General features: G+C 39.8%; 8 protein-coding genes and 1 non-coding gene across 10 annotated transcripts; 5 read left to right on the top strand and 4 right to left on the bottom strand.

The window, feature by feature from the left end:
- Positions 1-1957: 1957 nt before the first annotated feature.
- Positions 1958-10500, bottom strand: inavaa (innate immunity activator a). The gene is made up of 10 exons (XM_062427692.1): positions 10439-10500; positions 6364-6478; positions 5238-5371; positions 4983-5105; positions 4640-4874; positions 4483-4536; positions 3903-4128; positions 3391-3540; positions 2630-3287; positions 1958-2050 (listed from the first exon to the last, which is right to left on the bottom strand). The coding sequence occupies exons 2-10, from the start codon at positions 6425-6427 to the stop codon at positions 1958-1960; spliced, it is 1737 nt and encodes a 578-aa protein (XP_062283676.1). The 5' UTR covers positions 6428-6478; positions 10439-10500.
- A 2278-nt stretch (positions 10501-12778) lies between these two features.
- Positions 12779-24617, bottom strand: zgc:195245 (uncharacterized protein LOC565483 homolog). Its single transcript, XM_062427088.1, has 6 exons — positions 24601-24617; positions 22459-22651; positions 18015-18042; positions 17285-17432; positions 17062-17206; positions 12779-12889 (listed from the first exon to the last, which is right to left on the bottom strand). Exons 1-6 carry the CDS (start codon positions 24615-24617, stop codon positions 12779-12781), a joined length of 642 nt encoding a protein of 213 aa, XP_062283072.1.
- Positions 21130-21524, top strand: LOC133989410 (small Cajal body-specific RNA 2). The gene has a single exon (XR_009926548.1). It is a non-coding gene; the product is annotated as a small Cajal body-specific RNA 2 (non-coding RNA).
- Positions 24593-34935, top strand: smc5 (structural maintenance of chromosomes 5). Its single transcript, XM_062427014.1, has 24 exons — positions 24593-24782; positions 25630-25771; positions 25975-26027; positions 26302-26464; positions 26826-26960; positions 27306-27446; positions 27532-27693; positions 28686-28757; positions 29249-29504; positions 29708-29862; positions 30016-30129; positions 30291-30385; positions 30505-30637; positions 30723-30896; positions 31114-31283; positions 31409-31532; positions 31954-32076; positions 32272-32397; positions 32500-32595; positions 33009-33113; positions 33243-33362; positions 33573-33752; positions 34179-34274; positions 34454-34935. Exons 1-24 carry the CDS (start codon positions 24616-24618, stop codon positions 34586-34588), a joined length of 3237 nt encoding a protein of 1078 aa, XP_062282998.1. The 5' UTR covers positions 24593-24615; the 3' UTR covers positions 34589-34935.
- A 450-nt stretch (positions 34936-35385) lies between these two features.
- On the bottom strand, positions 35386-36986 carry cfap276 (cilia and flagella associated protein 276). The gene is made up of 4 exons (XM_062427986.1): positions 36912-36986; positions 35801-35917; positions 35573-35688; positions 35386-35485 (listed from the first exon to the last, which is right to left on the bottom strand). The coding sequence occupies exons 1-4, from the start codon at positions 36984-36986 to the stop codon at positions 35386-35388; spliced, it is 408 nt and encodes a 135-aa protein (XP_062283970.1).
- Positions 36987-39836: 2850 nt separating this feature from the next.
- Positions 39837-47531, top strand: elapor1 (endosome-lysosome associated apoptosis and autophagy regulator 1). The gene is made up of 20 exons (XM_062427043.1): positions 39837-40000; positions 40097-40244; positions 40506-40586; positions 40723-40828; positions 40930-41079; positions 41445-41533; positions 41705-41882; positions 42347-42475; positions 42945-43035; positions 43168-43273; positions 43382-43519; positions 44385-44648; positions 44970-45146; positions 45231-45381; positions 45570-45663; positions 45874-45975; positions 46141-46267; positions 46617-46795; positions 46917-47082; positions 47164-47531. Exons 1-20 carry the CDS (start codon positions 39852-39854, stop codon positions 47254-47256), a joined length of 2718 nt encoding a protein of 905 aa, XP_062283027.1. The 5' UTR covers positions 39837-39851; the 3' UTR covers positions 47257-47531.
- Positions 47532-49029: 1498 nt separating this feature from the next.
- Positions 49030-61687, top strand: mapk14a (mitogen-activated protein kinase 14a). 2 transcript variants are annotated; one of them, XM_062427601.1, is made up of 12 exons: positions 49030-49423; positions 52275-52404; positions 52586-52644; positions 56069-56180; positions 56334-56363; positions 56678-56725; positions 56842-56956; positions 57035-57106; positions 58343-58422; positions 59906-59984; positions 60133-60306; positions 60422-61687. In XM_062427601.1, exons 1-12 carry the CDS (start codon positions 49305-49307, stop codon positions 60484-60486), a joined length of 1083 nt encoding a protein of 360 aa, XP_062283585.1. In that variant the 5' UTR covers positions 49030-49304; the 3' UTR covers positions 60487-61687. The 2 variants fall into 2 exon arrangements, with proteins under 2 accessions (XP_062283585.1, XP_062283584.1); XM_062427600.1 differs by lacking the exon at positions 58343-58422 and adding an exon at positions 57867-57946.
- A 1764-nt stretch (positions 61688-63451) lies between these two features.
- On the top strand, positions 63452-76680 carry srpk1a (SRSF protein kinase 1a). Its single transcript, XM_062427599.1, has 16 exons — positions 63452-63497; positions 64111-64165; positions 67334-67470; positions 68118-68226; positions 68383-68470; positions 68756-68843; positions 69315-69421; positions 69892-70057; positions 70151-70176; positions 70303-70528; positions 70651-71040; positions 71225-71325; positions 71809-71916; positions 72094-72163; positions 74884-74976; positions 75312-76680. Exons 1-16 carry the CDS (start codon positions 63485-63487, stop codon positions 75494-75496), a joined length of 1962 nt encoding a protein of 653 aa, XP_062283583.1. The 5' UTR covers positions 63452-63484; the 3' UTR covers positions 75497-76680.
- A 1268-nt stretch (positions 76681-77948) lies between these two features.
- lhfpl5b (LHFPL tetraspan subfamily member 5b) lies at positions 77949-80489 on the bottom strand. Its single transcript, XM_062427691.1, has 2 exons — positions 80081-80489; positions 77949-78196 (listed from the first exon to the last, which is right to left on the bottom strand). The coding sequence occupies exons 1-2, from the start codon at positions 80487-80489 to the stop codon at positions 77949-77951; spliced, it is 657 nt and encodes a 218-aa protein (XP_062283675.1).
- Between the last annotated feature and the right edge of the window lie 37661 nt (positions 80490-118150).

Here is a 118150-nt window from a genome sequence, read left to right as displayed (position 1 = left end):
CCTACAAGAAGAATTATAGTTGCTGACAGATACAGAATCACTTAAGTCTCCTTATAACAACATTATATTAAAACAATTTATGTTATATGTTAAAATATAAAGCTGTAAAATTAATGCTATATACTACTTATGAATGCTAAATAGATCATTTAATATTTATCTAAATGTTTGTTTTGATAGAGGTCAAACCTTCACTGAATCACTGAAAGTAGAGTTACAATTAGTTTTTAAGGAAACTTTCAAAAATGCCAGACAGTTGTGGACATTGATCCTTCATATTCACAAACATGACAAGATCTCAAAACATCAAAAATCATCAAAGACCCTCAGATAGACTCGGGAGTTGTAGATTTTAGTTTAGTTTATTTTTCCCTTTTGAGAATATTTTTTGATATTGTAGTAATGTAAGTATAAATATCTGGGTTTTTTTAAATGTTGATTTGTATTGTCAATTAATGTAAATTGTGACTAAATAGAACATTTACTAATAACACTAGTACAAACAGCAGCCTCTAAAATCCCCTGCAGACTCCACAAAAAATACTATATAGCCCTCAATAAATGTATTGAAGGCTCTCTGTAACATTTCCACCATTTGTTACTTTGCATGTAGTGGAATAATGTAATAGTAGTTAAAATGGAAAATGCTTCTTTATTTCAGTTCCCCTCTGGATACTTTGCGACAGAGACACAAGAGCAAAGCTGCATTATCAAAGAAAAAGGCAGAAAAAGACAAAAAGACTACAAATATCCACCGGCAGCTGTCTGTGGGCTCGTAAGTCAACATATATATATTTGTAAAAGCAAATGATAATTGTGATGTTTATTTCTTGAAGACAAACTCTTAATGACTTTTTCTTCAGGTGTGGAGCCACGTGGAGACACCGGCCTCTGACTCGCTGGCTGTATCGCTGTCGCTGGGCCCTCCTTTGCATGTACCTTTTTGTGCTCCTCGCTGTCATAACGTTGACTTACCTTTTGTGGAATCTTCATGATGGCACATTTGAGCCATGATCTCTTCTTCTGGATTATACAGTTTTTCAATTTCTGTGACTGTACTGTCATGGTTAAGGTTAACTTTATTTTCCCAGATAGGGAAATTCAGGTGGTCAAGATGCTCATCTACAAGTGGGCAGACAAGCTGAAACACCTGTGTTCCAGAAAGCTCTTTGTATGTGAATATTAAACATTTTGATTTTGCTTGTTCATGCATGTGTTTTGAAATGATTTATGAATTTAATGATGAAAATGCTTCCACCTTCCAGATAATGACACCACAAACCTGATTTTCAGTCATATTTTTTATTATAAACATACAAAAAATATCAAAACTGATACAATCACTTGGTTAGTAACAAAACACCATACTGCAGTGAAAACATTTATCACTGTTAAAGGCATCAGTGATTAATTAATAAAAGTTAATAGCAAAGAATAAGAGTCAGCTTACTTCACGCCATGGCTAGACAGATGTTAAATTTTAACTGTATATAAAAAGGTACGTATATCAAATCTTTTAGAATTACATCTCAATGTCGCAAGGGAGAAACTTTAAATTATAGATAAATATAAAATTATATTAAGATTGGGGAAAACTTATTTAAAAACAACTTTTAGGTGAATTTTATGTGCAAAAATGTGTGCCAGCCACAAACCACAGCAAGTTTGTTCTAAAGATCCATTTAACACACTCATATGAACCTTAATTCACTTCAGAAACTTTAGAAACATCTATTAGAAGACAATTTGAAATAAATATAACTGGCATACCACCTTACAATAAGTTTTAAATTATAAAAGAAATAGAAATGTGCTCATCGGGGTACCGTCAGGTCCACGTTTTCTGTATCAACAAACAATCTCACAGAGAGTCCGAGGACTTAATAAATACAGAGATAAATAGAGAGGGATAACATACATCCTACTAAACATCCTGCAGAAGGAGGAGATGTCTCAGCTACACCTGGCTCACGATTTCAGCATCCTCCGCAACAAACCACTGGACTGGAGTCCCATCTGCAGCTCTCTGGAGAATCACATTCCCCATACCCTGCAAAAACAAAAAGTCATGAAATTAGTGAACTCTGTACATAAATATATTGTACATAATAGTGTATTTTAATATTATTGTCAGTTTGGTATCATTAACAAAAATTATGATACCAGTACCCTTAAAATGATACAGACACCAATAAAATACTTTATTATATATTTGACCATCATGTCAATAGAATCATTCAGTTTTGCAAAAATGCCTCCACTCCTCCCCATCTGAATAATTTTTACACAAATACATTTTGAAATTGTTCAAATTGTTGAAATAACTCTTTTAAGCATTATCATCAGACTGTATGGGTTGTAGCCGCTGCAATGGGCTAATCGCATATTCACAAATTCACAAATTAAACTGAAGAATGCTTGCAGGGATTGGCTGCAAATAAAACCATACAAATAGTCATTGTTTTGTCACTGTCCAAAAAGGATCGGATGAGGGTATTGTTTAACTGGAGAAGTTTCGATATTATTTGGAACTGGGTTATTGCTGTTGATACTACTATAGGTATCGAGTACCGATACCCAGCCCTAATTGTGAGTTTCACTTTTGAAACTCTTTTTTGGAAGTACAAACCTGTCTAAATGAAGGCAGGTAAGGTGAAGTGGGGCTCTTGACACATTGTTCCACACAGCTTGGCCGTAACTTCTGGAGCTGATTTCTATAGTGCCAGGATTTCAGCTCCTCCGACACGATCTCTCTGGGCATCAGCCGGATGGCATGGTTTGGATACTCCTTCAGTGAGGGGGTTCTCACCAGCCTGTTGTAAGGCGGGGGGGGCTTCAACACTCTCCTTTGGGATGATGCTCCCTCCTGCCACTGTCTTTGATGAAGGCTGCAAGCCACAGGAGGGGAGGACAGATAGCACTTTCCCTCGTCCAGGTCCCGAGGGGAAAGGGGGCCGTCCTCCATTGTGGCCCTGATGTAGCCGGGACCGGGCTGTAACTGGTTGATGTTCTTGTGTGAGCTGGGGAAGTTGAGCTCTTTCTTCTGCGCAAAGTGGAATCCGTAAGGTGGAGGGCAGAGCTTTGGGATTTCAGTGGGTCCATCCCTGCCAGGCGAGCTCATGTAGGAGGAGGAGGAGTGCTCCGAGCTGCTGTCCTCAGAGCTGGACTGGTATGGACGCAGGGGAGAGTACTCTGGAGAACGCACCATGAAATCAGCTGCACAGTGCCGCTGCGGCAGCCTGGCTCGCCCTCGATCCACATCAGCAGATGGCTTACTTTTGGGAAGTCTGAGGAGACAAATCATGTACAGTTGTAAAATAATCATACATGTGTTACTATGCTCTTAGTGCATTACATGCTTGATGTGTCTGGCATGAGTTCTCAGTGTACCTGAAGGACTGGGAGTACTGTCGGCGTACATGCAGCTCTGGGGTGGAGGGGGCGCTGGTGGAGTGGTTGTGACGCAGCGCTGAGTTCTTGATAAACTGAGAGAGAGGCATACTGCGGCTGTCTGCAGGCACCTGGGTTCCCACTGGACTACTGTACACCAACCAAAACAGAGAGGAGGACATGAGATATGCAACACATAAAAGGTGAAACAGACTCAAGTAAATCTGGACTATCGGGTCCAGCTAAACTAAAACAGAAATATAATATTTCATCTGTCAGTAGCCAAACTAATAACTGTTCTCTCAAAGGAAGCTGAGAAATGTAAATAGAGACGAGGTGTTAGATAAAAATTTCAACTCTAACTGTTGGTACTAGTTTGACACATTAGTCTTTTATCCAATTAGCACTGAGAAAACAAACTGTGAACATCACCTGTTTGAATCTCTCTCTTTGATTTTGTTTTCTCTGTGTTGGTCATGTTGATGGTGTAATATAACACTTTAGATTTGTACCTGGACCTGCTGCTGCAAGCAGATTGAGGTTTGGTAGCCTTGTTGTATGGCTGGTCCAGACTAGACTCTTTCCACGGGGAGTTCTGGATGGGAGAGCGTTCGTACTCCGCACTGAGTTGACTCGCTGACTGCTGGGACGACTGCAGGGTTTTGGCTGATAGCTGGAGGGGGTCCGAATAGGAGGTGCCCAAAACTGGAGGAGAAAGAGGGCTAGGCGAGTCCACATCTATGAATGGACATCAAACAGTCAGTACAAGGAAGGAATGCAACAAGAAAGATGCACATTTATTTTAAGGTTAATTTTAAAATGTCACAGCAGCTTGAATTCAAGCTGACCAACAAACTACCCTCAAAAGAGAAGGGAGAACCTGCATTTTTTTAAAATTGTTTTCCAAAATGTGCACATTGTATACATAAAAATAAGAATAAAGTAACAACTTGGGGGGAAAAAAGCAGAGTCAGAGGATTTAATGTAAATTAAAAGTTAAATCATTACATTTGAACCATCATATCGCTCCAGAGTATCTCTGACCCACATACTGTATCTACTAAATCTGAATCAAAGCATGTCCTCACTCACCATCATCCAGGGCCACCACATCAGACAGGGAGCTGTCATCAGACATGCTCAGATCTGCATAGAGAAAAGAAACATTTTTAAGGGGTCATTCAAACCCAGTGTGCACTCTTGAGTGCAGTGCACAGTTTGGCCTGAAGATGGCAGCAGTGTCACTCACCTTTGTTTTGGCTGGTTGCAACGCTGATGCACGGTGAGTTACACTCGCTCTTGATCCTGTGCTGTAACACGGCCTCCTGCAGATCCTTCACTTTCTTCTCCTCCCTCTTGCACTGCTGCAGACGGCTCTTCTTCTGGGGTTTGCTGAGGTTCCCTTCCAGAGAGAGTTTGCGGGCTGCCTCATAAATCTGCAGCTGAAGAGCCAAGCCAGTCTCCAGTTCTTGCAACTCTGAATCCTACAATGAAGACAAGCTTTAACATTTAGTGTGATCAGATGAATTATGGTCTCTTTTGCTCAGACCTTTCTCTCATCAAGAATAGTAAACACTGATTGTGGACTGTACCTCTTTATTCAGATGGATCAGATCTTCATCCAGCTTGAAGGAAGCTCCGATCCTCCTCCTGACACGAGGTGGCTTTTCATCATGCATCAGAGGATAGTCTGAGGGCAGTTTACCAGTCAGCTCCTGTGAAAAAAAAAAAGTAAAGTGTTGATTATAAAAATTCATTTAAAACTATCATAATGTTCCTCAGATCTAATGAAAGCACAACATAATATCTTTCTAGTGTGTATTTGATATAATGTAGGAGCTACTCACTGCCTCCCTGATGCAGAGCTTCCTGAGCTCCAGCAGACATAGCTCCAGACGCTCCTCCAGAGACTGGTGCTTCAGTTTCAGGGCTCTGGTGTGGGTGGTCAGGTCCTTCACTGGGGATGTGGGGCTGTCTGGGCCTGTATTGCACAAATACATCACATCAGGCTTTGCTCTTCAGCATCAATATCAGCCATAGAAAATAATATAAATTAAAATAACTAAGAATGATAGAAGTGATAAAATTGATTATTTCTACTGGATATAGTACTGGGACTGGGATAGTATAGGACTTACTATGCATTATTTTCTTGTGGATGAGTGAGGAATTCTTGGTTCATCCATACATCACTTCTTACATGTGGCACTTATATCAGGTCAGTGCTGCAGAGTACTGAAACTGTGGTGTCTTGTGGTTTTTGGCATCTGTCATATGTGAACTACTGCATGTCTTTGACTGAGTTTTTATTATGTACATTCTTATTTTGAGCCTACACTGTGAATCAATTTCCCTTTGAGATAACAAAGTAAAAAAAACATCTGCTTTTGCATCTGCAAAACCTGTAAGTTTACTGCAATTTGTGACCAATTACACTATTTTATTTTTGTCTTGATTATAAATGTGACTGATGAATTTATTAAAAGGGAGGAATTATTTCCTCAGATAAATAAACATAACAATATGGTGCCAATTTATTTGCTAACTATTTTTAAATCAGTAGCATTAGAGTTGCAACAATTAGTTGATCAACATCATCAGCAACTATTATGATAATCGATTATTGGTTTTGAGTCAAAGTCTCTTGTTCCAGTTTCTTAAATGTGAGTATTTTTTGACTTCTTTCACTGTGACAGCAACCTGAATATTTTTGGATTTTGAACTGTTGGCCAGTAAAACACGACATTTGAGGCTGCTTCTCTCTGCGATTTTCATTGTCCTATTGACCAAATGAATAACCTAATAATCATATAGATAACAGACATATTAATCGATAATAAAAAATAATTGCTAGTTGCAGGCCTACGTAAGTAGCATCATTGTGTTTTTATATTGATTATGCAGACTTAATCTGTACATGGTACATGTGGAGATCAGATGCTGTATTGTTGTTTGTTGTTGTGGTTGTCTTACCAGAGTGCAAGATAATCCCACTGTCAGTGTCACTGATCTCCTCTTTGCTCTCGATGGCTGTCATCTTGACTGTCTGCTGCTCTGAAGTTGTTGTTTCTTTTTTTTTTTGAAATACCTGTTGAAAGAATATTAGTGAAAGTTAGATTGATCACTTTTAGTAATCAATATTCTCCTGTGGTGTCCTTCCACATGGCTTCATTCATGCTCACCCCTGCTGCTTCACTTAACAAAAGTGAAAGGCTGGCGAGTGTCCTTTCACACATTTATCCATGCAGCTCTCCATCCCCTCCTCCTCCTCCTCCTCATCCTCCACCTCCACCTCCTTCTCCCTCCCATGCTCAATCACAAAAGAGGCAGACCCCCACAGTTGACTCGGCACATGTGCGGGGGTTAATCCGAATCGTGGTGCCATGGTGACGGGGCACACGGCACGGCTGGCTGGGGGAGTGTGTCTCCATGAGGCGTGTCAGAGGGCGTTTAAAGAGCCTAGACCCCGAAAAAGAAAGCAGATGGCAGCGGGAATTACCCCACTCATGCACTGCACCTGTTCCCCCCCCACACACCCCTCCCTCAGCTCCCATTCAACCAGTGTCCAGAAAACCCTCTGGGGGCTTTGAAGTGGAAGAATGTCTCAATGCTGGGCTTGTCCACGCAGCATCAGATCACAAGGGCTGACTCCTGTGCAACGTTGTCCATTTCAATAACACACATTCACAAACAGGCGAGCACAATTCATGTTTATGGCCTGCTCTGTCCCATTGTTGTTTTCCTCCAAACATGTGACTGACAATAAACAAACAAAACAAATGCGGAGAGGAACAACAGCCAGAACAGAAAACAATGACAACAAATTGGAGATAACATCTGGGGATAAGTCGAGGCTTTTAAAACCAGGCCAGGAGGTCTGTGGCTGATTTGGTGAAATCGCCTGAGTACGAAAGAGAACTTCCAAGAAAATGCTGCCTTTATTTTCTCCTTTTTTAGGTCAATTAATTTATTCTGGGTCTCACATGTCATGCCACCACCCTAGACTTCTCCTAAAAAAGGCCAGCAGATCATAAGAGACAACGTTACGGCGGCTAACATGATTAAAGGATGTTGTTGGCTCGCCTTGTTTCAATGCTGCACATTCATAAAGGTTGGAGCTGGAGCAACCTCTGAGTTTATATCATGTAAGCAAAACTCATATGAGAAGTAAATTGTCTGGACAAGAAAACAGGCGCAGGGATGAATGTGTGTGTTGCTAAGGGCTGCTGTGTGTAATCCTCAACTCCTGTCTCATCCTCTGTGTTTGGAGATTGATATCAAGTCCTTTCCTGTAGGGACCAGGAAGACACAGAACCCGAGCCTCCTCTAACAGGATATTATTGTGTATCCCATAGCTCTGACCCTTTCACCACAGCAACTCATGTGAACTGATGCAGCTTAGAGCAGCCGGTAGCACAATGAAGCACAGGCAGCTCGACTCAGTAAAACAACACTGCAACAAAGGGCCTGTATCCACCAACCGGCCTCAATAATCTGCTGTGGGCGCAATATCTGCTGACAACTCTGCTTCTGGCCGAGCGGCGTTGTCGGGCCAAATATTGAGACAAGGCTACAGTGAGAGTTGGGGAGAGGAACAGTGCCGAGTTTTTACTGTGCAAGGACGGGGGCTTGCAGCAATCTAAAGACGTCAACAGGAATCCGGCTTGGTAATCAGAGACAGGCAGGGTAATGTGGGATTTTACCCACTTACACCCCATAACTCTCTGAAGACTTTCACAACGTCTGTGGTCGAGGTCTCGGCTGAGTGAGTGGGTGGGTCGGTGGTTGGGTTCGGGTAAAACAGCAGATTTCATTAGATGTTGCAGCTTAATGCTAAGACATTGATGCCTTTCATCATAGCTTGCATAAAAAACCTGGAGACATGGGATTGTTGAATTTATAAAGTTAGTTAGAGCCAAGAAACAATACTTTTCTTGATGGAGCGTAGCAGGAATCCATTTCCTGAAAGTTTAGCCGTTGATAGTACAGTCTCCACCCAGCAGGACTTGATTGATGTAGTCATAACATCTTAATTGCGGCGTGTGTGATCACCACTAATAAGGACTATCTAGGAACGGGAGCGGACCGTCCCACCCATCCTCGCTGCTCACTGGACCGTGACGATGTAACATCTACGGAAGTGGGTGTTTATGGCGAGAGATAATGAAGTGGATTTACTGTCTCCCAGACTTCCCCCCACCCACCCTTTCCCATGAGCCTTTGGAGCTGTGATGTCCTGGAACGCTGTGCTCATTACCACTGTGGTCGGCCCTGGAATTACCAATAGGGACCAGCCTCACTGAGGAAACAGCGAGGGATGCCTGAAACCAGACCAAGGCCTGTTCGAAACCCTGTAATTAAGATTCTCCACTGAGTGCTGATACTATGGAAGAAACCAAATGACTTTACAGCATGCCTTATTTCAGAGTCTGATGAAAAGCCAAAATCCATTCAGCAGAATGGATCCATTCTGTACACAATATGGGCTGCTGGAGAAGAAAAGGGGGCATCAATGTGGGGGAGCAGCAGGAGAAAAAAATTAGGTGTTGTGTTACAAAGCGCGCCACTGGAGTCAGTCTTAAGAAACAGTGCTGATGTTGGAAACTCCATAGACTGCAGCAAAATGAAGACAGCAGGCTGTGATAACATGAAGTTCAAAAGTCACAGTTATGAGGAGGCTGTATCAAAGACTCAAACACCGACAGCTTATTTCCTTTGTCAATTGTTTGGTAGTGCAGGGGTCTTGTTTTCCAGCAGAGACAATGCAAGGGTAATAAGCACCACACAAGCCTGCTCTCAGTCACTGGAGGCCATATGTTGACCAGACACACCAGCTCTGTCTCAGCCCAACGACAGCGTAAATAAAGAGAGCAAGAAAAGATGCTCCATTGTTCCCCAGAGGCTGAAGGGCCGGCCGTCGATCGTGACACCTTGTCCCTCTGAGTCATCAACTCTGAGGCCTCTGAATGGACACTGATGGTTATCCCAGGGCGCTGGCAGGATGTGGTTGCAGCTTTTCACCCACAAGTGCCCACCGTTGACAAAAGAACTGGGATATAACAACACTGAGGTGTTGTCTTTAGCACCACTGTAGCACTGCATGTCTGTCAACACGTGGACTGTAGGAGATTATGTTTATTCTGCCACTGTGAGCACAAACAACTGCTGCTGACCGGCCTGTTGCCACACATAATTGTCCTACAGTGTTGTTGATCTGTGAAAGCAACCTGCTCAGTCATGGTGCACAACATGTCATTAAACTGCAAAAACTCAACACAATCATCCAGCACAGCTACTGAGCATTCATTACTCATAATTGCTTAGTGTGATAGTTGGAATACTGTGGGATTTTACTCTTCTTATATGCATAACATTATTTTACACAGAGAACCACAAAAATACCCCCTTACAAGTAAAAGTCCTTCTTTTGAGTTTACATTTAAGTAAAAGTGCGACAAAGTGTACTGTAAGTATCCAAAGCAAGAGTGCTCATTATGCAGACTATATATGATATAATTACAATGAATTATCATCTTTGGTGCACTAAAATGTACATTTAAACTGCAGTTTAATGTTTTGGTTGGTCGATAATGAGCTTATTTGAACTATTACAAACTACTGCGTGCCTTAATACAGCAATGCACCGTATTAGCTGACCATATGTTTTGTATGTGAAATGTTAATCATAGAAAAAATGACTATAACTGAGGAAAAGTTACATTTCCTCTCTGTTATGTGAAGTTGAGATTAGCAGAAAATGGTAATTCTCACTATTTAGCTACGGATCGTGTAAAATATACTTATTTTCACCACTGAAGAAGGTCGAATACTTACAATAATGACATGTACTATCAAACACTGTGTATAAAGATGTGTAATTTGTTGTTTGACCACATAATTACACATGAATAAAAGTTTAGCGACTTAAAACAACATCCACCGCCTGACACACTGACTCCTGGATGTACTAATGTTGCTGCCCGTTACCTGTCCGGTGTTTTTCTCTTTCTATCATATTGTTGAACTAATGAAAACCATGGGTACTTACCCTTTAGTGAGTTATCTTCTCCTTTACAGCATCGTCGCCACTGTGGAGAATTTCAGACTTTCTCTGGTGTGGAGCGAGAGCGGCGCTTGGGACATCTGTTCCAGTCAACTCCACTTTTACTTTGTAGGGGGAGGCGTTGTAATGGTTTTTGTTAAGGTATTTATTTACTCACTAATTTCTTTTTATATTTACTTCATAGCCTGTATTTTAATTTACTTTAGTCTTTAAAAAAACATTATTTCACTAGTGTAAGCTTTAAACGGGAAAGGTACATTCTTTTGTGCCAGCAACCCCCGATCTGTTTTTAAATGGTTTGGTCCGACGCTGCTGACTTTCCAGACACGCTTTGGGTATTGACACAGCACACGACTTATTGTGGAGCCTGCTGGTATAAATGAAGCACAATGATGAACAGAGGGAGGGATAATCGACATGTTTTGGTAAATACATTTTTTTAAAAGGACCCAGGACTGCTGGCAAGTGAAGTGGTGTTGAACAAAATTACACTTCCATCCGCCATGATGATAAAAAACAAACTATGTAGGTCAGTCATCCACTCTCAAAGATCCAAAACTACATTAATACATACTATGCATACAGTAATACTTTTTTATATGGTGGAGACAGATGTACTTTTCATGGCTGATTATTGTTGTGCATACACAGGAATCTGGCTAATTAATATTAAGCTAAATACTTGACCTGCTTGTGCTGATTAGAATTCTTTTGTTTAATTGATGGCATTTCATTTGTTAATTTGGATTTTTAAATGACATTTGCTTACCTTATTCATTATTGTATTAATGAATGACTGCACTTAAGTACAAATGTTAAGTACTTTATTTAGTATTTACATTTAATGGTATACTTTAAATACTTTAAATACTTCAGGTGGAGTATATAATACCTTTTACTCTACTACATCTATGTTTTAATTATATAGTTTCTTAGCAGGTTAAGATTTAAAAGATCTATTAGCAGATAACGCTACCCAGCAACAGTACATGAAGTAGGCTATTTAGAATCAGCTCTAATAATGTAATATATACTGTATGTAATTATACAACCTTCAGAAAACAAAATTATTGATTTTAATATGGATACAGTAACTTTAGCTGATAATACCTCTGTACTTGTATGAGAAACTTTAACTATACTCATACTTTACAATGTGATATTGAATGTTTTAAGCCAAAGATCTGAATATATCTTTAACCTCTGATCAGGGCTCATAATTAGCACAAGTCAAATGCTGGTAAAATATGCAAGTGGCTAATAGTTTTGCTTCACTCACTAGCCAAAGAAAAAAATTAGTAGCTGGTAAAATTTGAACATTCTCTAGGTATTTGGCTGGTGGACAAAAATGTTTTATTTTGAACCCTCCTCTAATTATGTGTAGCACTTTGGGTTTCTATATGTTTTAGATTAATTAATAAAATAACGTAAATGTAATTCTGAAACAGGCTCAATTTGTTTTTCTTCCAGCCGGTGGCTTCCCTGACCGTCCCAAATGTCTCCAGTGCCTTTTAACCAGGCCCTTGGGTATTTCTATAGGCTATATATCCTGAAAAGCCGCCTCCAGATGGCCTGCTCTCTCTTCTCGTCCCGTGATGGAATGAAAAGATCAGCAAATTAAACAAAGTCCCATATCCATGTGAAAGAACCGTGAGAGTCCTCAGGGAGAAGAGCTGCATGCAAATCAATCCCTTGCGCTTTAAACTGTGTCCAACAAAACAGTGCATCTCTGCAAACCATAAGCAAACCATTTATTTCCACAGCACACGGACACACTAAAAATCAAAAGTCATGACAGAAACAGATAAACAAACATGCAAATATGTAACACTGAGGGGATGTACAATGTTTGGTTCTGATTTCTGTTGATACAAAACAGTTCTCTGTTAGCAATCACTTAGATAGTGGTCTTATAGAAAGTAACTAATTAGGCTTGCGTGACAGATGTGGCCCTTCCACCGAACAAACAATAAAACAGTCTCATGCTGCTTTAATGTAGGAAGAAGTATAAGAAGTTGATTTGAAAAAATAAATAGTATAATGATGATAAAAAACATAAAAAATATCAAGCCTCTCAAACAGTAGTACCTTTTCCTGAGCCAATAGTGCTTCACATAGTTAGGAATAAAAATGAACCTTCCCTCATCAGAAACAAAACAAAGTTTGAAGAAGACATTTCTAAATATGGATCATGTGTTTCCTGGCATGCACAATTCCTTATACAGTATCTGATATCTCAAAACACAATTTAAAATCAGGTAAGAGACAGAAGTGAACTTAATACAGGGCCACCATGGTGAGATGCTGCAGGGGCTGGTGGGAGCCTCAGGGCTTCAATTGCTCAAACGTCTGTGTGCGTCTCAGGTTCTCCCTCACCCGCACAAACTCTGGGATCTTCAGCTGGTTCTCCCTCCGTCTGATCTCCTCCTGCTCGTACTGGACAAACAAAGTACGAGTCAGTTAGTGTCATCCTTTGTGACCACAGCAAGCAATAGTATAATATTACTACCAATTGAAATTTACATCACCAAGTTTAAATGGAGTGTGTTAATGTCCTATTCCTATGTGGTCTAAATGCTGTTTCAAAAATCTTATTCAGTGTAACAAGACTTGAGCTGGAGAACATATATTGTATATTTGGCTATAAATATGATCAGATGTAACACTGATTAGTATTGACACAAAATGTCAGCCACTGACACTTTTAATATGGATGTGTTTGTAATGGCAGTACTCAGATCCTTTCAGTGGAAGTAACGGCAGAGTAATGTAAATATACTCTTACTATAATAACAAATCCTACTCAAGAAAACACATAGAACACATAGAAGTGTTATAAACAAGCAATAAAGTATCAAAAGTAAAAGTACTCATTCTGCAGAAAAATTGCCTCTGTGAATCTATTTATTTTATATTAATTTTATATGAATTAATTATAATCAAATTGTTAGTAAAAATGCATCAATGTGTAAGCAGCATGTTACTCTTGTAGCTTGTTGAGGTGGAGCTAGTTTTAACTCCTTATAGTTTATACAGTTTGGTGGCCAGCGGGTCAGACCCCTCCAAATGGTCATAAGAAAAATCTGGGGTGTTTTTTAGATGTTTAATGACAGAAAAAAATTCTGTTGTGCAAATTTGAATTCACTTATGCTTGAAAATCATGTTTGTTATGGCCAATCCATAGCTATCATCCCTGTCAATATCCACGTAGGTGTTGAAGTCCCCGCACAGAACTATGAAGTCACCATGCCACCCCCCATCCCCCGGGCCCCACTCAGTGAATCCAAGGAAGCTGGATACTCTGAATTACTGTTTGGTGCATACGCAAAGACGACAGTCAGAGTTTTCTTCCCAACAACGTGTAGTCACAAGGAAGGGACCCTCTCGTTCTGCAGGAAGAACTCCAACATTGCTGCACTCAGCCGGGGACACGTGAGTATCCCCACAGCCACCCAGCAGCTCTCAACCTGGTCAACTCCAGAAAAGAAGAGAGTCCAGCCCCTCCAAGAATTTAGTTCCAGAGCTGATCCTGTGCATAGAGGTCAGCCCTATACCTCTTAGCTCTAGCACTAGCACTAGCACTAGCACTAGCTCCAGCTTCTTCCCTACCAGGGAGGTCACGTTCCACATCCCTAGAACTAGTTTACGATGCCCGGTATCAGCACATCCAGGCCCCTGCCCCTGCCTGCTGCCTGTTTGGGAAAGCAACTGACCCTCGACTTTAATTCCACAGGTGGTGGGCCCATGGGGTGGTGATGCCATGTAATTTTTCCAAGACATGCGGGCCCAGCTAGATGCTCAACACTGAGTGCTGCAGTCTCCTTCTTCCAGGCAAGTTGTGTCATCAGATCTGTGACCACATCTCTTGGTTAATTGGGTAAAGAAAGCAACAGAACTTTAAATTGATTACCACCTGGTGGTGAATTCGATCAGGTGGCAGGAGAGGCTGCCAGACAGACTTGGGAAACCTAAACAAGTAGTGAGGTTGAACTGGGAACATTTAGTGGAAGCCCATGTCCATGTGGTCTTCAACTCCCACCTCTGGAGAAATTTCTCCAGCATCCCAGGAGTGGTTGGGGACATGGAATCCGAGTGGGCCATGTTCAGGACCTCAGTTGTGGAGGCAGCTGGAGTAGTGGCCGGGAGGTTCATCTGTGCCTGTTGGGGCAGCAACCCAAGATCCCGCTGGCAGACAACAGTGATGGAGGCCGTCAACCTGAAAAAGGAGGCTTTTAGGGGCTGGCTGGCTCAGGGTCTCCTGAAGTACCAGATGGGTACCAAAGGGCTAAAAGGGCAGCAGCTCAGGTGGTTGCTGGAGCAAAATCCCAGGTGTGTCAGGAGTTTGGGGAGGCCATGGAGAATGACTTTTGGTCAGTTCTGGCAAACCGTCAGGCAGCTGAGGAAGTGGAAACAGGGCTTAGCCCAGGCTATTCTCAGCAGGGTTGAAGAGCTGCTAACCTCGACTGGGGACATTGTTTTTACAGTGGAAGAAACATTTTGAGGGAGAGTCTCACCTATATCCCTGGCAGAGGTCTCTGAGGTAGTCAAATAGCTCCTCAGTGGCAAGACACCAGGTGTGGATGAGCTTCAGTCTGAGATGCTGAAGGCTCTGGACATTGTTGGACTATCATGGCTGGCATGCCTCTTCAATGTTGCAAGGAGATCGGGGACCAGGCCTGTGGACTGGCAGACCAGGATGGTAGTTCCCATTTTCAAAAAAAGGGACAAGGTGGGCTCTAACTACCAGGGAATCACATTACTCAGCCTCCAAGGAAAGTTTGTGGCAGCATACTGGAAAGGAGGCTCCAGCCAATTATCGAACCTCTGACTTAGAGGAACAATGCAGATTCTGTCCTGGCTGTGGAACAGTGGACCAGCTCTTGACCCTTGCAGGAATACTTGAGGGGTCGTGGGAGTTTACACATCCAGTCTACATGTGCTTTGTGGACTTAGGGACTTAGAGAAGGCTTATGGCCATGTACCTCAGGGCACCTTGTGGGTGGTCCTGACTATGGGGTACTGTGGCTGGTGCTGCAAGCCGTTTGGTCCTTATACAACTGCTATGAGAGCTGTGTTCACATTCTTGGCAGTAAGTCAGACCTTTTTTCAGTGGGTATTGGGCTCCACCAGGGCTGTCCCTTGTCACGATACTGTTTGTGATTTTCACGGACAGAATCTCAAGGTGCAGCTGGAGGGTGGAGAGTTTCTAGCTTGAGCACCTCAGGATTGCTTCTCTGTTTTTTTGCAGATTATGCAGTTCTGTTGGCTTCAACACACTATGACCTCTAACAGGCACTATTTTGCAGCTGAATGTGAAACGACTGGGATAAGTGTCAGCACCTCCAAATCTGAGGCAACGGTGCTCTGCTGGAAAAAGGTTAACTGCTCCCTCTGGGTTGGGGGTGAGTTGCTGCCCCAAGTGAAGTAGTTCATGTAACTCAGGGTCTTATTCACAAGTGACTGTAAGATGCAGCGTGAGGCTGACAGGCAGATCGGTGCAGCAGTAGGTGTAAGCAGTAATGCAGGTGTTGTACTGGACCATTGTGATCAAGAAAGAGCTTAGCCTGAAGGCAAAGCTCTCAATTTACAAAGTGGTCTACAGTCCAATCCTCACCTATGGTCACAAGCTTTGGGTAGTGACTGAAAGAATAAGATAAGATAAGATAAGATAAGATAAGATAAGATAAGATAAGATAAGATGAGATAAATCTATTGATCCCACAGTGGGGAAAATTCATTGCTACAGCAGCTAAAAAAAAAATAGTGATAAAGAAAAAACAAACAAAAATGAATGTTTACAACAATAAAATTAAAAACTAAATAAAAGGAGTGTTTGAGCACCTGGTTAGGATGTCCCCTGTTGTGGGCACGTCCAACTGGTAGGAAATCCTGGAGCAAACTCAGAATAAACTGGAGGAATTACATATTTTCCCCAGCCTGGGAATGCCTTGTGTCCCCCGGCAGGAACTAGAGGGCATTGCTGGGGAGAAGGTTGCCTGGATTTCCTTACTCAGCCTAATGTCACCATGACCTGACCCCAGATAAGCGGTGGGAAATGGATGGATGGAAATTTTTGTATTCATTTTTGGACTATTCTCTAATCTTTTCTTTTTTTGTGAAATATTGGAAAAGTTTACCCCTGTGGGCCTTGTTGTTTAAATAAAACCATCTGAGAAGTTTAAAGGGGGAATCTCTCTTTTGTGGAACTGCAGACAGCTCATAGAGATCTAAAACATGACAAGGGGCCCCAAATAGACAGTTTTTACTGGGGGGGTCACAAACTAAAAAGGCTAGGGGCTACTGGTTTGATCTTTGACAATGCAATGTATTTTTAAATTGTGTTTTTTATGTAAAACCGAACTAAAAGCTTAAACTGAAAAGTAATTAGTGAGCATAGGTGTCAAACAAATGTTGTAGAGTAGAAGTTTAAGTTCTGGATGTTAACCAAATATACTTGGTTACCATACACACTGAATATTGGTATTGACCAAGTCTTATGTTTGTGTTACACAAACAACAACCCTGTAGGTTTGGGCTGAAGTGAATATATTTGTATCTTGTGATTACATCATGAAGTGTCTCTCAGTTGTGTGTTATATGCCTCTGACCTCTTCCAGCTTCTGCTGCCTCTTGCGGAGCTCCATCTCCAGATCTGAGGGCTGCCGCTGTGCCATCTTCTCCTCCTTGTGCAGCTCCAGTCTGCGCTGCTCCAACACTCGTTTCAGCTCTGGCTTCTCCTCCAGCAGCAGGCCCCTGCGCCATCAGGTAAAGTTACAGTTAGTTATTAAGAACATGAATTAGTACATTAAGAACAGAAAGTAGAGCCTGCACCGTTTATGGCTGAGCAGCAGCTCCCGATGCAGGTTCTGGTGGCTGGGCATCTCCAGTGAGGAGCCATTCAGTTTTCTGGGCAGAAAGTCCTCACCGCTGCAGTCTGCTGGGGACTGATGGGACAGTGGCGAATGGCCAACAGAGGTCTCTGAGGAACACGAAACAGCTCATATACATCATTGTCTATTGACTTTAACTTTAAACCCCTCATATCTAATACATTCTACTAAAATAATTCTAAATAAATAGTTAAACGTTGGATTATTTTCTGGAAGCAGTTATTAATTGACCTAAGAGTATTTAATATATGATTTCAGTCACAAAAAAACAGTTAAAATAGTTAATAGGAGAAAAACACAATAATAACTTAAAAAATGATAACTTGGTGACATTATTTTCAAAACAATATGAATCCATTTTGGGAGGAAAAATCACAACCTGAAAATCTGTTATTACAAAATCATAACAGAACCAGTTTGGATTTATTCTATTAGCTAAGTACTTCTAAAAATAATCATATAACTGTAATATATCAAACAAACATTTGGTTGATAGACTGGATCTGTCATTAAAATAGATATTCTGAGTCATCTATATGATAGATAAAATGCTTGGTAACACTTGATTGATAACTCCACCAATCAAGTCTTCTAATCATTTGTTATACATTTGCTGTATCATAAAATGTATGGGTTTTCCATTTATGTTCAGTATTTGTGCATCAAGATACCTTTCCTGTGATGTCCATATCCTGGTTTCTGTGAATATTTAGAGTTAGAAAATGTGAAAGAGGAAAAAAGGGGAGAATTCCTGTTAGTAGCTTGAACAGTAAATTATGTCACACTCACTAGCCAAACCATATGTGTGAGTAACAGTGCCCCCCTTATTTTGATCTTCACCTGATTGGACAGATGGTATAATTAGATAAGAACTAAAACGGACAGTGCCTGCTGTGCTGCTGGTTAAGCAGGTGAGCTGTGATGCTCGGAGCACAAAGGTGATGTAACAGCTTTGTCAGCCTGTCAAAAACATAAGTGCACATTTGGCCACACTGTGATTGTCCTTGGTCAAACATGAGGAGGTTGCATGACATCCTACTGAAACCCATCAGATACCTCTGCCGCACCCACTGAAACCAGATAACCAGCAGACACGATCATAATAAGCAGTGAGCAGATGGTAGACTGCTGCTTTGAGCAGTGTCTCACTCAAACAAAATCAAACATACCAAGTGACAACGACACATTTTTGTTGAAAACTTCCTTACAGACAGACATTATGATCCTCAAACTGTATTTTTGATTGTGCCTTTTACTGTTCCTATATATATATAACCCTCCTCAAGTGCCTGCAGAGAGGTTGAGCTGGGAGATAACCTGATGAGTGCATGACGTGATAGAATCCATTGTTTCAGTACTTCAGAGCTGGGATGGATTCCAGCAAAATCACTGCCTGATCTCAGCTTGTCAACAACTTATCCTTTGCTCTAACACAGGCACTCTGACCTGTCATAGGATAAATATAGTTTCTCTTTGGCCTCATAGTCCATGAATCAATGTGTTGCTGCTGTCATTTCTCCAAAATACTGTTCAAGAAAGCTTGACTATCATGTTTTTTCAGGTTTATACCTCCAGGTTTAGAAAGAGTTTTATAAACCCATTAATTATGTTAAAACATGAAAATCGCTAAAATGGGAACAGCAATGTTTTCACATGACAGTGGTGATATGTCACATGTTTACTGGTGGCTCCATCAATTTTTCTGAAGTGACCTGAAATATTTGAGAATCCAGGGAGAATTCAAGTATCCATAAAAAGCAGAGTGATGCTCATGAGGATAAAAGTTCCTCAGCAAGTAAATATTGTGTTTGATAGGTCTCACTCACTGAACTAAAGCAGTTTCATGAGGCCACTACTTAACAGAGACAGAGACAGTAGACTGTAACAATGTTGCTGTGGCTTCTGATTCAATCATTTTGATCATACTAATCTGAAAGATATTTCCTAATGACAGTGTCCTTATAATTTTTGTCCATGATCTACATAATGTGAGGAGGGATTTGAAGTCACATAGAAATCAAAATCAGTCAGGACCGTAAACTCACTGAGGCTAACTTGACTTGACTGAAGTCAACTAAACCTCTGACAGATGGCCACCAGACCAGACAATGACCTTTCAGTCACCAGACAGTAAAGCTATAAGAAAACAACTTGCAAGAACTCACTTTTTTTGCATTTAACCCCTCCATGGCAGGATGGCAGAGGTCCACTCTTTCTATTCCTTTTTTTAGTCCATTGTGAAAAGAAGCACACCTCCTCACAACAGTTTTTCTGTTGTCTGTTTCTTCTCAGCATCCAAGACCAACATATTGTTGTTGACACGGAGGATCCACAGACTCACTGTGCTGCCTCGCAGTTGTCAGTAGTGGTATTACGACATTCAAGATTACCTCACAACCCCCACAGGGCACAGGACACTAGATTAGTTAATTATCGTAGACACAAATGCAGCTTAAAACCAACCTAGCACGGCACCGTACCAATAGACTCCTCCACTAGTGAGTTCATTAACACTGAGAGAGGCTCCAATAACAGGCAAACCAACATATATAGTATGAGGCAGTCAGATTTTTCACTTCATGTTCATTGGTTTTTATTGCGTGTAATAATTAGACAGAGGACACTTTACCAGGCAAAGGAGTCAACTGCCCAAGGCTGAGAATTATGCTACTACTCTAATTGTATCCTGAAATAACTGACAAAAGACTCCCAAAAGCATTCAAAATGAATGAATGCAGGACTTCTACTTTTACAGTATTTTTGTCATGTGTTATTTATTGATTTACTTAAGAAGGTTTGAGCACTTCTTCTACCTATGCCAATACCAACATTTCAACTTAGATAAAGTCTAAGGAAGTCAAATAAAGACAGAGTTTGCTGAACTGATATAATTTGCACCCCCTTCCTCTTGTTAGGCTTTTAAAGTTAAAACAACTAAATAAACAAACAAATGGATGAAAGAGATTCAGGATAAAAACTACAGAGCAGATATAACAGACTGTGTGTATTTGTCTCTATGTGTCTGGGTGTGTAGGCTATTTATTGTACAAGACTGTGTGTTCGCTGACTTACACATACAAATTATTTGATTCAGAGAGCATTCAGCCCCTCACTTGTTACACAAATTATTATTATTTCAAATCAGTCTACACACAATAACCCTTAATGACAAAGAGAGGTCATGCTTATGTCTAGATTTTTTTTTTACTATGTATGTGGTTTCTAAATCATTCACATTATTGTTGTTTTTATGCACAACTGTTTCAACAACACACTGAAAACTTGTTTTGCCATTAATTCAGGTAATAAGTGGTTTTATATTTGTGAATCTTTAACTGAATTTGTTCTGAGGATTGTATTTTTTTTTCAGCCTTCTTAAAATGCAGTTTTGTCAATGACTCTTGTAAAATCACTGCCATTGAAAATTACACCGTAATCATTAAAGCGTCATTTAGTTGAGCATAAATTAAACACAAGTGATAGAATTTTGTTGATTGTATATTGTTTAAAGCATTTTATGCTGTAATTCACCATATTTTGTAGAATGTAATTCATTTAAAACAAATGAAAGAGTAAACAAACTCACAAATATCATTTAACTATAATATAGTGTTTTCGATTACTACATACTCGTTATGCACTATGCATTATGGGTTCTTATGCACTTGTTAAACTACAATTTCTACATTCGAAGGAAGAAATTTCAGGCAAAGAAGAAAAAGATAAAGACATTATGTTTATGACCACGTGAGGGCGATATAGTTTCTACATTACTGTCCCATGATGCAACGCGGCTGTGAGCTTTAAATACAACCCGGAAGTTGTTTTTTTTTACAGAGTGAATGGCGGCTGAGAGGAGTGTGTATGTTGGTTGGTGTGTGGTGATTGTGATTGTGATTGTGTGAATGTTTGCGTGTGTGTGTATCTCTGTAAAAACCTACACAGTGATCTTATTTGATCCGGTCTGAGTCGGCCTCTGCTTGGACTGGAGATGATAGGAAAAACGCTCTGCAGCCTCCGTGGCGCTGAGCAGCAGCACGTATTTAAGCTTAGGGGCCTCCACGCTGCACGGTGTGGTTCGGATGTGATGAGTTGATCAGATATACTAGTCCAGGGTGAGTTTGGGGTTCATCCCCCAAACTTTTCGACGGACACTGAGTAAAGAGGCGATTCTGATCTAACCACAAGCAGCGAGGAGCCCTTAAAGGCTAATTAGAGGCCTGGTCCAGCTTCAGAAACACGACTGCTGTAGAACAAAGGAGCCACCCTCAGCTGCTATCTGTGGCTACAGTGCAGCAAACATTTATCTCATCATAACTGCAGAGTTCACTCCAGATTGTCAGTATGTTGTATTATCGTATGGCTGTAAACACTGAACAGATTATTTGTCGAAACCTGTCTTAAAACAACTATTGGGTGCTCAAATGAACATTGAAACAGTGTTTTCTTACTATAGTCATTCCTGCTGTTCATACTGTACATGCCATTAGAGGACCTCCAGTTAAAATCCAAGGTCCTCATCCTTTTTAATCTTTTACAAGGTAGGATTTATGTCTAAACTTAAAAGACACATCCCTAATGTAGTCACAACAACACGTCCTACTGCAGTCTCATACTGGGGGGATGATATGGTAAATATACCTTGGAATAAAGTCTGGACTGTAGGGAGAAAAAACACTTTCAGACTGAGCAATAAATTCTACCAAGCTAATTAATTTCTTCTTAAATACAAAAAGGACATTAAACCTGCTTATATTTAGTGAAACCAGCATGGAAACATCTTTGCATCTGTTCTGGTCTCACATCCACAGTGATACATTTTTATCTGAGGTTTTCAGCTTTATTCATGTGTTTTGTCAGTGACTTTTGTTTTTCTTTTAAAGAGGTTGTTCTTTTGTGTTTTTGATTATCAAAGGGAAGATGAAGGTAATTTTAAAAATCGTTTTTTTGCTGAATTTGACATAGATACATGTTAACTCAGTAAGTCTTGGCCCCTCCTGTTTTTTTAAACTGAGCTAAAGAGAGGTCACACAATACAGCCATTTTATATGCTATTCTTTACAGTGGCTCCCCATCAGGTTCAGAATTTATTTTAAGGTTCTTGTAATTACTTACAGAGCCCTGAATTATCAGGAAACAGAGCACTTCTGTGACCTTGTCCATATAGACCCAGTAGGTCATTGAGGTCTGCTGACCAAGGCCTACTGGTTGTCCCTCACTCCTGCCTGAAAACAAAATGTGATTGGGCCTTTGCAGTAGTGGCTCCAATACTATGGGACTCTCTACCTGTACGCTTACAATCTGCAGCCTGTAGTGTAGAAGTTCTTAAAAAGTAAGACTTGTTTAAACTGGCCTTTCTCTCACTTTAAATTGTTTTTATTGCTTGAATATTCTCGGTTTGCCTGTGGTTTTGCTTTTATATTTTTATGGTCTTTTATATTTAGTTTTTATTCTATTGTATGTTTTTATTGCCTTTGGGGTTTTTTTGTTTTTGTTTACATGTTTGTCTTTTTGTATTCTGTGAAGAACTTTGTGAAAGGTGCTATACCAAATAAAGTTACTATTATTATTAAGGCTTCCAAAAATGTCTAATCTATGAGAAGTGCTTTTATTTACACCTCTGAAAGATCTGGGTTTTTTTTAAAGTAACTTTTATATTATTGATGTTGCATGTTATGCCTTTGTTGCCTGGGGGGTATTCCAGGTAGGAGGTTCAACAAACTCTGAGTCTAACCCAGAACTCTGAGTTGACTTACTCTGAGACGGGAAACTCTGAGTATCCGGTTCCAGAACAGCTGATCTGAATTAGGTAAATCAACTCTGAGTATGTTAACCTTGAGTTTAGCACGTGCGCGACCACTATACAAAGCCATCATCAATGGAGCCCCGATACCTTGATTCACCATGGCAACTACTGAGAAAAAAAGCTCGAGTTACGTCACCTCACTGTAACTGGAGCCCCCCGTGCAGGCCTGTGGCGAATATGATCATATATTTCACAAAAAGTAACACCGCTGCAGACGCTAAGGAGAGAGAAGCGGCATGGGAGAAAATTGCTGCCCGAGTCAATGCTTCAGTTTTAATGCACCACTCCACTGACTTAACTTACCTCACTTAAAATTGTAGCATACAGGTGAAAAAGTGGTGTAATGTATTTGGAAGCAGCTAAAAATAAAATAAAAAAACGTAATTCAGAAAAGTAAGGCACATTTTGCTGGGCTATGATTGTACCTCGCTTTGATTGTATTCATAGTTGACGTAGGCTATTAAACAAAGTAAATATTAATTCAGTGGCTACTTCAACATGTAGTAATTTAAACCTCAAACAGAAAGCTGCTTAACACATATGTCCTCTCATCTAATATCCTGCTTAGTAGATTAACATTTTACACTATTTTAACACTTTTATTTAACACAATTTTACATATAATACATATTGGAGTAATTGATTATAAGACTAACATGTGACGATGTGTAGGCCCTACATGAATATTAAATAAAATACTTCCTAAAAATTAGATTAACAAGAAGGCAGATATGGCCGGACAATGTTAAGAAAGGATTGAGTGTAATGAACAGTGATACCGTTCTAACAGATATTCATCTCGGAATGAAAGCACATCCAATTGAGCCCTGATCTCCCGACATAAGGCATTGCGAAAATAATTCTGCCTCGATATCTATCGGATTGCGAAGAAACGGACAACCCATGTCTGGCAGCTTGCTGTCTGGCAGGTGGGAGGAGACAGGTAGAAACTCCGGGTTTCTTACAGAAAACCTGCCAGCGAGCAGGTTATGTTCACAGAGTCAGTTACCATGGTGACTGACTCAGAGTTTCAGTTACCTCTCTTTCTGGAACGGATAACACGGAGTTTCCCTCATCTCAGGGTTAACTTACTCTGAGTTTTCACATAACCCGCTTTCTGGAATACCCCCCTGGTTTCACGCTGTATGCCATTTTATAATATGTAATTCGTTTAATAAAGTTGTTTTTAAAGAAACTCCTTTATCTGCCTGAATAGACGGTAAAGAATAATGAACGTTAACAGATGTAGAAAGGGTTAGTTTGGGTTCAATTTAAATATAATTACGTAATCGTGAATCTTAGGGCTTGTACTAAAGTCTCGCGATAATATGTGTGAGCAGTTTTGATGTCGTCAGTTTTGTGTACACACGTGACCCCGGTTCGTCCAATCAGCTGTCAGGAGAAGCTGTGGGTAACTACCGGGCGAAGCGCGCGAGGGTGAACTAGCTCACCTGTTGTTGTTCGCCATGTCGGAACCCAGGAAGAGACCCCGGGTCAGTCATGACAGCACCGCCACTCAGAACTCCAGTCAGCGCGGAGCCAACATGCTCCCGGGCAGTCAGCGGCCCGGAGCTGAAGCAGGGGAGCATTTTGTGGAGGGGTCCATCCTCCGCATCACCATGAAAAACTTCCTGTAAGTTAACTTCACGGCGGCTGTCAGTCAGCTGCTCCTCAGACAGAGCCTCACCGACTGTACAGAGATACAGACTGATGGAAAACACATGGTTAACTTTGCACACTTATATTAGCGCTGTTAAGAGGCTTTAAATGAACATTAACCTGTCGTGAATCCACGGAGCCTGCTGGAGGCAAGCTAACGCAGGACAGACCACGAAAACACAAACCAGATATAAGTCCCTTCTTCATGTGTTTTTCTTGTTCCTACAGTAGGATATTTGAGCTTCACTGTGCAGAATGATGCATGTGCAGAGTTTGACACTAGATGGCTGTTTTCACATGTAAAGTTTCTCTGAGCACTAAAAATCGGACTTTTAAGAGTGGACTCGAGCATGATTTGGGACATCACCACTAGTTTCAAGCCAATTGTGGTCAAATATATAACTTATAAAAGTGTGATGTGGAAACTTGAAGCCTTTAGTGCTGCAAAAAAATTGTAGTGTGTGAAGTAGGAATCTTGTGTCCAGGATGTGGAAACTGAATTGGTAATCATACTATTTTGTGGAAAAACTATATCAGGCAAACATTATTGTTCCAATCGGAGCATTTTTATGCCTTAATTCATTCATGTTTGTCCTTAAGTTCCAGTCAAATTTTAAGATTCTGAGGGTCAAATCCAAGCCTTGCCTTGAAGTCCAAACAGTTGCCACACCCTTAAATATGGCATAGTAATACTAATACTGCTAATTTCTCCTAAAATGTACATATTACTTTACAAAAGTGTAATTATCTATGTTGTGGGAGGTGTTCTTTATTTCAGCTAATGCGTCCCACCTCTGCTATAAAACCTTGTACTCTGACAGGACCTATGACTTCTCTGTGGTGTATCCTGGACCTAACCTGAACATGATTGTTGGAGCCAATGGAACTGGCAAGTCCAGCATTGTGTGTGCCATCTGTCTGGGTCTGGCTGGCAAAACTGCTATCCTGGGCAGAGGGGACAAGGTAAACTGCAAAGCAACATTGGTAGATGTTCTCTGAACTTTTCGACTTGAGCTTAGATTCAGCACTTTCCAGATAGTCGATACAAGGTTAAAATCCTACGAATGGTTGTGTCAGATCATGGCACCGTTGTCAGCTGATATGTAAATGAATTGCAATTCTGATGATGATTGATATTTATTAAAGATGCTTTTGTTTCTCTATAGGTTGGGCTCTATGTGAAACGTGGCCGCACTAAAGGATTTATTGAGATTGAACTGTAAGTTGTTTTAAGCAGTTTGTAGATACACAAGCTGCTAGATAAGTGAAAATAGTTTTATTTTATTTTATTATTTATTAAGAAATTCTTGATTAATTCATTGAAAGAAATATTGATCTTGTTAACATACGTCAATGTTTTAAAAATACAGACACTTCCACCTAAAAGATAATACTTTGCCATCAAGTGCAATATCAGCCATATAATATTTTAGGTGGATTTTCCCCCCTGAATGTATCTGATTGTAGATTCAAACTGCTTTTTCTTACTCCAGGTACAAGACAGGTGGAAATGTAGTAATTAACAGAGAGATCCATGTGGAGAATAACCAGTCTCTCTGGATGATGAACGGACGACACTGCAACCAGAAAGCAGTGGAAGAGGAGGTCAAAACTCTCTGTATCCAAGTCAGCAACCTTTGCCAGTTTCTGCCTCAGGTACGTGTTTCTCACAAAGGCTATACTGGTGCAGCTAATTAGAGTAATACCTGCTTAAATGTTTATGTGGAGTTCAGTCTGCTTAATTATTGCTGTGAAGTTGTAGGATAGTTGCACAGTGCAGGTGTTATTTGTGCAGTTTTGTGAAAGATTTATTGGATATCTCATTCATCATTTTCATTCTCTTTTTTTTTCAAACATAACTTTCAATATTTAAGCCATGTGACAGCTTGTGGATGTGATGGACATGTTTTTTGATCATACAAATTAGTAAAAAATTCTTATGTCATAAATATTACCTAATGATTGGTGCTTCAATGTTTCCCTCCTTCCTGTTGATGTGGTCGGTTTGTCCCTGCAGGAAAAAGTGGGAGAGTTTGCCAAGATGTCCAAAATTGAGTTGCTGGAGGCAACTGAGAAGTCAGTGGGGCCACCAGAGATGTATGAATACCACTGCGAGCTCAAAAACTTCCGCAAAAAAGAGCGAGAACTGGAGGTGAACATGCAGTTTATATGGATGTATATAGCACGTCATGAGCTTGTGTCAGTGTGTTTATGTTTATGAGTGTCCTGGTTAGGGAAAAATATCTGAACACACTTTTTAAAAAAAGAATGAATGCATATGAAAGAGATGTATAATATTTTTTAAATGTCTTTTCAGTGAATACTTGACTAGAATTCACTTTGCTCTTTTTTGTCTGTCACCACCCAAGTATTGAACAAAACAAAATCACAGCTACACCATAGACAGAAATGATTAATTAAAAAAAAAAAAAAAGTGTTGCAGGTCTCAGGATGTTTAAAGTTATTCAATGTTGCTTGTTGTGTTGTTTCTCTGTAGAACGTTGTGAAGGAGAAGGCCAGCTTCTTAGAGAAGGCTAAGCAGAGGAACGAGAGGAACAAACATGATGTGAACCGTTACTACGAAAAGAAGAGACATCTGGACGTGATTGAGTTGCTGGGGAAGAAGAAACCGTGGGTGGTGAGTGATTGAAATGAAACACTCCGTAGAGAGATCAAGAGACAAACACTGTGTTAGCTCTGTCCCTGTTTCCCTCTGATTACAGGAGTATGAGACCACCCGTAAGGAGCTTGAGGGTGTGAAGAAGGAGCGAGACGAGGCCAAAAGGCAGCTTTCTGCCCTGAAGCAGGCCCAGGCGCCCATGCTGAATAAGATCCAGCTGATTGAAAACCAGCTGAAGCCCACTGAGGCACAAATAAAGGCAAAGGTGCGAATTCAGAGAAAGAAAATATTGGTACTATCTGACAGGTCTGTAGTATGATACCTGAGTTTAAAAGAAGAACTATAGAGAGTCAAATGTCATGTATGTGTATGAGACAGACCCATGTCTGAGATTTGATCTCACATATCAAGTATAATCCTCAAGTTATATTTGTCACAGTTGACCACTTGCTGAACCCTCACCACATAGATGCTGACCTTTTGCCATTGTATAAAGGTGGGATTTTGGTTATTGGGCAATCGGCCAAAAAAGAGAACCTCATTTCATATCTCAGTGCTCATTCTTTTAATACTACATCTGTGACTAAGAATCTGAGGTTATTTAAATTTGGAAAAGTGGCGTCACTTAAAGAACATTACGAAGCTCGTGCCATTTCTTTCACGGGGGAACGGTGAAAACCATTTTTACATTTGTTGTTTACACTCATCTCGATTGCTGTAATTCTCCTCACAGGCTCCCCTAAGAACATGATCAAACATCTACAACTGAGTGCACATATCACCCACATAATAAAATCTCTCCACTGACTGCCTATAAGCTATAAAATTGTTTTTTAAGGTGCTTCTCATCTTTTTTAAATCACCTTACACTCTCGCTCCAGACACCATCAGTGAATTTCCTCACAGATTATGTTCTTAACAGATCACTGCCTTCTGATGACACACTTTCTTTAACTGTTCCTCGGTCCAGGACTAAAGTCTGTGGAGATGCTGCGTTTAGTTCATAATGCCTACAGACTGTGGAGCAGTCTGTCTGCGTTGAGATTGTGCATCTCAATTAAAACATAACATAAAACTCACATTTTGAAAGTTGCTTTTGATTTTGAAACGTTTACTGCATTTTAAACTTGCTTACAGTATTAATTGACTGCATCTGACTTTTTATATGTTTAGTGAAACTCATTGTATCGCATGTTTTTGTATGGAAAAAAAGTTTTTATTATTATGATGGCAATGATGATCTTGTTGTTTTTTCAGACTACTGCCATTAAAGAAGCGTCTCTGATGTGCAAACAGAAACATGATCAGTTGGATCGAAAACACAAAGAGGTGAGGCTTTGCACTTTTCTTTTTAGAGCAGAGCAGCTTTCTGTGCTGATAATATGTCGTCTTTGTTTCTGTCATCTTAATTTGATAACATATAGAATTTGGGGTGCTTTTCTCTTGGAAAAAACTTCACAAGAACGATAAAAAAAATTCAGTATGCTTTTTTTAAAGTGTGATTGAACAGGGGCTTCGTATCTGAATGAACAAACATTTAAGTTTGACATTGAATCCCTTTGAGTGCTTTACATCAAATTATGTTTTGAAAATACACATAATTAAGCAATAATGTATTCGTAGCTTGGTATCTAGTGAAGAAGGGATAACAGAAATTTCCATTTAACTGATATAATCAGTGTTTTTGTATTAATAATACAGCATTTCTTCATTTAGTTCATATTCCATACTTTCCCTGTCCATCAGAGTATAAAACAGACTTCATCTGTAGCTGTTTGTTGTTCATAATGAATGACAACTCTCCCTGCTCTTATCTACAGATCGACGATATTAAACAGAGGCTGAGACTGAAGCAGATGGAGAAGGAAGACCACCAGAAGCGAATCAACAACACCAGACGGACCATTGAAGACTTGAAGGAAGAGCTTAGCAAAATTGGTGACCAACCAGATGTCACACCGAGGATCAATGCGGTCAATGTCGAGCTGAGGCGCATCCAGGAAGAGAGGGCCAAGATCGAAGGAGAGAAGGCCGACCTACGCAGGGAGAAGGACAACCTCTGTGCTGAGTCCAGAAGTGAGTTTTCCACAAACTATACAGTGTCCTCTAAGCAGGGTTCACATAAACAAAGATCTAATTGTTAAACATATTTAACATATGATCCTGCTCACTCAGATACTTAAACTCTGCCAGTGTGAGTTAAAGACCACATAATAAACAGAATGAATTCAAAGAAAACAGAAAGTGGTTCATGTAGGTCTCTTTCTTTTTATTGCCAGTGTTGGTGAAAAAGCTCAGTGACATGAACAACATGATGAATGCCAAAGAGGACAAGCTGCGGGGACGCCACAGAGACACACACACGGCCCTGCAGTGGCTCAGGCAGAACAAACATATCTTTGAAGGAAACGTCCATGAGCCCATGATGCTTGTGGTGAGTCTGAACATTGTGTTTATATCCGTATATGACAGAATGAGACGAGTGTGCTTTTATGCTTTTATAATCAGGAAAAGTTCTTATCTCTGATTTTTCACATATCACTAGATAAGAATGAGGTCTAATGCTAATCCTGTCTTCATTCTTCAGATCAATGTAAAAGATCCTCGCTATGCCAAGTACGTTGAGAACCACATCTCATTCCATGACCTGCGGGCGTTTGTTTTCCAGAAGAAAGAGGACATGGAGAAGTTCATGGTCGAGGTCAGGGTCCTGCAGATTATGATTGTCCTGTTGACTCTCTGGGTGGAGTGCAAATTGTAGTTCTGCTTAACGTCAGACAAATCCTATATTTGTTTTGTGAGGAGAGGTGAGTTTTTACCCTCCCAAATAAAAAATTGAGTTTGATCTTTCTTGATCCTCAGGTCCGTGACAAGAAGAACTTGAGGGTGAACTCCATTTCTGCTCCAGAGGACTCGGTTTCTGGCCGGTCTCCATCCCAAAACATCGAGTCACTGAGGTGTGAGAACATTTATTTTTCTTTTGAGGCATGGCAACCTCTAAAATCAACATAACCTTTGTCTATTTGTGTAATGGTGTCTCTGCCTGTGACCGCTTCAGTAAAGATTTTTTTTGCAGGCGTTTCGGGTTTTTCACCTACCTACGTGAGATGTTTGATGCCCCTGAGGAGGTGATGAGTTACCTCTGTCACCAGTACAGGGTACATGATGTCCCAGTGGGCAATGACAAAACCAAATCCCTGATAAAAACGGTATGTTCCCCATCCCACATGATTCAAGTTCCCAGAGCAGAGCAACAGAGAATTAAGGAAGTGAATTTCATTTAAAAACTCACAGGTGATCGAGGAGCCCTACCTCAAGGTTTTTTACACAACAGAGGAGAGATATACTTTGAAGAGGTCCTTTTACTCCAACAAGATAAGCACCAGTAACTCTGCAGTGCACAATTCCCAGTACCTCACCATCACTGTGGATGCTGTGGAGAAGCAGAAGCTGGAGCAGCAGATGAAGGTGAGCAACAGCTTTGACATATTGAAACCTATTACACTGTAAAATACATAGAACATCATACTACAACCATGACTGTACAGAACATCTAGCTGTCCTTCATCAAGAGCAGGCAAAAAGAGAAACGATGACATGAGAGAGAAAAAAGAACAGATGATGAAATACAGAGGGATGTAATATGTTTAATTGCAAGTTTAACCGTAATCTCCACTGCGAGCAGGACTGTGAGTCGAAGTTACGAGACATCGATGAGCGGATGAAGGCCCTGCAGAACCAAGCCAGCACATTGGATCGCCGTGAAAACGAATTGCTGGCAGACAAAAAGAAGCTCTCTGAGCTAAAGGGCAAAAAGAGGCAGCTGGAGCAGAAAATCAGTACCAAAGAGGACAGGTAAATCTTTCTGGAAAAACTATACAATATGTCTTAAATCTACAAACATGACTGAAATATTAAATTGTCTCTGAACATGATAGATGTATTTGATTTGATCTAACTCCCTCTTTCCATGTGTTTAGTTTGAAGCACATGGAGCAGAGTGGCATTGACCTGAGGAAAATTGAAGAGCAGACTAAAGTGAAAATTGCAGCTATCAACTCTGATAAGGTGTCCATAGTCGCTGCATTCATGGCCCAGATGAAGGTATGGATAAATGAACCGTGTATGACTGAATAGGAAAACACATAAAAATGTAATATTCTCTAATATCTTGTTCTTCTGTGTTTTCTTGGTTGCCACCATTTGAATTAGAAAAATGATTTAAAGTCTTAATTTGAGCTCTACCCACTAGCAGACATTATAACACATTTAATGGTAAACAGTAAGAATATTTCTGATGCTATTGTTGCAGATTTTAAAGTTACTTTCTAAAGCACCAATAAAAACATCCACACCTCTGTACAACCCTGCTGGAAGGTGCTGCATTACCAAATTTGGTGTGAATGCAGCCCTATATTTAACCTCGGTTTATGACCTGTCTTCATAATCATTCTCTGCCTTATTTTTGTCTTTAATTGTTCGACTGTCTTTGTGGCCTCTATTTTCCTCGTTTCTCTCTCTGTAGCTGAGAGCCAAGCTGACTATGGAGAAAGTATACCTGGCTCTGCAGACGGTGGGGCTGACAGCTGAGAAGACCAAACTCGAGAACGATTGTAGAGAAGGCTCTTCTGAACTCAAAACCACTGATGTAAGTATTTCACATACAGCTGTATGCACTAACAGCATCATGGAGGCAGGATATGTTTGAAAGCCTGTTCTTCATTTAGAGGACCACGATTCCAATGCCCCATGTGAGATAACATCCACCCTGCTCGATTGCCCATGACATTAATTCTTTGTTTTCGATCACTGATTTATGCAAACTGTCCATTTGTTCTTGCAGCAAAAATGCAGCCGTCTTGAGCACAGGAAGATCCAGCTGACAGAACAATGCAAAGGCCTGTTGAAGACAGCCAAGTCCATTTGTAGGATGCAGTCTGATGAAACATTACCTGAAGACCTGCGTAATGTTAGTGTTCCTCACAGTTCATTATATTTCTGAGGCCTTTTAAACAGAAATATGAATATTAGTGTTCAAATTATTGGTGGTTCTTGTTTTTTGTTAATACAGGCTTTCAGCAACCTGCCTGACACGCTGGATGAGCTCGATGCCATGCTGAATGAGGAGCGGGCCAGAGCCGAGTGCTTCACAGGCCTCAGTGAAAGTGTAAGAGCACATGATAATCTGCTGAGGGTTTCCATTTATTTTTTTGAAAATAGGTACAACTATGATGACTTTACTCTTCAGAAAGCAGAGTGTCTACAGAAAGACAGAAATCAAATTAGAGCCTGCCTTCTCAGAACAATTCTGAAACACTGTTTCTTTTTTCCCAAAACTGGAAAAGTCTAAGCATCAGTAAAGAACTGCAGTTTAAAATAAATAGGGATAAATTATGAATTGGTTTATAATATTTAAGTCGGGAAATGTTGTTTGGAAACATTGGAACTCGATTAGAAACAATCTCATATCTACAGGAAAGTATGATCAGTTTCTTTCTTTCTTTACTTATTTTTCGCTTCCTTACTCTTTTGGCCAGCAGAGTGTAAATGTTTCTCACTTCAATTCTCTCTGCTTCAAAGGTTGTTGATGAGTACAACAGAAGAGAACAGGAGATCAAAAATCTAGAGAAGGAGCTGGAAGACAAGAACAAAGCCCTGACTGACTACAGACAGAACATATCAGAGGTACACGACTGTGTCACTGCAGTGATTGTTTGCTTCTTTATTCAGAAATGTGGATTAGTGTACGATTTCTTATGAGGCCATTCCGTGAATAAATATGTGTATAGTGACTATGGTGTGTTCGTGTCACAGGCTAAGGAACGCTGGCTAAACCCTCTGAAGGAGCTGGTGGAACAGATCAATGCCAAGTTCAGTTATTTCTTCCACTCCATGCAGTGTGCAGGAGAGGTTGATCTGCACTCAGAGAATGAGGTAAATGCAGACAAACAGCAGCAACACAAACACTTGATCTGACATCACAGGATCACAGGATGATTTCATCGTCAGCTTCCTTATATTCATGTAAGATGTTGGTATTTGTAACTGGTGTTTCACAGGTTATGTAATCACATCAACCTCTGATAGATTTGAACTTAATTGTGTTTATTTATTTTCCATTAACTATCTGCTGTCTGTCTATAGGAGGAATATGACAAGTATGGGATCCGCATTCAGGTTAAGTTTCACCAAGGCACTCAACTCCACGAGCTGACGGCCGTCCATCAGAGTGGAGGAGAGCGCAGCGTCTCCACAATACTGTACCTCATGGCCCTGCAGGAGCTCAACCGCTGCCCCTTCAGAGTGGTGGATGAGATCAACCAGGTAGTTTCTCTCAAACATGAACACATCATGCAGTAAACCAGGCATGAGGTTTTTATGCATCAAGGTAACATTCACTTCAGTCTTTGTGATCCTGTCAGTCTGGTGTGTTCAGTTTCAGTTAAATGTTTCTCAAGAAGTTTTTGTTTTTAGGTTTCTTTTAAAGTCAAATTGTTGAGCAATCCAATGTGAAATTGTGTAAAAATACAAAAACTGAGAAGGGCTTTAATGTTTTTTTTGTTTATAAACACACATAATTGGGAACATCATCTAGAAACTTAAAAGCAATCAGAGTTCTGACAGCCTTTCATATCTGTTTTGAAAAAAGTCCAAATCGAATCAGCACACTTCTAATCTGAATCCAATATGTGTGATCAACACACACTCTATATGAGGATGTGACTGAGACTGTTTGTTTCCTCTGTGAAGGGAATGGATCCTATAAATGAGAGAACAGTCTTTGACATCGTTGTCCGAACAGCCTGCAAAGAGACAACATCCCAGTACTTCTTCATAACTCCCAAAGTGAGTGTTCAGATGGTAACAACAGACTGATATCATACTGTGTGTGTGTGTGTGTGTTTGTACATCTTTTGTATATTCTGTGTAGTTATAATGTTTATGTGCTCAGACTGTGTATCTGCTGTGTCGTTGAGTCTGGCCCTTGACTCTCCTGAACTCTCTTCTGCTGTGTTTGTATTCAGTTGCTGCAGAATCTTCAGTATGCTGATGAGATGACGGTTATTTGCGTACATAACGGCCCCCACATGCTTCCCCCCAGCAAATGGGACGAGAAGGCTTTCGTCAGACGGTGCATCCAAAGAAAAGCCAGAGCATGAATCCACCACGCCAACCTGACTTGCCTCAATCAGTCAAATCTCAGTTAGTTTCCTGTTCATTGAAAAAATATTCACCAAGTGAAACTGACTATTCATCATTTACGGGAAAGAATTTCTTCTTAAGCTGTTTTATTTCTGGAAGAATGCTGTATGGACTTTGGTTTAAGGGTCTTTAACGGACCTTAGTTTGCACTCCTTTCTATGCAGCACTTTTTCAAATAAATTTAATTTAGTCCACCAGTTGTGCACATTTGTTTTAATAAAATATTCTTCAGTTTCTGCTCTTAATGGGTTTAAGATTTTGTTCAACGACTCATAACGTCTGATACCTGGTAAGATTTGCTTTAATGCAGAATGATGTAGCAAATAATATTTTCTTGAAAATAAATGTGTATTCATGCTTCTATGACATTGCGCACACTTCTCTTCAGTGTTTCATTAATGTTCGTTTTGGAGTTAAAGTGATTCAGAAATGAGGCTAATCTCCAACACCAACAGGACAAAAACAAATTGAAAGAACTTCTTTATTTCTCAGCAGCAGTCAGAGATGATGATACCATACATGCCAAGTACAAACTGTCATCATTCTCCCTGAAGTGGCTCTTGTTTGAAAAGGCCTGTGGAGGTAACAATAACAAAAGGCTTTATATTTGTATTTGAAACGCATCATGGGTGAGTTTAGACAGGTCGGAGTCCACAAACCAGTAGTACCAGTTTAGTATATCTTTGTTTCTACACACAGATATTATTTAATGTGGTGATTAGGGATCATAATATAACTGAATTTCACCTTTGTGTCACTTAATGCTGTAAATTGAGCACTTCTGTGGGTCAACCCACACTCTGATGTCCCTCTCGCGTTCATTTTCCTGCATGTTCTCTAAGTTTTTCTGAGTCCTTCTGTAAATTGGCAAGACAAATGATTTATTAGATAATGAGAGTCCTTAAATGTCACTGCCAGTCCTTAACATCTCAATTGTATACCTGTTGTCCTCAGAGACGGTCTCCTTCTGGTATAAAACCTGGTTCTTGGTCCACAAGAAGTTTGTGTGTTGATCATAGACGGCCTTCAGATTTAAGTCGAGGCTGTCATGTGGAGCCTGAGGTTTAGAAAAGAGTGTTCAAAGTGCTGAAGGTGCATTTGCCTTGAAATGTTGCTCTGGATCCAGAAGTCACACACAGACAGTTAAAGGTTGCGCGACTGGAGCTTACCTGATGCTCATAATGCATGACACTCCTCCGACTGCTGGCCATCGTGGCTGCATCATGGAGGCGACTCCAGGGTTCCTCAGTTTGGACGATGTGAGTTGGCTTCTCATATGTTTTTCTCTGTTCAGTAGTAGTAGCAGTAGGAGAAGAGAAAAAGTATATTCCAAATGTATAAAGAAAGTGAGTCAATTTGATTAAAAGTTCATATGAAGTCCTGATCTGATGATTTTCAGACAGGAGTTTTAGATGTGTATGTGATGTAGTGGATGTTTTAGAACAAAATGCAGTGAACTATATGAAGCACAATAATGCTTGGTAGTTATGCTAAATTACATTATGTTAAATTACATCATTTGATTTAATGCACCAAGGATGTTTGTTTTGTTGGATTTTAAATCCACAAAATGATTGCACACACACATAATTTAAGACCAAAGAAAAAACACAAATGCTTGTAGAAAGACTTTGTGTGATAACCTGAGAGAAATAGGAGACTGTTTTCTGCTGACTGTAGAGGAGGATACCAGTTATTTATTCTTTACTCAAAGGGCATTTTTGTTTCAAGGATGCTACACGTTAATATAACTACATACAACTTATGGTTAATACATTAATATACAATCAATATATATTATACATTATTTCTATGTGTATACTGTGTATACCATATATATGGGGGAAAAAACAGTAGTCGGTTCAATGCATGAATTAGGGTGCATTAATATAACCATTAGTTTGTAGTAATTTAATGGCAGCTTTGTTTGTGGATGTGAATCACTAACACAGCATCAAGTGATGATAAAAGTCTTAACAACGTCTGCTTCATTACCTCATTTTTAGGAGCTGCGGGTTTATGTCAGTTTCAGCGTTAAATGAAAATAAAAACACAGAATATATGATCTACAAGAAGTTCATTGAAATGAACAGATGAGCCAGATGTGCATCACAGTCTGATGGGCATCTGCTTTCTCATTTGAATAAAATAATGCTGCTCAATATGAACTTAATTGTCATGATCAAATCTGCATTTTAAAGATAAATATCTGAACATGATGAGGGTCATGTTTTGTTTTGTTAACGTTAATTTCTGACAAACTTGAACTAGTTGACTCGCCTGCTGCGGCCTGAAGCCGCTGAGAGTGAAGCCATCCTCAAACTTCGGGAAGGGGTAAGGATCCCGGCTCGACATGTCGATGACTACACGGAGCTCATCAGACAAACATCATGTGTCCAGATTTGGGGTGTTTGTTTCTAGTTACTTGTTTACAACCTGGTTTCTAAGCAACCGACAACTTCCGGTCACAGTTATCGAGCGTGTCCTTCCTTCCTCCCTCCTCTTCCTCCCTCCGTCCTACCTGAAACATGGGAAAGAAGAAACTAAAAGCAAAAGTAGATAAAAATGTTATCTGGCCTTAAAATAGATAGTGAGTTAGCAGAATATTTATCTACTGCCACAGATACTAACGGTCAGACTCAGTGACACACACACAAAAAGACAACCAAAAGAAAACAGTGCTCACTGTTCAGACAGAGATGCAGTTCCTCGTGTATGTATAACATTCAATAAAATAAGGAACATTAACTATAACAAGTTCAACTCTAACATTTCCGATTTACTTCTTATCTCTCACAATTAAAAAATAAAATTCTAATTAAATTGTAACTGATCTGTTACAAGGCTTGAGAAACAAACTATGTTTTAAACCAACCACTTTATAAATCATCATAGGTGCGTCAGGATTATTTACTGAGGGCGATTACTGTTACTAGCTCACTTTTACAGAGAATTTCCACTTAATATTTTTTATTTTTACAGTCTTGTGTGTTGTGGTTTAACAGCAACTCGTTAAGTGATGATTCAGTTTGAAAACAGGCGCCAGAGCCAATCACGTCCCAGTGTTTGCTCACCGGGCTCAGGTAAACCACGCCTCCCGCAGCACCTGAGGGCGCAGGTCAGCCCTGTGCTGATGTGATCCGCATTACTTCAGCTCTGACAGGAGGCGACGATGCAGCGAGGCCCGGTACAGCTGAGCCACTTTTTACTGTGGCTGCTTTTTGCACACGCATCTGTGGACTTACCCATGTGCAAAGAGGTGAGGAGCACTGTTAGAGACATTATGAATAACAATCAGAGCTAAATTTCTCACAGGTTTCAGCTGTTCCTATAGTAAAAAGTGCATTGGGCTTGTTGATGAGAAATCCTTCAAAATATCAAAATTGTAGCTGTTATGTGTAAAGAGATGTGAGATGATTTGCATTTAAGTTCAGCTTGCTGTGCAATGTGGATTTGTTCTATCTGAAAACCTAAATATTAATTATTTAATGCAACATTTTTAAACATTTTGAAAGTTAGGTAACCTAAAAACAATGTGTGTTCTAAATGTGTACTTTTGCTTTTTCAACTTTAAAATGAAATACAAATGAAGAAAAAACACATATAGTTTCTGTAGTTTCTATAGTATTTAATTTGGCACAAAGTGACAGAATTTGTTGTACGGGACTGTTGAAAACCCTCTGGCTTCCTTCACATATTGCGTGTGGGAAATGAACATATGTTTCCTTAGCAGGTGTTTACTTACATTAGTCACTCAGTTCTGCTCACGTCCTTGTCATTATCATATATCGGTTACTTGTTTTACCAGAACATCCATAATCGTCTGCTGTTCTCTCCTCAGCTTTTTATATCTGTCTTCAATTTTGCATAACAGTGTTGTTTGATAATAGTCAAAATTCTTCTTTTTATCACCATACTTTGCACATCAGCACAGTGTGTGTGGAATTAAGATATGTAAAGGAAAATTCAGGACTAGAGACCTGCAGGCTTAGTGAGCTTATAAAGGTTGATTTGTAGTATCTACACACCAGGTGAGTTTGTTTCCCAGACAGCACGTTGACCATGAGGCGCTGCGGTCATGATGTCCAGTTGCCTTGGTTTCCTCATATTTGTTTAAAGTAGCGACTAAGCTTCAGTACATCCTCCAGTATGTTGCATTTTACATCAGATCCTCCCACTCAGACTCATGTTAATCTGATATCCTTAAAACACAGGTAATGAAGCAGCTTTAATGGAAAACACAGGCTCACAGCTGCTACTGCTGCTACTGTGTTTCTGTTAACCATTAATCCCAGAAGGTTGTGTGTGGGTTTGAATTAGTCTGTTGAGTGACCTTCCTGGGAATATTAGAGCCTCCTATTGACCAATTACTTAATCTCAAGATTAAACTGTGTGCTTGCTCAGTATTCATGACTTTTTTCTTGAGGTGTTATATCAACAAGATTATGTCACACCCCAAATAGCAACATTAAGGGTGGGATGGTGTTTGTCAGTCACCTGCTGTAAGTGTCTCGAAAAGGTGTCAAAACCTGACAGACAAATACAGCCAAAGCTGAGCGCCAGTGCTCCTGCTGTCTCTGCATAGTGGTAAAATCCTGTGACCACACTGTTTACAAAAGGGTTGGACTAATCAACATTTCTCCCCTCGGCTAAGTAAATAAACCCTCAAGGCGCAGAGCTGCAGCACATCCTTGATAAGTGAGATTAAAACAACAGGTGAGACGGCCTGCCTGGCAAATATTAGTCTCGCCTTTTATTTGGAAAAGAGGCTGGTCTGGTTTTGGGGAAGAATCCCAGAAGTGTAAAACAATCTCCTTAACAGGAGCATGGTTCCCTTTTCACATGAATAATGGCCTCCTTTCCTCTGTCCTCACACCTATGTTTTGTCCCTGCAGTCAGATTATCACTTTGAGTACACAGAGTGTGACGTACTCGGGTCTCGATGGAGAGTGGCGATTCCCAACAAAGCTGAAACATGCACCGGCCTCCCAGATCCAGTCAAAGGCACTCAATGCAGTGAGTGTCCTTCTCTTACATCTCATTATATACATTTTCTGCAAGTCTTCAGTCTGTATTGTAGCTTTACTATGTAAATAACAGAATCTATCTCTTCATTTACATGTCTTCCACATCTCCATGACACCTCTCTAATGTGTGCACATTGTCTGTTGTTGTTGTCCTCTTGTAGATTTCTCCTGCAAGGAAGGGGAGTTCCTCAACATGCAGTCGCAGCAGTGCCAGAAGTGTGCTGCAGGCACCTACTCTCTGGGCACCGGCGTGGCCTTTGATGAGTGGGACAGCCTGCCAACAGGTTTTGTCACCCATGGCGTAAACACTAATGGGGGCCACGTCCACACAGACTGCTCCAAGTTAGTATAAAGCTCACTTGCTTTATTTGAAATGACAATTTATTTCATGTGTTTTGGTTGCTGCCAATTTCTGATGGTCTGCTGATATTTTTCTAGCTCCACCTGGACACCGAAAGGTGATTATATAGCTTCAAATACAGACGAGTGCACTGCTACACTGTCCTACGCTGTGAACCTGAAGGAAGCTGGAACTGTCTCCTTTGAATATTTCTACCCTGATTACAGCATCTATTTTGAGTTTTATGTAAGTACTGTTTTTTATACATTTTCTCAGCGCTGTATGCCTTCATTAGAGATGACATAAAAATAAGCAGGGAGAGAGAGGATGAATCAAAAACAACAAAGGTCTCTGATTGCACTTGAATTTACAACATTGTGGTTCATGGTTAGGGTCTTAACTCCAAAGCATCCCATTGTTAGTGTTTGTAAATGATTGTTGCTGATAAATTGGCTGTTTTAAGGGTAATATTTGTTAACCTCTGGTTTGTATATCACCCTCCTGTAGGTACAGAATGACCAGTGCCAATCTACTGACTCTGAAAACCGGGGGATGAAGATCTCTCAGAACAATTGGAGCCAACACATGGTGTGTCCATGTGTAACTTTCGCTCTTTGTGACACCAGCTGGCATCTGATTGTCATTTGCTAGAAGATTTTGACGTTCACTTTGTGTCTGCTCCTCTCTTTTGTTCTTGTCTCATTTTCACATTAACCCTGCGCAGGTTCAGTTGAAGAGCGGCAACAATGTGCTGTATTGGAGAACTGTTACGTTTGCTCTGCAGGACAGCACCGTCAAGCCTGTGCTGTTAAGAAACATTGCCATCTCAGGTAGATTAATGCATGAAGTGTCTTTGACTAGAGCAGCTTGTTCCATCCTCAACTACTTTTTTCTGTTAATGATTACAAGTTGATTTATGGTTTTCTTCCAGGGGTGGCCTACACATCAGAGTGTTTCCATTGTAAGCCTGGCACCTATAGTGCAAATCCAGGATCTGCCCACTGTTCCCCCTGCCCTGCTGATTCCTATTCCAACAAGGGCGCCACTGTTTGCCATCAGTGTGATTCAGACAAATTTTCAGGTAAGCATATTTACATTTCTAACGCTCTGTCCACGAAGGTCAGTCATAGCTATGAGCATTATCCATTATCTTGACATAATTGTAGTAGATATTTCTAAAGTTATACCCATTACGTATTTGCATGTCTACACACACACACACACACACACACACACACACACACACACACACACACACACACACACACACACACACACACACACACACACACACACACACACACACACACACACACAGGTAATCTGCATGCAAATACTACATTTACTGCTTAAGTAGTTACAGTGTGTGTGAGGTTTGTCTTATCGCTGGATCTTAATGTGAGCTGTGTGTTTTTTTTAGAGGCTTAGCTGTGTTATTTTTTGCAGAGGCCGTTTCAGGGAGCTGCAAAGCAAGACCTCCATGTAACGACAGTGACTACTTCTACACCCACACACCATGTGACGCTGAGGGAAAGGTACTGTAGAAAAATGACTCCATGTTGTTGCAGGTTCAGTAGAGGTGAACGCAGCATCAAAGCTGCAACCATCTGGTGCAACTATTAGGTTTCCTTGAATATAAATTGCCTGGGGTTGATTGTGTTTGCCGCTGGTGGCTTCTTTCATGTATTCATGTCTGTGTGTCTCAGACCCAGCTCATGTACAAGTGGATTGAGCCCAAGATCTGCAGCGAGACTGTTAAAGGAGCGGTAAAGCTGCCAGCATCAGGAGAGAAGCAAACCTGTCCACCATGTAACCCGGGATTCTTTGTCACCAACTCCTCCGCCTGTGAACCCTGCACCAGTGGTTTATACTCCAATGGGACAGGTGCAGAATCAGTACACTCATTATTCTCCAGCTTACATGCCTGATAGAATTATGTTTGTAGTTACATACATACTATATGTAATTATCAAAGATGATAATTAATTGACGCTCAACAGATTTTATTAAAAGCTAAACTTTGTGCTAAAAGGAGGCCAGCAAGAGTTTCCACAGTAACTTTTTGGCAATAAAGTCTTGTAAAAATCAAAACTGATCAGATTTCATGTATGCAGATTGATACATTTAATAAAGTATATGAAACTGTAATCCAGCCCAGACATAAATTATGGAAACAAACTGTACAGTGACTAGAATGAGGTATTCAGCAAAGCCACATAATCTTGTAAAAACGACAAACTGACATAAGTGAAAGAAATCACTTGAAATCCTGAACTGATGTTACACTGACAGTTAAGAGTTTGTACCTGTTCAAAAAAAGCTATAAAACATACATTATTCAATCACAGCTTGTGCCAAGTGCCCTGTTGGCACAGAACCAATGGTGGGCTTTGAGTATAAATGGTGGAACACGATGCCGAGCAACATGAAGAGCTCCATCTATCGCAGAGAGTTCAGCGACTCCGACCACAACACAGGTGAGAGAGTTTACCAAAATGTCTGTGTACACAGTGTAGAATAGAGGAGATATGATAGCAAATAGTATAATAACCTCAGATAAGAAATGAAAATCATCACAGTCAAAATAATTAGCCAAAACAGCCAGAGATTGAAGGATAGCACAGATAAAAATGAAAAACAAAAACAATTAAGATCTTGTAAAATGACACACAAAACAGCTTCAGATTTGTTTTTAACTAAATGTCCAAAAGCTAGTAAATAGAACTTACATATTCAGCCTTAGCATTAGTTACAGTAATACTTTTATTAATTAATACTTTTAATCCTTATGTATGTTAGAGAAAATTATTTTAGATACTCATACTAGTTTGGCCAGTGGTGTTTCAAATCAAACGCATGGCCGCTTCAGATATTGTACATGAGTCTGTGTATGTGGTGGTAAGAATAGCATTTGAGTATAGTACTGACCCTCATTTGTAATGACAGCATGGGAGGTGGCTGGAGAGTACGTCTACACCACCCCTGGGGATCAGGACACAGACTATCAGATGCTCACACTCAGTGTCCCTGGATACAGGTGAACTCAGACATTTCTTTGAGAGGAATTACACATAAATTTCTCTCTCCATATATTTACTCTATGACCTAAATTTGGGTTCAGATGGGATGGGATTTTTGTAGTTTAATGAAATGTCATATGTCTCCACAGGCCGCCTCAGTCCATGGCAAAAGACAGTGAAAGGACTGAACAATCTCGCATCACCTTCGTCTTTGAGACAAAGTGTTCAGCTGACTGCAAATTATTCTTCCTGGCGGTGAGAGAAATATTTTTACTTTTGTTGTCACGTGTATGTTTCAGAATGAAAACATATAAAGATGTTAAACTTGTGTGAGTACATGAGGTGAGCGTTATTTCTCTGCAGGGTTATAATCAGTGGAATAATGAAGTGGTGGAGCAGTGGAAAGGCACCAACAGGAAACAGTCGTACTCCTACCTGATTCAGAGCAACAGCACCGTCAGCTTCACCTGGACATTTCAACGAACAGAAGAATTTTCTATGGTGAGAGATACAACAACTCATCACTCAACAAGTCATCACTCTTCACTTTTAAATGAATAGGTTTAAATGTTTTATTGTTATTCATCCTTTTCTTCACACTTGACATGCAGCTCCAGGGTTCAGTGGAATTCATGTGGAATAAATCCTTGTTCAAGTAATATAGCCAAAGCCAAATCTAACATAGTGCAGTTCTCTTGATCTTATAGTTTTATATTTCTTGATTTGTACACTTAAAAAAACAAAAAACATCTATACTTCATTATATGCTTGTCTCTCTTCTTCATTTTCTTTACTTTCTTCTGTAAAGCACTTTGTAAGTGCTGCCTTTAACATTTTTAAGTTACAATTTGATTTCTGAATCCCCTCTTTATGTCTCATTGTGGCTAGTAAATGTGGAAACAACCACAGTAAGATGTAAGAGGAAGCCAGAAATGTTAGCCAGAGACACAAAAAAGGTGGATACACAATATTTATGGTATTTAACGTTTTTATGATGATTTATATGATAAATGAGGAATTGCAAATTAAATTAGCAATTAACACTTGGAGGTAATGGCTGTAAATATTTAAAATCATCACTAGAATTTGTTATGACAAAATAATCATGGCTGATTTGTTGAGTGTTTTCACACTTTGACAGAGGACAGTTGGTTTGACCCTCAATTATTTCATCAAACTCCAGGGGGCAGTCTAGAGCTTTCTGTCCACTATGAAGAAAAGCCGGATGACTAATAAGATAACTTTTGTATTAAATGAGAAATTAGTAGAGAATGGACTTCAAAAATTCCTTTGAGCTTCACTGTGTGTGACGCAACACAGATGGTGAACGATAACTAATGCTTTTCTTCATTTTCTCTTCCTTCAGGAGAGGAAGTACAGCGCTGATGTTGCAAAAATCTACTCCATCCACATCACCAATGTGATCGGAGGTGTGGCCTCTCAGTGTCGCCACTGTGCAATGAGGTCTGCCGCAGCCAGCTCCGCCTGTGTCCCCTGCCCACCAGGACACTACATGGTCGGGGGGGCTGGAGTGTGTAAGAGCTGCCCGCCAAACACCTTCATCAGAGCTGAGCTGCCTGTTGGTGAGGACGCCTGTGTTCAGTGTGGCCCGAACACTAAGAGAAACAAGGTATTGCACAGGGGTGTGTTTGACTTTAGGAACTTAGACTTGTGTTGTGACCTCAGTATTTCTGAAATCCTAGCTGCAGCACTGAATGTGGATCTATACCTGTGATCACTTTATTAGGTAAACCTGTACAATCTACTGCACCCCAATACAATTCATCTCTTAAGTACTACGTTTATGAAGCTTATATATTTTTAGTTTTTGTTGACACTATAAGAAAGTGTTAATTCTACTCTGTGTTTGCTGTCAAAGTCGTAATGGTGGTGGTGGTGTTGTATTCGTGTGTCAAATATTTTGTCACCCTGTCATGTCTCCATCTTTCAGGCCCGCACAGCTTGTCTCAGTGACTGTACATTGGACATGCACACGAGCGGAGGAGCCCTACTGCACTATGACTTCTCTCTTCTGACCAACGTCACTGACTTCCACAGCAGCCCCAGCTTCACCAACAAAGGCCTGCGATATTTTCATCGCTTTAATGTGGGTCTGTGTGGGAAAGAGGTGAGAAGCTGCAGTCCTGATGACTTTTCTTTTTGTAAAAATGTAGTTTCACTTACGTTTTAACCCGCTGTGTTTATCTTGCAGGGCCGGGCGCTGGCTACCTGTGTGGATAATGTGACAGAGAGCCAGAGAGAGGTCAAAGGTTACGTTTGCCAGTCAACTGTGGTTCCCTCTGACATCAGGAGTGAGAGTGTGGTGTCGTCACAGCCTTTCCTTATTGGTGACCAACTCATTGGTACGGACCGACTACTGAGGCATCCAGTAGTGTAAATTAGTGGATGCACTTTATTCTATTTTAAATTTTGGATAGTCATTCATGGTTCCCAAAGGATAAAACAAAAACGAAATAAGACGGTTGGGAACCACAGATTTACACTGTGTGCAAGTCTTATATCAGATGCTACATGTCTTCTCATTCTGAAGGTATAACCACTGACATGACCCTGAACAGTATCTCCTCTCCAAAATGGCTGTTCCCCGCTGCATCCGGCCTGCCAGATGTCATATTTTATTACAAGTAAGTAATATCACACATTTTTATTTATTTTCATTTGTTTCACACAACCATTGTGGTGCTTTCAACTACATATTTTACTTGCAAATATCTGATGCTGGAAGTTTGATCAATTGTTACCTAATGAAATGTAGAGAATCAACATTATTCTTAAAGTAAATCATATGTTGGAACAGAAGATCTTTATTCTCCTCGTGTTTGGAATGTGTCCAGGTCTAGAGAGGCAACTCAGGCTTGTAAACGAGGCAGGTCAGCCACCATCAGACTGAGATGTGATCCCACAATGAATGTCAAAGACCACATCACACTGCCGAGGTATCTTACACTGTTACCAAGCTCAAATTTTGACAGCATTTGATTGGACACATGCTGTATTTTCAACACCCATATTTGGGTCTCTGAGGCTGAAAAGTGAACAAAACTGAGATGTTTTTTTATTGTAACTTGTAACCATCTCTCTTATCTGGTTTTCCTTGACAGTAACTGCTCAGAGGGGACGTGTGATGGATGTACTTTCCACTTTCTGTGGCAGAGCCAGCATGCATGTCCACTCTGTACCAAAAACCACTACAGGGAGATTGTCAGTGCTTGTGTCCAGGGAATACAGGTAGTTCTGCACAGGCATGGACATACTGACAAAACATTTTTTACCTCCAAAACCCTGCAAATCCATCACAGGCCCTTCCGAAACTATAAACTCAAAAACCTTAACTTTTCCAAAAATACCAATTATGTCAGACTGCATAACAGATAAATATGTATAAAATGATGTACAAGTTGTGAATATTTCACTTTAAGTACTCTAAGTGTAGATATAGTGGACAAGAACTGGAACAAGCAGAGACATGATGTTCTTCTTAACTTTTATTGGGACATTTAAGACTGAAGACCTTAAGATTCAAGTAGTTAACCAATATCTTACCAAGGCAAATAATCTTTAAATTTGTGTGTTTCAGAGAACCACCTATGTGTGGCAGCAGCCGTTGCAGTGTTACGGAGGAGAGTCCCTACCAGCCCAAAAAGTCAATGCTTGTGTGACTCTGGATTTCTGGCTCAAGTTTGGTGTTTCCACGGGAGTGATTGCTGCTGTGCTGCTCATCAGTATCAGCTGCTATTTCTGGAAGAAGACACGCAAGTGAGATGACTGAGCTTCATATTTCCTTGAATGATTCCTTAATCACCGATATATCATACTACTAACCAAGATTAAAGTTAAAACTTGACAACATCTTATTTTTGTCATCCTTTGTCGGCAGGTTGCAGTATAAGTACTCCAAGCTGATGATGACCTCTGGGGGTAAAGAGTGTGAACTGCCCGGAGCAGACAGCTGTGCAATAATGGAGGGAGAGGACGCAGAGGACGACCTCATGGACCTCACGAAGAAATCCTTCTTCACCAAAATTAAGTCCTTCTCACGTGAGGTCAGTAACTCTTCCATCAGGACACACACAGAGTTATAAGATAACTTTTCATGCTTCATGTGGTTATTGATGTGTTTTCAGAGAACATCGGATGGATTTGACTCAGTTCCACTTAAGTCGTCATCTTCACGCCAGCTAATGGAGGACGAAGACTCCTTTGATGCTGAAATCTGAAGATGAACAGATCCTCCTATCAGAGTGAATAGGAAGTGTCGACATAGATAAACAGTTCACTGCAGAGGGACGTCTCCATGAAGTCACAGGAAACAGAGATAAGCTGAAGCAATAGTTTAAGATCATGTAAAAAGTGACATTTTTATTCTGTATTACTTGTCATATTTTATGTTGCCAAACCTAATGATTAAATACAAAATCTCCATATTGGGGATATGCTGTATTTTTAAAGCGCAGGGTATATTTCACAAATGACCTAAGAACCAAACTGTGGATAAAGTTACACTTTTTGTAGACGTTTAAAACTGTACATCTTTCTGTAACTGTATTGTACATTTTTCTTTTGTCCCCTTTTGTTTTTATTATGCTGTCCTGTTTTTGTATTAGACCCATCTGTTCAGTCTTATAAAGTTATTGGGTATTGTGTGAATATGTGAACTTTTGATAATATTATCAGCTGCACCCAACATTTTCATATAATCTTGCTTTAACGTACAAACAGTTTCTACAAGAAAAAGCAACAAATGTGCATCTCTAGGAATTAAGACAACCCCCTGATGCTGCCTTCAGGTGCTCCTGAACATGAAAATGAAAATAATATCACTTCGTATAACATAATTAATAGTTTTAATACATATTGCTTTAATGTTATGTGTCTATGTTTCAGCAACTTTTACATGGAAGAATTCTGTTTTTCCACAATACTTATCTTAAATATCATATCTTGATAAAACAAACATAAGTTTGAAGATGTGGTGGAATATAATTAAATATATTTATTCTGGACTATGCAGTTTTGGTATACTTCTCGACACTTGTTGAGTTCTGAGGCATTAATGTGTAAGCAATATTATGTTGTAGTAAATGTGCTTTGTTTTATTTTGTTTTTTAATTATGATACTTTTTGCTGCATACTTCATCTGTATTTGTATATTTTATGCAATAAAAATTATAAGCAGTGCTGGAATATAACGAAATACTAAAGTTGGTAAATATTTTAAGCAATAATTTGAAAAAAATCTAACTAAATGTATTATTTACTGTGCAGTTTTGGTACCCCTGTACAAGTCTCTCAAGACTATTCTTGAGTACTTATTTTTTCTGCTACTGTGTAACTGTACCAAACTGCAATTCAGAATTAAATATTCACTTATTATTTATCTGACAGCTATTACTTAGAAGTTTTAGATTTTACATATAAAACACATGATTAGTTTATAAACTATGTTATAATATTATACTATAGATTAACTACTTAACAGTATATTGAGTAGTTGTAATGCTGCAGAATGTAATATTTATTATAATTATTTATTATATTTATTGCATTGTTGTTACTGATGCATTGACATGTAAGCAACAATGCAATATATATAGTCAAAGTGGAGTTCATTTCAATTGCTTTCTAACTTTTGAAACTTTAAATATATTTTATGCTGCATACGTCTGCATTTGTTTTATTTCTTTTCATTTAATTTTAATTGATTTATTTGACTCAAGACCATGATCATACTGCATGGGGCACAAACAGAACATACAATAATAACAAAATGATAGCACACTGCATGGCTAAAGTACAACAAGTGTTACTTAAACAATGGAAGTGGTCGTATATAAATATAATCTTCGTATACAGTGGTTTAAATCCATGAGTTTTTGAAGTCTCATTTCAAACGGCATGATTTTCAGTTACTATACTCAGCTGTGTCTCGTGTCTATTTTATCTCGCGATACTTTGAGGTGTGTTGCAAGCAGTCGTGGTGAAATCTCCGAGCAGTCTGAGCGCAGTGAGGGACAAACACGGTGAAGGTTTTTAAAAACGTGCATGCAGCTGACGAGGGGGATTTTTAAAAACATTTCCCAGTAAGACAGTCCTGTAAACTTCACATTATAGAAATTTCTCCAAGGACGACAGACATTTCATCTAGGCTCTCCTTTTTTTTTTCTTAACTCCGGGGAAAGTTGAGCTCCGGCTGCAGTCTGCAGGGCTCGGAGATCCACATCAGAGCAGAAAGTCAGGTCGGTGGTCGGCTGTCGGTTCTGCAGGAATGTCGCAGAAAGAGAGACCCAAGTTTTACCGGCAGGAGGTCAACAAGACGATATGGGAAGTCCCGGAGCAGTACCAAAGCCTGTCTCCGGTGGGCTCTGGTGCCTACGGATCCGTCTGGTAAACCACCTTTTGTGTCATTTTGTGTGTGTGTGTGTGTGTGTGTGTGTGTGTGTGTGTGTGTGTGTGTGTGTGTGTGTGTGTGTGTGTGTGTGTGTGTGTGTGTGTGTGTGTGTGTGTGTGTGTGTGTGTGTGTGTGTGTGTGTGTGTGTGTGTGTGTGTGTGTGTGTGTGTGTGTAGTTTTGTCACTTAACTTCACTCCCATTCATTTAGACGAGGCCTGCGCTGCAGAGGCTAAAGTTAGGTTAGCTTATCCAGACTGCTGGCTAACAAGGTGGAGCCACGATGTGATTTCAACAACAATAAACCCTCTTAACTTGTTTTTATATCTCATGTTATCTACTTTTAAAACGTGTAATTAAACTACACAGCTTCTTATATGTTAACTTCAGACCTGCTGCAAGAAACTGCACGGTAACGCTGACCTGCGGAACAAGTAGCAAAGAGTTTGGGACTCTTTTTTTTTTTTATCTGCCTAAAGTGAGCACATTACAATCACATAACTGACTCTTTACTACCAGTTTCTTCCAAATTGAAGCGACAGAGCCTGCTGCCAGAGGTTTATCATTCAGAAACAGATTTAACTCACATTATTAGTGTAAACTCTAATCACAATAAATGAGGAAGAGGTGAGCACATATTGTAGGATGTTGCTAATGTGTCTTGGAAAGCTCGAGAACAAATATGAACAATGTTCGACTGTCTAATTTGATATTGATGATGTGACCATGTTTGTGGTACTTGTTTGTTTTCTCCATGAGAGTATTTCATATATTTACTTTCCCCCCCCCCCACTCATTCAGATTTGGTTCTGGTTTCATCTTATTATTTCCCATCACATATCAGTGTATATGGAATATCTTACAGTTTTTGAGTGGTTTTCTCACATTTTATAAACTAAACAAACCATTTATTTATTGCAAAAATAATAGGCAATTCGTAATTGTAAGACTTGGCCTAATAAGTGCACAAAAGCACAACTTTTCGTATCAAAATATAATTATCAATGTATTTTCCAGTCAAAAGGAAAACATGATAAACTTAATAACTACACATCTTTCAGACCCGCAGTAATAAATGAATCTGCAGCACAGAATAATTCACATTTCCAGTGCAGATGAGATAATACTTGTTGATTTGTGCTCCATATTAGAGGATCTTACTGTTTAGGTGGAGTTCCTTGATGCTGCTTGGTGGCAAAAGGGTGAGCTCTCACAGGAGGTGATTAAATTGGTTGTGCTGATGCTATCTAGGACACAACATTGTAAGCGGTGCACTTGGTTTCGTGGGCAGATGTTTGTTTTGCAAATGGAAACGGACAGCTGTGCTGTTGCTGGGCAATAGGATAATCTGTTGCTGGTCAGATTACCGCTGCTCACCAGACTATATGATTGTTTTTCCCCCCCAAACCTAGTCTAGTCTTATATTGTCAGTGTTTACATGATGGACTCTGCCCTAGGTTTACTGTGTATTGATGACAAGTTTATTTATACTTGAGCTGCACAACCTGAATTAGTGGTAAAATGTTGAGATGGCAAATACCTGAATATCTTACAGTATGTCAAAAACACTAATAATCATATGTAGTTGTATTAATCAGAAATTGATTGAATTATTTGATATCAGTCGCTATTGTTTAGGGCTGCAACTAAATATTTTTGTCATTGCTGATTAATGTGTTGATTATTAATTAATGTGTTGAAACAACATTTTTAAGAATGTTGACCATAGTTTCCTGCAACCCAAGGTGACGTCCTCAGATGTTTTATTTATCTTGAACAACAGTCTAAAATTCAAAGATATTCAGTTTCATGTCATAGACGACTAAATAGAAAACAGAACATATTCACATTTGAGAAGCTGGAATCAGAGAATTGGGAAATTTTCTTCTTAAAAAAATGACTCAAAATGATGATTTGATTATCGAAGTAGTTGGAGATTAATCTAATAGGTGTCAACTAATCCATTAATCAGCTTATTGTTTCAGCTCTAATATTATCCATACTTGACTATCATTGTAGTAAAATGTGTGAAACCATCAAAGCAGTCGATATCTGTGTAGCTTTATTTAAATGTCCTTACTGACGCAAATCAGCCAGAGGCCTTGAGATGCTCCTTTTTTTTTTTTATTTGGGTGGCCTATTTTCACTCTCTGGAATGCATGTTGTCTTTTATGAGATTTTCCATTTAGTTTTATTCTTACTTTTACAGGGATCACCATTTCTGTGGATATTTTTTGACAGATATGCATGTATGATAGCTTGACTCATGAGCATCATGTTTTCTATTAAGACTCTGCCAAAAATAGAGATCAGGTTTGGCTGCTATGAATGGAAAACATTGGATATTTTGACCTCAACAGCTTGTGATATCGCTGCCCAGTCGCAGTGCACTCTACTCTGAGTCCCAGCAGTTGTCACAGGTGGCTGTCGAGCGGCCATGACAGTGTTTAGGTGAGCTGAGCAGGAGGAAGTGTGTGGAATGTGTTTGGATTGGAGACAGTGAGTCTTCAGAGCACCTAACAAACTGCAGGCAAGGCTGCACCTAATCTGCTGAGAGATGACATTTTCTGCTGATGTCGCTCTTTCCTCAGCCTTTAGCAGCTCTTACTGTACCTAATTTGTTTTTTTGAGAGCAAACTCAGCCCATTCTGAGCATTGTAAAACTGTTTTTCTCATCTGCTTACAAATGACCTGGCTGCTTTTTTGAGGTTCATTTCAAGTGGTTTATCACTTGATTGTTATCACTTGTTGTTCAGCATGTGTTAAAAAGTGCAAGTGTTGGTAACAAATACAAGTATATTTATTATTGCAGAGTTTTATGCTTCAATATTGTCACACTTTTTTCACAGTTCTGCTTATGATATGAAGAGTGGCTTGAAGATTGCTGTGAAGAAGCTCTCTCGTCCATTTCAGTCCATCATTCATGCAAAGAGAACATACAGAGAGCTGCGGCTGCTTAAGCACATGAAACATGAAAATGTGAGTCAACTTGTTTCTCTTCCCCTATCTCGTGTGAAATGAACATAAAATGTCTGCTTATGCCACGCCTCTCCATGTGTGGTCTTTAAACAATTCCGGTCAATCAAAGTCTTATTTGCATGACTCATTGTTATTTGGGGTGCTGATGTGATTGTGATTTTTTTATTTATTTTTTTTGCAGGTGATCGGACTCCTGGATGTCTTTAGTCCTGCTACCTCTCTGAAGGAATTCACCGATGTGTAAGTTGAATGTGTTTTTTTTAATAATGATGTTTACTCCACCTTTTCCTCACAATGGCCCTTTGCTTGGGGTCAGGGTGTCACCTCAGCAACAAGTTAAACATCAGCACTCAACAAAGTGCTGCCTGTAGTTTCTCAGCAGAAGACACTCATGACTGGGAAGCACCTGGAGGTGGGCCAGCAGCCTGAAATCACTGGAACATTTCTTAGATCATTCGGCCTGTTAGTTATTCACTGTCTGCCTGCAGAGAATTATTTCACCACCAGCTTCCTTCCCTTTGTTTCCTGATTTCTGGCTTTGTGAAACAGAGTGTAGCTGCTCTGCTGTTCAGACACAGGTACTTATTGTTTGTTGATGTTGAAAGTTGTTAGAAATGGGAAGTGGACAACTAGACAATGACGTGTCCGCTGCCTCCCCCGTCATGTGTGGAATGTGAGACTCTTTCTCTTCTCTACACACCGAGTGACTTTTATCAAGATCAAATCACAATGAATTTCAGTCGACACTCGGCACAAGTATGTGTCTCAACTGAGCACTTGAAATCCAATTTATCTTACCCCTGTCCATTTAACTTTATACATTACTGTATGGAAAATAATCCCCTACATTTGACTCATCCTAAATGTTTTAGAGCAGTGGTGGAGTGGGCAGTGCAGCAGCCATGGACCCACTTCATATCTAAGGCTTTGGTCATCAGTATTGGCAGCATTATTCTAATACCTAACATGCCTATAATTCAGAGTGGGAGGAAACCTACATGAATATGTTCTAGTTTAGTTTAGTCTTTTAGTTTCAGGCGAGGCAACAGTGCTCTCTGGGAAGTTTTTTATTTTATGCAATCTGTATCAGGATATGTTGTCTGGATGAGGAAAAACATGTAATGCAAGGTGCTGTCACTTACATTGAAACTGCATTATTAAGAGATCTTCTGTCAGTGTGAACAGGAGGAACGATTACAGCAAGAAAAACCTGTTTTAAATGTTCATTTGGGCTCCTGACTGTCTATCCTGTAAGCATTCACGGCCAAGAAAATGAATTCACAGCATTGCCTACCTTGAGCTGGGTCGTGCCATGTTTGTTGACAAGTCCGCCAGCCTCACTTAGCTAATTTGCATATTGAGATCTGCTCAAAGTGTTGGTGGAATCAAGATAATAAGAGCACTTATCAACACTTGATCTAAATGTATGTGTCAGATGTCACTATCCAGGTACAGATCACATGTTAATGCAGGATGTAAATGGGGCCATGAACAGTGCAGAGTTAAATAGTACTGGGGCTGCTTCAGGGATGTGCCGACATTCCAGGGATTTCCCCTGAGGACATTGTTTAGGCGTTTAGGTATTTGCTGTGTGAAGGATCACGTGTGCTGTTTTCCCACTAAAGGTTAATATTCTTTCAAGTTTCCTGGTTGTCAGAGATGGTGCACATGATGGAAATCCAGGCATTACATATCATCTCTGGCAGTCATCCAGAGTTTTATTATGCCTCCACACTGGCGACAGCCATGGCTGAAGGTATTATGTTTTAGGGTTGTCTGTCCCTCCGTCTATCCCATCCTGATGAACGTGATATCTCAGGAACGCTGTGAGGGAATATCTTAAATTTCTCACAAATGTCCAACTTGGACTCACGGATGTACTGATTAGAATCTGATTTTAGTCAAAGGTCACTGTGACCTCACAAAACACATTTTGGGCCAAATTAAAGAATTCATACGCTAATTATGATAAAGTTTAACAGTCTAAGTGAAGACAGCATGTTTCTCACTATAAGTTATTCACTGGAATCATACATGTCAATATAGTGATGACTTTCATTTTGAATACAGACATGGATGTAGTCTGCAACTGCAGAGGTGGTATATTAAGTTTCATAAAAGTATAATAATTAAAAATGTTTGTAGAGGTGGTGTTTCAGAAAACCCTGCATCAATGTTGCACTGTATATGACCCTTTGACTGCTCTGGTTGGTTTTCAGGTCCGTTCATGCCTATATTAAGAGCTGTCCACTGTCAGGTCACAGAACATGCATTTTAATGCAAAGTGTGAAAATTTCTTCGGACGTTGACAGCTGGAGCTGATCAGAGAGTTGTAATGTGCTCAACTTTGCCTCTGCTCCCCAGTCATCTCCCTGAATAGCCTCTCTTTCTCCTGTGCAGTGTGCAGCGCTGCTTTGCTGCTTGACCTTTTCGCATTTGACATGAAATTGAGCTGTAATGAGAGGTGATATATTTTGTGAATGAGATTTTTTTTTTTTTTAATTTGCAGAAAGGCATTAAATATTGCAGATCTGAGCATTACTATGCAGAGAAATGTGCTGTAACTCTCTGACACTTTGAGCAGTGGTGACTGTCTGCTGTTGAAATGGAGAGCTGTCCTCCTAAGGTGCCCCTCCCTCCTCCCAGATTAGCATAATGTCATGGAGGACTGAAGGCAATACAAGGTCATTAATAGGCGGTGCGCGAGCCTGAGCTCGTGGCTAAAGGAAAAACAGGGAGAGAGTAGGTGGACGGTGTAAACATGCTCATGCTGTGAAGTTTTCTCTCTCACTGAATAGGAGAATAACTGCCGAGTCACAGGCTATATATTGTTGGCATAGGAGCAAATATGGCTGTCTTTATCTTCACATCTGCTGGAACACTGGAAAGGTTCTGCAAGCAGTGTGATTACTGGGAAACATCTCAGATATGCAGGTGCTGTAAATGTGGTTCCCCTCCGCTCTAAAAATACAGACTGAGTCACAGCCCTGTGGTAAGACTCCTCAAAGCTCCAGCCTTGCTCCTGTTTCTATAAGAGATGGGAAAACAGAGGTCACTATTTATATCCCTTTTTTTTCCAAGGCGGGTGAACTTTTGGAGAGTGTCCGTGTCCCTGTGCGCCTCTGAGAACAAGTTCAAGCGCAACCAGGTGCTATTTTAAGGCCATGCTCTGCGCTGTGTGAGAATAGAAGAGTATTCATAAAACGGGTATTTGCTGAGCAGCAGACTTGACGAAAGAAGCACATGGCTCTGTGTATTTTGGCTGCAAAAGTGCCACTGTAGCATCCTGCTCTTGCTTCTTTCTAAGTGCTGTTTGGGAATTATATACAGCTCTGGGATTAGATTTGAATTATCCACAGATGCAGCCCCATTAAACCCATTTATCTATGTGTGTTGTTAAACGACATTCCATTTGTGAAGGGCTTGGCCTCTCGGTGTCTCTGTAGAGAAACGGGACATAAAAGAAGTAGCGGCTAAATCGGTTTAAGCTCATATTGCCATATTGGAAATTAGTTTCTGACTGCAAATAATTCTGGGAAAAATGTTTGGAAGAGCAAATGCATTCATTTATATCCATCTGGCATTTTATGAAGTGTGAAAACATTGGCATGCGCTCTGATATTTGCGACTAATTAAACTGACGGTCATCTTTTCTGATTGCCAGGTATCTTGTGACTCATTTAATGGGGGCTGATCTCAACAACATAGTGAAATGTCAGAAACTCACAGATGACCACGTGCAGTTCCTTATATACCAGATAATCCGAGGGTTAAAGGTGAGGTTATAAAGCTGTTCTGCTAACATTCATGTTTGACACATTTATTTACAATGGTTTATACATTGTACTGCAGTGTTAGTGAGGATAATTAATACATATCTAAACTGATGATGTAATTTAATACCTATGTTCTCCTCCGTCTCTCCCAAGTATATCCACTCAGCAGACATCATTCATAGAGTAAGTGCCCTGTTGTAATTCATCCATGAAATAAAAAATGTCACTTTGTCCGTAACGCAGTTTGGAGAAGAAAAAAAAGTGTGTCAGGGTTTATGGCAGCTTCCAGTTGGCATAGCCTGACTTGTGCAAACAGTGAAGGGAAAGAATGTCGTAAACAGGACATGTTAATGAAGTAATGTTTTTTTATCTCAAGAATAGACAGATAGTTTCATTCATGAAAAGTAGATATAGTAAAGTCATTCAAACAGATATAGTGCATGTCTATGAGTATGCTAATACTTAAATTATACAAATTCACATTTTCCTGCCTTCAGGATTTGAAACCTAGTAACCTGGCAGTGAATGAAGACTGTGAACTGAAGGTGAGTGCGCTGCTGCATTTATTTTAAAATGTGATTTCATCCTGAATCTGCCCAGAGTGGCAAATGTGAACATTTTACAAACAAACGATTCTTTTTTTAACATAAATTGCTGTCAGATTTTGGACTTTGGTTTGGCGCGGCACACCGACGATGAGATGACCGGCTACGTGGCCACCCGCTGGTATCGTGCCCCAGAGATCATGTTGAACTGGATGCATTACAACATGACAGGTAGATGACATCCAAAAGGCTTTCTGCCTCTATACATCATGACAGAAGAGTTGAATTTTGTGCTTTTCTGTCTTTCAGTGGATATCTGGTCAGTGGGGTGTATAATGGCAGAACTTCTCACTGGAAGAACTTTGTTTCCTGGCACTGACCGTATCCTTTTAATTTACGTAACAAATCAAGCAAGCTAAACACTCACTGACATTGTTATGGTTCTGATTTATGATGCTTACATATTGTTTTTATATGCCAGCACAGTAGCAGAACCTGATCTGCAATGCTTCTCCTCTCTGTCCTCTAATGAAAACCTGCTTTTCTGCTTTCTTTTTCAAACACGACACTGCCTGGGGAGTTTTTGCTTTTGTTTTTTTGTTTAAAAGTGTAGCGCTGTTTGTACCTGTCTCCATACTTCCTTCTGGCCTGACACATGCCCTTCGCTATTGTTTCACTGGCGTGCTTCAACTCTTCCTCACTGTCAGTATGTATCGTTGGCTTGGGTCCATCTGCCTGCACCACAGCCAGCCGTTCTATGAGCCTATCAATCTGCAGTGTCTGTGCTTAGAGTCGTGTTTATCTTTCTCTCCCCCTGCCAGTGTTTTCAGACTAATGACTGAGCTTGTGAGTAGATGCAAAACACGGCTGTCCTCTGCCTCCACTATTTTCCTGTCATTATAAAATTCTCCCACAGTGTTCACATTTCAGAGACTTTTTCTGCTCTTTTCTGTGCAGATGTGCAGTATGTTTAGGTCTGCTGTTTTGACCTGTCTCGTGTGTGAAATACAAAAGTAAATGCAGAGGAATTTAATTATCACACATGATTCCTAAAGTTTCACAAGGAGGATAAAGACTAACAGGTCAAATCACAAGTTCTCCCTTGTCCAGCGTCTGGTCTTCCTTTACCGTGTGCTGGTAGACATTGATCAGTTGAAGCTAATCATGCTGCTCGTCGGAACACCCGGGCCCGAGCTCTTGATGAAAATATCTTCAGATTCTGTGAGTTCACAAAGTTATGCAAGGTTTTTGTTTATTCTCTAACCAATATTCTGCTCAAACTTGCCAAATCTGCTGTGCAACAACTCCACGTATCTGTTACCTCATTGACAGCATGTTTTCTTTGTGGGTTTGTAGTAACATGTAAGACTTTCTGCCTCTTTAACCAAGTAAATAAAATTCTGTTTCCTGTTGATCGAGCTCACTGACTTTAATGCAGACTATGGTGTTGCTTCTGTCCTCTAAATCTCACAATCCCTCATTTAACTATTCTTGTCACATCTGGCTTCAAAGCTTTTCAACATAACATTGCAGTGCATCTGATGCGTTGAAATTGAGAAGCAGCTTTTTAACCAACTCTGCCCTGTCGCTATACTCCCCTTGACACAAGCTTCATAGATATAAACCAGCTTCAGCAGATAATGCGTCTGACAGGAACGCCCCCAGCATCTCTAATAAGCAGGATGCCGAGCAAGGAGGTGAGCGGGATCAGATGCTTTCTGAAGAGACAGCAGAGCAGCGGTATGAAGGCCAGACCTGCTGCTTTGCACTGTCCCTTTACTTATAAAGCAACACAGCTCTTAGCTCAGTATATTGTGTTAATGTCAACAGTGTTTCATACATCCATTCACGAAATATTAAAAGTAGCAATAGATCCAAATTATAGTTCATCTTAGTGTAACACATTGTCTGAAGTGATCAAGCAAGGAGTTATTAGCCACTCCAATGAAATCACAAGGCTTTAAATACTATGACTTTGGGATGTAAGTAGTCTGCTAGTTTTGTTTTTCAGGTTAATCACAGTAATTATGGCATGTGACACGCTTGTTTGCTGCATGTAATTGTAGCAGCAATTGCCACAAGAAACTCTTAACCTATCTTGTAAATGCATTTCAGAATTAAACCTGCACACTGAGCAACAGCAAGGCTTACTGTCGGTGATCACAGTAGGCACTAACAGCACTATGTGTGTGAAAGATGCTTCCCTCTGTGGTTTTCTTTGTTTTTGTCTCACGTTTCTTGAAACTTGCCTCCTTTCCGCTCTTATCTTGTTTTTGTGTAATTCATCTCTGATTTTTCATTTTAAGTGATGAGTCTGCAAAGTAAACTTTACAGTTATACTGAGAAGTGTTTTTGTTGTTAGTCCTCAGTCACACAGAATATGAAGACAGCAGGGTCTTTTTTTGCAGAATACTTAGGGCTCATTCTTCTTTTTCCAAAGCAAATCTGAATTTGTTTTTTTTTCTTTTATTGAAAACGATATTAAAATATAATACAAGACATCTTGCTGTTGCTAGGCAACATCAGGAATGTCAGTCGCTTGCTGTAAGCTGCACATAGATATCAATGGCAGCTGTGTAAGTTGTGTAAAACACTGAGAAACAAACACATGTAAAAACCTAAACTTAGCTTAAACTTCAAGTGCCTCACTGGTATTTCTCAAGAAAGTTGGTGGTTTTTATTTATGTTGTGTAATTTCAGATTAAATAGTCATCTGATCGGTAACGAGAACTGCTCCTTGTCATAGGAGGAACTTGTTTACTGTAAACGCCACTGATCAGCGTCATCATGCAGGAGGAAACCGGAAATTACTGAACTAACTGGTGCATGGTGATGACAAAAAATATGTTTTTAAAGTAATTTTAAACCATTCTAAAAAAAATCAGCTATTATTTCCTCTTAACATTTGTCAAAAACTTCAACAATGAGCGTCAAGTATACTGTAGAGGGGCCAAGCTTTAAGACCAGCATATGCAGTATACTCTTGGTAGCAGTAATACACATTGAGGGTTATGGGATACAGTACAGTCACATCTGTAGATAGAAATGTAATAAGTGAGTAGCAGTGAATTGATGCATGTAGCCATGAAATGAATTATGCAACAGGCAGTACTGAATGTGTGCGACATGTTGCTGCTCTTGGGAAGTTGACATGTGATTTACTGTTATGCATTTTCCCAGGCCAGGAATTACATCGGCTCCTTGCCAAACATGCCCAAGAGAAATTTTACTGATGTATTCATTGGTGCCAACCCACAAGGTAAGACCAGAAGAATCAGACTTTCCTCAGTAGGAGCTGTATGGTAAAAGGCCTTTGAACTGTAATTATTTTTCTTTAAATGTCTGTTACATGGTTATTCATGGATCATAGACTGTATTAGATTCAGCTCTGTTAACTTGTTTTGAAGCTGTGGACCTCCTGGAGAAAATGCTGGTTCTGGACACCGACAGGAGGATAACAGCAGCCGAGGCTCTGGCCCACCCTTACTTCGTTCAGTACCACGATCCAGATGATGAGCCCGAGGCTGACCCGTACGACCAGAGCTTTGAGAGCCGTGAGCTGGAGATTGAAGAGTGGAAACGTATGTCATTATGCTACACCATAATTCTAATACTTTGTACTTATGTAAAAATGGAAATAGAAAAGAGGAACCTTTCAACTATTTGAATTTCATAACATGTTCTCATTTCTTACAGGATTAACCTACGAGGAGTTGTGTAGTTTTGAGCCACCTGCCTTTGACGAGGATGACATGGAATAATGAGAAGTGCTTCACACATCGACCCCGGCATCCGACAATTTTTAACAACCTCGTACATATGCATTATTACTCTCAGACACACACGTATCAGAGTGCCTGCCAGCGGCATTATCAGTCTTTATTAATCGACAAAACGTGCTCCATGTTTAGCTCTTGTAAGGGGATCATTACCAGCATACGGAGGAAGGAAGAGATTATTATTCTTATTTATGAACCACTAATGTTGATGGTCTGTTGCTGGGAAAGGTCACTTCTTTCCAATAGCTGAAATAATTTTATATTCATCAGATTTTGTTTTTTAATTTTATTTAGACTTTGATGACTCATCACTGTGACACTGAGATGCTGAAACACCTGGACCTATAGCTGTGCTATTTTGTGTTTTAAATTTTCTATTGAGTAACTTATGAATAAGCTTTTTGTGTCTATCAATTGAAAAAGGAATATGCTAGTCTGCCACTCACCCTGCCAAGCTAACAGATACAGCACTGGGTCACGTGTATTTGTAAAGCGGTTTCTGATCCTGTTATCACCATTATTGTTCCTATATTTAAAAAGAGATGACATTGAAGGGTTTCATATCTGTGACAGAAGTAGATTTTATATTTTTATGTGTTTGACAATTTGAAAATGTGCCTGTTCTGTGACGTCACTGATCTGAAGTGCTCATCAACAGGATATTACACATTTTATTTTGATAGTTTAGTTGCTGTGTCAGGTCTGTTAGGAGATAAAATGAAAGCCCTTGAGACTCTTAGACATATTTTGGCTACACAGAAGAATCTGAGCCTCTGCTGTTAAAGGATGGTGCTGTTCACCACCTAAATAGGAAAAAATAATATTCATGGCGACACGCACTCCGCTCCAAAATATGTAAATATCTGTGCCATATTTTTAAAAGAAATCTTTGTGATTACTTTTTGTGGTTATCTTATTAAGCAATCACTTTTAGCATGTACATCAGTTTAAAGACTTTGTGTGTCTGTGAGAGTGTGTTTACAGGAATTTTAATTGTCGTGCTAAAACCTCTAATAGAAATACTGCTTAAATGTGTAAAAGAGGGATTTCAGATGTATTTATACTTTGTGGAGGTGGTATTTATAAACAACAATCGAATGATCCCTTAAACTATTTTCAGTCCAGCAGAGTAACTACTATCTTCAGTCCTTTGTTTAACAAATAAAGACTTATTTTTAAGAGACACACATTTTCTTTTTATTGTCTCAACAGCATGTTGACTTTATCATCTTGATATACAAAATGATTTTTATATTGGGATAAAATATTACAGTATTAACAGTTTAAATACAAGCCTTTAGTCCGCTGAGGCATCGGTGCATTGTTTCCTGTTTTTCAGTGTTGCCTGTATTTATTTATTTTAAATATCACATTGTCAGGTGCCAGTCACATGCCTATTTAGCAAATTTTGGAACATATGACTCTAAAAACATGATGCCGTTTGTGCCCTAAATCATATTAACTTATTGACCAGAGTCCAGATGTTATCTGTTGATGTTATCTTATCCCAGATACATTTTGACACATTTGTTGTCAGATCAAAAAACAGAAATTGCATGACTGAAAGGCCAAATTTAGGATTTTGTGGTTATTTAGAAACTGTCCTCAATAAGTTTATTTTTCAACTGCAAATTGTCTTGCTCAGTACATGGTCACAACTTCTTAATTGACAAATGTGTTTCCAAAATATTTGTTTAACATTCATGTCATAAAAATAACTATCAGACGATATGCTATTGACTGTGAAACTTCCAAATCAGTAAGAATCCAGTATCAAGTCATGCTCCAAATATGCACCCTATTACCAATGCTGGCGTGGGTCCAGTGTTAATTTTAGTTTCTGAAGTGGATCTTACATATAACAATCTGACAGCTTGTTTGTGTTACCATTTTAATTGATCATCTTTAAATATTTTTTTATTTCTGCAGAAGTTAGATACTTTTCTCATGATTCTTTCATATATAATAGGTGTTTTATGTGGGCACAAACAATTTTATCACCTCAACTTCCATTAATCAGATAATTTCACACAATTCATTGTCATCTGTTGGGGAGAAACTAGTTACATGTAACAACATTACGTAAATGTGTAGTTAAATTAATATTAGTACTTATGAAAATGATGATTATGAAAGATAATTACAAAGGATGTTACATCTGAAGTCAGACCTTTAAGATTTTGCTCAGGAGGAGGGTTTTTTCCTCATTTTTTGATATTTAATATGTTATTGAATACATATATTGCTGTTTTTAATTCTTTGAAAACAATATATTTTTTTTATATATTTTGTAAATAAATCATGACGTGGGCTTATTTGGAGCACACATGGGCTTAAATGGTGTCACAACTACCAATTAAGCCCATACCATACTTTTGACTTTTTTCATAAAATATTTGTATTCTATATTCCAAAATCTACATGAAATGGTGAATTTATTTTCAAATGAGAGATAAATCTTGCTTTATAAGAAATGATTTCCCTTATAAATAATATCAGTGTCCATGAAAAACACCTGAACATAGATTTTGGTGGACTTAATGGGTACACTTTGGGTACTATTACTCACAGACACAGTTGAAAACATTTTAAACATATTAGAAAAGTAATCAAATATAAGTTACATTACTTTGATTAAGTAATTGAAATAGTTACATTACTTATTACATTTTAAATAAGGTAACTAGTTATCTGTAACCTATTACATTTCCAAAGTAACCTTCCCAACCCTGACGGTCATACAGTGAAAGTAAACTAAAAATGAGTTTTCAGTCCTATTAGTAGCACTTATAAATACTTGTTAATAGCAGTCTGCTCACAGCTTCAGTGTGGTCAAAGACATAAAGACGTATATAGACATAACACAGGTTTGATGCTCAGGTGGAGACATCGTCAGGGAAGCAAAATCAACCACTGCGCATGCGTGGAATATTCGACCACTGGTGGTGTAGCTAACGGCTAGGCTACGTATCCAGTCAGCATGGAGAGAAAAGGTAAATCTTTACACCGACATGCCGCACATTGTACGAGTAATGTTAGTCCGTGTGTTGACAGTGCAGTTATTGTTCCTCCACAGTCACCCGTGTAAGCATTAGCGGAGCAGCGAGCCTTCAGAGGGCTTTAATTGAACGCGTCTGTCACGCACTGTTGAGCTGGTGCGAGCTACGTTAGCTTTAGCTTCAATGGGACATGTCAGGATTAGCGAGCTACGTCCAGTTTTGTAGCTCCTTCTGCTTTATTACTCCACCTAAAACACCGACAGCATTAACCAGGTGTTACAGTTAGCCAACTGAGTGTCCTGCAGTGACTTTATGTCCCACTAACGTTACCGTATTTTTGGGTTAGGGTCACCTAGGTGGGTAACGTTAGCTTGGTGATGTCAGTTAACCATAGATGTCTTCAGAGTCAAACTGGGTGAATGCAGTTGTGATTTATCTGCTGGTTGTTGCAAACACGACACAATACTGCACATAATGACCGAGTTTATGAGCTGTAGGTAGTTGTACACTCTGCCTCAGACAGTGACATCCCTTCTGAGTGTCAGCTGGATGACAAACGGCAACCAGACAATGGCAAAATAATATGTCACTGGTTTCTTTTTGACAGTTTTGGCACTCCAGGCGAGGAAAAAGAGGGTGAAAGCAAAGAAGACCAGCAAAAAGTGAGTTATGTTTTTTCCTTTTTGCATCCACTTCAAGCTCGTCGTATCTTCATGTTGTGTAGGAAACACTCGCTCTGTCATGCATTTATTGAAGTGCATACAGTTAAACACACACACGAGCTGCCTGCTCATGGTCCAGATGTTTGGATGTTGAAAGTGACACAAGGTCCTTGATAGCATGCTTGCACTCACACTTTATTTTGGTCCGTGCTGATTACACTGAGAGACTGATAAACGCATCTGTAAAGAATTAGGAGTTGTGTGCACTCTCCTCTGGTGTCTGCAGTTTTTCATCTTTGCACAGATTTCAAATAAGGGAAGCAGCTATATTCATAAAGCCTTGAACAGTTATTTTAATAAGACCTAAGTTGTAAGCTATCCGTATAGAATGTGCAGTATGCTGTGCCTGAAATAAATAATCTGAAGGCTATGTCCTAATATAAAAATAGTTTGTGGATGATTACATTTACATAATTCAACATTTGGGGTTGAGAAAATTGCACTGAAGCGTTGATTTCCAATCCTGATTGTTTAGGTGTACCTAACAATCTACTAATCATGCCATCAGTGGCATCCTCTGGGGTGTTGCGTAACAGCTTGTGCTATATTTAAAACCAGAGAATGAAGAAGCCCACATCAGCCCACCGAAGCATGGTGTTTCACTGAAAACTGCAGATACTCACCTCCTGACAGCGTTACTTTCATGGCAGATACTTGCATGTCTATATAGGCATAAGAAACTAAATATTTCTTATAACAGCAGCATTGCATGCCGCAGTCGTCCTTGCATGCTGAGCCCTGCATGTATATTAAACCAGTGACGCTGTGATCTTCGTGACATAATGCAGTGGAGCAGCTACAGTCTTATTCTGTTGTCAGGCTAAATGTCAGTAATTAATTGTAAGCCTCTCTTGAAAAACATGCACCAGAGCAACTTGAGTATCAGAGCACACAACTGCCTTCAAGTGATGATCACCAGGAAAAAATAGGAACACCCACCCGATATTAGAGCAACTGTGTTTTTTCTTTTCATGAAATAATGACTAATTTCAGTTATGTCTGGTTTCACATTTAAGAAATTATATTGTTCTGGTTCATCCCCGTTTCTGTTCTTCAATTAAAGAGCTATGACTGAAAATGAGAATCGAAAAGATTCATTATGAGCACCAATTCTAATGAATTAGAAATGCAGTAATGCAAGAGTAGGCGTTTCAAATGGAAAAGCCGTCTTTAGACAGTCAAAATTCAGTAAAAACAATTCTGTAAATGATCACAGATGTTTGTTCGCTTACTGCAGTGCATGAAGTAAAAGGGCGATTGTGTCTGGCTTGAACAAGTAGGTTGCAGATTATGTGGAAACCAGCAGCCCGTTTGTGAGACTCTACAGACCAGTTTATTTGAACGTGATCTCAGCAGCTCTCTTGGCTTGCGTAGTGATGAGCAGCCTTAATCTCCTTTGTGGAGGAAGTAACATCAGGCTGTTTGGCTTTGAAGTTAATATTAGCGACTGAACTGTTGGCAAACACAGATTATAGTATGTTGCATTTATATACGCAGACAGACTACTCACATTTGATCTTTTTATCACTGCTAAAATGACAAAATATGTTGTTCTGACTAAATTAATTACATTTCAATTTTACATTCCCTGTATAAAGCAGTTACATATTCTTATGAGGGGAATTATATATTATGTAAAATGTCTGAAAATAGATTTGGGTGGGTATTGTAAGCCAGCCTGCAGTGAACTGATGCTGACTGTGATTTGAGAGTTAGCTGCAGTAATGTTTAAAACACCAGTAAATACAGAATAACAGAAAGTCTGCACACAGTGACTCCTCCAAATATTTAATGCCGAACATGAATCATGTACGGACTTGTTTATTTTTATGTTCTAGTGCACTAAATATTACTAATGAGCGCATTTTTTGTCTGCATAACACTGGACCTTGTTTCTTAATATTCTCAATGTCTTTATTTTAGTACAAACTCACTTTTTGTCCTTGCTATGTGACAATGTGACATAATGACAAAATAATTGAACTTTGCAGGACAGCAGTAACACGCTGGTCTCTGGGGTGAGAACACGTCCCTCATCTTTATCTTAATGATGTTCATGCATTTTCTTCTTTAATGCAGCTGTGGTTTCTTTGCTCCTGATCCTTGTAATTTATTGTAGAGTTTCCACCAATACAAAAAACTGAAGTCCTCATTCTGTTTTTATATTCTACTTCATAATACAGTCGCAGAGCGCACACTTAAAATAGGCCAGCGTTAAAATTAGTAAAGCCACCCAGACATGTGTTGACAGCTGAATAGCTGTGCATTAGGAATAGCCTCCAGCACTGATTACCTTAAATGTTTCTTGCGTTTTTGTATAGTGTGATATCTGTGAAGGTATCTGTGAATCTGTTGTGGCAGGAAAGTTTCGACAGGATTTTACCTCTAGCATTAATAAGATATATAAGTTCACGTACAGCTTTCGATTGTCAGCAGGACTTTGAGAGGTGTGGTCCACCTGAAAAATGTTTTTATAACTCAGGGTGCAGTTACTGGCATCGCTCATTCACAGTGTCTGGATTGTGCAAGCTGCTCTTCATTTGTGTGTGAATATTCGTTTATTGCAGATACAGATCAAATAAAAATGGTCTTAATTGGTTTCAACACCAACCTTGCAGATTAGCTCTGGGTGTCTCTCTGTATTTCTCTGAGCTGTTCTACAAGTTATGGATCATACTGAAAGCTATTAACATGGATTTATATCTTAAATGTAATTGGTTTTGTGAATCAAGACCCAACCAATACACTTAAAGTCGATTTCACCAAAGCTCACACATTATTTTTTAAGTTGTAGGATTCAAATGAAGAACCTGTCACAGGGTTAAAGGTCTGACCTGTCTCGCTGTCCTGTGAGAGTAATGCTGCTGTTTTTTTTTTTGGGAACAGTTACCTGTGATGCATTAAGCAGGATTTGGGTGTGGTTATGGTTATTGGGTGGAGGCTGGTGAATTGTTTTAATAAGAAGATTAACTGTTTTAACATGATTAACATGTCTACAGTCTTTGTGAAACATTTATTACATAGGAATGCACTTATGACTCAGGCAGGACAGAATATGTCACAGACTTACTCTGTCTAATAGTTGTTGTGCATATGTTCGTCCATCAGGCAGCCAGCCAATCCCAGAGCTCGACAGCAGCCCCAGCTAGAAGCCTCGCCTCAGGAACCAGAGGAACCCCAGGAACCCGAGGAGATTCTTGGCTCTGATGATGAAGAGCAGGAGGACCCTAACGACTACTGCAAAGGTGAGTCCTGTCTCACTCAACATCTTCACATGTGCACGATTACGCTGTTATTGTGAATAACCAGATTGATAGATTTCATTAAAGCATTAATACGGCTTGCAGTAAACAACTTCCACACTAACTGAGTTATGCCATGATGGCCTTAATTTAATAAGTATAACCCATTTAATGTTTATATGACTTATATGACTGACTGTCTGCACTTACTTTCTAGTAGGGCTGTCAAATTCATTTAAACAGCGTTATTTTCTGCGAACGTTCTGTTTGACACTTGTCCCTGTCTGTAGTTTGGTAATAAGGAAGCGATGCAGCAGTAACATTTTGGATAACAAACAGAATTGTGTGCGTTTGTGTGTGTGTGTGTGTGTGTGAGGGAGGGAGGGAGAGAGAGACAGACTCTGTGTGTGTGAGAGACAGAGACTGTGTATGTGCAGAAAGCAAGCATATATCCACTCCCATGTGAATAAGAGTATTAAAACTTATATTAAATATTCTTTTAAAGTACATTTAGAAAAAATTTAAAATGTGCGATTAATTTCTGATTAACCGCGACTTAATTCATGACAATTATGCAATGAATTGGAATTAAATATTTTAATCAATTAACAGCCCTACTTTCTAGTCAACGGGTGTTTTTTCTCTTCTAGGTGGCTACCACCACGTGAAAGTAGGTGACCTGTACAACGGAAAATATCATGTAATCCGGAAACTGGGATGGGGACACTTCTCCACTGTGTGGCTCGCCTGGGACATCCAGTATGAGAAAACTTCATTGCATATTTTTATTGCACAGTTTTGTTTTTAAGGCCTGAAGTTGGATACAGACTCAGTAGCAGCTGACTCTGACACTGTTGTGGTAGGGTATTTTACAATACTTCCTGTTAGCAAACGGTACTTGCTCTGTGGTTGCAGGGTGAAGAGATTTGTTGCAATGAAGGTGGTGAAGAGTGCAGAGCACTACACAGAGACGGCAGTAGATGAGATCAAACTCCTCCGATCTGTAAGTAGTTGAGTTTATTTCAGAGAATTGTTTTCCTGTAATTTTATATCCCTTAAATTACAGTAGATCACATTTTGTGCATCCTGAGGACAACAGGAACCGGTTTACAGTGAAAGCTGTTACAGATTTTACACATTGTGTAACTACACATGCTGTGCAACAACAAACCATGTTTGGCAAATGAGTTCAAGCAGTTCTTAATGGAGAAATGTTTGCCAATCCTATGTGACATCAGTAGGTGTGATTGTGATTGTTGATTGTGTTATTCTGTTTTTTTGTTCCCAGGTAAGAAACTCAGACCCTAATGACCCCAACCGGGAAATGGTGGTCCAGATGGTAGATGACTTCAAGATCTCTGGTGTGAATGGAACTCGTATCCTTTAAAGCTGAGCACTGCTAATGCTTCCTGGTCTTTTGTTTTATAACTCGGATTTTATTTGTTTAATTGCGTCCTTGCGGTAAGACTAAAGCCCCTTAATTCTTAGGAAAAGGATCATTCTTTCCCCTGGTATCAAATTTAGCCCGAAAGCATTTAAAGTAAACAACAGGTGATGGGTGTCATGCATGTGTCCCAAACAGGCTTCCACCTATCACAACACTTTGGCTGAGTACAATCCTCTAAATGCCACAGGCATAGTTGTACCTGTAATATGACACTCTGTAACAATACTGTAGTGTTTGCACTCCTGTGACCTGTCCTCTTTTCAGTATAAATATTGCTACTGCGCATGTAAGTGAATGGCTACAAGGCCTTAAGATGTTTTGTAGATTGTTTTCTCCAAATGGGTTTTCAATTTGGCTTTATTTGTATTGCATTGTTACTATCTTAACAGCTTCCCTTCAGATGTCTGCATGGTATTTGAGGTGTTGGGGCATCACTTATTAAAGTGGATAATAAAGTCCAATTACCAAGGGTTGCCCCTGCCTTGTGTGAAGAGCATCATAAAACAGGTAACATGAAACCCCAGTGTCACACCTTTTGTGTGCTGATGACTGGTGATGAAGATTGAGACATAGCTTACACCAGTTTATAAAAGCTGTGTACTCTCCAGGCTGTGTGATGGGTAGAAACCAGTCAGAACGGAGCATGTTGTGAACATTTAACTTAAACAGTAAGGAAGTCAAACCTTCCTTTAAACATGACAGATGGAGCGAAAAGTATTTGATGAAACAATGAAACAAATGAGTGATTCAACATTATAACACATAATAATTACTCATTTCATCTACTCTTGGAGAATTGATTTAACTTTGTAACCTTCTATTTTTGCAAATTATTTTAATGATTTTGTTTTAGTTGCTCACATTACCTGATTTGCATTCATGTGTATCAGCCTTTTATTACATAAAGGTAAAGTGAACCTCTTTATTTCGGTTGAATTCAAATGATCCGTTTCCTTTTCCATGGATTCATTTTCCAGGTTCTCCAAGGCCTAGACTACTTGCACACAAAGTGTCAGATCATCCACACAGACATCAAGCCAGAAAATATCCTGATGAGTGTTGATGAGCCTTACGTCCGAAAGCTTGCAGCAGAAGCCACAGAGTGGCAGAGGTCTGGGGCGCCTCCTCCCTCCGGTTCAGCAAGTACGACATGAAAACACACACAGACACACTCATATGTATATTTATAAATATTGTGTTGCAACTATTTGTAATGATCTGATATTCTCTTTGCAGTAAGCACAGCACCTGCTCCAAAACAGGTATAACTTTTACTGTTTACTTTTTGCATAGGACATCAGCCTCTCACATTTTCAGTCAGCACACATTCAGAGACAATCCCACAAATGTATCAATGTGAGCCTGTTGTTTCCTTATTTCTCTGACAGACTGTAAAAATGTCCAAAAACAAGAAGAAGAAGTTAAAAAAGAAGCAGAAGCGTCAGGCAGAGCTGCTGGAAAAGTGCATCATGGACCTGGAGGAGATGGAAAAGACCACAGAGACACGAGAGGAAGAACAGGATGAAGACGAGGACCCACAGTCTCCGAAGGGACGGGCCTGTTCTCCTCTCAGACAGGTGTCTCTTCATGACCTGGGAAATGAGGAAACAGAGGGTAAGAAGCCAGCATCACTGGAGTAATGTGTGCTTCTTTAATTCTTATGACTGTTGGTTAAGGTTTTGTTATAACTGTAATACGGTAATGATTTATGAATCTGTCCTTTCTGATCCTCTCAGGGAGCAGCGTGAATGCAGATCTCATAAGGGTGGGACGAGAAGAGCTGTTGGAGGTGAACTGTAATGGCTATGCGGAGGTGGAGCAGAGGCAGTCCCGTTGGAGGGACGAAGACCAACATAATGGCAACGCAGAGCCCACACAGAAATGTGCCAGTCAGGAGGAGCAACGCGAGGACTCTCGTGTTCACCCCGTTTGTAACGGCGTGGACTCTGCAGATCTCAATGAGCTGGACACTGAGACTGAAGGCAGGGGAGCTTACAGCAGTGCAGTAACTGAGAGAAACCTTCCTGCTGGGCTGGAGGAGGGTGAGCTGGAGCAAAGCGTTTGTCAGGAGGAGAGCGAGGACAGGCCCGACTGTCAGTATGGAACTGAAGAAAGCCTGAGAAACGGTCAGTCAGCCAAAACCATTGCAGCCACTACTGCAGAGACGTTTTCTGGAAGCTGTTTGCTCTGGAAGTTTAATAAAGGCTGAGCTATGTGAACTCTGAAATATGTATTTTTAGACTTTCTTTTATTAGATGTCTAGTCCATCCTTATCTCTCTCTCTCTTTCTCTCTCTCTGCTCTGATATAGGCAAGCTAACAGCAGGATCCCTGCTAGTTAACCCCCTTGAGCCAGTCAATGCCGACCAGATCAAGGTCAAGATTGCAGATTTGGGAAATGCCTGCTGGGTGGTGAGTAGTCTGTTAATGACCTGAGGGATTTCCTGATTAACGAAGAAGCCTTTCAGCTAGGGACACATCCAGTGTCATCCAGTGACCAAAATAGAAAAACTTCAAGCTCTTTGTTTTATTCTTTACATTGATGTAAGTTTAGTTAAGAAATGGCAGATGCAGTTGGGTACAGTTCTCCTCACTCTCTGTTAGCGTCTGCAGAGCAAAGTGGAGTCCAAACGAGGGCTGAACAATTAATCGAAATTTTCAAATTGCAGGAGGAGCAATATTTGTTAAAGGCAGCATGTGTGTCAACATATCATTTTAAAGTTAAATATTGTTGTGCTGCAGAGATGTCCTGGCCTACTCATCATATTCAACAGACTAATACTAAAGCAAATACAACAGATAATACTTACATATATTCCGCCCTTTACTGCTGGCTTTGTTATTCACAAGTGATAAAGAATTGTGTGTTTTCTTCTCTTCCATCTCCCTTGTCAGCACAAGCACTTTACCGAAGACATCCAGACACGGCAGTACAGATCCTTAGAGGTACTCATTGGTTCTGGATACAGCACACCGGCTGATATATGGAGCACAGCCTGCATGGTGAGAGACTGTACTAAAAATGAACTAATCACATTGTGTTAAAAACACCCAGAGACAGAAATCATAGTATAATCTACCTTGACAAGGCCTCAGAAGCATTATTAGAGTGTAGCTGCTGGTGGGAGGGATTTATGTGTGTGACGTCTTGTGTTTATGATGATTGTGTTGTCTCCCCAGGCCTTTGAGCTTGCCACAGGGGACTACTTGTTTGAACCACATTCTGGAGAAGATTATTCCAGGGATGAAGGTATTGCTGGGACTCACTCTTCCTGTTCATTCACCTCTTTTCTCATTAATCCTTACTGCTATATGTAGCATTGTTTTGAATGAAAAATAGTCATTTTGTACTGGTTTGATTGCTACAGTGTTTTTCTTATTAAATTGAGCCTCATTGGTGTTTAATCGTCATCATGAATTACTTAAAACATTGATCATATCCACACATCTAATAAGAGTTTTCACAGTAAGCATGGCAACTTGTGACTTTGCTCCAAGTTATTGTGCAATTTGCACAGTAAGTTGAAGCGCATTATTCTTAATTTTCACAGTTTTAACACTTAACTGAGGTACTCCATTACAGTGATGTTTCCTGATTTATATTTTAGAATATTTAATGAGATAAATGTATCTGTGTAGGATCCAAGCATGTGATGAGTACCAACATTCCTGTGGTTATTTCCTCTTTAACACCTCGCACCACATTTTTGTCGTACTGGAGACGGGGCCTTCTCCTCTTTTTTCCTTCTCCATCTTTCTTCATTTCCTCATGACTCACGCTTCACATTTCTTTTTCTTGCTTTCCACATTTTAATCTTAATTTGCTGCTTTCTTAGCTTGAGGTTTCTGTTCTGACTTGATTTTGCTGCAGCATGTCAGTTATGCGCTGAGATTTAACCTTCAACGTATTGGCACATGTCCTACAGCTGTGAATCAGCCTTTTCACTTACTGTGCATGAACTCATGATCCCATTGCTTAATGTCATCTCTACTTTCTTTGTTGCATGACTGTGCTTCATCTGATTTTTTTACTAATCACTCATCCTGTGTCAAAATCTGTTATACAAGTTTTAGTGCATATTGCTTTGATAGCTGAGCTGTAAGCTTTATTTTTGATCTGATTCAGTCTTAATTGTTTTTTTTTCATATCTGAAAGTCAATGGCCTACATTTAAATGTTTTGTAATAGCTTTTGATTTGCAAAATTAATATAGGCTCTCAACATCTATGCTTGTTGTCATACTAGGCTGTCATCATCCATTGTTCCTAATTTATTGTTCCACATGACTGTTTGCCATCTCTCTCCCATCCCCTCTTCTCTGCAAACGGTTCTCTCTTTCTGCCCCCTTTCTTCCTTTTTTGTCTCTCCTCCTTTCATGTGCCTCATTTCCAGACCACCTTGCTCTCATGATTGAGTTGCTTGGTAAAATTCCTCGCCATTATGCTCTGAGTGGGAAATACTCACAGGAATACTTCACTAAGAGAGGTATGCTACCCCTCTGTTTGTGGCCCGCCCTGGGAACGGTGGACAGGAGGGAGAAGGGGGGAAAGGTCCCTGGCAGCACATTCAGATCCACCAAAGTTGTTATTGTGTGCAGGCCAGTGTGCCTAATGATGAATACAGAGCATTAAACGTCTGTTACTTTGAACAGTGCCATCAGACATTGATTCAAGTAGTTCTGCCAAAGATTGCCTGGCAGAGGTACAGTCAGTACCGTCGTAGTTGTAGCCAGGCGATTTGGCCCAATATCCAATACTTTTTTGATCCCTGCTGGGGGAAATTTTAATGATTTTTTTCCCTCCAGAGTGTTAGGTCAGCCAAAATAGTTGATTTAAAGTCATTTTATCAAATACATTTAATTTTAACTAAAAGAATCATTAGATGACAGAAAAGCAATTAGAGAAAAGGTTGCAAAGCTTTTTAATTACAGGTCTGAAGAACATAAAATGAGTCACAGAAAGAATATTTTAAGTGGTATCAAAAAGTGTTAATAAGTGATCAATATGTATGTAAATAAAGACCCTTAAAGAAATATCTCCTCCATGAAGGATTCTTGGCCCAAAATATCTTAAGAATTTTAATCCTGCAGAATGGCTCAGATCATCATCCCTATCCTTAAAATGACCCTGTTGTATTGACTATGGCGGGTAGTACAGAGTCTTGATAACTCTCGGAGTATTTTAGGGCACAAGTGGGAGATTTTTCTTAAATTTGTTGCTTAAGGGAAATATTTCAAGTAGGATGAAAATATCCCAACCTTTCTTACCTTAGAATGAGCCCTTTATATCGACATAGGGAGGAGGTTCTCTTCCTTAGAGGCTGCCATGTTGCACCGCCATGTTTCTACAGTAGCCCAGAACAGACAAACTAAACACTGGCTGTAGAGAGGGCCTTTCATGTTTTTCGCAGCCGCAGTAGGTTATCCTACAAGCTGGGAAGGGAAGGGGAGGGGTATTCCTTTGCTTCAAATCAGCAACAGCACTGCTGGATGCCACTAAATCTACACGCTGGTCCTTAAAAAAACATTGACACAACAAAGATCAACACATTTAAGATAAATGTAATATCTGTAGTCGTAGTCAGTGATAAAAAAACTAACTTTTAACCTTGAACCTCAGAAAGATTATCTGCTGATCCTCTTCATATTCCACCCTAGTTGGAGTATGAATTTGTCGCATTATGAGATGTTTGTGTGTTTCGTGGCTTCTCAGCTGTAATGTCAGATACAGTGTGATAGAATTTGAGAACCTCTAGATGAATGCTGAGAGCGTAACACTGCTCATGATGTCTGATGGCCATGTTCGAGCTCTGTGCACCTCTGCAACAATCTGGCCCACGTGTGCTGTCAGCCAGACCCGTCAGCCCTCCACCCACACACCCAGAGTGGGCCTGTGACCAAGACACTGTCTGATGAATCTGTGGTTTGTCTTTTTGTTTGTTTGTCTGTCTTCAACCGCTGGGCGGCTGTAGACCATATAGCGCTGATCATTGAGCTGCTGGGGAGTGTCCCACGCAAACTCATAATGGCTGGCAAATATTCCAAGGATTTTTTCACTAAGAAAGGTAAAAAATTACCATCACAGTCAGACTCAAGAGAAGAATCTGTTTCTGTGTATCCTTTTCTGCCATTATGCTAGAGCAGCTTTTTTTTCATCTAACTTTTATTGTTAAAAACATTTTCAACAGTGAGTAGTAACATTCAAAAGGATGACCTGTTTGGGAAATACGTTTACCATTAAAAAGGTTGTTTTTAAAAAAAGTGCAAAAAGTAGTGTAGTATATAGATATTAATAATATATTGCATATATGTTTTCATAGACATAACTACCTTCTACTGTACTGAGCTCCCACATTGTTAAGTGTCTCTGATACAGGTCTGTCTGACTGTTTGCCTGCAGGCGATTTGAAGCACATCACCAAGCTGAAGCCATGGGGCCTGCTGGAGGTGCTGGTCGACAAGTACGAGTGGCCCCGCGAAGAAGCCGAGTGCTTCACCGACTTCCTGCTCCCCATGCTGGAGCTGATCCCTGAGAAGAGAGCCACGGCTGCAGAGTGCCTGCTCCACCCGTGGCTTTCCCTCTAGTGGAGACCTCCAGCTATTGCACCTCCCTTCCCTCCTACTCTCTCCAGAGACTGCAACAGATCACTTTCCAGTTTGGGCATATCAGATGAATATTTATTTCTCTTTTTGTTTCGTTGTTTTTTTGGATTTCTTATGTTCTCGTTATTGAGCGCTTGCTTCAGTCTATGTTTGCTTTGTATTTGTTGGTTCTTCCCTCCGTGTGATGACGTCAGGATTCCCGTGGGTTATATTACTTTGTGGTCATGTTGGCTCCAACTGCTGTGCTCCGTTCACCCACCCAACTACGCAAACCTATATTGTACTGCTAGTGACTCATCCTTGTTTGTTACACTCCTGCACTAAAACCCAAACAAATCAAGGATATGTAGCCGTTATTGCTCATTTTTGTCCCCATAAAAAGGACTTGCTATCTCTTTTTTTCCTCGTACATTTCATTAGTGCTGTGTTCTCTCTTTTTTATGAATTATTTTATCTTCTATTACACATGTAAGGTATACATTTTGTATTTGTAAAGTAGGCTTAGGAAGTTGCACACTGGGCTGACATGTACACTGACTGTGGTAACGTTCACACAGCATTTCTCTAGACAGACTTTAGTTTTCTTACTGAGACAGCGCTGTCTGACAATGTAGGTTATTTAGCCATAATAAATCCATTGTCACCTGGTATTTAGTGTGGTTAGTCAATCATAATAAATGAGATTGTTCATTCTCATGGGAGGCTGGTATTCTCATACACATATTACAATTCAGGAATATAGTGTTTTAAAGGTTTCAACAAGATGACACGCTACGAAGCCCAGTTTAAAGGAAAAAAAGGAAATAAACTGTATATATCTGTACCAAAGAGTTTGCCTTTATGTATATTACAGTTATGTACAGTTTTTAACAAATCTTATATCTTAGCTAAAATTATTTAGCTGGGTAGCTGTGTTTTAATAAAAGTGAATGGAAGATGTGTTTGAGCTTGGTTGTATGTGTGGCCAACTGTTCAATAATGTCACAGTTTTTACCATTGAAATGGTAAGGTATGATGTTATGTAATGGTGTCCGAAATTGATCATATCAAAGTAAGTTATGTATCTGTTGAAGCCTAGGTAAAAACAGAAACTTACATCAGTGTCAGATTCAAAAACATAGATTTTGTTTGAACAAACTGTACAACACACCATACAATAAAACAGACGTTCATACAATACAGAACGACGGTGTCAAGCTTGTCTCTCTGAGCGAGGTTTATTAGGCGTTTGACTCAAAACTAACCAAATCATAAAAAGAAAGAAAACAATAAAAAAAGACAGACAGGTGAACAATTTGATTTAAGCTTTATCTTTACTTCAGGATGCTTTTCTTGACCATTGAAAGCCTTTAAAGTGCATCTGCGTCACTCTGGTCCTGAAGTTCCATGCTCATTAGGTTTTTTCTGTAAAAGAAGATCACAGCTCGGATGAATACCTGAATTTAATGGACTGTAGACAGTGCTTTTGCTGGCTACTAACGACCTGTAATACTTGTTGAAAGTCACCCAAACTCAAGTGTTTAAATAGAAAACAAGTTTATTAACTTGCAAATAAAGCACTTTATAATGACAGATATGCAGCATGGACATGATTGTTTGGGAACAGGTCATGGAACAGGTCTGAACAGGTTTTGGCAACAGTACGCATTCTTAAGAGCTCAAAGCAAACAGCATATTAACCTCATTTAAACTGCAGCCTTGGGGACAACCAGATGTATGAGATCGTGTGTATTAAGGAAATAAAGCACTGTATTAAGATATTATCTAAATGAAACAGTAAGCAGGCCATATTCTTAAATCATTAAACTCTGTAACAGTATAGATACAACATTTCACAACTTCCCCTTCTACTAAAAATATACAAAAAAGGTCACATGATAGAAACAATATGGATAGCTGTTGGCTGAATATCAACTTTAATGTCAAGAGCTTAACACAAACATTTTCACCTGAGCTATGAAATTATTAAGAAGAAAAAGAGATACATTTTCATGCATTCAGTATGCAGTTAGTCACTCGGAGAAAAGAAAAAAGAGAATTTCTATAGGTAAAATTTCCATTGAAAGCAACTAATAAATAGACCTAGAGATGATGGTGTAATGTTGCTACCTGTTATTTCCAAACTGACATTAATGAACATTGAAGCTCAGACGTAATAATACCCACACCTCTTATTATTTAACATTTTGACATGACACAGTAGGAAAACACAGATATCATTATTGCATTTAATGATGGCTGAATTTCATTTAGCTGCTTCGGTTTCAGGCTCCTGTTGTTGTGCATCGTTGGTGATATTAGTGACACCTGTACTTTTCCTTTATGACAAGTTAAAATGTTTAACAGCCAGCTTCCCTCCCTTTTCCAAGCCCAGGAGCAGAGATAGCTTCTTCCCTGCTTTGTTTGACAAACACACAGCCCTCACCTGTGTGCATTAGCCCTCACGTTCTCCCTCCACCTCAAAGTCATCTGGCAGCAGTTTGTCCTGTCGGTTGCCGAGGGTAAAGGACAGAAGTGCCAGCAGGAGGGCGTCCAGAATGCTGATGATAGCGAGGATGTAGGCCCAGCGCACTGTGCAGTTCCCTAGGCTGTACTTATCAGTCCTCTGGCCGCACATCCTTTTCACCTCAGGAGCGTCCCAGCCATCCGGGTAGATCATGCAGCCCATCACCATCAACACAGCTGCGGGGGAAGAAGTGCATAAAAATGGAGCCTTGCATTAATTACCTCTTGAGTGTACTTAGGTTGCTAAATAATTATGAAGAAGGTTCTTCAGAGCCCCAAGTGCAGGATAAGACACGATGTACCCCCATAAAGAACCTAAAGTTGAAATTATTTATGGTGCAGCAGGGCAAACAGGCTCACTGTTGCTGTTTGGATGATGTTACTGATATTAAAGTTCTTAAATGTTTTTAAGTTTCCTCTGGGTTTTCACCATAACTACTGAACAAATAGAGTTTTTCAGCTTTGTGTATTTGTAATTATTCTCCTCAATATGCAGTTTTTTATTATTATTAGTAGTAGCCGTATTGCATAAACAACTTTAGTTTTAAACAAAGAATACATGTATGTACATCATTCTTCCTCTAATTAGGTAATGATCATACAATATATTACATTATCCCACCCAGAGGGAAACAAACACACGCATTATACAAATGACACCTACACACACTCACACTCATGGGAAGCAGCTGCAGTACAAATCATAGTACTACTAGTAGTTGCAGATCTACAAGCTACATCTTACATACAAACATATATAAATACATTATAAGTATAAATTATTCAATATTAATACATTCATATACTTCTGAAGCCCAATTTGTGACTTATTGCCTATACTAATTAGGACAGGCTGCCAGGTGTGCAGGTTTTTAGTCATGTATGATAACCTTTTAAGTAGAATTAAATTCAAGATTTTTTTCAAACCAAAGGAAAACATCAAAAGATTTATCACAAATCTACCTTTAATAAAAACATAACCTTTCAGCAGCAACAATTCTCAAGACACATAGACTCTTATCATACAGGCTAGTTTCCTCAGTTATGGTGTGTCTCAGGCGCAGGTTCAGATCAGCTAACAAACACAGCAACACCTGTTCTTGTTACATGTAACCAATCCACCATCAGAGGTGTCAAAAGTCTGAGCTGACACCGGAGCCCTTATTGGCTCCTGCAGTGAAGAACGACACATTCAGTGACAAACACACACCACGACTGAAACTGGAGAGGCAAGCGGGCGACTCATGATGGGATGATTTTATCACCTCAGAGACAACAGTTCAAAAGAGAAGAGAAACGCTGGTCTCACTCATCCATCAGACCCACTGCTTCATTTCAGAGATATTCAGGTGTTGATATCTGATAAAGATTTAAACGATTTTGTGGACTGTGCACTTTGAGGACCAGTTTCATGGTCTTCAATTGCATGATTAGATGGTGAAACTAAAAAAACTGCATGGTTTTAAAACACAGAATTAATGGCAGAGTTACTAGTGCTTCCCAACAGACTGTGACCTTTGATCTCTGTTTTGAACCTTAACTAACCTACTATCAATATCCTCATCTTAACCACAGACTCTTGATGTCATAGTTAAGGAAGATAATTACAAAATCATTTAATACGGTATTTTTAACAATATACCTCAGTATTAATAACAATATTTTAGTGATTATTATAGTCAATTTGTTAAGTTTAGTGTTAGCGCTTGACTATTAAATAAAATGTAAAAACAATTATGTTAATTTCTGTATTCATTTATCAGTTGAATGAAAAATAATTCAGGTTTTTCCCTAAGTTTAAGTAATAATATGAGTAAAATGTCTGCATTCAAAGTGAAGTAACACTAGCAGCATCCAAATTGACATTCATCATTCATTCATCTTTCATTGTGTTATTGTCATTACTGATGCATTAACATGTAGGTCTAAGCAACTTTAATTTAGTTGGTGGATGTGGACCTCATTTTAAAAACTTAAGTGGAGTAAAAGGACCAATATTTTCCTGTGAAATGTAAAGGAAGAGGAACATTAAATGGAACAAGTACTCCACACGCAGCTCACCTGAGGCCAGCTGCATCCACGCACAGATCCTGTACACGTTCCCGGTGTTGCAGAAGAAGAACAAGCTGAAGCAGACCATGGTGCCCACGATCAGCAGCATGGAGGTCCCGACGAAGAACATGGCTGTCCTGAAGGCCGGAGACGGGATGGAGGCGAAGTCCAGCACGCTGCCCTTACAGGTGAGCTCCGAGGTGAGCGCATTGCCAATGCAGTAGTGGAAGAGGCCGAAGTACCCGGCCTGCGGGGTGTTGACGCTGTCCCCGATCCAGAAGGGCTGGATGAAGACCACCACGGTGATGATGACGAAGCAGATAGTGAATACGGCCCACATGACGCCGATGGCTCGGGAGTTTCTCACATAGTTGGTGTGGTAGATTTTGGCAGCCTCCTGGGCTGGAAGCAGATCCATGATCCCGAGCGGAAAGAATACAAAAGTTTGTGTGAGACTTTTACAACTTCCAAAAAAATTATTTTCTTTTAAAATCAGTAAAGTATTTTGATTCTGTTATTAAATCAATTCCTGCTGCTGATCTTTAACACGCCTGTTGCCTCCGAGGCTGCTTTGCATTGAAAGACCAGTCTCAGGATTCAGCACCTTGGACAGCACCCTCATCCCTTCAATTAATGACGTGACTGACGTCAGAGATGGACAGCTGCTGCCTGACAATAGTGACAATGTGGGATCCCAGACTGCAAACACATGTGGGAAGTAACTAAATACTTACTTTACAAATAATTGTAACTACGTTTCCAAATTACCTTGCAGAATTTTGGACGGATGGAAACAAAACATTAGAAAGAAATAATGTGTTTTATAAGCTCTTTTTTAAGACTAAAATAATTCTCTTTGACAAGTGATGTAAAGGTGGCCTTTTAAATATCAATGTGATGGATGTTTGTAAAACAATATATTTATAAGTGTGTAAGAGAATCTACGGTGGACACGAAACTCACAACAAAGTGAAAGCTCCTCTCTGGAGCAAGGACCCGCTCTCTATGTAGATATAAAAGGTTCATTCTGAGCTAATGAAAACACAACTATTCTTATTTTCAGATGATAATGTACTAATTAAAACATACTTTCTTCTGTTAAGTAGATGACACTAAATTCTACACACTGCATCTTTAAATGTAGCTTAAAAACACAGCCTTCTGTTTTCAACCCTCATCAAGAAAACAATGTGCATTTCTCATAAATATAAAATTCTGTTGGGTTTATTAATGTTTTACTGCATAGTTTTGCCGCTGTTCAGACATTTAAAAGGTCATAACGTGATATTTATTGAACCTCTAAAAGCTGTTGGATATTGGCTCTGCCTGTCAGCTTTTCAGAGTTTATGTCTGATATACAGGAAACTTAAAATTAAGGTTTGCTGATATGAAATTCAATATTATTGCAACTGAGGCTCCTTATTGGAGCACTGCTTATCAGGAAACTTATGACTGCCAGTGACAGAAACACAATAAAGAATTTTATTTGGATACATTTAAAAAAGACATTGTGTGGATGGATCACAGCTCTTGATATGTTGGGAGTTACTGGCTGTGAATCTTATTGGCTGCAAACCCACTTGCTAATGTAATCTGATGAGACTGGTGTGTCATTATGAAAACCTTTTTAATAACTCTAACAGTTTCTTTCAAATCACAACAACACATATGGTTTCTCTCCTTGTACTCAGTGTGTTTTTTGTGCCATATTCAGTTAAGGATAACAACTGTGTCCTGAGTCTGACAGGGGCAGCTAGACAGAGCATGTCACCATCTGTGCCTTCCACCCTCAAGTCAGTGTTTGTAATAATGAGCTTGAGGAACTCCTACATGACACTGTGCCATGTGCAGAGAGAAGCATTCAGGGATGAGAGGTTGTCCTGCTTCCCCAGGGGATCCCTGACAGCTCCCTGCAGCTCAGGAGGGAAATCAGCTGCCAGAGGGGGGAGCAGGAGAGGGAAACACCATTTTTAGTTTTATTTTAATTAAAAAGTACACAAAAATGACAAAGATGAAAAATAATAAACTTTGCAGGGAGAAGCAGAAACCCCAGCTGGCTTATTTGAAGCCTCCACATGAATAATGTTATAACTTCACAATATTACAAAGAACATACAATTAACATATAGAAAATATTATGACTACATGAAGGTTATAGAAACTAATAGTAACACAAATATACTGTATAACAACTAGATAACAATAATATCAAAATAACTGCAGGAAGTGTGTGTGTTTGTGTGTGTGTGTGTGTGTGTGTGTGTGTGTGTGTGTGTGTGTGTGAGGGGAATATTGATCGATACACTTGTATTTACTCCCAGTAGTAATGATGTGTCATTAAATGATGTTTTTATGAGTGAAACAGATCAAACATGGATAAATGGACAACAGTATAGCAGTTAAGCAGTCTTTGAAGCATCTTTTGTAACAGTTTTTTGCTGGGTGGGAAAAGTTATTGAGTAATTTGGAGTAAATATTTGCAGTAAATATTCTTGAAAATTGACCTCTGTAATTGAGAAGTTTAGGAGAATGTGAAGATTGATGAGTTAAATAAGACTGGACCTGTGAATTTGCTGTAAAGTAAGAACTGTTCAGGAATATTCCCTTCACTTGAATGTATCTTAAAAACACGTTTCAGATATATTGATCTCACAAATAGTAAGAATGTGAAGTCACTGAGGCGCAGATGAGATGTGTGACTCTGATCAGGTTGCAAAAGTTTGCAGAGAGTAATGGGGAAAGTATTCGCCCAAACTATATTATAACAATATGAAAGATAGGCATATATTAGACTGTAATAAAGAGTGAGGAGACAGTTTGTGGTGACAAGATGATTGATTGATTATAATTTGACAATTTTATTTTAAAAATACCAGCTCTGCCACAGCATTGAGTGCTTATATAAAAGGAAAAGTCGGGTTAACACAATAAAGCCCAGGGGCTTATTTCCATTGTGATCCCATTGGGGATGGGGGCTGTGCAGGGGAGGTCTCAAGACAGTGGATCTGACATGGCAAGAATGATGCAGCAAATTAATCAAAACAATACGTTTTTCCACTGTATTAACAACATCAATCACTACTTCAGTGTTTTGTTGGGCACTACTTGCCACTCAGTTAATAAAACTAATGTAAAATAAATAAAAACTATGTAAATCTATTAAAGTTATCAACATCACTTAGGGGGCTTAAAAGAAGAGATAATAGGAACAACTCTTGGAATAAAATCCAGTGCATTACCATGACAAGCAGAACATTTCTTTAATTCATAACTAATATTAACAAAAAAAAAAGAAGTGAACTATATCAAATGTTGAGAGAATTTTCACCATCCTGAAAAACTCTTTGGGGTCGTCTTTTCTCTTTGCAACATCTGATTTATTACTTTCCAAGTAATAAATCAGTTGTTGCAAAAAGTTCAAATAGGATAGTTCAAATTCCTTTGAACTAGAAACACCTTGAGATCACAGGATTGCTTTAACAGATCAGCAATTCTTCTGTTTGAAGAATCAACTGCGATCAGTACTCAAGTTTTGATGCTTTTTTCCTGATGTTTAAGCAAAGATCTGTAGAAGTCCATGGTGATATAATCCTCAGTGGTGTTATTAGAAGCTTTGGGTGGCATGGGTTGGTCTACTGGGCCTTGAAGGGTGAAGTTCAGCAGGATAGAGCCAGTAACCTCCATAAAATATTAATGTCCACCATTTTGCAGTGGAGAGTTAATTAGATTCTTCTTAATTCAATCAGCAACAGAAATTCTGATTTCTATGCAGGATTCGTCAGCTTATTGTTAGATAGAAAACCAGCCACAAGTTCACAGGAACACAGGGCCAGCCATCTTTCCATTTACTGTAGTCCTCCTGAGTCCATCGGCTCTGCCTGAAAGATAGTTGGAGAGGGATGAGATGGAGAGGAGGTGTCACATGTCAGATAAAAAGCCTCATCAAACCCGGTCTGTGGAGACAAGAAAACTGTGGGGGAGCTGCTTTTGAGTGCTGCTCTAATGAGGTATAATCCCTGAAACATGTTTCAGCCTCTGAAGAGTCTGTCTTTTCAAGATTTCATCAAGCCTGCAGTTCCCTCAGAGAGATGTGGTAAAAGTATCTTGGTGGTAAAAAGGCTGAAGACTGACACATCCTACACTTCACAAAGAATTTCCCTCTTTGTTTGTTTTCTACCATAAAAACCTTGTTCCAGGCTTTGTTTTATAACTGTAGTGATATTAGGGAATCAGTAAACCATTCAGAACGTGTGGCAACAAATTAAGATAAATCCACAACCATCTGCTTTTGACCCAGAGCGGTGCTGCCATCTTATAGCTTCCAAATGAAGATGAAGTGTGATTTGTATTTTAATGGTTGGTGTGCTGGATTAATCCGAGATGTAAACACAAAGTGGATAATTAAAAAAAAGTTTACAGTGTACAGCCTCTTTCTCAGGATATGACATTAGAAGAATGATAAAGGCTTTTACATGTCTTTGATTTTAGAGGTACCACTGTCTCCTGAATGTGAATTAAAGCTATGTTTTTTCTTCCACTTTACTCAGGGGAATGAATTATTGTTTGCATTGGGTTTTCAGTCATTCCCCTGTATGTCGTACTAAAGCTTTTTAATTAAAAAAAACCCAAAAACTTTATATATGCTGAACAGACCACAGGGGAATCTTCTTCTTGGTTTTGTAAAATATTTAGCAAAATTGATGCTGATGACACACCATGTAAAGATTGGAAAAGGCCCGTCTTTGCCAGCCATCAATCACCACACATGGAGGTGGAAGACACTGTGAAAATGATAACATACAGTTCCTCTAGTTGCTGCTGGCTCCAAAACATGTGTTGAATTGACTAAACAATTTGTCTCTAGAAATACAAAATCAATTAAACATGCAAGCAGCGATGACTGGGCCCTTGCTACCCCGCCCTGCCCCAAAACACCAAAATTCTCTGTAATGCCACGTCCATCATGTATAATGGAAGCCAAAGACTTTGATAAGTTTTCATTTCCAATGTCTTAAGATGACACTGAGTAAATTTGAAGTCGGCCAGATTAAATCTTTAAATCGCAGCAAATGGAGGCAAAGTCGAGAAGTTGAATAAAAATGACTGACTTCCTGTTGGAGTTAGGTTGGATCTTTGGTTGGTCCTGAATAGCCCGCTTCTGTCGGTGAGTAGAGCCATTCGTATTGAAAGTGAGCCCTCGATCCAAGCTGTTGTTGGCCCACTGATATATGGATATGGAACTGTATGGCAGTACAGCAATGTCGATCATTTATCCTATGCTATCTGCTGGTTATCCAACCTTTTGGTGGATTCAAGAGTGCCTTGGTAGTTGAGTGGTTACCGCACATGCCACATAATGGCAGCATCTCTAGTTCGATTCCAGTGAGGGATCTTTGATGCATGTCATTCTCCTCTCTCTCTCTCTCTCTTGCTGTTTTCTATTGGCCTCTATGCCATGTACTTTCAAATAAAGGGCAAAAAATGCCCCAAAATAAATCTGATGAAAAAAGAGAAAAGAAAAAGTTCCGGGGATCCGCAGGTTCGGCTGGAGGGACAGGTTGATGGAGTGGAGGTCCTGAGAAAGTCGTGAAGTGTTTTTGGCCTGCAGTGGCAATGCCAAACCCTTTGGCATGAAGCGATTTTGGTCTCACTTTAGGCCAAAACTCCAAGTTACCATCTGCACGATTTCAGAAACCCAGTTTTTAAGAGGTCATGCTTCCAGAGGGGTTACCAAGAGTGCGAAATGCATGATAATGTACCAGGCCCACATGACAGAGTACCAGGGGCGGGAAACACATTATAGTGTACCAAGAAAAGAAATTAAAGCTGCAAGCAGTGATGAGCGGGACTTCACACTCCATGCATGTTGGGCTGTGACGCAGTCTGAGGGCTCGTACAGCAGGCATGTAGAGGTCTGTGTGACGGGGCTTTCATTGAACATTGTGTGATGGGGTTAAACAACACTTCCTGAGTCCACTATGTGGCGCTACAGATATCCCCTTCAATTCTATGACATGTTGTAGTATATGATGTTGAGAACACACCATGTGAACATCAGATGATGTTTGTCATATGAGGCAGACTTCCTGTGTCCAGTAGGTGATACTATGAATATGAGTTAATATCATAGACTGTATATTGACACATGGACGTGTCAAGGACGGGACCCTCATCATGCGTGAGGAATTTGGGGCAGATTGGACAATGTATAGGAGTTTTAAGGACTTCCTGTTTTATGGCGAAACATCGAATTTTGTCTTTAGAAATCCAGAGCTTTTCCTACAGATACAATAGAGCCTGATTTCAGCATTTTTGATGGCAATTTTTAAAAGTTTATTTTTTGCTCCTCCAATCATCCACTGGTGAAAGAAGTATTCTTAACCTTAAGTAAAAGTAACAATACTACAATGTAAAAATATAAAGTACTGAAGTGTAATCAGCTAAATTTTAACTATTAGAAGTAGTCTTTCCAACAATCAGCCCCTGTGAGTGATATAATAAATGTGTTTAATGAAATGCATTATTAATACTGATTATTCAATGCATAAGAAATATTGTATTGCTGTAGCAGGTTGAGATGGAGCTCGTGGAACTACTTTATAAGTGTTAAAAGATCAATCTTAGGAGTTGTGAAATGTTTAATGGGAGAGAAAAGAAATAAAACACTGCTACATACATTTGGGTTTATTTTTCAATATATGCTTTTTTGTGAAATATTTTTCAGATTTTCACTTCTTTGGGCCTCGAACTGTTATTTCTGTTCTGTTATTCCTGTTCACACCTATAAGACCTGAAGCTGAGCGCACATTTGGGCTCTTTACCTGAGACAAGCAGTTTTTAAGCAAACCTGATAAGTGAGTTCTTCTGCCTTGCCAGTCTTTCACTTAAGGGAGTCAGGTTTGATCAATAATTCCTGTTTCACCACAGTTAAGAGAGGTGGTTAAAACAATCCTCCAGTTTAGTTTCCTGTGCTGCAAATTCACAAGCTCAAAACTGGCAAGAGAAAAATAAAAAGAGAGATACAAGTGAGCCCCTTTGACCCAGCCCTACAAACTGCAGATTGCAGAACACAGATATTGATTAACTCTATTTGTACACATGTGGAACTGTATCTCTATTCAGTGCCTTGATGATGACATTGAATAGATGGTGAAATGCTCCTACTTTATAAAAATTCAATACACAAGGTGTGGAAAATGGCAAGAAGAAGGGTTAGGGTTAGGGTTAGGGTTAGGGTTCGAGTTGGGGTTGGGGTTATGGGTTTTGGGTTAAAATCTGTTGCACTGGCCTACTGCTCTGTAAGTGGATGGTGTGGGGGTAGGGGTGAAGGCTCCCCCGCCAGAGGACCAGGTTCAATCCCCAGGCAGAGAAAAGAGAGGGGCCCACGGGAGTCAAATTTATAGAAAAGATATTGGGGTAGTGGGACAAGGCCCATTAGCAGCACCCTGTTGGGAGGGGTGCCGCCTCCAGGCCTCGTCCCAGCCCGGGCTGAACGGATCCCTCCGTACTTAATGGTGTTTAAAAAGGGGTCCAAAGTGTTGACCCCAATCATGACCTTAGATAAAAACCATAAAATAAATAAATGTATGGTAAATTAGTGTTAAGATATAAATAAGAGAAAAGTAGAAAGAGAGGACACAAGAAAGTTTAGGATTTTAAAACACTGGAGCATAGGAATGTAAAAAAGTGCTAAAATTGGTTAGTAAAGTGCTATATACAAATCAAATACAATAAAATGCAACCATGTGGTTAGTAAAACAAAAAATTCCCTGCTCCCAGTTATAAAATCCAGAACCAATACAAATCAACAATACATTTAAAAGAATATATATATATATATATAATAAATAATAAATAAATGTTATCTAAAGTCATGATTAAAGGGAACATGGAACCAACGGCTCAAGATTCTAAAACAGCGGAGCAGGGGAATAAAATTAAGTGCTAAAATTGGATTAGTAAAAAGTGTTAAAATAAGTGCTTAAAAAAGTGCTTAAAACAATCAATAAAACACAGCAAACCATTGTTAGTAAAACAAAGGATCCATTGGGGATTTGAACCCTGGTCTACAATATGGCAGACCAGGGCTGCGACCCCTCTGCTATACTTTGGTCAAAAATATTGGGATCCGCACAGCTAAAAATTTGGGCCCAGGCCCGGGAAGAACGTGTCAGGGGGTGATGGTAGCAGTTGGCTGTCAGTCGTCGTTGAGACCCCCTGGCACGGTGGTCCCGAGCCTGTGAATCCAAATCTTCTCCGCTCTCTTCCTCTGCCCACAGGTCCAACGGTCGTTGTTCTGGAGACCGGATACGATCAGGTGAGTGAGTGGATGTGTTTGAAAGTGTTGGACTAGAGGGGTAGTGAGTTGACCTTGCCCAATGTTGTACAGGTGCTGGGAAAGACGGATGTGGATGGAATGTTTGGTTTCTCCTACGTAGTGTTTGTGACAGAGTGTGCATGTAATGATGTAAACTATGTTAGTGATGGTAAATGATAAAGAGCCTAGGATGGGAAATGCTGTGTTAGTGTGTGGATTATGGATACATTTTCTATTTTTGTAGTGGTGGCTATGTTGGAGTGGAGGTATGGGTCTATGGTCTGAGTATTTGGATCTGATGAGAATGGATTGAAGGCTTTTGTGTTTCCTGTAGGCTGAGATGATTTGATGATTGTTAAAAGCCGGGTGTTGAGACTGTAGACTGGAGAAGTTGTGTTTAATTTTTTGATGGAGGCCAGTAATTTGGTGTGAAAAAGTGGAAACAAATGGTATGAGGTGTACTGGTGCAGGAGGGTTGTGTTGTGTAGGGTGTGTATGTATGTGCGGTGGGCTTGGGCCGTCTCCAACCTCAGGGTTAAGAAGGGAATACAGACCCTGGTTCGGGTAGGGGAAAGAGGGAGGGTTAGGGATGGGGGGTGGGGGATGGTTAAGGTTAGGGTTAGGGATGAGGGGTGGGGGATGGTTAGGGTTAGGGTTGGGGTTAGGGTTAGGGATGTGGGGTGGGGGATGGTTAAGTTTAGGGTTAGGGATGAGGGGTGGGGGATGGTTAGGGTTAGGGTTGGGGTTAGGGATGGGGGGTGGGGGATGGATGGGGTTAGGGTTAGGGTAGGGGAGTGGGGGATGGTTAGGGTTAGGGTGCGGGTTGAGGTTAGGGATGGGGGGTGGGGGATGGTTAGGGTTAGGGTTGGGGGTGGGGGGTAGGGGATGGTTAGGTTTAGGGTAGGGGGATGGTTGGGGATACAAACCCAGGTTCCCAGGGGGGAGGATTTTGAGACGTCCCAAGCCCAAGGACCTGGGGTGGAGGGAGGGAGTGGGGGGAGGGAGGGGGAGAGCGAGTAGGAGCGAGAGAGGCTAGTGTGTCTGATTTAATGGAACGGAGGAATCGTTTGGAGTATCCTCTGTTTCTGAGGCTGTGGAAGAGGGTGCTGGTGGCTGAGTGAAATTCTTGAATGTGTGTGCAAATACGGTGAAAGCGGATGAGTTGAGATTAAATGATTCCTTTAAATGTATGTTTTGGATGGTAACTTGATTTGTGGAGTAATGCATGTGTGTCTGTAGGTTTGAAATAAACTTTGGTCTGTAGGGTTTTGTGGGTTGTGTTGGATGGCCTGAAAGATACTGTAGTGTTGAGAAAGTTGACGTGTGTTTTATTGAAAGTGTATTTAACAGTAATGGAGGGATGGTGGTTATTTAAAATTTTGATGAATTCTGGAAATGTGGAGGGGTCATGGGGCCAAATTCCGAAAATGTCGTCTAAAAATCTGAGATAGAGGGTGGATTGTAGGGGGCATTTTTTGAGGGCTTCTCGCTCCCACTCGCTCATGTAGAGGTTGGTGTAGGAGGGGGAAAATCTTTGGCCCATGGCTGTCCCATTGATCTGGAGGTAAAACTGATTATTGAAAAAGAAGTCATTATTGTTAAGGCAGAGTTCAATAAGTTGTAGAAGTTCTTTGTCCGGTCTATTGGGGTCTGGATGGGTTTTGAAGATGGTGGTTAGTGTTTGAAGGCCTAGTTGGGTGTTGATGTTTGTGTAAAGACTATCGATATCTATTGTAAACAGATGTGCTGAGTTAGGGACAGCCATGGAGCCAATAATCTGTAAAAAGTGATAAGTTTCTTTGATAAAACTGGGATGGTGAATAGAGAGGGCACCTAGAAAATGGTCAATGTATTGGGAGATGTGGTATGTGGAGTTGTTGCAGTCTGAAACTATTGGTCTGCCGGGAGGAACCTCAAAGGGGATGGTCCAGGTCTGTGGTTCTTTATGGATTTTGGGTAAAAGGTAAAAGTGACGGGGTCGTGGGTTGTCTGGTCCGAATAAGAAGTGTCTTTGTTTTGCTGAGATGTATTTGTTGTTGTAGAGTGTCTGGATAATGTCCCGGAGTCTGGTCTGAGTTTGAGTTTGGATTGAATGTTCTATAGGTTTGTAATAACTATTGTTGTTGAGTTGTCTGTGTGCTTCTGTGAGGTATTGTTGTCGGTCCATGATGATGATTTTTGAGCCTTTGTCAGCGGGTTTAATAATTATGTTGCGGTTGTTGGTAAGTTCCATCAGGGCCCTGCGCTCGGCCCCCGACAGATTGTCTGGGACATCCGTCGGGGGTCTATAATGCTGCAGGGCCCGTCTATTGGTCTAATTGGTTGTTTGGGTGTGGTGGTGGAGTCTGTCAATTTGGGGTTCCCAATGTGAGCGGTGGGTGAATGGGGTGGGGTGGTAGTCAGTGTCTGGGTGGAAATAGTCAATAAGTTTAAGTCTTCTATGGAAGTTATGTAAGGCCCTTTGAAGCTCCTCCCGGTCTAATTTGTTGGGGCGTGGAACGAAAGAAAGTCCCCTCTCTAGAAGGGATAACTGTGGGATGGATGGGGTAAAAAGGGTTGCCAGGTTGAGGATATTGGAAGGGGAGTCCCACCCCAGGTCTTGATTGTGTGAGGCCCCCCTCCCCCTGGTTGGTTATCCGGTTTGGGTTTATTGGTTATTGTAAATTTAGAATATGACACCAGTTATTGAAGATGGCTGTTGCAGTGGCGGCGGTCCAGTGGATGTTGTCCTTTTCTGTTATGAATGTATCATGGGGGATCTCTGTGAGGAAGGGGAAGTAGGTGACCATGGTATTGTTTATTTGTTTGAGGTTGCTCTGTTGTATGGGTGTGAGGTGAGAAGAGTAGTTTATTACCGGAAAATAAATGTCGGCATTGGGAAAGGTCAATTTGGCTGTACGGAAGAGGGTTTTGAGTTGCTTGATGGTGGTCTGCCTGGGGTCCTGGTCCTTGTTATTGATGCCAACGGAGAAGATGACAATTGAAGAATAGATGGTGAAATGCTCCTACTTTATAAAAATTCAATGCACAAGGTGTAGAAAATGGCAAGAAGAAGGGTTAGGGTTAGGGTTAGAAGCCCTAGTAAGGGTTAGGGTTAAGGTTATGGTTAGGGTTAGGATTGCCTTCCAATCATGGTCCGGCATTCAACTAAAACAAGTATTAAGGGAAAACTTTAGCCTCCAGTACACAAATACTGAGGATGGACTATTGGAGATATTGTGTGCCCGGGAGTTAAACTTTTGAAAGGAAAAATATTTGCATATTCATAGTTTCTGGATTTCTTTTAATCTTTGTCATTTTAAGGACTCTAAATGAGGCAACTTTTATGCAAAACAATACTAAGCATAAATTACCATTCAAAGCAAAGTATTTCTGTCTGAAAATATGTCTGGAGGGTGCTTTCAATTCCATGTAGATACTAATTACAAATGATGTACTCGAGATACTTTTTCTAAATGACCTCAAACATGCCTTTCACATTTCTATACTTCAGTTTCTTACAGTCTAACATTTATGCTGACAAAGAAATGTCTTTAACAGGCTAATATCACCGCTAAAACTAGCCCAGACAAATTATCAGCTGGACATTATTTAAATTATTATTCCCTCATCACAATAAAATTACATGTAAACCAACTGCATGAAATGCAAAACACAATCAGCAACCAAAGAAGCAGAAGGTGACCATTTACAGAGAGCCAGCGATCAGTGATAGTTAACTGTACGACTGTAAAAATCAATTCAAACCAATCCCAATCTCAGATCATAGGCATGTTCAGATGTTGTTATTGGCCACTCTGGAGCCTTATCAACTCTGATGAGCGGACATATGACAAATACCCCCCTACAACTCATGACTTATTCACAAAATGAAAATTGTTGTATTTAATGTGATCAAAGCTGCCAAGGTTTTTCACTGGAACATATATGCTGTATAAAGGCAACACATGGCTGATATACACAGATAAGGAATTGCAGCACTCCTGACATGGCAAGTTTTTACAGAGCTGCGACAAGCCACTGCAGATTGTCAATGCTACAGGAATTAATGTGTATGAATGGATTCAGTCACAAGCCATTAAACCTCCCCTGGCCCTTTGTAAATGGGCAAGTTCTACTTCCTTGCTTCATCATATTTCTCTCCATAATCCAATATGAGGTGTGGGAGCGGTTGTAAAATGGCCTGTGGCAGTTCTAATAACCTTGGCAGCTTTATTACATTTATGGCCAACTTTCATCAAATGAGCGACATGCTTATTCCTTGATGTGATTAAGGTCTTCTGGTGAGATGGAGAGCGGAGTGCATCATAATGTTTTTCAAAAGTTTGACATCTATTCTATCATAATCATATGTCCTTTATGTTGTAATATTGTTTAATGTTATGTGTCTCATTTTAGATCCCACCAGGATGTCTGTCTGTTGGTGTAAAAGATGCTCTTTTCAGGCTTTGGATTCATGACAATAAGCTCATTCGCACCACACAGATTGAGATGCCAGTGCCAGTTAGACATGAAGAGGCATTTAATCTGAATATTAACCGTCTTTTAAACTCACGCACTGATTTTTTTTGTGATTGGCCCAGAGGAAGGTACTGTCCATCGATGGCTGTTTGAGGAGAATAATAAGATTGACTTAGCTGTCTCTACTTAGCATTCAGCTTAATAAACCATTCCAATCAGTATGCAGGAAGTGTTTTGCTGGAGGGTAAACTGTCTTTGAGTGTTTTTCTACACTATTATACCTTCATTTCTATAGTTTTAACCTCTCTGGAGTTTTGCATATTGTTATATTCTTCTAAACACCCCCTTGTGTAACATAATGTGGTTTCCCAGCAGCAACAATGTGTGAAGATAATGAGCTCTGTGAGTTTAGTGCAGGTGTTGTAATGGTTGTAACATCTACATTTTTGTGCTCTTCTCAGAGCAACGGCTTGTGTTCACCAAACAAACCCAAAATCGTATTCTACCCTCTCCCCTTCATTGTGCCTCTGCAGCCTCAAAGGTGCGTGTGCAGCCATCTGTGCAGCCAATTTTTTCAGCCCACCTCTGTTGGGATCGGTGTGGTTTGGCTGCAGAAAACTGGATTCAATCCAGAACTCAACCAGACGGGTCTTGTTATTTCAGACAGAGAAAAGAGGGCTTTCACACCCTCAGCACTGCTGTATTTGGGATAACTGAGGCATCCGCTGTGGTCACAACTCTTGTGGAATTTGTGTTTGGTGTCACACTAATAAGATTTTTTCTCCCCACTACAGACACTCTGCTGTTGTGCAAAAACAATACACGAAAAGACAGAAAATTGCCTCTTCTCTGAGTTTGTGAGTTCACTGCATTGATGAAAAACACTTTTATTAGCCAAGATTGTCCAAGAGGGGGCAGTATGCCATTTAACTGTAAAAAGTCATCCTGCTTATTAGAGTGTTTACACAGAGAATAGATTAGGAGTGTACCTGTACTTGTAGTGCACTTGTAGTATCCCATACATATACTCATTCTCCTTCATGTTACTACATGTGTATTATATATACAGTATTTACACAGAGCCACTTGCAACAGACAAATCTATTAAAAATTTCATATCAATATACCCTTTGAGAGTCCTGTAATGCCTTCTTTTTCTTGAAAGGTATGCTTATGTTATCTTTTGATGTTGAAAAGGACCCGCAGTGTATTTTACATAAATCCTTTGTGGCATGATCATCTTTGAAGGCTTCTGAATCCTCCTGAGTGAATGTATAAATACACAAAATCTTCAATCACACTGATTTTAATATTCAAACATCTTACTTTATGAGTCATTCCCTCCTCACTGCCTCTACATCTCTGCCTTTCCTCTTCATTTGGATTTGTGAATAATGAGTCTATTCCCTGGACATCTTTTGTTTGTGGGACCGATGCCCAGTGTGTGTGAACACGATAGCAAGTATGCGATGGGGTCATCATTCAGTCCTCCTGACAGACTGAATCCTTGTGAAAACACTGTTGCTGCGTATACCAACACAGCTGCTATTGGTGCAACGACACCAGCTTCATCTCCAGGCTCACACACGCAGTATGAGGTATCAGGTAGGGGTACATTATGCAAGGGCACGCGTGACAAGGAGGGAGGCATATTTATCACGTGAAGAAATCTCATCTTTATTCTTTCCTTTCCAACCTCCTCTGGCTGACTCGATGCTAAGCAAAGACCCGAGGCTCTGAACTTTGATTGCATATGTACACTCTCTTGTCTATATCAGAGGCCTTCCAATGATTAAAAAAACACACCTATAATTTCAATCATGATGTGTGGTACCCTTTTGAAATATCATCACCATCAATATGTCTATCATTTAGCACACAGCAACACATGCTCTCTCTTTATGCTTGAAGGTGCTCATTTAGTGACCAACCCAAAGTGTTCTTTGATTGTTACTGCATGTGTTTGTATGAGTGATGCTCCAGAAGTTATATAACCTTATAGCAGAAGTGATAGGAAATGGGATTTTTTTTCTCCCACCCCCAACAGTAAAATTTGGCAAGGCGGAGTTGTGAGAGCTGTGGGTAAATTCTTGCTGTTAATTGGACTGTGAAGAATTTTTACTGCAGATTCAGCCCACTCTCCATGTCACTCTTGTACCTCTGCAGGTTCACTCCATGGATTGTAAAACGGTCATTAGTTTACAGCATGTTCGGTCTTTCTCTTTCTCTGTACGCCTGTGTCCCAATTCTATACTATAACTGCACTCAGCATGTGCTAAAAAGCATGCAGTATACATATTCTTGATGTTACTATACAAGAAATCGCTGCACTTTAAACTTTAATGAACTACTAAAAGGAACAGAACTAAGACATACACTGATGTCAACCAAAGTGCCACTTTGTAAAGCTCCTCCCAGACACTTGATTTATTACAATGACATAAAAAAACAACAACTTTGGTCTCATCAAAATTTTTGCTAAGCTCTGGTAATACAGAGATGTTGCTAGAAATTAGTCTGACAGTTACTTTGCAATGCAGCTGGATTTGTGAGATTGTGCAAGAATCTATATAATCAGGCTTCAAGTTATACGCCTGTGGTCAAACCACCAGTGGTTTGGACTAATCAGTGTGATAGATGGTGATAGATAGCCAAGTATCTTTTGAAAGTCTCTGCCCTTTCCTAAATAATTTTTTTCTCAAACGGTTTTGTGTAACAAACCATTGGGCATGTCACTGTTATAAATAAAAACATTCAGATGATCAGACAAGATGCAAACAGAATTATAACTAACAGTATAATTAAAACTACAATTGTAGCACAAACTGTCCATTTTAAACACACATGACAGATTACATATTTTTCAGGTACTCATTATCAGTTTGAAGTAATTTAGGTTATCTGGGTAAACAGCTGGTTTGTTCACAACCTGCCTGATCATTCGAAAGATCTATTTTTTTTGTTTTTTACCTTGTCTAACATATTTCCACATCACAGCAATTAACGTGCTGAGTGCAATGTTATCAAGGCCAACACTGTGAAATTTAGACTGAAGTTGAAATAAATCAGAATGATCCTATAAAGTGAATTATCAAAGATACTGACATCCTAGAGTCTACTTAATGTTGTGGCCTCTCCAGTGTGAATACACAGCATACTCCAAACCCTGTTAGCATTAATGTGTGCTATAGAAATGGAGGACAGCACACATGCAAACACACACAATTTTCAAAAAGATGAATAGTGCACAAACACCATTTGCATCAAACACTGATGAAACAGAGACTGGTGATGATGCCAGCTCATGTAAACTCACTGTGAATCAGGATGAGAGTGAGCGGATCGAGCTTCAAAGGTTGCTGCCGGGTATGCAAAGAATGTTCTGCTCTATTCTTTCAGCATTTCAGATTGAGTAACATCTGGTGCTGCTATCTTTTATTCATATGTTACTTTATTTTGTCTCTACTGGAGAGTTATTTTTCCTTGCATTTACAGCTTGTGTAGCTGTGACTTGATTTATTACAGCTATGCCAGCGAAGGCAGAAGAAACCCAGCTTAGTTTTAAATCAATTTACACTGCCGGCTGTTTAGCCATTAACTGCTCTTTTATCCACAAAGGGAAGGCAGAGGTGCTCCATCACACAAAGCAGTGGCTGTGGTTAAATACTGGACAGACTGAATGGACTTTATTTGGTACTCGCTGACCCACTACAAGTCTTGGATGTTCAGCTTGTTTGAGACAGACAAGATAGACAATTTTAGTCTTCAGCTGTCTGCAATAAGTCCAGGTCATACGTCCTTTTGTTATCTGACCTACAGGTAGCTCATACTTCAAAAAACACACACTTCTATATATCTGTATTATCAGAAACGGCAGATAGGAGGCAGATTTAATGGTATTGACTGTATAGCCTATGCTCTGCCTATAAAGCTGACAGTTACTTATTGTAAAGCGTGAAGCACAAACTGTAAACATTGTGTAATTGCAGAAAAGTGTTCACAATAAGTAAGTAATGAGCCCTTTTCACTTTACCCCCTGACTTGACCGGTGGAGTATAATGCAGGTGAGCGAGCTGTTATTTCTATGGAAATTGTCAATTGGCAGCCGGTGGGGGTGAGCTGGGAAGAAATAGCTCGAGGGGTTCAAGACTGCTGGCGTTAACGACACCACAGCAGGACTGTACCACTACCCGCGCTCACCACTGATGAGTTTTTTTTCTCCAGACAGAGATGACTTCCCTGTGCCCCTGCGAGCACAAACTGGTGCCTATCAAATCTTAAATTCACGCTGCTCCTGTAATGAGGAAAACCATAATAGCAAATCCTGCTCGGAGCATCCTCTGGCTGTGATGGCCGCACTGGAGGGCATGTGCACACAGCGCGGGGGTGTTTCAGCTGGCGAGCAGGCTTTCCTCATTATCTAGATGTGAGTGCCATGAGGGTTGGATAACGCAGAGGGTGTGGAGTCACATTAATCATGCTGTCACACATGCACAGGTCCACTGCAGAGACAAGAGTTCACGCCTTCACATGCTGATGCACTGACGGTGACAACAACTAGTGTTTTCACTCAATATGAAACATGACCCTGGTGATGTTTTAGCACATAACACAAAATGCTGGCACTCTATATTTTCTTGACTTGATAATACTTGGCGATTTGTGATGTAATGGTAGTCATACTTTGTTGATCCGACTCAGCACTGCTGAGTCAGCAGTGTTCCCCTGCACCTGCATCTAATCTGTGTGTGGGAGGAATCCTGCTATTTCTCCTTAGTGAGCTGTTGGTGGTGCATCGTGCTTGCCGTGAGCCTCACCATGCCAATGTTCCCATATCACTGACTGTGTATTCATTTCCACCCATACCGCACACAGGGGATAAATGTAATGATTTGCATGCATATAGCTTGGAGAAAACACTGTAATGAAAGTCCCTCCCGCCCAAGATGGAAAGCAAACTTTGATCAGGGGTGGGAGGGAAATGTCTTCATGCCTCCTGGCATCACAGGGGCAGGAGGCTGCAGGTATGCGGCATTTAAGATTAGACCCATGCACGGCTTGTTGAACAAATACATAAGGTCAAAATCCTTAGTGAAGTCTTAGCAATGGTGATGAAACCACTACCTCTAAATCATTCTTATTTCATTAAAGACAAGCATCAGAGCTGCTGGGTTTCAGTCAACACAAACTAAATTGCTTCAGTTACCATCCTGAAGAAGAATGATTAGTGGATGTGCCGCTGTTGCATGAAGATGGTGAAATGGAAAATTTAGATGATGCTGTGGCTTGGGATTCAGTGGATAAACAGATAATACATTTCTCTCAGACTCCCTGCCCTTTGGGGTAATTCAATTCATTTTCTTTTATTGATTGACACTGGACACCGTGATGTTTGCAGTTCATGCAAGCAGGCAGCGATAATAAGAGACATTTCTTGCAATGAGGCTCTTGAAAATAAATAGTGGCTCTGTCAAAACCGCCAGGTAGCAGTAAATGTGTGTGAGTGTAATTTATTGTAGTTCTATTTTTGTGAGAACCAGTTTTAGAGTGACAGTTTGTGTGTTGTTGTTTGCAAGAGCACAAATAATACAAACGTGTGTGTGTGTGTGTGTGTGTGTGTGTGTGTGTGTGTGTGTGTGTGTGTGTGTGTGGTATTGTATGTCTATCAAACATTTTGGCAGGTCTTCACTTCTTCAAGAGGTTGCTTGAGGTTTATGGACTGTTTTCAATTGAGTTTATGTTAAACCTTTGGCCCTTTGGGTACGGTTGAAACAAATATAACATAGACTTATTATCACATGTTTAGTTGATCTGACAATGTGTTAGCAAACAGCTGTTTATTTGCACTTTAAGTGGATATGGTATAATGTTCATTAAGAGTTTTTGGCCACGTGAATATTAAGTCCAATATTCACTCCCCTTTAGGCTCTTTTTTTGGTCTCCACCAACTCCTTAGGTAAATATCAGTCTCTGTAGTGGCTAAATGCTTCACCGTGTTCACAAGCTAATTGCTAAATGTGTCTGTCTGGCAGTGTCTAGCAGGTAGTGTACAGTGGTTTTTTAAAGCTATCTTGTTTAAAACAGCCTACTGTTGTCGACAGTGACACTGATGAGAGCAGTGAGTGTTTTTTATGAAAAACAAAACAATGAGCTGAGGAGACTATAAAGATCTGTAAAGCTGAATCGAGTGATGATCCTGTGTGGGTTCAACACTGTGAGACTGTCCTCACAGGTACAAAAATGTGTGTGTGTTCCTTATGTATGTTAACAAGAATGAATGCCATTAAGGCTTCTTTCTGGAGAATGCAGGAGGAACCTTTCATCTTCGTGTTACTTTTGTTTGTCTTTCTGACATTTTCACTTTTTGCAGCCTTTGAAGTTATAGGGTTTTTTTCCCCCGTTAAACCCTCCAGCATGTCAAACTTTAGACTAGAGGAAGAAAAGCACTCTTTTATTTTGCAGATAAGTTTTTCAGCAGAACACAGAGCTCTTTCTGGCTTTAAAGATAGTTTCTCAGTGTTTCGACTGTTGTACATAATCACGTTTATAAGGATTGTCTCCATCCCCTCAGGAGCTGTCACTTTGTGACTTATGAAGTCTGACATCAGGTGTTTGCCCAAAGTTTTCTGCGGAGTTACTTCATACATGTAAATGAATTTAGTATTGACAAGATGGCTGCTTGACCTTGCTGTAATGCTGAAAGTAGCCTTCAACTTAAAGAGGCACTCAACCTATTTTACATGATCTCAGTCTATTTACTAGTCATCGGGGTTCCTCAATATTGGATGGTTCTGCAAAACAGTGAATTATGTTCAATGGCTTTCTTTTTACATCCAACACCAATATTTTTAAAATTCTCGTTTTTTACAATATCTGCACATCGCAACTGTGTGACATTTAGGGAAAGATCTTGGTTACAGTTAATAGGAGGGCAAACATTTGTTGTATTCATGGGATGTGATGAAAAAAATCACCTATATGTAACCCACATAAAAGTATATGGACACTAAAGGGTTAACTCCATGGGCATTATTGTTTTAACCCTGTGAGCACCTGTAGGGGCATCCTGTAGTCTCACACCTGACCCCAGAGAGAGGGGAGGAGCACAGAAGTAACCTGTGTGGAAAATGTGGAACTATAACCGATAGAAAAGTCAGAAAAAAGTGAGAGATTTACAGAAATAAGCTGCAGACACTTGCTTTAATGTCAGCAAGTGTTTTCCACATATGCTAACGGAATTGGGCTTCTCTGGAAACTCAGGTGAGTTAATTAACGGTGCTAACTAACAATGTAGCTATCTGCTGGCTTGATGAACTCTATCAGACTTGAGTCATGTATGGTTTGGAAAATGAGCTGAAAACCAGTCGGAGTATTTTGAAAAGTAATGTGCGTCTAAAATTAGACGCACGCTCCCTCCCCTCGCTCCTGTTTCCTGTCTGTCTACTGTTAAATGAAGGCATCTGTGCCGAAAAAACCCCAAAACAATTATTGTGTTGATATGTTCAGATGTGTTTTATGTGTTAAATCAGTATATGTTAAAAGCACTATTGTAAATTATTATGGGTTAATTCATTACTGAGTTCTAGTAAATTATTTTAATTTCATGTTACAGTAGAGATGAAAAATGAATGCCTTAATGAAACTAATATGTTCACACTGTAAAAATTGCAGAGATAATTTCTATTTACATTAAGGTTATAATGGATTACTGAAGAAATGTATCTCATTCATTTAGAAAGCACTTTGTAATAATTTCAATTGATTGTTCGGTACTATTTTTTTTCTGATCCTGGATTTAAGCTTGGAGTAATTCCTTTAAACTTGATGGCAAGCCAGACCCAGTGAGAACTTTCTGAGGGACGTGTGAAGTGGTGTGGCCAGCTGGCTCAGATTTCGCTCAGTGGATTCATCTCTGGATTTTACGGGATTCCAAGATAAGGAATAACCATTGCACACTCATTTAGCTTACTTAATTAGCTTACTGGGCAGTGAAGAAAGTTTTTTCCGACCATAAAGGAAGAGCTCTCTTTTATTTGGGGTGTTTTATGTACTGTAACAGTTGTTTTTTGCTGTTAAACTCTAACAAATCGGCCAACTGTTCGCAACATTCAATGTAACTCTCCTTCCTATTCACTTCTCAGAACCTAGTTAGCATTCTGGTCATGAATTCAAGTGCTACACATATTAAAGACTCGCTACACACCTTTCCACAACTCTCACCTCCACACATGCCTTCTGCCCACTTTCATAAAAGGTGGACAACCTTGTGCATTGGCACTGAAAGCTAATATTGTACACTAAATTATGAGGTGCAGAATCATCCGCTACAGATGAAATTCCAAGGAATAATGAAATTTGAGTGCTAGCTGAGTGTGTTGACAGTTGTATAATGTCTTGTGGCTCTGTAGGAGTTTTGTCAAGTCCAACAGGCAAATGCCACAGCTGGAGGCTAAAGCCAGTGCAGGAGTGCAATGCCACCTAAGGCCACTAGATGCTTATTCTAAAAAATCCCTACCTCCAAATGAAACCCAGAAATACAAAACCAATGATTTCCCCTAATTACCTCAGTCTGAGGTAGCGGGCATGTTTCCAGAGTGTGAAATTGACTGCAATGAAAACCTATGTGCATCTTTTATATACAGTCTTTGGTCAAGTATGAGGAAATGACTCAAGTGACATCATTCTCCGCTTTGGCTTTTAGATTACACAATTTTAACTGGAAGGCTACGTTACGTAATAGATGTGTGGAGTTTGAGAATCGCAGGCTGTTTGCCAGATGAGGGACGGTATTAAAAAAAGACAATATCAAGATGCATGATGGGTACTGTAGGATCAAGGGTTTCTTTTAATTGTTCATTCTTCCATGATCATTTTGTTTGTTGCAGTCTAATTCGCAGCATGTTAATGGGCCTTAAGGACCCATCGACAGCTACCAGCAATCTGATGCAATTCACTGTATCTGTTGAAATTCATTGAAGTGAACTACCAATCTGTTCATTTTATTATCTCAACTGACACAACAATCAATCATTTTGGGCGCCTGTGGTGAGGTTTACTTTGGTTTGGACTGACAGGATAAAAGTGACACACTCCGAAAAAGGCATATGTACTAGATGTATTTCAGTGAGAGTAAGCAGAAGCTACAAACTTCAATCAGTCATCATCATGTGCTGTGGTCTCTGAACTACTGATCAGGCAGTTTCAGGGATGCATCATGTGTTTACTGTGCCGAACATAATGAGGCAGAATGAGAGTCACAGGAGCTCAGAACGAGCCTTATTACACAAGTGACCACAAATATGGCAGATGACAGCCAGCCTCGAACCTGCATGGAAATGACTGCTGAATAGCAAGACAAACACATGTGGCAGGCAAGACAAATGCAGCCCAATGTGCTGCCATTGGATGATAGCGACTAATTAGAGAGTTTTCTCTTCTGCTCAAGGGGCTGTCTTATGATTAACGGAGCCCAATGAATATGTATATGATGCAAGCACAGGGATGGCTTGATCTAGGTCAGGCTGCTGGTGGATGATGAGCTGCCTGTGAAGTGAAGAAAGGAGATGTGTGGCTACACCACGCTATCCAGAGGAACCCTCAAGAGGCGAGCACATGTGAGGGACCTTAACTTTTCCAAATTATGTCTCAAACAAGTTTATGGGCTCTTGGCATTCAGAAGGAGGTGGCTCATCCAGCTGACAAGCCCTAAATGACTTCTCTGGGGATCATTTCTGTCTGTTACAGCTTGGCATTTAAATGGAGCAACTGGATGCATTAATTGGCCCATCTATTTACTCTGCAAACAGAATGTAAAACAGATATTTCAGCAAGGACAGTGAAGTGATGTCATATGCTGCTAGAGCTAAGAGATGTTTTTGTTGAAGTTTGTAAAGAGAATATATACAAACCATTCAGAGTCCATGAGTGAGAAATAGTCATAAATCAAAAGGCATAAAATTTGACTGTGATGGGACACAGTAGGTTTCACAGTGACCCTTCCTTTGTCTCTAAGGCAGAGCGGGTGTGCAGTGCAGAATTTTAAATGAGGGTTTTCAGCTGTTCATGTCTCTTTTCAGGATCATTACTACAAAAATTACAATAGCTGACAAATTTCACAGCTCATGGTTTTGCTACCAACAAATTACTTTTGCCTACACTGTAAAAAAAGAACAACAAACAAAACCTGTAAAAAAAAAAAAACAGTTAAAAGTCTGGCAGCAAAGTTTCCAGACAGATACTGTCAAATTACAACAATTAACTATAACACAAAATTACATGTAATAAGTTGTAAAAATACAAAGCAAGTTAAGTTAAATTAGAGTATATTATTGTTTACAAATGTGCATTAAACTGCTTGAAAACAGACATATTATCTTTCGGGTTAAATTTAGGGCATTTATTAGCCAGTTGTGCATTTTGTCATGCCCCTCACAGGCCAGTCTGAGCTTGCCACTGACTTTTGTTCGTCATGGCAAATTGTGTGTTTTTACAAGGCTGTAACTTTTAAATTTTAGGGTTAGGGTTCTGAGGGACACCCTGGGGTGGTGTACTATCAATATAAAGTTGAATTGTTGAGTGTAAACTGGAACTCTACAATTAATATTGATGTGAATTCAGAGGATATATATCTCAGATTAGGGATGCATCGACCCAGATATCGACTGAGTTGCTAGATTGGATAATGATATCATCTGATAATGGGAATGATTCTTGGGGCGGATCTATTCACTTCAATTCTATGTTTGCGATGCGCCATGCGTCAGCAGCATGGACTTGACTCACAACAAACACATAGAGCAACAACATGGAGCAAGCCAAAGAGTCAGCTGTATGGAGATATTTCACGCTTGCTACACCAACAAGCTCAACAGATACTTGCAATATCTTGCGAGGTTTGGTGGTAGCACAACAAAATACAATACAACAAACTTAATCAAGCACCTACAAAAGCATCATGCTAAAGAGCATACCAAGTTCCTCAACAAAACTAAAGACGGAGACAATACGATGAAGCAGTTAACTTTGACAGATGCACTGCAAAGACGTGAGAAACGTCCAACTGACAGTCTGAAAGTAACAAAAATAACAGAGAACGTTCTGAAGGTTTTGAATTCCTGTTTGCACTAAATGTTTACAAAAAAATTTGATTACTGTTTATTTTGTGTTTGACCAAGTTAGTTAAGCTAATGGTTTACTCTGACTTTCAGCTGCTGTATTTTATATTGGATTTCTGAATTCCTGTTTGCACTAAACGTTTACAAAGATGTTTGATTCCTGTTGATTTTGAATACTGTTCCAAGTTGCTGCCGGTGCACAATTATTTACTATTTAGATAATAAATAACAATTCAGTACATTTATATCTATTAGGGGTGTGCATCTCTCCAATATATGACGATTCGATATGTATCTTGTTACATGGGGTGCGATACGATACAGGAACGATACATTTTAAAATGGAACGATTCGGTTTGATTCGATTCAGTAGGATTTCGATACGATACAGTACGGTTCAGTTTGATGGGGTATAATACAATCTGATAGTTCCTTGTTTAAAGTAGACAATCATTTTACATTATGAATTAACATAAGTGAATACTATAAATGTGGCATTGCTTGCCTTCAAATAGATTTATGAAAGACTTGAGAACAAGTATATTTTGACATGTGAATTCAGAAACATGTCATGTTTATTAGTGTAACATATTGCACTGTATGAACTCTACAAAGCCTCTATCACAATGAAAAACAAACAATATTTAAGTTCATCGCCTGTTTCCCCATGCCGTCTCACCAAGTGAGTGTTGAGATTTGTTGTACTACCGGTGTACTTTAGTGCGATTTTACACTCTTTGCATATAGATGTATATACTTTAAGCTCGACGGTGTGTTGTGAATAGTGTTGGTGTCGGATCATTTTTATCTTTCCCTCGCAAATACAGCTCATCTGACGTGACTGTGACGAGTATCGCAAGACTTTTATGGGAGAAAGAGAGACACAGACAGGGAGCAAACGGAGCTTTGAGCAGCACATCAGGAACAAACCCATTCATAACTTTGTAATCAGACTACATTTTGTTTTACAAAGGTAGGAAAGTAAAGTTTGCCTTGAGTCTCTTCCACACGGCGAGGAATAGTTTATTAATTCAACAATGGTACTGGATCGGTATCGGGTATTGGCAGAAAAGCAAAGCCCAGGTATCGTTATCGGGACTGAAACAGTTGGGTTGAAACATCCGTAGCCAAGATTTAATAGCGCTTTAATTTTGAAATTCTACATCAGAATGCCATGATATTGATGCCACAGATGCCTAACCAGCAGATCTGTCAGAGGATATGAAAAACGCCCCCAGTGTTATTTAGTTTTTGTTGAAATCTGCAAGCTTTTTTTTCTACTGCTTGCAATCACACTTGGGAACTATGAAACATTATATGATTCCTGCTTGCATGACAGCTCTCAATAAATGCAAGGATTTCTTTGTTGGGGTTGTTTTTTCATTTTGAGGAAAAATTATTTGAATGAATTACCCAGTGACTCCCATTGGACGTGTGTGGCATTTCAAAGCAAAACCACAGAGCTCAGAATCTGTGAGCTTTTCAAAGCATACTTACATAACTGCAACTGCACCTGTGACTGTAATTCCCATACTATAATAAGGTCTGAGATTCACACCACAGAAGGATTTTATTTGTGAATTCTGCTGCAGGTTTAACCAAGAACATGCAAGCGACACTCTGAAATATATGCTATAACAAGAAATGCCTCCATTTTATGGGACTGTAAGTCTCTTTCTGAACATAATGAACTCCCTGACAGGGAAAAGACAGAGCTTCAACACAGTAAAACATGGCTGTTGCCTGTCGCCAAACAGCCATGCTCCATTGTTTCAGTGATGGTGGCAGAGTGGCTGCAGACATCAACTTTTGTGCTGCTTCTTTAGAGTAATGGATTAGTCTCTTCTACAGACAGTAATGCTTATACAGACACGTATACATTCATATTGCACCTGTCATGCATACACATGTAAAGAAACCCTGTCCTGTGATGCCCTCTGTAGTGATCAAACCTCGCCATTTCTCTGTCACAGAAGAAGAATGAGCCTCACTCTCTTTCTCCCTGCATGATTCAGTGAAGCTCCATTCACCTCACATCAGTGCAGCTCCATTGGACAGTGCAATGGAGCAGCAATGGACTAAACACTGCTTCTCAGTTGCATTCAATTGTTCATTTGCTCTCTGTCCTGTTATGTGTGACTGGAGAATCACACGCTGCTCCTCTCATCATGACCTGAGCATCATTGCCGTGGAGGAATTTAATGGTCCCTGTTTCCTTCCCTTCCGAGAAACGACAGTGCTGACAAAGTGATCGGATCATTTGAAATTAAGACAGACACTTGTTTCCGGCTCAGCTCAGGGGCATCGTTGATTTATGCCCGGGAAGAATGAGTGGTGCTGCTCTTTTTGTCTTGCAGAAGAAAAGCATCCATTTCACGTTTCATATTAAAGACACCACATTTAGTTTAGTGTGTGAAGTTTCGCTGGTGCTAAAAACACATTGATGAGCACTGATTGTTTTTTTGTTTTTGTTTTTGGCATTTCATCATTGTTTTTTGTTTACAGATTCCTTTGCTAGTGTCTTGTCTCCGTCCATTGACATTTTTCCTTGTTTTGTTTTCTCCCCTGGTTAGCAAATTAAGCATTCCAGAAAATGTTGCTATAGTTGCAGCTGAGCCTGTGTTTGTATAATCTGCCCTGCGTCCATAATTCCTGAGCCATCAGAAAGTACAAACCCCAGCGCTGGGACTTTTTTGACACCTGAATCTATTGTAGAAGAAGAAAAATGTGTCCCTGGTTCTTTCAGTTGAAACGCAGATAATCTTCCTGCATTCCTTAAAGGGTTATTGGTCCTCTGGAAACTTCCTATAATTGGCAGCTTCTATCAACGTTGTCCATCAATGCTGAACTTTCTAAAGTTAAAACTTTCTACTAAAAAGAGTCAAACAAACATGCCTGGAGTTACAGAGATACGAGTTACAAAATGAATCACAATAAATGCCTAATAAAAAAGCAAAGAAAGTTTGTGAACACACAATAAAAAACACTTTGTTTACTACTGTATAAACGTACAAAAACAATATCATCACATTTTTTAGCACAAGCAGAGCCTCATACTAACAGGTCTTTCCTTTTGATCTTTTGCCAAAAGCCTGCAAATTTGTACCTCTAACTACTAAACTGCCTGTGGGTGGTATGACACTATTAATTCTCAGTGGAAAAAGAAAAGACTGAAATTATTAATTCATTCATGTAGTAGTCAGTGGTTTTGTGCAACAAAAGACAGCAACTTTGCCACAGATGGCACACTTTCCCTTTGAAATGCATCTGCTTTTCAACAGAGGTGTGCAAAACTGAAACAAAAACTAAAACATAATCCCACTTTGAGCAACAATCATCCAGAGAATATGTATCCAGTATTTCTTTCATGCACATTTACAATGTGTTGCTTTGAAAGCAGATGCATGGTTTGTTTTCAGATTGCACAGGAAATAGATAATATCAGACTTTCTAGTGTGCTAGGTCATAAACACATAAAATGGACTCAGGAAATGCTGGCAGCTTGCAGATGCACACATAGTATGTTTTCTCTAAACCTCTCACAAGATGCTTCTAGTTGCTTGTAGTTTAGTTCAAGGTGGTTATAGTGAATTATCACCCAAAGCTGTGCAGCTGTGTGGATCTTTTAGTCTCTTTTAGCTCTTGTTTTTTGCAGCCCTCTTTTCAGCAGCAGCAGTATTGAGTAAAATACACAAAAAGCTCTGATAAACCCACTGGACACTACTCAACCCTGCCTTGGAAGTTGGTGGTGAACAAGGACTTTTCATTTGTCAAATGGCCAGGAAAACGACCTCAAATAAATGGTAATGTTGCTCCATTCTCAACTTTTATAAATGGTTTCTCTGACCGGAAATGACACTGGGTTAAAAATTAGAAGAGGGTAAATGAGTGTTGGCATGTTGCCCTTAAGTACTTGAAATGTAATATAGAATGTCCAGTTTGAAAAACAGATCAATGAGTTTGAATAAGCCCAGTTCATGACTGCAGCACTCTGTATGTTATTTCGTGATAAACATACGAAACTCAACATCAAAACATGATAAAAAAATTCCTACCTGTTATCCAGCCGTGGGTTGTAATGTTACCTCAACACATATTTTCTTGATTGATGTCTGTTTTCCCGGTAAGATAAACTATTTTTCTAGGGCTAAACCACATCCTACTGCAACCTGCACAAATGTTGGTTCCAGGGTGAAGAAAAACAACAAACCAGAATGAACCAGTCTGTGGAAACATTAGCTACATTTAAACATTATTTTCATCTTGGGAAAACATATTATCATTTCAGGCAGAAATTTGACATTTGTAAGACTACAAAAATACATTTGAAGACACAACTCACTATTGCATAACAGGGTTAGGTTTTAACACCAACCCTAACTATAGGATTTTGGGATTATGATATAGGCCTAATTCTTGATGTTATACTTTCGATAATGATTTCGATTTCATAGAACTGCTATAAGGTTAAATATATATTTTGTGTAGGCCCATTCTTTAACTGGATGTGGAAATTAAGCACTTTTTGTAATGCTTAATTTTTCAAACCACACCATACTTTTGACGGTATAAACTTTACATTGAATTATGAACCTGTAGCATCTGAGCGTGTTGCGGTCAGTACAGGTCAGTTCTAGTAAATGGATCTGGGGGTGTATTTTCAGCAGCACAGATGTTACTGAATGATCATAGAAATATTGTAGGAATACTACAGGCAGCAGTGTATCTCTATGATCCTCTCACTCTTCTGCGATTACACATTGGTTCTTGTCACTTTGATCATGAAGGTGACACTATTCTAGTATATAGGCTAAAATCTAGTATAGTATATAGTTTAGAGAACATTATAGATCGAAGATGAAACTGAAAGAACGGCGGGACTGAGAGTAAAATGCACTATAAAATAGGTGCTGGCTTACTGAGTACCAAACTTTAGACCTATTAATAACAGATGAATAATCAGAAGACACTGATTTCAATAATGTATCTGCACTCTCCACAGATTGTCCGGTAAGAACAGGAATGATGTTGAAGGGTTAATGAATCCAGTTAACACACTCTCGTTGAGATGCCCCTCATTTATTGATGCATAAACTCTTCTTGGTATTGTCTGTGTGTGGTTAACTCTCATGGACGCACAAGACGGAGCAAATCAACCAAAATACAAGCAAAAGTCCAGAAAACACAGCTGCAGGTTAAATAGAGTTCAAGCTGCTGTTATGAACAAATAAAATCCAAAATTCCCTCTTCATCGGCTCACGCGAGATACTTCTTCCAGTGCCGCAGAGGTCTCTTGATTAGTTCAGCGCATCCTGCCATTAACTGTTCACGTGCGCTCCATGCACGATCACGTGAACACTATGCCAGAAATTGGCGATGCAGTGTTAAACTTCTGAACATGCACAATTACAAATGTCTGCTATGTTGGCACCACAGACAGCACCATAGATTCATCAATACACACAGTACAGTTAGGCTACTGATATTTTAGAGCCATGGTCAAGGTAATATATTCTAACTGGCAGCTTAACGAGGGGGATGCATTTTGGTCATTTTGCTAAAAGAGGAATGGCATCCTCTCTCAAATCGCCTACTACTTTAGGTCACTGAAAAACGACTCTTATTACAGCTCCAGTGCTACATAAGTTTTAGGTAGTAGATGGCAGTGTATGTGGGTTGTATGTCACTAACCTTGTAATCCTATAGGAGCAAATTACACTGGTCTGAATGTAGAACAGTAGCAGATAACAGGTAGCTATGGTCTGTATTCATTCAGCTGATACTTTACTTCTACTGTGTTTGCAGGTAGGAAATCGGTCACACACACTCTTGGTCCATGTGAGGTGGCATAATTTTATGCAAAACATGGCCTACATAATGCCATTTTTATTTAATTAAATGCCAGTTCAAAGTTTATATTATTAGTTAATCCCATGTAAATGTTTAAGTAGTTATATTATTATGTGTATTTAATTTATTCTGGCTGTTTATAATAGGGGTACAGTGCAAAGACTACTCAGGGTGAGTTATCAGTAGTATGTAAAACAGTCACGATATGAGTGCTGTGTCTTACCATTTTTGTAACTTTCCAAAACTGACAAACTGACATGTAGCTAGGTGTGCAGAGGTGAGAAATGATTTTAACTTTTCTCTCTCTTGTCAGCTCTACTGCTTTCATTTCTTTGTACAGATGAGTGCAACACTAGTAATGCCTGTGAGGAAAGACATGCGCACCATTGGGACCTGATCAGACAGCACACTTTTTGCAGGTTTAAAAATTTGAGGCACACCACCCTACCTTTTTGTTGATGCCTATAAAAGAGCAGATTTCTGCGTGTTCAACTCTGAATTGCTTGTCCTTAGCCTATCCATTACTGTTTTCTGTTCAGAAGCCCTGCCATCTGTCCATCCGATTGGACAATGGGAAAAGACGCTAATGACTTTGGGCACTTTTCCACTCTGAGTTGATGGTTTTTTTTAACTTGACGTTTTCAGGCTCATAGAGTGGAAAAATGTAAGATGCACAACAATGCAAAAGCAACCAGCAAAACTCTCATTGAAAACAATTACAAAACACTGCCCTACGCTGCTAAAAATCACTCTTCTTATCAGGGCCATAAACACTTTTTTCTGCAGACATGGTTAGACAACATATCATACAAACTTTTTAAGCATATTGTAGTGGCTAAGTATCTAGTTGCTTGTTTTGATGTTTTTCTGCCTCCTACTGGCCAAAATTTGAGTAGAAGTGGCAGCACCACAACAGAGAAATGCTGCTTCATAAGTATAAGTGTAATTAATGAAATATGTGTTAACTGTAAAGTAAACAAGAAGTCTGGTCCAGGAGGTAGACTACTAAATTTGAATGTCTGACATATTATTGCCGATTTTAATTTATAAAAAATATGTCATGTTTTTTTATTTGATTTTTCTGAAAAGTAATTGTTCCTTAACAATGTTGGCAAGTGCAATCAAGTAATATAAAATGAAAATGTAAAAAATGGTTTGTAAATGTAAAAAAAATTATATTTAGTTCAGTAATTGTAACCACTAAGTCTCTTCTCTTGTTGCTTCAGGATTTTCCTCATTTCAGATCTAAACAGTGCTGTTGGAGCTGGTACCCCATTATCTGGCCTCCTCTGATGCTGTAGCCTGCTGTTTATGCTGAACAGGTGTGGGTGTTACCACTGTTCACACACACATTTACGCACCCCCCCCGCCCCCCGACAGGATTCATACAGCCGTAATTACACTTCTGCCATAGCTATAGGAAGTGGGGCGGTGCCGGGTGGGAAAAGTGGAGGGTGTCTCAGCAGGCAGTGGGGAAAAGCGCACTGAGGGAAGCTCAAAATCAACCAACCCAGGGCCACCGCAGGGCCTAATTACTGAGAGAATATGACTAATGATAAAGCAGTGCTCTGGTGGTGGTGTGTCCAAAATGTGCAGCCCTCACCGTCCAATCAATCCAAGTCTCACTCCCAGGTGTACAAGTATAGCTATAGTGGTGCACTACTGCTGTGCATAGACCTCCCACAATACTGGAGACTGATGGGAAGCCTGTGGCGTGGAGCTCATATGGCCTCGTGTCATGTGCCAACTACACGGTCGTCCATAAAGTTGGAATAATTTAGTTTTCAGACACATTCCTCTTTTTATTTTCTTCTTATACACATCAGTAATCACCTTTGACCAGGTGCAATGAGATTGATCATTACACTTTTGAGAATATATACACTTTATCTATCAAGAATAAGTCACAGTGTCACAATCATTTCATGAGAAGAAATAAAAAATATATTGTTAAAACTTTATGGGCGACAGTGTACATAGGAGTGTCAGTGTTCATATGTAGAGTTTGATATCCATATGTCACAAATTGAGGCAGCCCTTTATATTTATGCATAAACAGGTGATGTGGAGATGGCGTTTGACCGTTTCCATGTGCGAGCAAATGGGTAGCCTATATGCTGGGGGGATAAGTGCACGAATGCTTTCAGGGCACCCAAGAGTGATTTCTTTGAAAGAATTTAACAAGAGAGAAACAATCACTCCGCACAGTGATCCTCTCCTTGGAGATTTTCTCGGTAGTTGGTCATTTTGACTGATGGAATTTACCCCCCGAACACACACACAGACACACACACACACACACACACACACACACACACACACACACACACAATCATTTAAGAGGACATTATGTTAGCTTAAATTAATTTCCTGGAGACAGATCCTAACCTTAACCATGGCCTTCCAAGCGAGGTCTAAAAAGTGAAGCCATTGCATAAGTGCTTTAAATGACACTCTCGCTAATGGCCAGCAGGGAGCGCTCCACTTGTTCTTAAAAGAAGTCTGATTGTAAGTCTATGAGAAAATGACCCTAATTCTCACTTGATTGAAACGTAAACGCTTTCCCAATGAGTTTATGGTCTAAACTGCTAGTTTCAAATCTTTAATGCCGTTTGATGTTCATTTAGTAAATTCTGGTCCCATTTAATTTAGATTTGACGATAAAACAGGGCCTGCTTTAGGGCGTGGCTAAGTTGTGATTGGCAAATAGCTAACACCGGCAACATTGGTAAGGTAACATAAACATTGCATAACCGAGATTCACAGAGTAAAGCCATAGCTGTCGTTTTCAGTTAATTGTAACTGTAGTTAACTGTAACATTTTGGTCGTCTAGAGAAAAAACGTATTCTACATCTGGTTGTGTTAAAGGACCCTCTAAAGAAGTCGGATGTTCAGTTTCTTCGGTGAATTCATTTTTTAATGGTTTTAAGCTCACTTTTCGCAAGTTAAAATGAACAGTAGCATTATCACAGTTAACTGTGCTAACCAAGCGAACAGCTAGTTAGGATCAGTTCTTGTCTAAATATGGTCACCTCTCATCACGTTTGGCTCCAATAATCAAAGGTGGTGACGGTCAAAATGCTCAACTCAAGGCTTCAAAACGCTAGTCTACAAACCAATGGGTGGCTACCTCCATTATTTGTAGACTACAGTCTATGTGACCACCACATGCCTAACGCTAACACTAACTTTAAAGACCGTGCAAAGTGAATTCAGACATTTTCTTCTAAACACATTAAATAGGTCATAAATGTATTTCTAAAAATGGTGTAAAAAGCATTTCAACCATTTAGATTTGAATTGTGGAGCTAGATTTCTGTGTTCAGGATTTAGTGGGCGGATCTGAAAATCACCACCACTTGGCATAAACCCGCCCCTGCTGCTGTAGGTATAAATACATTCAGCGCACATTACTACTACTACAGTCTACAGTTACCCAGTTAGCTGAGTTAGCCGCCGAGCTAGCCGCCAACTTAGCTGCCGAGCTAGCAGCTGAGTTAGCAGCAGAAAGCTCTCAGACATAGCGCCCATGTTTCTGGTAGTGGTGGTGACTTTGATTGACAGGTGACTAGGGCTGTAATCAACCAAAGAAAATCTTGGTCGACTGAAGTCCTGAAATTTGTTTAGATTAATTAGCTGTGCAGTACAGTAGCCTTGTCCACCTAAATGAATTATAAATAAACATAAAAAACTAGTAGGCTATTTGCAGTATATTAAATCGTTTTTGACCTAATTATTTTGCACTGAAATGACACACTCGAGTCTGTCGGCTCTGACAGCGTTGCATCACTTGCACCTGCGCAATATCATAGCCTATGATTTCCGAAAATAGTACTATGTCAACTAGTGATATCAACCCAAGAACTGTTGAGGAATATGCAACATAATTTAGACAATTGTTTTTGTCATATGTTATAATAACTGACAGACACTATCATTTCAGCCGCTGGAGAGGCTGAACATAGGAGCTCAGCTTCGTATGTCTGGGGATGCTACCGTCGTTGCGGGCAGGTGTGCAACAGTTATAAAATGATTATTAGACTAAAACATTGAAATATGCCAATTCTGATATGTTTATATAGCCTACTCAAAACAGACGGGGCAACATAACGCAGACAAATTAGCTTACTGTTTTTAGGTGATATGCCATGTTCAGACATCCCAAACTGCAGAAAGTCATTTCAGGGAGGTCCATTCCGGGGGCGGTTTACACTAGGTGTCTGTCCGGGGGCGGGGGGGTGCGATCGGTCTAATCAGCAGCAAGAGTTATAAGGATGCTTTGCTCTCATACGCGCTGCATTTATAGTCACACAAACACACACACACGCTCACTCTGGTGCGCAGGGCCGGCCCAAGCCTCCATGGGGCCCTAAGCAAAATTTGATTTTGGGGCCCTCTATTACTGCCAATAATAATGATTATTGATCATTCACACACCTACTATAAACATATTCTACTTATTCTACTCTGTCATTACGAATACACTAAATGTGATAACTTTTTGTTGTAGTTAGATTATAATCCATTGTGTTTAATGCCATGGAAGCAGACACCAGATTTGCAAATTTACAGAAAAATCTTTCAATTAATATTTGGCAAAGTCAGCAACTCCCCCTGCTGGACACACAGAGAATCAATACATAAAACCTCAAAGAGCAGCCCGGCATGTTTTACCCATCTATGGTTTTTAATCTGAAATGGTAGAAAATTCAGCTACAAGAGCAGCCTGGGGTTGATTTACACTTAATATTCAAAGTGATATAGTACTAAGTGGGATACTGAATGTCATCTAGGCCAACTAAAAGTAACAAAATAAACCAATAGTTTACTGTAAACACAATCTGCTTTATTATGTTTTGTTTTAAATAAACTGCAACAGCAAATGTACAAAAACAGACAGTAAATAAAATTAATTTAAAGAATATAAGACAAATAGTTAAATAATCATGTAAATCAACAGAGGAACCTGAAACAAGGTAACACAAATGGTGTAAGGGCCAATAAGTTAATAATTGAATGGTAATAATTTCGTTAAAAACAGTTAAAAATTGGTAATGATAGTTTCATCATAATTCATACAAGATTTAAAATATCTTAGTTTAAAATGTATAATTTAGTAATGTGTACATGATAAAAATGTTCTGTGTCTTTAAATTCTTTGCTATGATGTCACTGTGCAGTTGTACCTGTGACCGAATGTAACAGTTTTCAGTTTGGAGTCAGATAATGGTGGAAGCAACACAGTCTTTTGACCGTGCATCAGACATTGTAATTTACTTTCAAGTTTTCAAGTAAACATTATAAAGCCAAAGGAAAGTTGTCATGTCTCATCGTTCGCGTAACAAAACAGTGTTGGTGGACTGACTTCAACAAGTGGTACAACAAAGCTTAGTGAGAACGGAGTACCACTACATTTAGTCAAAAGACTTAGCTAACGATAGCTGCAGCATGCTAGGAGAGTGAAGCTTGCTGCTCAGAAGAAAGGAATTAGATCTCAACAAAAGAAGCTGATGCAGAGACGGGTCATCTTCTGAAGTATTCTCCAAGACAAGCTGAAGCTTTTACTCTGCAAATAAGATGGCTAACGTAAAGGAACAAGGAGGTCTTGAGGACACACTGGAACAGAGACGGTCACGTAAGCTAACATAGAAAGCAAAAGAGGAGAAATTGCAAAGGTGCATAACAATGAGGAAACGCACATTGGTAGCTCTGACAAGTAAAATGAAAGATGTGGAGACACTGAGGAGTGAAGCTCAAAATGTAAGACATGTGGAAGAGGAGATGGAAAATGATTTTGCACCTTCTTTAATTGAGTTTACATGCCTCAACAACGAAGTCGCCAGTCTTTTGTCTGAAGATGAACAAATATCTGATCAGGAGAAATGGTTTGAACCCAAAATGGCATCCATTAAAAAATTCATGAAAGAAACTAAAAATGGATTGCAGAAGTTCATGAATCTGCACTGCAAAAAGAAAAGGATGATGAGGCTGACCTGCAAGATACTGTTAAAATAAGTGACAGTGTTTCACAAATTGGTGTCAACTATGCTCGGCACGTCCGCACGAAAGGATCTCAAGTTAGTTCATCATCAGCCATATCATGAGTTTCGTCAACACGTGTTAAACAAGAAGCTGAACATGCAGCCCTGCTCGAACGTATGGCTGCTGTTGCGGTCTGAGCTATTCTACTTGCTAAATCTTTCTCTATGTGTGAGCTCAGTCCACGTGTTCGTTTTGATGAAAAAATAGGAGAAGAATATTCGGTCTCAACACGCTATTTATTTAACAGTAAATGTATAAAGCATATACAGAATTCCGGGTCAATTTACTCTCCCTGACGTCAACAGCATCTCTGTCAGCGTTCGTAAATTTCTGACTCCTATCTCTTTCCCTTGACCTTCTTAAATAGGAAAACAGAATGCAAATTGAATGTGAGTTGCGCCATCTCCCGCTGGGCTGTAGGTCTGGCTTCATCCTTCATCTTCTGACTCCAGGATCTGTGACCTCCCTGTGAAAATCCCTTACAGGTGGTAAGGTGTGATTCCCGTGTTGACCCCTACAGAATCTCCAGAAATTCTGCGGGGGGTCTTTCAAGGGTTTGTTCCCATTGTCCAACAAAAGGTTAAAAGTTACCCATACAAACAATCCATATGTTTTCTGACCCTGTTGTTACCAGCTGATCAACAGATGGAGGCTCAGGACTATGTTAATACAGTCACCCCCTTCCAATCACACCTCCGTTTGACACTGGTTCCCATGCTTTTCATGTATTCCTATCCTTATGACACACATCATGTTTTCACTGTTATACATTGTACCACATTTAACCATTTAAACAAACAATACAGTACTAAATCACATTATCTGATATTTTAGCATTTGACAAGTTATAGCATATATCTACAACTCCCCATTTTGGTCTCATAAAACATGAGACCACTAAACATTTCACATTTCATCCTTGAACAGGTATCACTTCTACCAGAATATTGTCCGTAGGCTGCTAAAAAGAAAAATGTGTTAATAATTCTCCATTTTGCTTCTCCTTGTGTTATCTGTGCTCAAGTCCTTCTTGGACAGTCTGTGGTTGATGGGACATTGACTCTGGGGGTTACAGCTCCAATCTGTTTTGAAAAAGAAAAGCTTAAACCAGAGCTATTAGTTGAGCATAGTATGGCTTGTCTAAGTCTGTTTCCTGATTTCTTGCTGTTTTGGTCTCTGCTAACCTTTTAATCAGGAACGCTCATACCATTCCATTTTTATTGGAATTGAATTTTTATTGTTACTTTCTCTATCATAATGCAGGGTTGCGTGGAGGGGGTCTGCGGGGGAAGCGTAGGCTTGTAGTTATCCCTCTTTGTTGGGGTATGCTTGGTTGGGAAAACCGGGTGTCTGCGTGGGCTTGTCTCCCTTGGGTTTCCCACAGCGTGCACTCCCTTTTCCAGTGCCCTGGTTGGCCGCATACGAAACAGTGTTTCTTTGCATCGTTTAACTTTTTCTTAGCGTCTTTTAATTGTAATGTCAACCGCTGTACTTGAGCTGCCAATATATTCTGCTTATCTTCATCTGTCCTGTGTCTTCCCATGTGGTGTATGTGATGTGAGTGCATTGCCCCGTGTGGAATTGGAAATCTTTCACTCATAGCACCCCTTATTTCTGTAGCATGTGGAGCAAACGCCTCTGAATTGGGTAGAGTCTTCGTCCCTGCAGTATTTTCGATCTGTTTAATTTCCCAAAAACTCAATTGTTTCCCCAATGATGCTCTCCAGTCTCCCAGTGCTAGTTTATGGCCTAATGTGTATTGACAAAACTTAGTCATCCATTTTCCCCCTCCCTCAGTGGGGGGAGGCATTTTATCCAGGATGCAATTCATATCAGTGAACTATATTAATTTCCAAATGAAAATAATCCTGCAATGTCCCCAAATAATTGTTCTTCAATGAAACATTCTTCTGTTAAAAACTAAAAAAGAATAACCGGAAACCAATAGTAAAATTAAAACTTTTCAATCAGGATTAAAGACACTATTACTAGTGATAGATTAAACCAGAAATCTTGAGAATTATTATTATTATATATATATATTTTTTTTTTTACATACAACACCTAACACTCATTTCACCCACACATATAAGGAAGGGGGGGCACAAGCACTCAGCTGGATCACACGCATGTGTGATCTGCCTTATCTTTACACACTTCCAGCAAAACAGCACACAAACTTTTTAACAATAACACAACAACAACAATCCACAAGAAACAAAAAGAGTGAGTTTTCCACTCACTAAACACTTTTTATCGGCTTTTTTACACCGAACGGACCCGGAAATAATCTT

The sequence above is a fragment of the Scomber scombrus genome, chromosome 10 (assembly GCF_963691925.1).
Source record: "Scomber scombrus chromosome 10, fScoSco1.1, whole genome shotgun sequence".
In the NCBI taxonomy this organism is placed as follows: Eukaryota; Metazoa; Chordata; class Actinopteri; order Scombriformes; family Scombridae; genus Scomber; species Scomber scombrus.
This window is presented reverse-complemented; position numbering and strand designations above follow the sequence as displayed.

What these genes read in the sequence shown, in the direction of transcription:
- smc5 (XM_062427014.1), top strand. Translation starts at nt 24,616, where the DNA reads ATGTCGGAACCCAGGAAGAGACCCCGGGTCAGTCATGACAGCACCGCC. An exon ending in CCAAATCCCTGATAAAAACG is followed by an intron (nt 30,638 to 30,722) that starts GTATGTTCCCCA and finishes AAAAACTCACAG; the next exon opens with GTGATCGAGGAGCCCTACCT. An exon ending in AGCTGGAGCAGCAGATGAAG is followed by an intron (nt 30,897 to 31,113) that starts GTGAGCAACAGC and finishes CACTGCGAGCAG; the next exon opens with GACTGTGAGTCGAAGTTACG.
- mapk14a (XM_062427601.1), top strand. Translation starts at nt 49,305, where the DNA reads ATGTCGCAGAAAGAGAGACCCAAGTTTTACCGGCAGGAGGTCAACAAG. An exon ending in CAGCAGACATCATTCATAGA is followed by an intron (nt 56,364 to 56,677) that starts GTAAGTGCCCTG and finishes TCCTGCCTTCAG; the next exon opens with GATTTGAAACCTAGTAACCT. An exon ending in GATGCATTACAACATGACAG is followed by an intron (nt 56,957 to 57,034) that starts GTAGATGACATC and finishes TCTGTCTTTCAG; the next exon opens with TGGATATCTGGTCAGTGGGG.
- cfap276 (XM_062427986.1), bottom strand. Translation starts at nt 36,986, where the DNA reads ATGTCGAGCCGGGATCCTTACCCCTTCCCGAAGTTTGAGGATGGCTTC. An exon ending in GCGGCTTCAGGCCGCAGCAG is followed by an intron (nt 35,918 to 36,911) that starts GCGAGTCAACTA and finishes ACTACTGAACAG; the next exon opens with AGAAAAACATATGAGAAGCC. An exon ending in TCATGCATTATGAGCATCAG is followed by an intron (nt 35,689 to 35,800) that starts GTAAGCTCCAGT and finishes TCTAAACCTCAG; the next exon opens with GCTCCACATGACAGCCTCGA.
- srpk1a (XM_062427599.1), top strand. An exon ending in CTCTGGTGTGAATGGAACTC is followed by an intron (nt 68,844 to 69,314) that starts GTATCCTTTAAA and finishes GCTTCCCTTCAG; the next exon opens with ATGTCTGCATGGTATTTGAG. An exon ending in TATGGAGCACAGCCTGCATG is followed by an intron (nt 71,917 to 72,093) that starts GTGAGAGACTGT and finishes TTGTCTCCCCAG; the next exon opens with GCCTTTGAGCTTGCCACAGG.
- elapor1 (XM_062427043.1), top strand. Translation starts at nt 39,852, where the DNA reads ATGCAGTCGCAGCAGTGCCAGAAGTGTGCTGCAGGCACCTACTCTCTG. An exon ending in TTTATACTCCAATGGGACAG is followed by an intron (nt 41,883 to 42,346) that starts GTGCAGAATCAG and finishes ATTCAATCACAG; the next exon opens with CTTGTGCCAAGTGCCCTGTT. An exon ending in CTCAGTGTCCCTGGATACAG is followed by an intron (nt 43,036 to 43,167) that starts GTGAACTCAGAC and finishes ATGTCTCCACAG; the next exon opens with GCCGCCTCAGTCCATGGCAA.
- zgc:195245 (XM_062427088.1), bottom strand. An exon ending in ATATGGACATCACAGGAAAG is followed by an intron (nt 17,433 to 18,014) that starts GTATCTTGATGC and finishes CGTGTTCCTCAG; the next exon opens with AGACCTCTGTTGGCCATTCG. An exon ending in CTGCTGCTCAGCCATAAACG is followed by an intron (nt 17,207 to 17,284) that starts GTGCAGGCTCTA and finishes CTGATGGCGCAG; the next exon opens with GGGCCTGCTGCTGGAGGAGA.
- inavaa (XM_062427692.1), bottom strand. Translation starts at nt 6,427, where the DNA reads ATGACAGCCATCGAGAGCAAAGAGGAGATCAGTGACACTGACAGTGGG. An exon ending in AGCTCTGCATCAGGGAGGCA is followed by an intron (nt 5,106 to 5,237) that starts GTGAGTAGCTCC and finishes TTTTTTTCACAG; the next exon opens with GAGCTGACTGGTAAACTGCC. An exon ending in CAGTACTCCCAGTCCTTCAG is followed by an intron (nt 3,288 to 3,390) that starts GTACACTGAGAA and finishes TTGTCTCCTCAG; the next exon opens with ACTTCCCAAAAGTAAGCCAT.
- lhfpl5b (XM_062427691.1), bottom strand. Translation starts at nt 80,489, where the DNA reads ATGGATCTGCTTCCAGCCCAGGAGGCTGCCAAAATCTACCACACCAAC. An exon ending in GTGGATGCAGCTGGCCTCAG is followed by an intron (nt 78,197 to 80,080) that starts GTGAGCTGCGTG and finishes CTTCCCCCGCAG; the next exon opens with CTGTGTTGATGGTGATGGGC.